The 116,039-nt window shown below is 43.2% G+C and overlaps 4 protein-coding genes across 8 annotated transcripts; 2 read left to right on the top strand and 2 right to left on the bottom strand.

Moving 5' to 3' along the window:
• Positions 1–6,726: 6,726 nt before the first annotated feature.
• dazl (deleted in azoospermia-like) lies at positions 6,727–15,160 on the top strand (the record flags this gene model as incomplete). The annotated part of the gene is given in 15 exon segments (NM_001246339.1): positions 6,727–6,777; positions 7,662–7,784; positions 8,016–8,107; positions 8,199–8,250; positions 8,365–8,431; positions 8,709–8,848; positions 14,349–14,429; positions 14,711–14,720; positions 14,722–14,744; positions 14,746–14,756; positions 15,115–15,120; positions 15,122–15,129; positions 15,131–15,137; positions 15,140–15,152; positions 15,154–15,160. Coding segments are annotated over 14 exon segments (636 nt in total). The 5' UTR covers positions 6,727–6,774.
• A 9,841-nt stretch (positions 15,161–25,001) lies between these two features.
• Positions 25,002–71,393, top strand: rftn1a (raftlin, lipid raft linker 1a). 2 transcript variants are annotated; one of them, XM_021572569.2, is made up of 10 exons: positions 25,002–25,404; positions 37,846–38,035; positions 57,161–57,344; positions 59,151–59,256; positions 67,595–68,579; positions 68,753–68,956; positions 69,400–69,509; positions 69,606–69,709; positions 69,946–70,021; positions 70,384–71,393. In XM_021572569.2, the coding sequence occupies exons 2-10, from the start codon at positions 37,888–37,890 to the stop codon at positions 70,840–70,842; spliced, it is 2,376 nt and encodes a 791-aa protein (XP_021428244.2). In that variant the 5' UTR covers positions 25,002–25,404; positions 37,846–37,887; the 3' UTR covers positions 70,843–71,393. The 2 variants fall into 2 exon arrangements, with proteins under 2 accessions (XP_021428244.2, XP_036809246.1); XM_036953351.1 differs by lacking the exon at positions 25,002–25,404 and having other exon boundaries at positions 37,794–38,035.
• Positions 71,394–77,476: 6,083 nt separating this feature from the next.
• On the bottom strand, positions 77,477–93,644 carry oxnad1 (oxidoreductase NAD-binding domain containing 1). Of its 4 annotated transcripts, none has more exons than XM_036953377.1 (8): positions 92,965–93,644; positions 92,443–92,593; positions 91,980–92,064; positions 91,624–91,727; positions 82,211–82,352; positions 81,278–81,523; positions 79,801–79,909; positions 77,477–79,518 (listed from the first exon to the last, which is right to left on the bottom strand). In XM_036953377.1, the coding sequence occupies exons 2-8, from the start codon at positions 92,550–92,552 to the stop codon at positions 79,361–79,363; spliced, it is 954 nt and encodes a 317-aa protein (XP_036809272.1). In that variant the 5' UTR covers positions 92,553–92,593; positions 92,965–93,644; the 3' UTR covers positions 77,477–79,360. The 4 variants fall into 4 exon arrangements, with proteins under 4 accessions (XP_036809272.1, XP_036809273.1, XP_036809275.1 ...); XM_036953378.1 differs by having other exon boundaries at positions 91,980–92,043; positions 92,965–93,640; XM_036953380.1 differs by lacking the exons at positions 92,443–92,593; positions 92,965–93,644 and adding an exon at positions 92,180–92,378.
• A 1,561-nt stretch (positions 93,645–95,205) lies between these two features.
• LOC110496589 (polypeptide N-acetylgalactosaminyltransferase 15) lies at positions 95,206–107,949 on the bottom strand. The gene is made up of 10 exons (XM_021572568.2): positions 107,027–107,949; positions 106,628–106,794; positions 104,648–104,852; positions 104,049–104,210; positions 103,796–103,913; positions 98,810–99,004; positions 96,595–96,726; positions 96,314–96,415; positions 96,032–96,175; positions 95,206–95,857 (listed from the first exon to the last, which is right to left on the bottom strand). The coding sequence occupies exons 1-10, from the start codon at positions 107,554–107,556 to the stop codon at positions 95,657–95,659; spliced, it is 1,956 nt and encodes a 651-aa protein (XP_021428243.2). The 5' UTR covers positions 107,557–107,949; the 3' UTR covers positions 95,206–95,656.
• Between the last annotated feature and the right edge of the window lie 8,090 nt (positions 107,950–116,039).

The following is a 116,039-nucleotide window of genomic DNA, read 5'->3' as shown; positions in this document are numbered from 1 at the left end:
TTATATTCTAAGCTAACCATTAAAAAAATATGGTCCACAGATCTAAGTGAATCTGAACAATTCTTTAATGTGAACAGATGATAGAAAAATATGACCATCAATTTAAACCATCCAAACCATCAATTGATACATTTTAAGTTTGTTCACAGACTGTATTTACCAACAATTTTTGTATTTTTTATTAAACTGGCCCCAACTCCTGTTCATTGTGTCCCCTAAATCAGGTAGGCACATTCCTTATGATGTGTAAGTGTCCAGCAGTTAATGATTCTGGAACATAGTTAAAAAATGTATTTCGAAGTGCATGAATGTAAATATTCAATGCACTGCATCTACTTAATTACTGCTGGCAGGCAGCACTGCCAAAAAATATATATATATTGGCTCTTCGATGGCATCACCTCACTCTCTCCCATTTAACCAGTGGATACAGTTACAAATAGAAGTTATAACATTAGACTATTGACAGAGAGAATGAATGGTGCAAGTCAAGGAACATTTGAGGCCTGGACAAGTATACTTTGTAAAGAATAATCTCAGCTAAAGCCAACAAATACATATACAGTTGAAGTCGGAAGTTTACATACTTTGTAATAGGTTGGAGTCATTAAAACTTGTTTTTCACTCCACAAATGTCTTGTTAACAAACTATAGTTTTGGCAAGTCGGTTAGGACATTTACTTTGTGCATGACACAAGTCATTTTTCCAACAATTGTTTACAGACAATTGTTTACAGACAATATTTCACTTATACAGACAATATTTCACTTATAATTCACTGTATCACAATTCCAGTGGGTCAGAAGTTTACATACACTAAGTTGACTGCATATAACCAGTTTGGAAAATTCCAGAAAATGATGTCATGGCTTTAGAAGCTTCTGATAGGCTAATTGACATAATTTGAGTCAATCGGAGGTGTACCTGTAGATGTATTTCAAGGCCATCCTTAAAACTCAGTGCCTCTTTGCTTGACATCATGGGAAAACCAAAATAAATCAGCCAAGACCTCAGATTGTAGACCTCCACAAGTCTGGTTAATTCTTGGGAGCAATTTCCAAATGCCTGAAGTTACCACGTTCATCTGTACAAACAATAGTACGCAAGTATAAACACCATGGGACCACACAGCCCTCATACCGCTCAGGAAGGAGACGCGTTCTGTCTCCTAGAGATGAACGTACTTTGGTGCGAAAAATGCAAATCAATCCAGAACAACAGCAAAGGACCTTTTGAAGATACTGGAGGAAACAGGTACAAAAGTGCGATACAGTGAATGATAAGTGAAATAAACAATTTCAAAACAAAACGATAAGTCTGTAAACAATTGTTGGAAAAATTACTTTTGTCATGCATACAGTAGATGTCATAACTGACTTGCCAAAACTATAGTTTGTTAACAATACATTTGTGGAGTGGTTGAAAAACTAGTTTTAATGACTCCAACCTATGTGTATGTAAACTTCCAACTTCAACTGTATTTTCATAATTTATACTTTTTTAGTAGCTTTCTTTGGATGGAGACATGTTGGATGGGTGGGGTTGGAGGAATGGGATGGGAGATTGTGGGTGGAGGCTCACTTCCTTTTGGTTATTTTCCCTTACGTACTAAATCGATTAACTTTTTAGCTCTGTAATAATCAAAATGATCAGTACTTTGTACACTGAACAAAAATATAAATGCAACATGCAACAATTTCAAAGATTTTACTGAGTTACAGTTCATATAAGGAAATCAGTGAATTTAAATAAATTCATTAGGCCCTAATCTATGGATTTCACATGACTGGGAATACAGATATGCATCTGTTGGTTAAAGATACCTTAAAAAATGTAGGGCTGTGGATCAGAAAACCAGTCAGTATCTGGTGTGCACAGACTGTTTTCTCTGCTACTGCACGGCAAGCGGTACAGGAGCGCCAAATCTATGTCCAAGAGGCTTCTAAACAGCTTCTACCCCCAAGCCATAAGAACATCTAATCAAATGGCTACCCAGACTATTTGCATTGCCCCCCCCCCCTTTTCTACGGTGCTGCTACTCTCTGTTATTATCTATGCACAATCACTTTAATAAGTCTACCTACATATTACCCCAATTACCTCGACTAACCAGTGCCCCCACACATTGACTCTGTACCGGTACCCCCTGTATATATCCTCGCTATTGTTATTTTACTGCTGCTCATTAATTATTTGTAACTTTTTTAAGGTATTTTCTTAAAACGTAATTTTTGTTCAAGGGCTTGTAAGTAAGCATTTCACTGTAAGGTCTACCTACACCTGTTGCATTCGGGCATGTGACAAATAACATTTGATTTGATAGAGTTCATCAGGCTGTTGATTGTGTCCTGTGGAAGGTTGTACCACTCATTATTCAATAGCTGTGCGAAGTTGCTGGATATTGGCAGGAACTGGAACACGCTGTCATACACGTCGATCCAGAGCATCCCACACATGCTCATTGGGTGACATGTCTGGTGAGTATGCAGGCCATGGAGGAACTGGCACATTTTCAGCTTTGTTTCAGAACATTAAATCCTCTGGCAATTCAATTGCACTCTCCCTCAAAACTTGAGACATCTGTGATTTCTGCACATTTTAGACTGCACATTTTAGAGTGGCCTTTTATTGTCCCAAGCACAAGGTGTAATGATAATGCTGTTTAATCAGCTTCTTGATATACCACACCTGTCAGGTGGATGGTTTATCTTGGCAAATGAGAAATGTTCACTAACAGGGATGTAAACTAATATGTGAACACAATTTGAGAGAAATACATTTTTTGTGCATATGGAACATTTCTAGGATCTTTTATTTCAGCTCATGAAACATGGGACCAACACTTTACATGTTGCGTTTTTATTTTTGTTCAGTGTAGTTATGTACGGTACCTTCAAAAAAAGTTTACAGGTAGAAAATAACAAATGGAAAATAATACATGTAAACTGAATTAACTGAATATGAAATTATGTTCATTTGTATATTGTATCTCTAACCCCCCCCCCACCCCCACCACACTGAAAATAATTACAAAAATTACAATTATTATAATAATTTATTTGTTGTAATAATGGTGTTATAATTCCATAACATTCCCACTGGGGTCATGCATATATTATACTTTAAATATAAGTTTAACCTAACAACAGCTCTAGGATCAGATTACTCTACCTACAATCCTGACCTGAACCCTGCATTGGAGGGATGATAAATATCTGACCCTGTTTTCAGGGTCAACTACCTGAAGCTGAGGGTAATTAGCAAAGCCTGGTAGGTAAATAGCACCATCTGGTAGTGACCAGGAGTATGGCAGCGAGAAGGCAGAGAGATAGCTAACCGCCGTTTTCAACCCCACCAAAGAAGAACTCAACAACAATGAGTACACTGCAGCAAAAATACTCCTAAATGCACAAACAACTCTTCTGGTAGCCACTACACCCTCCAAAAAATGTACCGCTAGACAACAACGGCCATACCATCATAATGGGAGATTTTAATGCCAAACACATTGACTTCAACTGTGATACTACAAATCACGCGGGAAGAGTATCAAGGGATATCCTCGACAACACAAACCTGGCCATCCTCAACACCAACGAGCCCACACACATCCATTCTTCAACCTCCATGGCAGACATCCTTGATCTTGTCCTCTGCTCCCCGGACTTGGCTGCTAAACTCCTTAGCTTCTCCGTCAGTCATGTCATGGGAAGTGACCACCTTCCTGCCCTTGCCTCCTTCTCTCTCCAACTCCAACAAGCACCTGAAAAACAAAGATACAACTACAAGAAAGTAGACTGGGAAAAATACAGAAATTGCATTACAGACAAGATAACAAATATTGCAGTAACAACACAGAACCCCAAGGATTTGAACCAGCTGGCTGAGAGAATAGGGAGTATCCTCATCCAGGCCCGGGAAGAGACTATCTCACTTACCACCATCAGACCACCACAACAACAACTCCCACCACATATCCTCAGTCTCATCAAGAAAAGAAAGATCCGGAGAGACTTTATTAGAACAAGAGCACCCAACCTGAAGACAGAAGTTAATCGGTAGCAGAATCACATCAGACACCAACTCACCCTCCACAAACAGAAACAGAGGACTGCCTTCTATCACCAGCTAGATACAGACACCAACCCCTGGACCTTCTGGCAAAAAATCTAAACAATTAACGGAGACAAAACCAATAATATCATACCTGTGCTAAAGTCTCAAAACCAACTCATCGAAGACAACGAAACAAAAGCAACATTATTCAGAAACCACTTACAAAATGTTCATTCTTGTCCCGACGATCCTCTCTTTGACAAAGACTGGAAAAACATCGCCGACAGAGAAATACAGAAAACAGTGTACACTTCAAATCCGACACCAGTAGACCATCCCCTCACCCGCTCTGTTACTATTGAAGAAATCAAAACTCACTTGAAAAAAACAAAAAAAACAAAGCACCAACATTGACAGCACACTCATCAAACAAGCACCTGATGAATACCTGCACCTCCTTTCTTACCTCTTCACCACATGTCTCATGGAAGGCTACTTTCCCCTACCTTGGAAATCTGCAGTTGTCACAATGATCCACAAACCTGGCAAAGACCCATACAACGTCACAAGTTATAGACCAATCAGCCTCCTCAGTCATGTCGGGAAGCTGTTTGAGAGAGTACTCACCCAAAGTCTGAGCAGCCACACTGAGGAAATGGGCCTCCTTGGAATCCACCAAGCTGGCTTCAGGAAAACAAAATCAACCACCGATAACATTCTAAGACTGTCAGAGGACATCCTTCGGAACTTCAAGAAAAAATCACTTACCCTGGTGGTTTTCTTTGATATAGAAAAATAATTTGACAAGATGTGGCACAATGGGTTGTGTTACCGGCTTGCAGACTCTCAATCTCAAACTACCACTCTCCATCAGAAACATCATCACTAGCTTTCTCCACAATCGTACAATTAAAGTGAAGGCTTCCACAGCAATATCCTCAACTTTTACCCCTGAAGCAGGTGTCCCACAGGGGGCAGTTCTAAGCCCACTACTTTTTCTACTCTACATATCAGATATTTATTACCCTCCACCTACCAAGTCTCACAGTTTGCCGATGACCTCTGCTACTGGTCCAGCTCCAAATGTCCTCAACTTGCTGCAAAAAAACTCCAGAAGTCTATTGAAATGATCGAGACATGGTCTAACATGTGGCGAGTAAAATTGAACCCACAAAAGACCCAATGTGTCCTCTTCACAAGAAGCACCAGCAAAAAAAACAGGAAACCCATAGATCTCAAACTCTACGGTGAAACAATAAAAGTAGAAAAATAAGCAAAACTGGACAACCCAACCCATATAGCGAACATAGAGAGACAGGGACGAAAAAGACTAAACCACCTAAAAACGCTGTGCGAAAGAAAATATGGAGCCTCACAGTGATGTCAGTCCAGACAGTGCTGAAAGTCTACATCAGCTACATCCGATCTCTCTTTGAATACGCCCTACCAGCCTGGATAACAGCTTCACCGCAGCAGATGAATCGGCTACAGATAATCCAAAACATGGCAATAAAAATGGCTTACAGACTACCAAGATACATCAGCAATCACTACGTTAACAGCATATCTGGACTGACATCAATCAACAATAGACAGTCAATCATCAACAGAGCCACTCACAACCCATCACTGAAGGAAGCTGTGGGACAGGCCAGGGACAGACCTAGAAGAGAGGAAAGGGGAGAAGCAACACTTTTTGCTAAACAAAAATACAATAAATAAATAAATACAAAAAATTGTGTGTGTATGAAAGTGTGTAGATATATGTGAATGCACTCCTCAGCGCCCCCACCCCTCTCCTCCTGCACAGTTGTAAGCTATAATTTTTATGAAGTTTTTAAAAACGTTTAAAAAAAATTAAACACCACAAACTCATGTCGGGGAAAGAAAAAGGTGAAACTAATCTACGCCTGTTCTGATACAAACCTTAGGGCATTTAGCCTCCGGGGATGCCTTGCTTGACCACACCCTCCTTCCTTGCTCCTGGCCTGCCCTGCCCTGCCTCTTCCACCAATCCATTTGTTTCTTATGGACAGAAAAGAGCAGAAGCTCTGAATTGTTCGATCAGGTCCATTGTTGTTTACTGGCTGCAGTCGGACCCTTCTCTGCATGCCACTCTACCTGCTATGCATGAGCAATACCAATATGTGGCAGCTCGATTTATCCTCATCTGACTGATTTATATTTAATCAAATATGGACTTGATTGCCATTTCTGTCATATTGTGATTTTTTTAAATAATGAAGCTGTAGCTGGATGGATACGTATACTTTTACTTTCCACACATTTTAAACAGCTACAATCTTGATCTTTGTGAAACTTACCTCATATCGCATCTCATAACAGAAACACTTCCCATTTTTGTATCACACCATTGATTCACATCTGGGAGGGGGTTGTAAACTAGGTTCTCGATATCAGACGTCGTTATTTACCAATAAAAGTGTATACCATTAAATATTGTACATCTTTAAAATATATCCTACTGTTTTTAGCAAAGTTGTAACTAAATGACCCGTATAAACCATTATAGAGCATAAAAACATTCGGAAAAACACCCCTTGTCTACGTTTTGAAACATCCCAATTAGGTTCAGCAAGTGCGTTGGGCGAGACTTTTTGACAGTCATTAGTTTCAACTTTTTTTTTCGTGCACTTGTAGCGGGGAAAGTTTGCGCGGCAGTGTGTTTAATTTATTCTGTTTTAACGGTTTTAGAAATGGTGAGTATCTAGCTAAATCTGTGTTTTGGCAATGATCCAACCACAATACATATATATTCAATATGTTAGTGAACTAATGAACGAATTGCCCGGCCTCTACTACGTCTAGTGAACAGTTTTCTGAGACGCGGATCAAGTTAGCAAACTGTGATATTTTTTTCGCTGTCCAATTTCTCGCAAAAGCGAGCTAAAGTTCCCTGACTTTAGCGAACTTGTAAGCTACAAGTGAAACATTTCTAGGTCATTATCTAAAAGACTAACTAGCATGCTTGATTAAACCAGTTGATATGCCAGTTTATTACAAGGTTAAGCATGTTCATAGCTAAGTAGGTAGTTGACATGGCTAGCTACCAGCTCTGGTGATGGTGGGTGCCTCCTAGTCTAGCTAGCCAGGGCCCTGGCACTAAAATATACTCGTTCATAAGGCAGCTAGTTGATATGTCGAAGTTGTAGTTAGCACAGACTAATAAACATTTCTTAGGACTAATCCGTTTTTCTATTAAGTGGTTGGGAACTAGCTACCTAGCCGTGAACTGTCGGACAATGACAATATCCTGATTGCTGAAATATAAGTGGATTGTGCTCATGATTGTCAACGATTTCCCGCTTGCCTTTTGGAAATTATATTAGAGCGATTGAGTTTACCCAGGATATTAGCTAGCTAGCGCCTTTCATCTGTGTCTGAGCTAGCTAGCTAGATCAGTAGATTTAATTTGATCTATCTTGATGATTGACGCCTCAGGTACTGGCCACAATGGATGCCTACAGTAGTTGGCTAATATCTTTCTGCCAACTTCTTCAGCAGGCTGTTGTGGTTGCTTATAGAAAAGTGCCAGGCAAATGAACTAGTGACCAATTAAATATTTATTTTCTCTTTATTCCAGGATATTCAGAAACAGAGAGATGGATTTCAGACATCCCTAAATTTGAAGCTGTCAAATGGTTATATTTTACCTGAAGGTAGAATGACACCAAACACACTTTTTGTTGGAGGAATTGACATGAAGGTGAATAACTAACTAACTTCTAACTAGCATTTCCATTTTGTATTGCATGCATTGCATTGCATATGTTGCATTGTCTATGATTAAGTGTGCTTTGGAGGGGATGAGAATGTTTCACTGGGATAGTCTGTTCATTTGGCCTGCTCACTGGAATTAAACAGATCCTAAACTAAAAATAATTTCCTAATGGATACAAAGTCAACATCTAACTTGTTCATATTGCCCTTTTTTTAGGTGGATGAGAATGAAATCCGGGACTTCTTTGCGAGATTTGGTGCGGTGAAGGAAGTGAAAATCATTACTTACCGTGGCGGCATCTGTAAAGGGTGAGTCCCAAATTAGTAGGCTTTAGTCAAGGCAATTGGGTTCATTCAAATTAACCTGGCCTTATATGGAACAATGTCATTCTTTGTGTAGATATGGATTTGTTTACTTCAATGAAGATGTCGACATCCAAACCATCGTTGACGTAAGAACCATTTATTTAACATAATGCATCTTAAATGGAGTTAAGTCTTTAAAACTTTGCCTTCATTCTAATCACAAGTGAATGTGTTTCCTCTTCACCTTGTTTACTCTGCAGCAACAGATCAGTTTTAAAGGGCGGAAACTGAAGCTGGGTCCAGCAATCATGAAGGAAAGGAGCTCACGTGAGTTGCTTCACTTGTGTTGATTTTGTTAATCTGTGTGTTTGTAGTAGCTATTTGACCTTGTCTTTTGTACTCTATTGCCACTGCTGAAGTCTGGGTTGTGGCTAAACGTGTTCCAGGTCAACTACATTGCAGATGTTGCATAGCATCAACCAATGGTGGCGTGCCAGGTCATCGACTGCAGTCAGACATCAAAATTGCTACATCAAATTATGTGGTTAGCTGACCACATCTAGGCATTGTGAGATCTGGCATTCTGTTTGTTTGCCCCGCCCAGGTTCCATGCCGTCTCACGTGATTGGTCAGGTCCCCTGGATGAGCCCCTCCCAGTACATTTACTGCACCTGCTGCTCTCCTATGGGAGTGGGCGTGGCTCAGCCCCCACCTGTACTCAACGGGGGCAATCCCTACATCCAGGTAAGGCCCTGTCATCACCCCAAAGCCACTGGCTGAGTCCCAAATGACACTCTATTCCCTATATAGTACACTACTTTTGACCAGGTCCCAGGGTGCCTTTAAGAACATACACTGTTGCAAGATGGTGCCAAAGAACATGGTTAATGTTTTACATTCTTCTAACAAATGGTTTTTTTTGCGTTTTGTGTAACTTATTTTGTACATAATGTTTTTGCTACTGTCTCTTATGACCGAAAATAACTTCTGGACATCATAACAGCGATTACTCACCTTGGACTGGAAGAAACTTTTTCCTTTAACGAGTCCGACGAAAAGTATATACTGCTTTCACTGGAACAGGCCCAGATCCCCGTAATTTGCTTGAATAAAAGACGCAGGAAAAGGGGCCGCAGATAGGGCTGCTTTCTGAGAATCGGTAGATGAGCGAGTAAACTCCCACTGCACATTAGCAAGAACAACGGATGGCGATCATTGGAAAATAAAATGGATTACCTACGATTAAGATTATTCTACCAACGGGACATTAAAAACAGTAATATCATGTTTCACCGAGATGTGGCTGAACGATGATACGGATAATATATAGCTGGCAGGCTTTTCTATGCACCGACAGAACAGAGAAGCTACGTCTGGTAAGACGAGGGGTGGGGGTGTGTGTCTTTGTCAATAACGGCTAGTCCGAGATGTCTAATATTAAGGAAGTCTCGAGGTATTGCTCGCCTGAGGTAAAAGTACCTTATAATAAGCTGTAGACCACACTATTTACCAAGAGTTCTCATCTATATTATTTGTAGCCGTCTACTTACCACCACAGAACGAAGCTGGCAATAACACCGCTCTCAACCAACTCTATAAGGCCATAAGCAAAGAAGAACATGCTCACCCAGAAATGGTGCTCCTAGTGGCTGGGGACTTTAATGCAGACAAACTTAAATCAGTTTCACCAAATGTTTACCAGCATGTCACATGTGCAACCAGAGGGGAAAAAATCCGAAACCACCTTTACTCCACACAGAAATGCATACAAAGCTCTCCCCCGCCCTCCATTTGGCAAATCTGACCATAATTCGATCCTCCTGATTCCTGCTTACAAGCAAAAACTAAAGCAGGAAGTACCAGTGACCCACCCCCTCAATACGGAAGTGGTCAGATGACGCGGATGCTACACTACAGGACTGTTTGCAAGCTACGACTGGAATATGTTCCAGGATATCCAGGAATCAAGAAAATAACAACTCAATGTTTATATCCCAGGACTAATTAGCTAGCAACAGCAAGCTAGCTAAATAGGACAAATTAGCTAGCAAGTGCAAGCTAACTAGCTAAATTGCCATACATGTTTAATGCTTTTCGACCGATCCCCAAATGAATGTCATTGGTTCAGAGTTTGTTTTGATATTTTAACCTGCGTGTTGTAATCGCGTTTGGTGTAGGGGAACAAAATACATTTATGCACGATAGCACATGCGCACAGCCGGTTTGGGTTCCATGTCAGTCTTCGGCTTCATCAATAAGTGCATCGCCGACATCGTCCCCACAGTGACCGTACGTACATATCCCAACCAGAAGCCATGGATTACAGGCAACATCCACATCGCGCTAAAGCTGCCGCTTTCAAGGAGTGGGAGACTAATCCGGACACTTTTAAGAAATCCCGCTATGCCCTCAGACGAACCATCAAACAAGCAAGCGTCAATACAGGATTAAGATTGAATCCTACTACACAGGCTCTGACACTTGTCAGATGTGGCAGGACTTGACAACTATTACAGACTACCAAGGGAAATCCACACACAAGCTGCCCAGTGATGCGAGCCTACCAGACAAGCTAAATACCTTCGAGGCAAGCAACACTGAAGCATGCACGAGAGCACCAGCTGTTTTGGATGACTGTGATAACGCTCTCGGTAGCCGATGTGTGAACCTTTTAAACAGGTCAACATTAAGAAAGCTGCTGGGCCAGATGGATTACCAGGATGTGTACTCAATGCATGTGCGGCCGAACTGTCAAGTGTCTTCACTGACATTTTCAACCTCTCCTTGACCGAGTCTGTAATACCTACATGTTTCAAGCAGACCACCATAGTCCCTGTGCCCAAGGAAGCGAAGGTAACCTGCCTAAATTATTACCGCCCCGTAGCACTCACGTTGGTAGCCATGAAGTGCTATGAAAGGCTGGTCATGGCTCACATCAACAGCATCCTCCCGGATACCCTAGACCCACTCCAATTTGCATACCACCCCAACAGATCCACAGATGATGCAATCTCATGCCACATTGCCCTTTCCCACCTGGACAAAAGGAACACCTATGTGAGAATGTTATTCATTGACTACAGCTCAGCATTCAACACCATAGTGCCAACGAAGCTCATCACTAAGCTAAGAACTCTGGGACTAAACACCTCCCTCAGCAACTGGATCCTGGACTTCCTGACAGGCCGCCCCCAGGTGGTAAGGGTAGGCAACAACACGTCTGCCACGCTGATCCTCAACACTGGGGCCCCTCAGGGGTGTGTACTTAGTCCCCTCCTGTATTCTCTGTTCACCCACGACTGCGTGGCCAAACACGACTCCGACACCTTTAAGTTTGCTGATGACACCGACAATGACGAGACGGCCTATAGGGAGGAGGTCAGAGAACTGGCGGTGTGGTGCCAGGACACCAACCTCTCCCTCAAAAGGCGGGCCGTACAGGCCCCCATTAACATTGAGGCTGTAGTGGAGCGGGTCAAGAGTTTCAAGTTTCTTGGTGTCCACATACTCAACAAACTATCATTGTCCAAACATATGAAGACAGTCGTGAAGAGGGCAGGACAAACCTTTTTCCCCTTCAGGAGACTGAAAAGATTTGGCATGGGTCCCCAGATCCTCAAAAGGTTCAACAGCAGCAACATCGAGAGCATCCTGACCGGTTGCATCACCGCCTGGTATGGCAACTGCTCGGTATATGACCATAAGGCGCTACAGAGGGTAGTGTGTACGGCCCAGTTCATCACTGGGGCCAAGCTTCCTGCCATCCAGGGCCTACAGTTGAAGTCGGAAGTTTACATACACCTTAGCCAACTACATTTAAACTCAGTTTTTCATAATTGCTGACATTTAATCCTAGTAAACATTCCCTGTCTTAGGTCAGTTAGGATCACCACTTTATTTTAAGAACGTGAAATGTCAGAATAATAGTAGAGTGATTTATTTCAGATTTTATTTCTTTCATCACATTCCCAGTGGGTCAGAAGTTTACATACACTCAATTAGTATTTGGTAGCATTGCCTTTTAAATAGTTTAACTTGGGTCAAACATTTTGAGGAGCCTTCCACAAGCTTCCCACAATAAGTTGGGTGAATTATGGCCCATTCCTCCTGACAGAGCTGGTGTAACTGAGTCAGGTTTGTAGGCCTCCTTGCTCGCACACACTTTTTCAGTTCTGCCCACAAATGATCTATAGGATTGAGGTCAGGGCTTTGTGATGGCCACTCCAATACCTTGACTTTGTTGTCATTAAGCCATTTTATCACAACTTTAGAAGTATGCATGGACAGGCAAGCTTCTAAAGCCTTGCCTGTCCATTTGGAAGACCCATTTGCGACCAAGCTTTAACTTCCTGACTGATGTCTTGAAGTGTTGCTTCAATATGAGGCGGCAGGGTATCCTAGTGGTTAGTGTTGGGCTAGTAACCGAAAGGTTGCAAGTTCGAATCCCCGAGCTGACAAGGTACAAATCTGTCGTTCTGCCCCTGAACAAGGCAGTTAACCCACTGTTCCTAGGCCGTCATTGAAAATAAGAATTTGTTCTTAACTGTCTTTCCTAGTTAAATAAAGATAAAATAAAAATATCTCCACATAATTTTCCATCCTCATGCCATCTATTTTGTGAAGTGCACCAGTCTCTCATGATGCTGCCACCCCCTTGGCCTCACTGTTGGGATGGTGTTCTTCGGCTTGCAAGCTTCCCCCTTTTTTTCCAAACATAACGATGGTCATTATGGCCAAACAGTTCTATTTTGTTTCATCAGACCAGAGGACATTTCTTCAAAAAGTATGATCTTTGTCCCCATGTACAGTTGCAAACCGTAGTCTGGCTTTTTTATGACGGTTTTGGAGCAGTGGCTTCTTCCTTGCTTAGCGGCCTTTCAGGTTATGTCGATATAGGACTCATTTTACTGTGGATATAGATACTTTTGTACCTGTTTCCTCCAGCATTTCCACAAGGTCCTTTGCTGTTGTTCTGGGATTGATTTGCACTTTTCGCACCAAAGTACGTTCATCTCTAGGAGGTAGGTAGGCCTTGAAATACATTCACAGGTATACCTCCAATTGACTAAAATGATGTCAATTAGCCTATCAGAAGCTTCTAAAGCTTTGACATAATTTTCTGGATTTTACCAAGCTGTTTAAAGGCTCAGTCTACTTAGTGTATGTATGTCACTTCGCTGTACACTGACTCAGTACCGGTACCCACTGGAATTGTGATACAGTGAAATGAAATTACTTCATGCACAAAGTAGATGTCCTAACCGACTTGCCAAAACTATAGTTTGTTAACGACCTTTGTGGAGTGGTTGAAAAACAAGTTTTAATGTCTCCAACCTAAGTGTATGTAAACTTCCGACTTCAACTGTATATAATAGGCGGTATCAGAGGAAAGCCCATAAAATTGTCAGACTCCAGTCACCCAAGTTATAGACTTTTCTCTGCTACCGCACGGCAAGCTGTACCGGAGCGCCAAGTCTAGGACCAAAGGCTCCTCAACAGCTTCTACCCCCAAGTTATAGGACTGCTGAACAATTAATCAAATCTCCCCTGGACTATTTACTTTGACCCTCCCTTTTGTACAGTGCTGCTGCTCGTTGTATATTATCTATGCATAGTCACTTCACCCTCACCTACATGTCCAAATGACCTCAACTAACCTGCATACTGCACACTGACTCAGTACTGGTACCCCCTGTATATGGCCTCATTGTTCTTATTGTGTTACTTCGTATTTATTTTTTACTTTAGTCTATTTGGTAAATATTTTCTTAACTTTTCTTGAACTGCACTGTTGATTAAGGGCTTGTAAGTAAGCATTTCACTAAGGTCTACACTTGTTGTATTTAGCGCATGTAACAAAAAAAGTTTGATTTGAAGATGGGCTTGGATCAGTTCACACTTTTGGACTAATAGTGGTCCCAAAAGTGCATCTGCCCACCATGTTCAGTAGGCAAACACTGGACGTTGCAAATAGAAATGTCCTGAATAGAACTGATGGGATTCCTTATCCTAGATGTCAGAGGCATGTTTTTTTTTCTACATAACATTCCACTAAGCTGTGCTCTGCTAAACATGGCCCAAGAAAACTACACAAGTGCTCCTGAAATTACACCAGATTGACAGTTGACCATCTTATATCTTACACTGAGGGAATATATATATATATATATATGTGTGTGTGTGTATGTATATATATATGTGTGTATATGTATATATTATACTATTAGTTTTTCCCTCTTTTCAGCCTTACTCGTATAACGGCCTTCAAGGAGTCATGATGCCACAGATGCCCATGAGCTACTCACAAACCGCCTACGCGTACCAGGTAAACACACTTGTACAGGCAGAGAACCTATTAATAAAACAACTTTATTGTCCTCTGGAGAAAACACGCAATACAACATGACACATTGAGTATCAACAATATAATATACTAAACTAATATACATGCGTGAAATGCTAGATGCCTAGACCACCTACATACATCTGACACACTGTAACATAGCATGATAGACAGTCCCACCTGCTCCACATCCTCCATATTCCCAGTGGAGGAATAAAAGGATGCTTGTATGTCTGACCTTTGACCCCCTGCTCCTCCCCCAGTACGCCTCACCACACTGGACCGGGGAGCAGAGGACACGGCTTGTCAACCAGGTGACGCTCACGTCTTCTGAATAACTCTATACCTTTTGGTTACTGTTAAGAATACATGACCAGATATGTCATTTTATTTGAACTGATTGGAATGTTTGTACCGTCTGTATTGTTGGCTGGTCAAGTAATGGCCACTGGGTGGCAGTGTTTGGTAAAGCTTATATTGTCGTGTTGGTGTGAGTCCTTTTGAGCTCACAAACAGTACCATCCGCCAGTCTGTATCAGTAATTCATGTGTAGGCTAAGGATGACGGATTTTCTTCAAGGGTGTTTTTGCTGTAATAGCTCCTGTGTTAAGGTTCACTGTGGTTGTTTCAGCCGGCTCATTATTTGATGTGATGTGGTGCACCGTTTCCAGAACTTTGTGGACTGTGGAGTCCAGACTCTGCTGACTCTGCTGTAGCCCACTGACCCTCCTGTACCAGGTGAGCGCATACACACACCCTGACCCTCCCAGTGTACCAGGTGAAGACACACACACTGACACTCCCAGTGTACCAGGTGAACACACACACACCCTGACCCTCCCAGTGTACCAGGTGAAGACACACACACTGACACTCCCAGTGTACCAGGTGAACACACACACACCCTGACCCTCCCGCTAGGGCTGTCCACGACAAAAGAAAATCTTGGTCGTCCTGTTCTTTTCATCAACCGATTGGTATTTTTTTTTTAACTTATTTTTCCATATAGACAAACATCCTGTGTTTGAATAAAACCAACTACATATGCAACTAGATTGACTGACTGAAGCTTTAAGCACAGTGTTTGATTAAATAATTAAGACACACAAATTACTCAGAGCTCGATGGTCACGCTGTTTAAAAAGAGGGTCTGTGTGACTGGCGCACGTTGTCTCGCTCTCCTCCCTACTGCAGTGAAAAGGCACCACAGCAAGTGTTTATTGCGTTCTCCGTGCTGAAGCTGCTACATCATTTCAGCCATTTAGTTTCTTGTTTCTGACTGAAAAGGCACTGCATCTCATTGTTAGAGTCGTCACTACAGACCCTGGTTTGAAATCGGGCTGTATCAAAACCGGCCATGATTGGGAGTCCCATAGGGCGGCGTACAATTGGCCCAGCGTCGTCCGTGTTGGGGGAGGGTTTGGCCGGGGTAGGCCGTAATTGTAAAATAAGAATTTGTTCTTAACTGACTTGCCTTGTTAAATAAAGGTTTTAAAATAAACAATGGGCCTGACCTATAGCCTATCATTATCACATCAATAAATTGGCTATAACAAACTCTCAACACAGTAACACGTGACAGCAAAATGGATGCAGAGGACGTGAAAAATAAACTGGAAATGGGCGAATGTTTACTGGTTGCTCGGGGGAAAGGGGAAGTCAGATCTGTGGAAGACATTTGACTTGGTTGTGGAAACTACTGGAGATAAAGAAAAAGGAGGGTATAGGATGGAGGTTGACCGATTATGATTTTTCAACACCGAAACCGATTAATCAGCCATTTTTATACATGACAATTACAACAATACTGAATGAACAATGAACACTTTTATTTTAACTTAATATAATGCAGAAATAAAATCTATTTGGTCTCAAATATAGAAACATGCTCAATTTGGTTTAAATAATGCATAAACAGTGTTGGAGAAGAAAGTAAAAGTGCAATATGTGCCATGTAAAAAAGCTAACGTTTAAGTTCCTTGCTCAGAACATATGAAAGCTGGTGGTTCATAATTCCCAGTTCTTCAATATTCCCAGTAAAGAAATATTAGGTTGCTGTTATTATAGGAATTATGACGCGTCGACTATTTCTCTCTATACCATTTGTATTTCATATACCTTTGACTATTGGATGTTCTAATAGGCACTTTAGTTTTGCCAGCCTAATCTCAGGCGTTGATAGGCTTGAAGTCATAAACAGCGCTATGATCAAGAATTGCTAAGAGCTGCTGGCAAACGCAGTAAAGAGTGAATGAATGCTTACGAGCTTGCTGCTGCCTACCACCGCTCAGACTGCTCTATCAAATCATAGGCTTAATTATAATATAATAAACACACAGATACGAATGAACCTTAGTCTCCGGATTTGACCATATTAATGACCTATCATTTCGAAACAAACATTTATTATTTTGGTGAAATACGCAACCTTTCCGTATTTTATCAAATGGGTGGCAACCTTAAGTCTAAATATTGCTGTACATTGCACAACCTTCAACGTTATGTCATAATTATGTAAAATTCTGGCAAATTAGTTTGCAATGAGACAGGCAGCACAAACTGTTTAATATACTCTGACTCTGCGTGCAATGAATGCAAGAGAAGTGACAATATCCCTAGTTAATATTGCCTGCTAACATGAATTTCTTAACTAAATATGCAGGTTAAAAAAATATACTTCTGTGTATTTTGTTAAATCATCACCCATTTGGCGAAAGTAGGCTGTGATTCGATGATAAATTAACAGGCACCGCATTGATTATATGCAACGCAGGACAAGCTAGTTAACTACACATAGTTGATGCTATTACTAGGTTAACTAGTGATTTTGTGAAGATAAATTTAATGCTAGCAACTTACTTTGGCTCCTTGCTGCACTCGCGTAACAGGTGGTCAGCTTGCCACACAGTTTCCTCAAGGAATGCAATGTAATCGGCCATAATCAGCGTCCAAAAATGCCGATAACCGATTGTTATGAAAACTTAATCGGCCCTAATTGATGCCGATTAATCGGTTGACCTCTAGTGTAGGAGCAAGTGTTGCGTGAGTATTATGTGTGCCAAACAGTTGCTGTTAGATTACAATATTTTGTCTGACCATTTGGAACAGTGTAAACAACACTAAGTAAATAAGTGTATATATAAAGCCTTTATTACAGCAGACAAACAGGCTAATTATTCAAAGCTTGCTTTATTTAATTTTAAAATAAAAATACTTGGTTGCGTTTCAAAGCATGAATGTCTCGTATGCTCTGATGGCAGGAACGAATGATTGATACAATAGCCTATGTATTGAAATATAGACCTAAGTAAGTTACGGTATTAAGACTGAACAGGATGCTCTCCTACAGCTCGATGGTGGTTATACAGTGCCTTGCGAAAGTATTCGGCCCCCTTGAACTTTGCGACCTTTTGCCACATTTCAGGCTTCAAACATAAAGATATAAAACTGTATTTTTTTGTGAAGAATCAACAACAAGTGGGACACAATCATGAAGTGGAACGACATTTATTGGATATTTCAAACTTTTTTAACAAATCAAAAACTGAAAAATTGGGCGTGCAAAATTATTCAGCCCCTTTACTTTCAGTGCAGCAAACTCTCTCCAGAAGTTCAGTGAGGATCTCTGAATGATCCAATGTTGACCTAAATGACTAATGATGATAAATACAATCCACCTGTGTGTAATCAAGTCTCCGTATAAATGCACCTGCACCGTGATACTCAGAGGTCCGTTAAAAGCGCAGACAGCATCATGAAGAACAAGGAACACACCAGGCAGGTCCGAGATACTGTTGTGAAGAAGTTTAAAGCCGGATTTGGATACAAAAATATTTCCCAAGCTTTAAACATCCCAAGGAGCACTGTGCAAGCGATAATATTGAAATGGAAGGAGTATCAGACCACTGCAAATCTACCAAGACCTGACCGTCCCTCTAAACTTTCAGCTCATACAAGGAGAAGACTAATCAGTGATGCAGCCAAGAGGCCCATGATCACTCTGGATGAACTGCAGCGATCTACGGCTGAGGTGGGAGAATCTGTCCATAGGACAACAATCAGTCGTATATTGCACAAATCTGGCCTCTATGGAAGAGTGGCAAGAAGAAAGCCATTTCTTAAAGATATCCATAAAAAGTGTTGTTTAAAGTTTGCCACAAGCCACCTGGGAGACACACCAAACATGTGGAAGAAGGTGCTCTGGTCAGATGAAACCAAAATTGAACGTTTTGGCAACAATGCGAAACGTTATGTTTGGCGTAAAAGCAACACAGCTGAACACACCATCCCCACGGTCAAACATGGTGGTGGCAGCATCATGGTTTGGGCCTGCTTTTCTTCAGCAGGGACAGGGAAGATGGTTAAAATTGATGGGAAGATGGATGGAGCCAAATACAGGACCATTCTGGAAGAAAACCTGATGGAGTCTGCAAAAGACCTGAGACTGGGACGGAGATTTGTCTTCCAACAAGACAATGATCCAAAACATAAAGCAAAATCTACAATGGAATGGTTCAAAAATAAACATATCCAGGTGTTAGAATGGCCAAGTCAAAGTCCAGACCTGAATCCATTCAAGAATCTGTGGAAAGAACTGAAAACTGCTGTTCACAAATGCTCTCCATCCAACCTCACTGAGCTCGAGCTGTTTTGCAAGGAGGAATGGGAAAAAATTTCAGTCTCTCGATGTGCAAAACTGATAGAGGCATACCCCAAGCGACTTACAGCTGTAATCGCAGCAAAAGGTGGCGCTACAAAGTATTAACTTAAGGGGGCTGAATAATTTTGCACGCCCAATTTTTCAGTTTTTGATTTGTTAAAAAAGTTTGAAATATCCAATAAATGTCGTTCCACTTCATGATTGTGTCCCACTTGTTGTTGATTCTTCACAAAAAAATACAGTTTTATATCTTTATGTTTGAAGCCTGAAATGTGGCAAAAGGTCGCAAAGTTCAAGGGGGCCGAATACTTTCGCAAGGCACTGTACAAGGCTGTTATACAAAGCGTACTAATGATAACAACATGACTTAATATTATGATCATAATAATAATTGTAATAACAATAAGGAGATCACGATAAACGAGGGTATATGAGCGAGAGCTGCGTGTATATTGTGTGTGACCAACAGGTGCAGTTTTACAATATTTTTCTGCCTGGTATTGAACAGCGTAAACAATAAATAAGTAATATCAGTCTATTCTAACTGATTTTGTTTATTTTTTCAAGCCTTTATTACAGCATAGCAAAGATTTAATAACAGACAAATCTGTTAAATTGCTTTATCCTGCATTTTGCCGTTGCATGAGGCTTGGTGCTCATGGAATCGGTAAGCTTTTAAACAAACACTCAAACAGACAACAGAAGCAAGATCTGTTTTATTTCTGTAGATATATATGAATGATTTCTAAAGCCAGGCACATTTTAAGTTGGGCTATTAATTATAGACCTAATGAAGTTGGTTTCCTCTCCTCCATTTTCTTAGATAATTAGGCTGTTGCTTCTCTGCTGCTGCTGCCTCCGTCGCATTGTTCTCAATCCCAATGTGCTGGTTAACTTTGCTAATATGCATTTAGCAACATATGGAAAGGCACCGATTCTGCGGCGCGACCGTATCCAACGCAGGAGAAAGCGCATTTGTTATAAAATATTAGATTTGTTAGTGTTGCACCATTTATTTTTACCCAAATATAACATGTGGTGAGGCGTACTGGGGGAGGAGAAGGGGGTCAAAGGTCAGACATACAAGAACACATAAGCATCCTTTTATTCCTCCACTGGGAATATGGAGGATGTGGAGAAGGTTACCCAGATACAATTCCAGTGTCACATGTCTTGTTGATGGACTGTGCCATCCCCACGGGGTCCGCAATGGATTAGTCCACCGAGACAGGTGCGAATCAGACAGGAGTCCTGTGCACCATGATGATTATTAGACCACTCGACTAAATGTGGTCAGCCTATCGCCCAAACAGTAGACCACTCGACTAAATGTGGTCAGCCTTTCGCCCAAACAATAGACACACACTGACCCTCCCCCACTGTACCAGGTGCTAACACACACACTGACCCTCCCCCACTGTACCAGGTGCTAACACACAGACCTCCCTCTGTTTTAGCTCTTTCTATACGTCTTTCCTTTCTCCTCTATGGTCTCTGACCATCTCTTCATTGTTCTTACAACTCTTCTCTGTTCTCTACCTCCAATTTGCAGTGATTTCTTCTCACAAAGATATTAGTATTTAGTGATTGTGTTAAGTACTCATTTGAACGCTCCAAGTGAATTGTCTGCAGCTCTTTTTTTTATTTTTAAGAAGCATTGTCTGTCTGTTATGGATGATGACAATCTGTCCATCCTGAAGAACCTTCTATCCTCTTGTTGTCAGACTGGCCAGTCCTAGTATCTCAATTTGTCTTCCCGCGATTCCTCGCTTCTTTCTCAACCGTATTGGAGGAGATGGACCCAAGGTCATTCTGAATGCAATTTGAGAAGAGAGAATGCGAGGAATTGAGAAAAGACCAATTGAGATACTAGAACTGTCCACACAATCTGACAACTATAGGAAAGAATCGCCTACTTCTCAACCCATTGTCTTGGATGGTCAGAGGGGAGGGACCTCTGACCGTCTCATCCAATGGGTCTTGAGAAGGCGAGAGGATGTGAGGAATCAAAAAATGGAATTGAAAAAGCCCTATAATCCTAGCTGATGGTTGGTTGAATGCTTGTCTGTTTTCTGTCCACCACAGGGGGTGATGTGTGCCAGTCTGCACTGCGACAAGATGACATCCTGGCCTTTGGAGTGCTAGAAGCAACAAACTTAAAACATCTACATTACCAGGATGCTTTCTCTCCCTGACATCCCTCCCTCGCTTGCTTTGAGACCCATTTTAACACACCGACCGTGGCGGCTCAACACTTGCACCTGATGGGCGTGGTCACTGACTGTGCTCCATGATTGGCTTGGCTAGGACCACGGTCCTGGGGTTTGGATCGCTTTTAAACCACCTCAACCACTGTCACGCAGGGAAGAGAGGAAGTAATTTTGGTGCCTCAGCATTTTCATAACACAAGGCAATGTGGTGGCACTTTTTTTTAATTTATTTTTTTAGTTTGTGGTTTTTGTTGGGTTTTTTGATTGTCCCAAACCAAAAGACTTTTATGCTCACCTGTGCATATTTATATTTTATTTTGTACTATTTATGTTGAAATTATTTTAATGTCGGTTTGTTTGGGTTTAAGCTTTTAGCGGGGCCTCTCTGTACATAGATTTGTAATACAGTAAATTCATCTTTAGAATAGTGAGATCGATTAACTTTCCCTTTATTAATTCACGTTCCATCCCCATACTGCTTCAATTTAAGATAAACTAGTGCGTTGAGTTATTATGAGGGCAGCATTGGGCACAACACTAACACATTTTTCAGGTACTGTTTTTTTGTTCCTGTCTTAATAAGCTACTTTAGTCACCATTTTGTTTTCCATCACTGTATTCCAAGTGCCTGCCTGCTTTTCTGTTATGAGGGGTTTATTTAGAATTGGGATGCACTGGTATCTCGAGTGTTGCTGTTTCCAAAGTTATGGATCCTTTTATTGTGGCACTGGTCAATGTTTCTTAGGTTACGTCCCAAATGGCACCCTGTTCCCTATTTAGTGCACTACTTTTGACTAGGGCCCTGATCAAAAGTAGTGAACTATATTGGGTGCAATTTGGGGAGTTGACTTGGACTGTTCCAGCTCTTCCAAGAGGAAAATCACTGCGTCAATTTCCCATGAAGGTGTTGATAAACTACTTTTATAATGCAGCCTGGGTCGGGAAAACTTCTTTAAATTTTAATTCACTCAAATTAAGGACATAACTAAAAGCCATGTGTTCCATCACTACAGTTTGAAGTTCACTTTATTGAGAGAAATTGTTGCACTGATTTTATTGTGTTTAAGAAGAGTTTTTTTTTTTTTTTTTCGAGGTGGTGTCATTTTGATTTCATGAATGAAAAACCCTGATGTAATCACGTTTCAGGCCAATGGGTTAACTGGGTGCATTTAAATGGGATAACATTTGGATACATCGGGTCATGGGTGGGATTTCATATCAGTAACATCCAGCAGTTTGCCCAGGTGTATGTGGACGTAAGGTTTTGCCTGCCCTGGATAACCTCTTCTAAATGTACCCTCGGCATGCATAGTTGTACCTTGTCATGGATCTCTTGGTTTAGTTTTCATTGTCAATTCTCCTGCTATGACCCATGCTATTCGGTACCCAAAGTTGTTTAAAATGGCACCCTATTGCTTATAGTGCACTACTTCTCTGGTCGAAAGTAACATTTGGGATGTAACCTAGCCATTGATCTTAAAGGAATCTAATCATGTTGATGGGAATATGATGGTTAGAGCTTTTCTAGATCACTGTACTGGTTTAAGTTGGGTTCTTGTTGAGGTGTTCTTGTTGAGGTGTTCATGTTAACAATTTAAGGTTTGGATTTTGTTTAAAAAAAATATATATATACAAATAAATTTGAATTAAGTAATCACACACTCGTACTTTACTGAAAGCTGTAATTGTTTCCTGACCGTTGTACTGTATACCATCAGTCCAATTTTCAAGTGGACATTTCTCCCCCAGTTTCAATCCATGACCCTTGGAGCTTTATTTCCCAGATGAGTACACTGTTTCTGAAGTTTTTTCTGTCTACTGTTGTGCAGAAGTGCTCCTGTCTTCACTGTGGACTGGTTGCCATCTGAAATTGGTTGTTGGTCAAGACCCAGAGTGTGATCCAAAGAGCAGACATGTCCTACGATTCCGTTATGGTCAAAGCTAAATTGAAGTATGAAGCTGAACCTGAACCGAACTTAAGTCAGCTTTGGTACGCCGTTTGATCTATTCCACAATTTGTGACCCGGGGTGGTTTTGTTAGTGCACACCTAGCAAAATGTGTTGCAACATAAACTAGCATTTATTATTGGGTAAGTTCAGGTTAGTCCTTCCCTGATTTGGCATACACTCCAAAAGTGGCTGCTGGTTGGTCACAGCTGCTTTTCTGTCAAGGCAAATCAGACTCTTCTGGTCACAGACCATTTTGTCACAGACAGCAGTATGCTGGTGTACTACCTATGCTCCCTGGGGGGGCCTGCCCCCTTCACAGACAGGCTGCTCTGAATTATGGAGTAGTCTGATAGGCTTTATGAAATATGAATTTATAACGGCGATCCACGCCTAACACAAACCCCGCACAACTTCCATACAAACGGCAGGGTAGCCTAGTGGTTAGTGTTGGACTAGTAACCGAAAGGTTGCAAGTTCAAATCCCCGAGCTGACATGGTACAAATCTGTCGTTCTGCCCCTGAACAGGCAGTTAACCCACTGTTCCTAGGCCGTCATTGAAAATAAGAATTTGTTCTTAACTGACTTGCCTAGTTAAATAAAGGTATAATAAAAAAAAACATGCTTTGAGTCTGTCAACATCAACAACTTTTCTGTCAATGACTGACTGACTGAACACAATGTCACAAACTCAATTTCCATTCAGACATAGTTAAATAAAGGACTAAAGCAACCTAACGTGCTCCTTCTAGTCCAAGCACTTTACATGTTCTGTGACTGACATAACAATTAGAAAAACGTCTGATGCTCAACCAATTTCCCACCTTGCACCTTGTGTACGCTAACTCAACAGTTAGTTGACCCTGAATTTCCCCCCCCAAAAAAAACCTTATGTCCAGTGGCGATTTTAGCATGTAAATCTTGGTCGGACAAACTCAGGATTTTTTTTATTTTTAATGCATGACAAAGTCACTACACAAACCAATACATTAATTGCACTATAATTGTGACGAAATGGTGCCCACAAACTGTTAGGTCACTCACAAAGCTACCCCAACAGTAGTCCCAACATTTTACCGCTGCTACACCTGGCTATCCGGAGAGCCTTGTCTGGCAGGGAAACAGTTCCTTCAACCTCATTTACTGCCTTTAAAAAAACAGCTGTTATGGAAGACTTGCCTACACGTGGTTTCTACTGACAATTGAGATGTACACACTATTGCATAAGGGGACGACGAGTGGATGAGGCAATTCGTGATTTATATTAAGATATTAATGAGCGAGCTAGGACAGACGTAGTCAATATTACTATTTGTTCAGAACTTTTGAAATGTACAGCGACATAATTCAGAAGATGGCCTGTTCTTACTGTATTATCCCCGTATGTCACTTATGCCTGAAGACCCCTCAAAATAAGGATTATGTTTCCAAGCCCTTCCAGAACCAATGCGTGTTAATGTTCAGGCGGAGTGTTGGGGCTCAAAACTCCCCTGTACAGAAGACGCCTTTGTCCAGTGACACTTATGTGTAAAGAAACTGAGTCATGATCAAGTGCTAAAACAGACCTACAGCACTTGCTATAACATGCCGTTATGACATTTCTAATTCAGTAATTGAGCTTGCCATTTTATTCACTCTTTGTGGCTTCCTCTTCACTCATACTATTGCGCTTCCTTCCCTGCTGGTTAAATCAGCCTTCTGCAACTGTAGCGAAGGTTCAATAAGCAGAGGGAGGAGAGAAGCATAATGGTAGACCGTGCTGACGCTCTCAAACACACACATAGAGGGAGATATAATTGGAGGGAGTGAGCGGGGAGAAGAGAACGGAGTGTGTGTGAGGAGTTGATATCACGGGTTTAGGGAGGGATACAGTACTGTACAGTTGTCAGAGGGAGGATTCGGATTTCCGGTTAGCGGAGCAGCATGATCTTAACCGCGGGTAGTGCCTCTTCAACCGAGGTGATCTCACCGACGACTGTGGATTGACAGACAGGCGCACAGAGAAACACACCGAGGACACATTTACCCCAGGAAGAGTGTGAGGGTTTGTTTGTGTGTTGGTGTAACCACATGAGCTCATTGCTTGCCCATGTGTCCTGACTGGGTTCGACTCCTCTGCCCGTGACAACATCCAAACGGGTATGTTTATGTTTTGTTGTTTGTCTCAGCTCTCTGAAAACGAATTACATTTGTGTACTAAGATGGAATGGAAATGTAGGGCAAGGTTCACGGGTGTTGTTCTTATCCTAGATGAAACGAAAAGTATTCTCATCACTTATTAATGTTGTAGGTCTACTGGCAACATCTATCTGGGGCCTCTAAGATAAACTATTGGGAAACGTCTGAGACGTGTGTAGACTCAACTGTACAGTGTACACTTTTTTGGAAAGAGAGGGGAGAAGTTATGGATTGTCTATAGAAGGATCCCTTACATGGGCTCGTTTTTGGCCACAACACAAGTTCTGGTCACAACAGTTAATAACGGTTAATTAACACCCGACCAATGTTCTACTCTAGGTTATACGTTCTGCCAAGACCTGTAAACGATTCTTATCCGCTGTATGATATTGATTTTGATGTCTGTGCCAGCGACTATTTGTGGATAGTATTCCAATCACGCCACACTCTCTGGCAGGGCTCAAGCCCAGATATGCGTGACAGAGTAAATTGTGTCAAGCGCAGCTGGAGAGATGGAAAGAGCAGAGAAATGTGCGAGAGTGTGATTCGGTGCGTAAGCGATCTGTCTTTTCCTGTTTGCTAAACTGCCATTGTTAAAACGGGCACCAGCAGTTCGCCACGTGCCCTCAGCATGCAGGAGAGAAAGGTGCACAAAAAACCCACAGGCGCATGTTGGCCCCCTTTTGGCGTTTTTCGTAATGTAGCATACATTTGTTTGTAAATCACCACAAATAAAAAGTAACTTTTTTTCATAGGGTGTTTGACAATATGTCTGGTGTTATTCTTGGAAAGTAGACTAGATTCAGGCTACCCATTGAAATGAATTGGATGACAATGTTTGCAGGCAATTCATCAACGTCAAACAGGTGTGTGAAATCGTATTCATTATAGTTTATACCCATTTAGGTTTATTTTATTTCTTCAGGGATCATGTCTCCCTCGGAGCACATTGACACTCTCCCATGCTCTCTCTAATCCCCTTTTACATTTTTGTTCTTCTTCCTGCGTCCCCTTCCATATTTAGTGCGAATCTTTTCATCCGCGTGCCCATCTCGCGCTCTCCCTCCGCGGAAGATGAATGGCGTTTCTCTGTGCGTTTGCGCTCCCCAGAAGAGTTCCAAGATAGCGGTGCCACAGCACAGACGGATTATCCTCGCGTGTAATCCGCGTTTGGTTGCGCTGTCATTTAAAATAACTCAGTTAAAAGAGCTGCTTTAATGAGATGCCCTCCTCTGTCTCTCTCCAGCTCTTCTCTCTTTCCTCATACCGCCTTCCTTTGCTCATTTAACTTCTAAGGGCTCTGTATTTTTTTGTGGTGATAGATGCCTCACCTTAACCGTGTGGTAAGATTATCACCACAGGTAGTGCTGAGCAGTTATGATGGGACTGCAGTTCATCATCTAAACCCAACTCTTCAAACCACACAGGTAGCAGAACTAGTTAAAAGCTTAAACAGCAGAACTACAGTAGAACCAGTTATGATTCAACAGAACAGAATAACCAGTTAAAAGCTTCAACAGTAGAACCAGTTGGAACAGTAGAACCAGTTAAACACTTCAACAGTGGAACCAGATAAAAGCTTGGAACAGTAGAACCAGTTAAATGCTTTGAACAGTAGAACCAGTTAAACGCTTGGAACAGTAGAACCAGTTAAACGCTTGGAACAGTAGAACCAGTTAAACGCTTGGAACAGTAGAACCAGTTAAAAGCTTGGAACAGTAGAAGCAGTTAAACACATGGAACAGTAGAACCAGTTAAACGCATGGAACAGTAGAACCAGTTAAACGTATGGAACAGTATAACCAGTTAAAAGCTTGGAACAGTAGAACCAGTTAAACGCTTGGAACAGTAGAACCAGTTAAAAGCTTTGAACAGTAGAACCAGTTAAACGCTTGGAACAGTAGAACCAGTTAAAAGCTTTGAACAGTAGAAGCAGTTAAAAGCTTTGAACAGTAGAAGCAGTTAAACGCTTGGAACAGTAGAACCAGTTAAAAGCTTTGAACAGTAGAAGCAGTTAAGGTCTTCAACAGTAGAACCAGTTAAGGTCTTCAACAGTAGAACCAGTTAAGGTCTTCAACAGTAGAGCCAGTTAAAAGCTTCAACAGTAGAACCAGTTAAGGTCTTCAACAGTAGAACCAGTTAAGGTCTTCAACAGTAGAACCAGTTAAGGTCTTCAACAGTAGAACCAGTTAAGGTCTTCAACAGTAGAGCCAGTTAAAAGCTTAAAAGCTTCAACAGTAGAACCAGTTAAGGTCTTCAACAGTAGAGCCAGTTAAAAGCTTAAAAGCTTCAACAGTAGAACCAGTTAAGGTCTTCAACAGTAGAGCCAGTTAAAAGCTTAAAAGCTTCAACAGTAGAACCAGTTAAGGTCTTCAACAGTAGAACCAGTTAAGGTCTTCAACAGTAGAACCAGTTAAGGTCTTCAACAGTAGAACCAGTTAAGGTCTTCAACAGTAGAGCCAGTTAAAAGCTTAAAAGCTTCAACAGTAGAACCAGTTAAGGTCTTCAACAGTAGAGCCAGTTAAAAGCTTAAAAGCTTCAACAGTAGAACCAGTTAAGGTCTTCAACAGTAGAGCCAGTTAAAAGCTTAAAAGCTTCAACAGTAGAACCAGTTAAGGTCTTCAACAGTAGAACCAGTTAAGGTCTTCAACAGTAGAGCCAGTTAAAAGCTTAAAAGCTTCAACAGTAGAACCAGTTAAGGTCTTCAACAGTAGAGCCAGTTAAAAGCTTAAAAGCTTCAACAGTAGAACCAGTTAAGGTCTTCAACAGTAGAGCCAGTTAAAAGCTTAAAAGCTTCAACAGTAGAACCAGTTAAGGTCTTCAACAGTAGAACCAGTTAAGGTCTTCAACAGTAGAGCCAGTTAAAAGCTTAAAAGCTTCAACAGTAGAACCAGTTAAGGGCTTCAACAGTAGAGCCAGTTAAGGTCTTCAACTGTAGAACCAGTTAAAAGCTTAAAAGCTTCAACAGTAGAACCAGTTAAGGGCTTCAACAGTAGAACCAGTTAAAAGCTTGTCTCCTCCTGCACCACTTGAACCTTAATGTTCTCCCTCGGTGTTAGCAGACAGTGTGTTTAATACAAGCCTAGGGGACAGAGTATGTTTGTAGTTTATCTGTGTGTTCTAATAACGGAAGCAGTCTCTTTTACAGGATTAGTGGAAAATGTGGTTGGACTACTTTATGGGAAAAGCATTCTCAGCAGGGGACATTCTTCTGCTGCTAGAGCAATAAGAGAAGTGAACAGAAGGACCCCACTACTGTCTGTCTACACAAGGGGAGAACGACTGCACCCTCATTGAAGCCACAGAAGTTAAAGGCTGACCAGGCATTGTTTTAAAGAAAATAATGGTAACAATCTAATTGCTTCTAATACACCAGATGTATGTCCTGGAAACTATTAATTTAAAATCGCACTCAGAAGAAATAACAATCATTTATTTGCTAATGGCAGCCTGCAGTACCCCAGTCGGCCTGACTCAGTGAGAGGGGCTGGCCTGCAACATCACTTCCTGGAGTAACTTGAACAGTTGAAATCGGAAGTTTACATACACCTAAGCCAAATACATTTAAACTCAGTTTTTCACAATTCCTGACATTTAATCCTAGTAAAAATACCCTGTCTTAGGTCAGTTAGGATCACCACTTTATTTTAAGAATGTGAAATGTCAGAATAATAGTAGAGAATGATTTTAGTTCTTTCATCACATTCCCAGGGGGTCAGAAGTTTACATACACTCAATTAGTATTCAGTAGCAATGCCTTTAAATTGTTTAACTTGGGTCAAACATTTCGGGTAGCCTTCCACAAGCTTCTCACAATATGTTGGGTGAATTTTGGCCCATTCCTCCTGACAGAGGAGGTTTAACTGAGTCAGGTTTGTAGGCCTCCTTGCTCGCACATGCTTTTTCAGTTCTGCCCACAAATTTTCTATAGGATTGAGGTCAGGGCTTTGTGATGGCCACTCCAATACCTTGACTTTGTTGTCCTTAAGCCATTTTGCCACAACTTTGGAAGTATGCTTGGGGTCATTGTCCATTTGGAAGATACATTTGCGTCCAAGCTTTAACTTCCTGACTGATGTCTTGAGATGTTGCTTCAATATATCCACATATTTTCCTTTCCTCATGATGCCATCTATTTTGTGAAGTGCACCAGTCCCTCCTGCAGCAAAGCACCCGCACAACATGATGCTGCCACCCCCGTGTTTCATGGTTGGGATAGTGTTCTTCGGCTTGCAAGCCTTCCCCTTTATCCTCCAAACATAACGATGGTTATTATGGTCAAACAGTTCTATTTTTGTTTCATCCGACCAGAGGACATTTCTCCAAAAAGTACGATCTTTGTCCCCATGTGCAGTTGCAAACCGTAGTCTGGCTTTTTTTTATGGCCATTTGGAGCAGTGGCTTCTTCCTTGCTGAGCGGTCTTTAGTTTACATACACTTAGGTTGGAGTCATTAAAACTCGTTTTTCAACCACTCCATACATTTCATGTTAAGAAACTATAGTTTTGGTAAGTGACACAAGTAATTTTTCCAACAATTGTTTGCAAACAGATTATTTCACTTATTATTACACTTAATTCACTGTATCACAATTCCAGAAGTGGGAAGCTTGTGGAAGGCTACCTGAAACGTTTGACCCAAATTAAACAATGCTGCCAAATACTCATGGAGCGTATGTAAACTTCTGACACACTGGGAATGTGATGAAAGAAATAAAATCTGAAATAAATCATTCTCTCTACTATTATTCTGACATTTCACATTCTTAAAATAAAGTGGTGATCCTAACTGACCTAAGACAGGGAATGTTTACTAGGATTAAATGTCAGGAATTGTGAATAAACTGAGTTTAAATGTATTTGTCTAAGGTGTATGTAAACTTCAGACTTCAACTGTGTAACATTAAATAGAGTGGTTGGTTGTTTAGCAACAAACCGATGTGTGCACAACTACGGGGAAAAACAGATGGGGCTGCATTAGATCGTTGACAACATCTAAACTATATTTAGTCTCCAATGTTTATTGAAAGCAAAAATGAAATTGCACAGTGAGCACTTGTCTCTCAGAGACATCGTTACAGTTGTTGGTTAGTTACCTAGTGGATTTTAGCTAAATTTGTATAGATGTGATATCAGTCAAAACACCTCAAAACAAGACATGGTATCAAGAACAAGATAAAACTAACTGAAACGAGCCACTTACGATTCCCCACATGGAGTTTATTGTCATTGCTGCTAGCTATCTGGCCATCCAGAATCACAACACACGGCCTTCTGCCCCATTGAAGCATGTGCATTGTTTAATGTGACATTCTCAGCTAACCCGTCTATAAATATTGTACCTAATATCCGATTTGGACTTCAATTTTTTAACAATGAGGAATGAGGAATCCAAAGAAATTGTCAAAAACCAACCACAGAACCACACCCCATGCCAATCCCACCTCAACATCAATAATGTAGTATGGGGCTGTGGCTCCGAGTATTGTGTCTTCATCCTATGGAATGTATTCTCAGTGATTTTGGTCATGTTTTTTCCCCTGTTCAGAGAAATTAGTAATTGGAAGTTGTTGGGTTTATGTCCCTTCCTACATCCGGATATTACCACGTTCTTACCACTAGATGGTGCTGTTCCTGCTAGTAAGTTTTTTTTTTTGTTGAATCCCCCACATTGTTAAAGGGGTAGTTCACCCAAATTACAACATTTCACATTGGTTTTCTTACCCTGTAGGCGGTCTATGGACTAGTGCTACTTTTGTCAACAAAAATAGTGACACATTTTCATCAAACCTATTTTTCAGTTTCAAATGACGAGACTATAACTGACTAAATAGACCCAGGAAAAACTATAACTTAATGAATAAGATTTTTCATTTCAGTTGACTAAAACGAGACAAGACAAAATTCTCTGTAACTAAAATCGGACTACTAAGTGGACTGTTAATAATATGGATAATATTATTAATAAAATTATAATATTAATAAAATGTATATTAGCAGCACAGATGCACAGCACAGTTCTGTTTGGTAGTGGGAACGACGCGCCACACCCGAGACACACACACCCTACATCAGCTGGTGAGCTGCGGGGAGCAAGCGATGAGTGTGGGCAGACAAGCTCCGCTTCCGATTATACACATCGAGTAGGTGACTCGCTTGCTTCCCCATAGCTAACCAGTCACCTTCTAGTTAGCTACCCTGGTTAAGAAACACAAGCTGCTTCATGAATGTAAAAACAATAGCAGTCTTGAGTTTAATAGTAAAACAACAGTCTAGCCATATTTTTCCCTCCCTCGCCCAACCTTCCCATGTTCCCTACTGCATTTCATAGCCAGGTTCTGTAGACAAAGTAGCCAAGTCTCCCTCTTTTTCTTAGTGAAAAGGGCTTGAGAGATGACAGTTCCAAAGATATGACACATTTTTGTGCTTTTACATTCTTAAAACATATTGCGGGCCGGTCTAAAACTAGACTACTTGCGGACCGGACCATTAACCATTTGTTAAGGCTACACCTTGTTCAGTTTATTGACTAAATTCCTCTCGCCACTACACTATCTCAGTGGGTAAATAACTTTCTTTTGAGTTAATGTGGACTCAGACTTGAGCACTTGGACCAAGATTTGAGCCAAAATTAACACTGCTATGAACCAGATATGACAGCACCCCATGCTTTGGTTTTGTTGACCTGGCCACTGTTTCAAATGCTTTTTAGTATTTTTGTCACAAAGCCAATGCGAGTCGATTGTGAATATATTAGCATTTTTTCACTTTATGTCTAAACCATCCTAAAGTATAAAAAATGGGTTGTGTAACTCAGTGATGTTACTTATATACTGAACAACAAGATAAACTCAACATGTAAGGTGTTGGTCCCATGTTTTATGAGCTGAAATAAAAGATCCCAGAAATGTTCCATATTCAAAATTTGTTTACATCCCTGTTAGTGAGCATTTTTCCTTTGCCAAGATAATCCATCCACCTGACAGGTGTGGCATATCAAGAAGCTAATTAAACAGCATGATCATTACACAGGAGCACCCTGTGCTGGGGTCAATAAAAGGCCACGCTAAAATTTGCAGTTTTGTCAAACAGCACAATGCCACAGATGTCTCAAGTTTTGAGGGAACATGCAATTGGCATGCTGACTACAGGAATGTCCAACAGAGCTGTTGCCAGATAATTAAATGTTAATTTATCTACCATAAGCCACCTCAATGTCATTTTAGAGAATTTGGCAGTATGTCCAACTGGCCTCATAACCACAGACCATGTGTAACCACGCCAGCCCAGGACCTCCACATCCAGCTTCTTCACCTCGTCTGAGACCAGCCAGGATTGTCTGAGACCAGCCACTTGGACAGCTGATGAAACTGTAGGTTTGCACAACCGAAGAATTTCTACACAAAATGTCAGAAACCATCTCAGGGAAGGTCATCTGCATGGTCGTTGTCCTCACCAGGGTCTTAAGTTCCTCGTCGTACACATCACGGACAAACTGAATTGGTCCACCCACACAGACAGCGTTGTGAAGAAGGCGCATTAGCGCCTATTCAACCTCAGGAGGCTGAAGAAATTCGGCTTGTCACCAAAGCACTCACAAACTTCTACAGATGCACAATCAAGAGCATCCTGGCGGGCTGTATCCATGCCTGGTACGGCAACTGCTCCGCCCACAACCGTAAGGCTCTCCAGAGGGTAGTGAGGTCTGCACAACGTATCACAGGGGGCAAACTACCTGCCCTTCAGGACACCTACACCCCCCGATGTCACAGGAAGGCCATAAAGATCATCAAGGACAACAACCACCCGAGCCACTGCCTGTTCACCCCGCTATCATCCAGAAGGCGAGGTCAGTACAGGTGCAGGGACCGAGAGACTGAAAAACAGCTTCTATCTCAAGGCCATCAGACTGTTAAACAGCCACCACTAACATTGAGTGGCTGCTGCCAACATACTGACTCAACTCCAGCCACTTTAATAATGGAAATGGATGGAAATTGATGTAAAAAATGTATCACTAGCCACTTTAAACAATGCCACTTAATATAATGTATACATACCCTACATTACTCATCTCATATGTACATGTATATACTGTACTCTATATCATCTACTGCATCTTTATGTAATACATGTACCACTAGCCACTTTAAACTATGCCACTTTTATGTTTACATACCCTATATTACTCATCTCATATGTATATACGGTACTCGATACCATCTACTGCATCTTGCCTATGCTGTTCTGTACCATCACTCATTCACATATCTTTATGTACATATTCTTTATCCCTTTACACTTGTGTGTATAAGGTAGTAGTTGTGGAATTGTTAGGTTAGATTACTCGTTGGTTATTACTGCATTGTCGGAACTAGAAGCACAAGCATTTCGCTACACTCGCATTAACATCTGCTAACCATGTGTATGTGACAAATAAAATTAGATTTGATTTGACCCGACTGCAGTTCGGCGTCGTAACTGACTTCAGTGGGCAAGTACTCACCTTCGATGGCCACTGGAATGCTGGAGAAGTGTGCTCTTCACAGATTAATCCTGGTTTCAACTGTACTGGGCAGATGGGCCAGATGGGCCAATGGCAACTTCGCACAGCCATTGAAGAGGTAGTGGGACAACATTCCACAGGCCACAATCACCAACCTGATCAAGAAGGAGATGCATGAGGCAAATGGTGTTAACACAAGATACAGACTGGTTTTCTGATCCACGCCCCTACTTAAAGAAAAAAGATCTGTGACCAACAGATGCATATCTGCATTCATTAGATAAATATTTCAGCAAAATAATTTTTCTGTAACACTTATCTGTTTCTAACTACATCAACTATTTCAGAACAATCTGAGATGGTGGCTTTGCTTGCTGAAACGACCCCTGTCTCTGTGCGATGATGCTTGTCGACTGGAGAGTCTGGAGGTTTCTCTCACCCTCCTCTCATTCTCTCCCATACTTTCAACATATATACCTACTGTCTATGCTCTCACTCTCTCTCTCTCTCTCTCTCTCTCTCTCTCTCTCTCTCTCTCTCTCTCTCTCTCTCTCTCTCACTCACTCATAGTTTCCTCTTATGGTTAATGAAATTGAAGGCATGTTCTCCACGAATGTACCTGAATGAGTAAGGAGTCAACACAATCTGGAGGAAGAGGGAAGGTGAATTATGTAAACGCATCCATTATGTTGTCCATTGGAAGTTTTTAACTTTTAGAGCATGTTACTCTCTGCTGGAGACACACACTTCGTCACCACCAGTGAGTTAGGCTATTTGTTGTAAAACTGTGACTATGCAGGCTCTTTGACTTGTTAGTTGCGTTAATGTCTGTCTGTCCTGCTGTGGGCCTAAAGGGACTTGGTGTCATTATACACACTGATCACACACATTTACACACCCGGCTTGGCTGCATAAGTCCCCATTACCCTCACACATACACACACACTCACCTGAGAGTTATCATACACCTTTCCGTATCGGCTCAATGTGACTTAAACCACACACACACGTTGAGAAAGACGTGCATTAGCACACACACAGTCAGGTGTCACACACATTTCTGTGTTGGCTCAGTGTGACTTAAACCACACACACACACACACACACACACACATTAACACACACACACTGTCTTCTCCTTGCGGCTCTAACCAGCCGTATCTGACAGGGATTTTAACGGTAACCGCGGAGACGGTCATATCGTAGCGACACTGTCACAAGGGATTAGCCTGACGACGCTCCACTCCACCCAACTGACTTCTGGATCCTGCGCTCCTCTCTAACTCTCCTCTTCTTCTCTCCCGTTTCCACAGACCCCCATGTCCCTTGTCCTCCATTTTTAACCCCTATGTTAGTCTGTTCCTCTCCTCCGCCTGTCTCCTTCTTTACTTCCTTGCATCCTTTCTTTATTTCATTTTATTTTTCCTCTTCCTCAATTTCCTCTCCTTTTCATTCTGACTCATCTCCTCTCTTCTCCTCTTCCTCAAGTTCCTCTCCTTTTCATTCTGACTCTCATCTCCTCTCTTCTCCTCTTCCTCAATTTCCTCTCTTTTTCATTCTGACCCTCATCTCCTCTCTTCTCCTCTTCCTCAATTTCCTCTCCTTTTCATTCTGACCCTCATCTCCTCTCTTCTCCTCTTCCTCAATTTCCTCTCCTTTTCATTCTGACTCTCATCTCCTCTCTTCCTCAATTTCCTCTCCTTTTCATTCTGACTCTCATCTCCTCTCTTCTCCTCTTCCTCAATTTCCTCTCCTTTTCATTCTGACTCTCATCTCCTCTCTTCTCCTCTTCCTCAATTTCCTCTCCTTTTCATTCTGACTCTCATCTCCTCTCTTCTCCTCTTCCTCAATTTCCTCTCCTTTTCATTCTGACTCTCATCTCCTCTCTTCCTCAATTTCCTCTCCTTTTCATTCTGACTCTCATCTCCTCTCTTCTCCTCTTCCTCAATTTCCTCTCCTTTTCATTCTGACCCTCATCTCCTCTCTTCTCCTCTTCCTCAATTTCCTCTCCTTTTCATTCTGACCCTCATCTCCTCTCTTCTCCTCTTCCTCAATTTCCTCTCTTTTTCATTCTGACTCTCATCTCCTCTCTTCTCCTCTTCCTCAATTTCCTCTCTTTTTCATTCTGACTCTCATCTCCTCTCTTCTCCTCTTCCTCAATTTCCTCTCCTTTTCATTCTGACTCTCATCTCCTCTCTTCTCCTCTTCCTCAATTTCCTCTCCTTTTCATTCTGACCCTCATCTCCTCTCTTCTCCTCTTCCTCAATTTCCTCTCCTTTTCATTCTGACCCTCATCTCCTCTCTTCTCCTCTTCCTCAATTTCCTCTCCTTTTCATTCTGACTCTCATCTCCTCTCTTCTCCTCTTCCTCAATTTCCTCTCTTTTTCATTCTGACTCTCATCTCCTCTCTTCTCCTCTTCCTCAATTTCCTCTCCTTTTCATTCTGACTCTCATCTCCTCTCTTCTCCTCTTCCTTAATTTCCTCTCCTTTTCATTCTGACTCTCATCTCCTCTCTTCCTCAATTTCCTCTCCTTTTCATTCTGACTCTCATCTCCTCTCTTCTCCTCTTCCTCAATTTCCTCTCCTTTTCATTCTGACCCTCATCTCCTCTCTTCTCCTCTTCCTCAATTTCCTCTCCTTTTCATTCTGACCCTCATCTCCTCTCTTCTCCTCTTCCTCAATTTCCTCTCTTTTTCATTCTGACTCTCATCTCCTCTCTTCTCCTCTTCCTCAATTTCCTCTCTTTTTCATTCTGACTCTCATCTCCTCTCTTCTCCTCTTCCTCAATTTCCTCTCCTTTTCATTCTGACCCTCATCTCCTCTCTTCTCCTCTTCCTCAAGTTCCTCTCCTTTTCATTCTGACCCTCATCTCCTCTCTTCTCCTCTTCCCTAGTTCCTTCTTTTTTGCATTATTTTCCTCTCCTCCTCCTCCTCCTCCCTACCTTCCCTTCCCTCCTCTCCACCTCCTTTCCTTCTCTCGTCTCCTCCAGTGCCAATGTTGTCATGGTCGACAGGGCAGGAAATCTGAGTTTCATTTCTGCTTTAATTCATTCTGATCAAACATGTCGCTCCCAATCACCCAGATTTGATTAGCGGATGCCCGTATCTGAGGCCACCAGCCATGTAATGGTTGACACATTCATATTCCTGTATTATTGGTGTGTGTACGTGTTCATGGTTGTGTGTGTGCGAGCTGTGTGTGCGTTGTGACACATTATCCCCCATAGTTTCTCACGGCAGACAGAGGCAGGGTTTAATACTATAATGCAACACCTGTGACGGGTTTATATTTAGAAACAAGTTTATCTTTATGCTAATTATTTCTCTCTTCCCTCTCTCACCCCATCTCTCTCTCCATCTCTCTCCGTTCGGTCTCTCTCCCGCTCTATTTCTCTCCATCTCATTCTCTCCATCTCTCTTTCTTACCTGGCTTTATCTCTTCCTTTCAATCAAACTCCTCTCTCTCTCCCACTCTATTTCTCTCCATCTCATTCTCTCCATCTCTCTTTCTTACCTGGCTTTATCTCTTCCTTTCAATCAAACTCCTCTCTCTCTCCCACTCTATTTCTCTCCATCTCATTCTCTCCATCTCTCTTTCTTACCTGGCTTTATCTCTTCCTTTCAATCAAACTCCTCTCTCTCTCCCACTCTATTTCTCTCCATCTCATTCTCTCCATCTCTCTTTCTTACCTGGCTTTCTCTCTTCCTTTCAATCAAACTCCTCTCTCTCTCCCACTCTTTCTCTCCATCTCGTTCTCTTCACCTCTCTCTTTCTTACCTGGCTTTATCTCTTCCTTTCAATCAAACTCCTCTCTCTCTCCCACTCTCTTTCTCTCCATCTCGTTCTCTTCACCTCTCTCTTTCTTACCTGGCTTTCTCTCTTCCTTTCAATCTAGCTCCTCTCTATCTCTCCCTCCTCTCTTTCTCCCTGCAGAGGGATGGGCTGCAGGCTTCCTAAGCTGCGGAGGACTGGGGAGGAGAAGAGTCCCGGGAAGATCTACTCCACCCTCCGACGACCGCAGGTGGAGACCAAGGTGGGCGTGGCCTACACCTACCACTTTCTGGATTTCCTGCTGGGGAAGGAAGGTAGGGAATACTGACAGGCACACACACACACACACACACACACACACACACACACACTTCTAGCTCCAGTAGTGAATTCCAATTCAACCCCTAGTCATCATAAAGGATTAGACAGGAATCCATTTGATTTATACAGATCTATATGTCACCTGACCAAAGCACTGGTATATTCCAATCCATGTGCCAATGAGATTTATCAAACTCCAAGCGTTTACATTTTGTTGAATGACATGAAAATAGAGCTCTTTGGCGACGCATACCAGTGGTCGGTTTGGCATCGAAATGAGAATGCATGAGCAGAAAAGAACCTCATACCTACTGTAAAGTATGGTGTTGGATCTTTGATGTTATGGGGCTATTTTGATTCCAGGTTTGATTCCAAGTACCAGGACATTTTAGCCAATAACCTGGTTGCCTTTGCCAGGAGGCTGAAACTTGGCCACAAGTGGGTCTTCCTGCAAGACATTAACCCCAAGCACACATACAAATCCACAAATAAATAGTTAATTGGTCAAAAAATCAACATTTTACAATGGCCGTCTGTCTCCGGACTTGAACCCCATTGAAAACCTGTGGTTTGAATTGAAGAGGGCCGTCCATAAGAGCAGACTAAGGATATCAAGGATCTGGAAAGATTCTGTATGGAGGAATGGTCTAAGATCCCTCCCAATGTGTTCTCCAATCTCATAAAACAGAAAAAACATCTCAGTGGCTTTATCCTCACGTGGTGAGGTAATTAAAGGTATTAAAAACAGGAGTGTCAATCATTTTGACTCCTACCTTTTTAGGAGAAAAAAGTAGCACTTGTTAAAATATATTTTTTTACCTTAATTTCACCTTTATTTATACAGAACAAATTCTTATTTAGAATGATGACCCGTCTTTCTCTAAGGAAATGTACTAGTATAAAATAATATAATATCCCATTTTTTTTAGCATACAATATAGCTCGGTATTTTAATTATTTTATACTGTCATTTTTGCTCATCTTTATCAAGGGCGTCAATAATTTCAGACCCCACTGTATATGAAGTGGCTAGAAGTCTAATTTGGAATTCTGTAGCTCTTCAAGACCAAGGTTTGTAACCAGGGTGTATATTTCAAGATAATCTCAGTGTGAGTAGGCATCCCACAGTACCAAAGATTCAGCTGTACAGTTCAGACTAATCCACGCCCCCTTCCTACCTCTGAAAATGAGAGGAAGATGAGAGAGTACTGTAGTTGATGTTTTGCACAGTGTTTAGGGAATGAAGTGTGTGTGTCTTTGTGTGTGTGTGTTTTGCGCAGCAGTGTTTTGGGAGTGTTTGATGAGATGTCCCATGAGGCTGCTGGGTTCTAAATATACTAATTCTGCTATTGTGACAGAACAGAAGAGATTGTGCAGAGAGAGTGAAAAGAGAGAGTTGGGGAGAGAGGGAGGGTGCGATAAAGGGAGATGTTTCTGGATTTTTAAACCTCACTTTGTCCATGTTAAAATGAACTTTCCCTCACACTCTATTTAGGAATGGATGCAGGAAGTTGAGTCAGTCAGTTGTTGAATTTGCTACATACGCAGAACATTCAGCAGCCAGCCCAATACAGACAGTGGTTGCACTCCAAATGGCACCCTATTCCATATACAACAGGAACTAGGTTGCTTTTTATAGTGCACTATAAAAGGACTAGGGCACTATTTGGAACTCTAGCAGAGGAAGTCATGACCATCCAGACAACAGCTCTGAATTCAGCCTCCTCCATTTCTGTTAAGCTTATCATGAGATGGATGGGAGCCAGCTTAGAGCAGCACACATGCCCATGCTGTACTGTAGATGCAAATGCGTGCAAACACATAAAAAAAAGAACTCAACTCATCAAATCAAATGTATTGGTCACATACACGTGTTTAGCAGGTGTTTTTGCGGGTGTAGTGAAATGCTTGTGGTGTAGCGAAATGCATACACTCAACCTCACTTTAGTGCGCACACACAAACACACACACACACAATAGATTTCAGGCTAGGGAGAATTGTCATCTTGTCTCTAGACAGACAGGCAGGTCATTTATATGGTAAATTCCTTGATGCCACATGAGCTCCTTATGTCTGCATAGCAGTGCTCTGCTGAGGGGATAAAGGAAGATACTCAGTATTGTTTTTGTGTGTGTGTACATATTTATGTGTGTGTCATGGAGAGAGACCAAGAGAGCGAGTGAAGGATTCCTGAAGGATTATCTGATTGTTTGTGAAGATTGAGACTTCATTCCCAGCAATGGGATTTGTGTGTGTAGACGCATGTGTGTATGAGACAAAGATGTGGTGTGTGTGTGTGAGAGAAACAGTGTTTGTGTGTGCATGTGTCCAGTGAGGAATCGGTCTGTCTCTCAGGCTGACATTGAAGAGAACCCACGGTCAAATTTAGGCTTTAATTCAATTTAGTTTCCATTAATAATATTATTTCTCCCTCTGTGACTTCATGACTCCCACACAGTAATGACAAATAAATAACCATGTCTGTCTACTCATTTCCATTCAGAGACTATATCTAGTCACAGTTGTTAATTCACTCGGATACATGGGCTTGGCTTTGGATTGAACGGTTTCTCCTTCAAGGCATAGAGCAGGGATGGACAACTGGCGGCTCCCCTTTTTGAAAGTGTTCTGATCAATAACATATATCAAATGGAAGGTAATAAGAGTGTACCAAAGCTGTCATTAAGGCAAAGGGTGGCTACTTTGAAGAATCTCAAATATAAAATATATTTTGATTTGTCTAACACTTTTATGGTTACTACATGATTCCATATGTGTTATTTCATAGTTTTGATGTCTTCACTATTATTCTACAATGTATAAAATAGTAAAAACTAAAGAAAAACCTATGAATGAGTAGGTGTTCCCAAAATTTGACTGGTACTGTATATATATTTATATTTATAATTGCCTTCAGAAAGTATTCAGACCCCTTGTCTTTTTCCACATTTTGTTGTGTTACTGCCTGAATTTAAAAGTGATTCAATTGTGATTGTTTTTATCTTTGCCCTACGCACAATACCCTTATAAATTCAAAGTGGAATTATGTTTTTAGAAATGTTTACAAATTAATTTAAAAAATCCAAGCTCAAATGTCTGTAGTCAATAAGTATTTAACCCCTTTGTTATGGCAAGCCTAAATACAGTTGAAGTCGGAAGTTTACATACACTTAGGTTGGAATCATTAAAACTCCACACTCCACACATTTCTTGTTAACAAACTATAGTTTTGGCAAGTCAGTTAGGACATCTACTTTGTGCATGACACAAGTAATTTTTCCAACAATTGTTTACAGACCTGATTATTTCACTTTTAATTCACTGTATCACAATTGCTTGGAAAATTCCTGAAAATTACGTCATGCTTTAGAAGCTTCTGATAGGCTAATTGACATCATTTGAGTCAATTGGAGGTGTACTCGTGGATGTATTTCAAGGTCTACCTTCAAACTCAGTGCCTCTTTGCTTGACATCATGGGAAAATCAAAAGAAATCAGCCAAAATCAGCCAAATTCAGTCGAGCATTGAATTTCAAACACAGATTCAATCACAAAGACCAGGGAGGTTTTCCAATGCCTCGCAAAGAAGGGCACCTATTGGTAGATGAGTGAAAAAATAAACAGACAATAAATATACCTTTGAGCATGTTGAAGTTATGAAATACACTTTGGATGGTGTATCACCTGATATGTTGATATGCACAGGATACAAAAGGTTTACATGCTACAGTGAAATGGTTACTTCATATTTGTATTACAGCAATATCAAAACTAGGATGTGTCCAGATAAAACATATTTTAGAATTATTATTATACCCAGATACACTTGTCTAAATCGATAGGTTATGTTAAAGAAATGTTTTAACTACCCCCTAGCCACATCTAACTAAATGGATAGGTCACTATTGTCTAGACATGAAATACAATAGATGGCTGTCATCACCCCCAGACAAACCTGGCTAACTTGATCGGTCATGTAATCTGGTGAAGTGGAGTCTTTTGTTTAGACATGTAGCTAGCTAGCTAAAAAATGAACCATAATCCCAACCCATAGCTATGGTACAAATGGATTGTCATAGCTAGCCACCATGCATGAAATGCTGTAGTAGAAATCTGCAGATAGCTAAAGCTAACTAAATCAGTTCAATGTTAACTAGCTAGCTGACATTAGGCTATAACTAGCAATGCAAATGTCTTTCTGAGATACTAATAATATTACTACACAGATCATACATGTAACGTTAGCTAGTGAGCCAGCAAGCTAACGTTTGCGACCTAGCTAACAGTACACTTTAACTTGCAATGAAAACAACTTTCTGGCAAGTTTAGAAACGTATAATATCTGAAAATGTAACTTGACTCTTACCCGTATAAATGAATGAACGCTTCACAGCAGCGTGTCTTTTCCGTTTGGTTTGTAGCAAATCCAATACAACACATTACTGAGTACCACTTTCCATATTTTCAAGCGTAGTGGTGGCTGCATCATCTTATGGCAGTGGAGGCTCCTCAGAGGAGGATGGGGAAGTGAAACATTAAAGATATCCTTTTTAGATGAAATTATACTAAATATTTTCACGTCACCAAATAATTGATTAAAACACACTGTTTTGCAATGAAGGTCTACAGTAGCCTCAACAGCAATCTGTAGGGTAGCACCGTGGCGTTGCCGGAGGACAGCTAGTTTCCATCCTGCTCTGGGTACTCATGGAGGTTCATGGTTCTCATGGTTCTCACCCCCTTCCATAGACTTACACAGTAATTTTGACAACTTCTGGAGGATGTCCTCAAACTTTGCAGCATGAACTGACTTGTTGTCCACCCAATCAAAGGATCAGATAATGAATCTAGTACTGAAAGAATAAGCTACAGTTAGCTAGCACTGCATTGTATAAAATGTGGTGAGTAGTTAACTAAAAGAAAGACAATAGTTGAACAGTTTTGAACAAATGCATTTCTTCAAGAATCAAGAGAGAGCGTGAGTATTTTTTTCACTTGAATTTGTTCAAAACTGCTCAACTATTGTCTTTCTCTCTTTTAGTTAACTACTCACCACATGTTAGGCACTGCAGTGCTAGCTATATATATTTAGTATAGTTTTATCTGAAAAGGGTAACTTTAATGGTTCACTTTTTGAAATGTTTCACTTCCCCTTCCTCCTCTGAGGAGCCTCCACTGCCATAACATGATGCAGCCACCAATATGCTTGAAAATATGGAGAGTGGTACTCAGTAATGTGTTGTATTGGATTTGCTCCAAACATAAAACTTTGTATTCAAGACATTTTTGCACTATTACTTTATTTGTGATGGACTACTTTCTGCACACAGCCAGTGTGAACAAGATTGACTTGACACAACTGGCCAAACAAGCTGCAGCTAGCTAACAAATCAAACGGAAAAGTCACGTTGCCATGAAGCGTTTATTCATTTATACGGGTAAGAGTCTAGCTACATTTTCAGATATGATAAGTTTCTAATTAAAATGAAAGAGATGCAAGAGATAGCGAGAGATAGCTATATTTCGTTGTATTTTTTCACTTAGCTAGCGAATGCAGCTAGCTAGTTTAGCCTACTCAAACACCCGGCTCAAACATAGAAGGATGCTATGTTAGCTAGCAGGCTATGGCTATCCACACAGGAACGTGTTTGGTTTTATTAATTAATTGCAACCAGGGGCCCGCCGGTATAACTGCTAAACTGCTTGCTGACTGTACACTGTACTGCATGATTGTAGCAGGTTTACTAGCTGGTTAATTCTAGTAACTATGTTGACAATGATGTAGGCTGTGTGTAGCGATTATGATATGACGGTTTGACTTGGAAAGTTTTTTTGCCTGGTCACAACTGTGTTGTGCACTAAAGTCCACAAGCGAAGGGAAAAGGTGAGAGAAGGAGAGCGCGTAGATGCTAGAAGGAATTGTTAAATGAAGAAAGTGATCATGCTGTTTGTATGTGGCTGCAATGAAAGGGAACTGTGTTTGTGTGTGATCAGGGGTGTATTCATTCCACCGATTCCGTTGGATTTTTTTTTTAAGTATCATAAACAGAAGCAAACAGAACAGAATGGGTATAAACATACCTGAATTTGTCCGATAGAAACTATTGTTTGCAATTGTTGGACTAATGCAGGGTTTCCCAAACTCGGTCCTGGGGACCCCATGGGGTACATGTGTTTTTTTCTTCTTCAAAGCACTACACAGCTGATTCAAATAGTCAACTAATCATGACGCCTTGTTTGGGAAACACTGGACTATTGATTGCACCCTAGATCAGCTAGATGCAGGCAAAAGTGTGCAATGTAGTATTGAATGTGTCACTTTCTGTCACCTTGATTACTACAAATTTTCTCTCGACCTATGCACCTACGTTGTAAACTTTCCTTCATAGGTTGTTGCAACCTCATGATGGGTATAGGAACAATTTGAGTATCATGTAGTAGCCTAAACCTGTCAATGTTACATTGAGCTGGGTGACTGGAATAGATATTTATTTTTTAATTGAACCTTTATTTAACTAGGCAAGTCAGTTAAGAACAAATTCTTATTTAACATGATGGCCTAGGAACAGAGGGCTAACTGCCTTGTTCAGGGGCAGAACAACAGATTCTTACCTTGTCAGCTTGGGGATTCAGTCTAGCAACCTTTCGGTTTCTGGCCCAACACTCTAACCACTAGGCTGCCTGCCGCCCCAATATGAATGACAGTCATCCAGAAATAAGGCCATGCTCATAAAAAAATGATTGTCCTCCCTCATCTTAAACGGCAGTGACTGCCACTGTGTTATGGATTTGATTTTAATCTTTAAGGACTGGGGAGTTTTTCAGGATAAAAAATAAATGGAATGGAGCTAATCACAGGCAAAATCCTTGAGGAAAACCTTGTTCAGTCTAATTTCCACCAGACACTGGGAAATGAATTCACCTTTCAGCGGGACAATAACCTAATACACATGGCCAAATCTACACTGGACAGTGAATGTTCCTAAGTGGCAGAGGTATAGTTTTGACTTAAATCTACTTGATTATCTATGGCAAGACCTAAAAATGGTTGTCTAGCAATCATCAACAACCAATTTGACAAAGCTTGAAGAATTCTGAAAATAATAATGGGCAAATGTTGCACAATCTGTGTGTGGAAAGTCTCACATCTGTAATCGCTGCCAAAGATGCTTCTACAAAGTATTGACTTAGGGGTCTGAATACCTATGTAAATGAGAATTATGTATTTAATTTTCAATAAATTTGCTAAGATTTCTAAAAACATGTTTTCACTTTGTCGTTATGGTGTATTGTGTGTAGAGGGGTGAATGTTGAATTCAGGCTGTAACACAACTAAATGTAGAATAAGTCAAAGGGTATGAATACTTTCTGTATGTATGTATGTACAGTGCCTTGCGAAAGTATTCGGCCCCCTTGAACTTTGCGACCTTTTGTCACATTTCAGGCTTCAAACATAAAGATATAAAACTGTATTTTTTTGTGAAGAATCAACAACAAGTGGGACACAATCATGAAGTGGAACAACATTTATTGGATATTTCTAACTTTTTTAACAAATCAAAAACTGAAAACTTGGGCGGGCAAAAATATTCAGCCCCCTTAAGTTAATACTTTGTAGCGCCATCTTTTGCTGCGATTACAGCTGTAAGTCACTTGGGGTATGTCTCTATCAGTTTTGCACAACATTCCTCCTTGCAAAACAGCTCGAGCTCAGTGAGGTTGGATGGAGAGCATTTGTGAACAGCAGTTTTCAGTTCTTTCCACAGATTCTCGATTGGATTCAGGTCTGGACTTTTACTTGGCCATTCTAACACCTGGATATGTTTATTTTTGAACCATTCCATTGTAGATTTTGCTTTATGTTTTGGATCATTGTCTTGTTGGAAGACAAATCTTTGTCCCAGTCTCAGGTCTTTTGCAGACTCCATCAGGTTTTCTTCCAGAATGGTCCTGTATTTGGCTCCATCCATCTTCCCATCAATTTTAACCATCTTCCCTGTCCCTGCTGAAGAAAAGCAGGCCCAAACCATGATGCTGCCACCACCATGTTTGACAGTGGGATGGTGTGTTCAGGGTGATGAGTTGTGTTGCTTTTACACCAAACATAACGTTTTGCATTGTTGCCAAAAAGTTCAATTTTGGTTTCATCTGACCAGAGCACCTTCTTCCACATGTTTGGTGTGTCTTCCAGGTGGCTTGTGGCAAACTTTAAACGACACTTTTTTAGGATATCTTTAAGAAATGGCTTTCTTCTTGCCACTCTTCCATAAAGGCCAGATTTGTGCAATATACGACTGATTGTTGTCCTATGGACAGAGTCTCCCACCTCAGCTGTAGATCTCTGCAGTTCATCCAGAGTGATCATGGGCCTCTTGGCTGCATCTCTGATCAGTCTTCTCCTTGTATGAGCTGAAAGTTTAGAGGGACGGCCAGGTCTTGGTAGATTTGCAGTGGTCTGATACTCTTTCCATTTCAATATTATCGCTTGCACAGTGCTCCTTGGGATGTTTAAAGCTTGGGAAATCTTTTTGTATCCAAATCCGGCTTTAAACTTCTTCACAGCAGTATCTCGGACCTGCCTGGTGTGTTCCTTGTTCTTCATGATGCTCTCTGCGCTTTTGACGGACCTCTGAGACGATCACAGTGCAGGTGCATTTATACGGAGACTTGATTACACACAGGTGGATTGTATTTATCATCATAAGTCATTTAGGTCAACATTGGATCATTCAGAGATCCTCACTGAACTTCTGGAGAGAGTTTGCTGCACTGAAAGTAAAAGGGGCTGAATAATTTTGCACGCCCAATTTTTCAGTTTTTGATTTGTTAAAAAAGTTTGAAATATCCAATAAATGTCGTTCCACTTCATGATTGTGTCCCACTTGTTGTTGATTCTTCACAAAAAAATACAGTTTTATATCTTTATGTTTGAAGCCTGAAATGTGGCAAATGGTCGCAAAGTTCAAGGGGGCCGAATACTTTCGCAAGGCACTGTATGTATACACTGAACAAAAATATAAATGAAACATGTAAAGTGTTGGTCCCATGTTTCATGAGCTGAAATAAAAGATCACAGAGATTTTCCATATGCACAAAAAGCTTATTTCTCTCAAATGTTGTGGACAAATTTGTTCACATCCCTGTTAGTAAGCATTTCTCCTTTGCCAAGATAATCCATCCACCAGACAGGTGTGGCATATCAAGAAGCTGATTAAACAGCAGGATCATTACACAGGTGAACCTTGTGCCTGGGACAATAAAAGGCCACTCTAAAATGAACAGTTTTGTTACACAACACAATGCCACAGATGTCTCAAGTTTTGAGGGAGTGTGCAATTTGCATGTTGACTGCAGGAAGTTCCAACAGACCTGTTGCCAGATAATTGATTGTTAATCTCTTTACCATAAGCCATCTCCAACATCATTGAACAAAAATTTGGAAGTACCTCCAACCTTCATCACAACCGCAGACCATGTGTATGGCATCGTGTGGGCGAGCAGTTTGCTGATGTTCATATTGTGAACAGAGTGCCCCGTGGTTGTGGGGTTATGGTATGGGAAGGCACAAGCTATGGACAATGAACGCAATTGCATTTTATTAATGGCAATTTGAATGCACATAGACACCATGACGAGAACCCCAGGCCCCATTGTCGTGCCATTCACCGTCGCCATTACCTCATGTTTCAGCATGATAATACATGGCCCCATGTCACAAGGATCTGTACATAATTTCTGGAGGATGAAAATGTCCCAGTTCTTCCATGACCTGCGTATTCACCAGACATGTATGTCACCAATTGAGCATGTTTGGGATGCTCTGGATTAACATGTACGACAGTGTGTTCCAGGTCCTGCCAATATCCAGCAACTTTCGCACAGCCATTGAAGAGGAGTGGGTCAATATTCCACAGGCCACAATCAACAGCCTGATCAACTCTATGCGAAGGAGATGTGTCGCACTGTATGAGGCAAATGGTGGTCACACCAGATACTGACTGATTTTCTGATGCACACCCCTACTTTATTTTTTTAACGTATCTGTATTCCCAGTAATGTGAAATGCATAGAAATTCATTTATTTAAATTGACTGATTTTCTTTTATGAAATGTAGCGCAGTAAAATCTTTGAAGTTGTTGCATATTGCATTTATATGAGTGAGTAAATGGAGGGAGAGGCCATTAAAGAAGGAGAAAAAGAGTGGGCGCGAAAATGTGTTAGGAAAGGAGAGAGAGGAGGAGAGTGAGGGTGGGAAAATGAGTCAGGTGTGATCACACAGTGACTAAAGCTTCTCTCCTCAACTGACACATTGGGGCTCTGAAGTCAGCTGCTGAGTTTTAGAGACACTGTAGAGAAAGAAACGCAGTTCTAATTCTGACTGGTGACGACCATGAAGGCTATAAAGCAGGTCAGTCAGAATAGGAACTTCAGGCGGTGTGGATCTTTTGTGTGCGCCCATATGTGCCAGGGACCAAGATGCATATAGCTGCCAAAGTTTGATGTATTCAGCTATTCAGATTGTTTGTTGAACGTAGCTTTCAAAACACATTGTATACTGAGCTATCATAACAGATGATATATTGAGCTATCAAAACAGATGATATATTGAGCTATCAAAACACACATATATTGAGCTATCAAAACAGATGATGTATTGAGGTATCAGAATGAGTGATTTAGGAAATTGCATGTGTTGTGTGAATCTATCAAAATGTGTGTACGGTGTTAATATTAAGCTCTGTAGAAAACGCATGAAGAGGTTTACTGATAGAATTTTAAACGTGACTGATGTAGTCAGTATTCAGACCGAGTAATATTCTACTCTCTAGACTACAGAAATGTCTTGGAGTGTTTTCAGTCAGTTCATCCGAACTCGGTGCACTTAGTCAAGCATTTCCTGTACTACGAATGCTCCAAACTCCGACCCCCACAGATTGTCTGCCTCCCACATTGCACCATATTTCCAACATATGGCTGCAGGTAGCCTAGTGGTTAGAGCCTAGTGGTTAGAGCGTTGGACTAGTAACCGAAAGGTTGCAAGATCAAATCCCCAAGCTGACAAGGTACAAATCTGTCGTTCTGCCCCTGAACAAGGCAGTTAACCCACTGTTCCTAGGCCGTCATTGAAAATAAGAATTTGTTCTTAACTGACTTGCCTTGATAAATAAAGGTAAAATAAAAAATACAGGGAAATATGGGTACTGGTCAAAAGTAGTGCTGTATGTAGGGAATAGGGTGTAATTTGGGATGCATCCTGTGTGTTACGACCCTGACCAACAGCAGTCTAACCCACAGGCTCTTTCCTCATACCTCAGCGTTGAGTGTGTCTGTGTGTCTCATACCTCAGCGTTGTGTGTGTCTGTGTGTCTCATACCTCAGCGTTGTGTGTGTCTGTGTGTCTCATACCTCAGCGTTGTGTGTGTCTGTGTGTCTCATACCTCAGCGTTGTGTGTGTCTGTGTGTCTCATACCTCAGCGTTGTGTGTGTCTGTGTGTCTCATACCTCAGCGTTGTGTGTGTCTGTGTGTCTCATACCTCAGCGGTGGGGAAACTCTATGCTTTCAGTAGAGTATTATTTTATAGTCAGTGGTTGGCACGTATATCTCTGCTCCACTCTGCTAGTCATTAAAAGATACTGAGGAAATGTCAAGGAGGTATAATATGTCCTGGGGAGGGAGTAATCATCCCCACCACCCACTTACTCTTGACACACACAGATCCCCACCAGTCAGGATTACAGGAGCGTTGGGAGCTCAAGGTTCTATTTGGAGAATCTTGATAACTCATAATTCTGATTCCAGAATTCAATATTCCCATTCTGGAGTATAGCGGTTCTTAATGGTGAAGTGCTGATTAACACCTGGACCGTAAATGTCACCTTCCTCCGTCCCTCTGTCTGTCCCACCGGTCAAGACATACAGAGTCAAGAGGAGTGGGTATCCAAAATTCCCACTGGCAGAACCTGGCATTGTAAACTTCCAGAGAGTGTTCTCATGGCAGAGCGGAATGATAGCCCTCTTAAAGCCAATGTGGTAAACGTATAAATGAAATGACTCCTCCCTACCTCCTCCCTATTTCACTGCAGGGGGGAATTACCCAAATATGTTGTGTATGTCTTGCTGGTTAGTGTAATAGGAGTGTTAAGATAATGATGCCTAAATTACTGTTTAGTGACACAATCATATTGTATCCATCTCCAGCTGTTATTATGACCAGAGGGAGAGAATGAAGAGAGGGGAGGTGGGATGAATCCCTATAGATTCAGTGTTTTAGTATGAGATTTTAATGTTAGAAAAAAAGCTTGTTTCCATGTGATGAGTATGTGTGGCAAAGTGTGTGTAGATGTGTGTGTGTGTGTGTGTGTGTGTGTGTGTGTGTGTGTGCATGCTTGTGTATGTACATTAACACTGGTATCACAGGAGGTTGGTGGCACCTTAATTGGGGAGGATGGGCTCGTGGTAATGGCTGAAGTGGAATAAGTGGAAAGGTATATGGTTTCCATGTGTTTGATGCCATTCCATTTGCTCCGTTCCAGACATTATTATGAGCTGTCCTCCCCATAGAGGCCTCCACTGACTTGTGTGTGTGTGTGTGTGTGTATGAGAGAACAGGCCAGATGATGATCTGGGGAACAGATTGAGAATGAGATGGCTAACACATCTTTGTGTAGCTCAGTTAATTTATTCAGCCTAGTGTCTCTCCAGGCCCATGCAAATGAGATGGAATGGGAGAGGATGACAAGCATACAGACAGGCTACACACACACACACACCTCAATACACACACACACACACACCTAATTACACACACACACACCTCAATATGTACACACACACACCTCAAACATGCACGCGCACACCTAATTACACACACACATCAATAGACACACACACACCTAATTACACACACACACAACAATACACACACACATCTCAATACGCACGCACACACACACCTCAAACATGCACAAGTTCCATACACACAGACATACTGTAGTCATATACTGAGACCAGCCACCCGGACAGCTGATTAAACGGAGGAGTATTTCTGTCTGTAATACAGCTCTTTTGTGGGGGAAAACACATTGTTATTGTCTGGGCTTATGTGCACCCCTGACCATGTGAAATCCATAGATTAGGGCCTAATGAATTTATTTCAATTGACTGATTTCCTTAAATGAACCTTAACTCGGTAAAATCATAGAAATTGTTGCATGTTGCGTTTATATATTTGTTCAGAATAAAATGCATCTCATGGTATATTTAAGCAATAAGGCCTGAGGAGGGGGTATATTGGTCATATATATGACCAATATCCCACGGCTAAGGGCTGTTCTTATGCATAACGCAACACAGCCTTAGCCGTGGTATATTGGCCATATACCCCATATATAGCCCGAGGTGCCTTATTGCTGCTATAAACTGGTTACCAACGTAATTAGAGCAGTAAAAATACATTTTTTGTCATACCCGTGGTATACGGTCTGATATGCCATGGCTGTCTCTATTGTGTTCTAATTGGCTTCTCTATCTCTCCATTGTGTTCTAATTGGCTCTTCTCTCTCTCTGTTGTGTTCTAATTAGCTCTTCTCTCTTCATTGTGTCCTGATGGCTCCTCTCTCTCTCCATTGTGTTCTAATTGGCTCCTCTCTCTCTCCATTGTGTTCTAATTGGCTCTTCTCTCTCTCTCTGTTGTGTTCTAATTAGCTCTTCTCTCTCTCCATTGTGTCCTGATGGCTCCTCTCTCTCTCCATTGTGTCCTGATGGCTCCTCTCTCTCCATTGTGTCCTGATGGCTCCACACTCTCTCCATTGTGTCCTGATGGCTCCTCTCGCTCTCCATTGTGTCCTGATGGCTCCTCTCTCTCCATTGTGTCCTGATGGCTCCACACTCTCTCCATTGTGTCCTGATGGCTCCTCTCGCTCTCCATTGTGTCCTGATGGCTCATCTCTCTCCATTGTGTCCTGGTGGCTCCACACTCTCTTCATTGTGTCCTGATGGCTCCTCTCTCTCCATTGTGTCCTGATGGCTCCTCTCTCTCCATTGTGTCCTGATGGCTCCACACTCTCTCCATTGTGTCCTGATGGCTCATCTCTCTCCATTGTGTCCTGGTGGCTCCACACTCTCTCCATTGTGTCCTGATGGCTCCTCTCTCTCCATTGTGTCCTGATGGCTCCACACTCTCTCCATTGTGTCCTGATGTCTCCACACTCTCTCCATTGTGTCCTGATGGCTCCTCTCTCTCTCCATTGTGTCCTGATGGCTCCTCTCTCTCCATTGTGTCCTGGTGGCTCCACACTCTCTCCATTGTGTCCTGATGGCTCCTCTCTCTCCATTGTGTCCTGATGGCTCCACACTCTCTCCATTGTGTCCTGATGGCACCCCTCTCTCTTCATTGTGTCCTGATGGCTCCACTCTCCCCATTGTGTTCTGATGGCTCCACACTCTCTCCATTGTGTTCTGATGGCTCCTCTCTCTCTCCATTGTGTCCTGATGGCTCCTCTCTCTCTCCATTGTGTTCTGATGGCTCCACACTCTCTCCATTGTGTCCTGATGGCTCCACTCTCTCCATTGTGTTCTGATGGCTCCTCTCTCTCTCCATTGTGTCCTGATGGCTCCTCTCTCACTCCATTGTGTCCACTCTCTCTCCATTGTGTTCTGATGGCTCCTCTCTCACTCCATTGTGTTCTGATGGCTCCTCTCTCACTCCATTGTGTCCTGATGGCTCCTCTCTCTCTCTCTCCATTGTGTCCTGATGGCTCCACTCTCTCTCCATTGTGTTCTGATGGCTCCTCTCTATCCATTGTGTCCTGATGGCTCCTCTCTCTCTCCATTGTGTTCTGATGGGTCCTCTCTCTCCATTGTGTCCTGCTGGCTCCACTCTCTCTCCATTGTGTCCTGATGGCTCCTCTCTCTCCATTGTGTTCTGTAATGGGAGCAACTAGGAGCTGATCCTGGTAGCTATAACCATTAACACTGCAGTCACAGCTCATCCCTGCTATCCCAATGCCAGAGGAGAGAAAGGAGAGAAAGACACACACTCACAGGAAAACGCAAGAACACACACACTCTGCACTGTGGGAGAGTTATTGTACATATCCTCTGGAAGAACGAAACACGTGTAGTTTGGTTGTGTGTGTGTGAACTAAACAAAAGCCAGACAGTGTTAAGCTGTGGTTTGAGGCTATGAGTTCCGGTTTAATCAGCAGCATATTTAGCTGCTATGTTACTATTCAATTCAAACTATAATATCTAAATAATGCTCTCTCTCTCTGCCCCCCCCCCCCCCATTCCCACTCCTCTCTCTCTCTCTCTCTCTGCCCCCCTGTTCACACCACCCCTCTCTCTCTGTCCCCCCCATTCAGACTCCTCTCTCTCTCCCTCTCTTTCCCTCTCTCTGCCCCCCCCATTCCCACTCCTCTCTCTCTCTCTCTCTCTGCCCCCCTGTTCACACACCTCCCTCTCTCTCTGTCCCCCCATTCAGACTCCTCTCTCTCTCCCTCTCTTTCCCTCTCTCTGCCCCCCCATTCCCAATCCTCTCTCTCTCCCTCCCTCTGCCCACCCCCGTTCCCACACCCCTCTCTCTCTCTCTGCCCCCCCGTTCCCACTCCTCTCTCTCTCTCTCTCCCTCCCTCTCTCTGTCCCCCGTTCCCATTCCTCTCTCTCTCCCTCTCTCTTTCCCTCTCTCTCTCTCTCCCTCTCTCTCTCCCTCTCTCTCTCTCTGCCCCCCGTTCCCATTCCTCTCTCTCTCCCTCTCTATTTTCCCTCTCTCTCTCTCTCTCCCCCTCTCTCTCCCTCTCTCTCTCTCTCTGCCCCCGTTCCCATTCCTCTCTCTCTCCCTCTCTCTCTCTCTCCCTCTCCCTCTCTCTCTCTCTCTGCCCCCGTTCCCATTCCTCTCTCTCTCCCTCTCTCTTTCCCTCTCTCTTTCCCTCTCTCTCTCCCTCTCTCTCTCTCTCTCCCTCTCTCTCTCTCTCTCTCGCTCTGCCCCGCCATTCCCACTCCTCTCTCTCTTTTCTCACTCTCCCACTCTCTTTCCCTCTGTATCTCTCTCTCTTTCCTACATCAAATCAAATAAAATGTATTTATATAGCCCTTCGTACATCAGCTGATATCTCAAAGTGCTGTACAGAAACCCAGCCTAAAACCCCAAACAGCAAGCAATGCAGGTGTAGAAGCACGGTGGCTAGGAAAAACTCCCTAGAAAGGCCAAAACCTAGGAAGAAACCTAGAGAGGAACCAGGCTATGTGGGGTGGCCAGTCCTCTTCTGGCTGTGCCGGGTGGAGATTATAACAGAACATGGCCAAGATGTTCAAATGTTCATAAATGACCAGCATGGTCAAATAATAATAATCATAGGCAGAACAGTTGAAACTGGAGCAGCAGCACGGCCAGGTGGACTGGGGACAGCAAGGAGTCATCATGTCAGGTAGTCCTGAGGCATGGTCCTAGGGCTCAGGTCCTCCGAGAGAGAGAAAGAAAGAGAGAAAGAGAGAATTAGAGAGAGCATACTTAAATTCACACAGGACACCGGAAAGGACAGGAGAAGTACTCCAGATATAACAAAGTGACCCTAGCCCCCCGACACATGAACTACTGCAGCATAAATACTGGAGGCTGAGACAGGAGGGGTCAGGAGACACTGTGGCCCCATCCGATGACACCCCCAGACAGGGCCAAACAGCCACCACACCACTAGAGGGATATCTTCAACCACCAACTTACCATCCTGAGACAAGGCTGAGTATAGCCCACAAAGGTCTCCGACACGGCACAACCCAAGGGGGGGGTGGGCGCCAACCCAGACAGGAAGTTCACATCAGTGACTCAACCCACTCAAGTGACGCACCCCTCCTAGGGATGGTATGAAAGAGCCCTAGTAAGCCAGTGACTCAGCCCCTGTAATAGGGTTAGAGGCAGAGAATCCCAGTGGAAAGAGGGGAACCGGCCAGGCAGAGACAGCAAGGTCGGTTCGTTGCTCCAGAGCCTTTCCGTTCACCTTCACACTCCTGGGCCAGACTACACTCAATCATATGACCCACTGAAGAGATGAGTCTTCAGTAAATACTTAGGTTGAGACCGAGTTTCCGTCTCTCACATGGGTAGGCAGATCATTCCATAAAAATTGAGCTCTATAGGAGAAAGCCCTGCCTCCAGCTGTTTGCTTAGAAATTCTAGGGACAATTAGGAGGCCTGCGTCTTGTGACAGTAGCGTACGTGTAGGTATGTACGGCAGGACCAAATCAGAGAGATAGGTAGGAGCAAGCCCATGTAATGCTTTGTAGGTTAGCAGTAAAACCTTGAAATCAGCCCTTGCCTTGACAGGAAGCCAGTGTAGGGAGGCTAGCACTGGAGTAATATGATCCATTTTTTGGGTTCTAGTCAGGATTCTAGCAGCCGTATTTAGCACTAACTGAAGTTTATTTAGTGCTTTATCCGGGTAGCCGGAAAGTAGAGCATTGCAGTAGTCTAACCTAGAAGTGACAAAAGCATGGATACATTTTTCTGCATCATTTTTGGACAGAACGTTTCTGATTTTTGCAATGTTACGTAGATGGAAAAAAGCTGTCCTTGAGACAGTCTTGATATGTTCTTCAAAAGAGAGATCAGGGTCCAGAGTAACGCCGAGGTCCTTCATAGTTTTATTTGAGACGACTGTACAACCATTAAGATTAATTGTCAGATTCAACAGAAGATCTCTTTGTTTCTTGGCACCTAGAACAAGCATCTTTGTTTTGTCCGAGTTTAAAAGTAGAAGGTTTGCAGCCATCCACTTCCTTATGTCTGAAACACATGCTTCTAGCGAGGGCAATTTTGGGGCTTCACCATGTTTCATTGAAATGTACAGCTGTGTGTCATCTGCATAGCAGTGAAAGTTAACATTATGTTTTCGAATGACATCCCCAAGAGGTAAAATATATAGTGAAAACAATAGTGGTCCTAAAACGGAACCTTGAGGAACACCGAAATACAGATCTTGTGATTTATTTCTTGCTCGCGCACTTGTCCTCCCGAAACCATAACCCTCTTTAACCATAACCCTCTCTAAATCCTAACCCTCTCTAACCATAACCCTCTCTAACCCTAACCCTCTCTAACCATAACTATCTTTAACCATAATCCTAACCCTTTCTAACTGTAACTCTCTCTAACCGTAACCCTCTCTAACCGTAACCCTACACCCTCTCTCCCTACACCCTCTTTCCATACACCCTCTCCCCCAACCCCAACCCTCTCTAACCGTAACCATCACTCTCGCTCCCCCTAACCCTCTCTCCACCTAACCCTCTCTAACCATAACCATCTCTAACCATAACCTTAACCCTCTCTAACCATAACCCTTTCTAACCGTAACCCTCTCTAATCATAACCCTCTCTAACCATAACCCTACACCCTCTCTCCCTATATACTACTTTGCTTTCTCAATCACATTCCCCTTATTTTCTTCCTCTGTCTTTGTGTGTCTCTACCACTCACACCCACCCACCCACCCACCAACTCACCCTCCTCCACACCCACCCACCCACCCACCCACCCACCCACCCACACACACCCACACACACACACACACACACACACACACACACCCATACACAACCACACATACCCACCCACCCACCAACTCACCCTCCTCCACACACACACACACACACACACACACACACAACCACACACGCACACACCCCACACCCACCCATACACAACCATACCTACCCCCCCCCCCACACACACACAACCACACACACCTCCACACATACCCACCCACCCACCCACCCACCAACTCACCCTCCTCCACACACACACACACACAACCACACACACACACACACCCCACAACCATACCTACCCCCCCACACACACACAACCACACACACCTCCACACATACACAACCCCCCCCCCCCCCCCCCCCACAGTCACACATACACTCCCCACACACACACACAACCACACACACACCCCCACAACCACACACACAACCACACACACAACCACACATACCCCCCCCCCCCCCCCCCCACACACACACACACAACCACACATACCCCCCACACACACAACCACACATACCCTCCCACACACTTACTCACTCTCTCACACACGTTCTCTTTCTCTCTACAGAGGTGTCTGTGTCCTCAGTACTGTGTCTGTCGTCAGTGAGAGAGTTACCAGTCCAGGTGAGGGAGCTGTATGGTCAGGGCTTCGTCCTGGTGGCTGTCCATCCCTTTGTCCACCCTTGTGGCCCCAGGCCTGCACGCATTCAACGCCAGCTACACAGAGCTGTCCTCATCAGAGAGACACACAGGTATGGAAACACACACACACACACACACACACACACACACACACACACACACACACACATACACACACAGGTACGGAAACATATATACACACACACACTAATTTCCTGCAACCAACGCCTGCTACACAGAACACAGAGACACATAGTTAGGGAATGCCTTCAATTCTCACCTGCAGGAGCATCATCTGAGTTCTATTTTCACCTGCAGGAGCCTCATCTGAGTTCTATTCTCACCTGCAGGAGCCTCATCTGAGTTCTATTCTCACCTGCAGGAGCCTCATCTGAGTTCTATTATCACCTACAGGAGCCTCATCTGTATTCTATTCTCACCTGCAGGAGCCTCATCTGAATTCTATTATCACCTGCAGGAGCCTCATCTGAATTCTATTCTCACCTGCAGGAGCCTCATCTGAGTTCTATTCTCACCTACAGGAGCCTCATCTAAATTCTATTCTCACCTGCAGGAGCCTCATCTGAATTCTATTCTCCCCCACAGAATGTGTGAAATCTGAGCAGAATCCTATTTTCACACTGAGGATTCTCGGCAGAGATCTATTCTCACCCGTGTAATTCTTGAAGCATACTGTATGTGTATATAGGGAACTGTATACAGCGTGTGGCAGGCCCATGTGGCAGGCCCATGCTTATAGACATGCTCACACTTAGAAATGTAAACTGTTTTTCTCTCACACTTCCACACATACTGTATATGCTTACACAAATACACACACACACACACACAATCTTTCCCTCATACTCACATGTGTGTGGGAGTGCGTACACACACACACACACAGTTGGGTGATCCTGCCAATTGGCACTTGTCACCGTGGCGACGACTGATTGCATCATCAGCACCCGCCGGAGGGGAACAATGTGCTAGGATAGGGGAACCATGAGGCCTTCTGTTCTCCTTTTATCTCTCCATCACTTCATCTCTCTCCAACCCTCTATCCTCCACTCTCTCCTCCTTTTATCTCTCCATCACTTCATCTCTCTCCAACCCTCTATCCTCCACTCTCTCCTCCTTTTATCTCTCCATCACTTCATCTCTCTCCTCTCTCCAACCCTCTATCCTCCACTCTCTCCTCCTTTTATCTCTCCATCACTTCATCTCTTTCCAACCCACTATCCTCCACTCTCTCCTCCTTTTATCTCTCCATCACTTCATCTCTCTCCAACCCTCTATCCTCCACTCTCTCCTCCTTTTATCTCTCCATCACTTCATCTCTCTCCAACCCTCTATCCTCCACTCTCTCCTCCTTTTATCTCTCCATCACTTCATCTCTCTCCAACCCTCTATCCTCCACTCTCTCCATCACTTCATCTCTCTCCAACCCTCTATCCTCCACTCTCTCCATCACTTCATCTCTCTCCAACCCTCTATCCTCCACTCTCTCCATCACTTCATCTCTCTCCAACCCTCTATCCTCCACTCTCTCCTCCTTTTATCTCTCCATCACTTCATCTCTCTCCTCCCTCCATTATCACCATTCTCCTTTCTTCCATTCTCTAAAGCACAATAGATTACTAAGATCCAGAATGCAAACATGTTTATCTATAGTTTTATTCAGGCCTTCATCAGTCCTTTCTACATGTTCATGTCTTTCTCCACATTCATGTCTTTCTTTGAGAAGAAAGTAACGCTGTGTCCTAAATGGCTATTCCCTACATAGTGCACTCATTTTGACCATAGCCATATGGGCCCCTATGAGCCCTGCAAAAGTAGTGCACTATATAGGGAATAGGGTACATAAATGTCCGCTGATGTCTTCCTTCAACCCTCTTTCATTTCTCTCTGTCCAGTTCAGAGAACGAGCTGAAGTGGGCGGGGCTTCGCCTGGAGACAGACGTGTGTGTGGCGGGTCAACAGGCCCCTGACCCAGAAGTCATCCAGAACTACGTGAAGAAGGTCAGCCCTGCCCATTAGTCCTAATGCACAGATCTAGGATCAGCTTACTACCTACACTCAGCTCCACTCTGGGAGAAGTTACCCATAGGCACAGATCTAGGAACAGCTTACTATTTACACTCAGCTCCACTCTGGGAGAAGTTACCCATAGACACAGATCTAGGATCAGCTTACTACCTACACTCAGCTCCACTCTGGGAGAAGTAACCCATAGACACAGATCTAGGATCAACAAATTCCCCCATAAATTTTAATTGTAGCCCTTTACTTTCGGGTTGAAAATGGCAGATTTGGGCACTAATAAGAGTCGGCGTCTGAGTCAGAAATGCTGTAAATTAAGAGGACTCTATGTATTTTGAAATATGATATGTTGATGTCATACAAGCAAGCCAAACACCTGTGAGTCACATCACATCTCCAAATCATAAAACTCATGCCATATGCAGGGTCAAGGTTTCTGATCGCTATGTTTGATGTACAGTTACCAGATGACATGTGGTCATACCCTGGGATGTTCTGAACACAATGAGCTTGAGTTTATTTCACTTAAATGCACTCATGACTCCTTTTTATGCGCACCAAAATTACGATCTGTTTCTCTGAATTGCCTTGTGAAAGCCTAACACTGTAAGGTTGTATTTTATAACTTAGCTAGCAATAGAACACACTTTCTAATCATGCCCACTTGACACAGATTGCGATTTTTAATGGACAGTTTTTGGATTGCTTAAACAACAGTAATTGTGTGATGCAGGGTTGTGTTCCATCTGAAACAACTAAAAGTGTGCTTGCTCTATTCCCTCAATGGCACGGCTAGGAGAGCTCCAAAAAGCACCTTCAACTTGAAGACTCTTCTTTGATTCATAAAAGTGCATTGAAATTGCTTCGCAACTGTGCACACTTTCTCACTCAAACCATTTTTATGTCTTAGGTTGCACCTACCCCACGTTTTCCAGGAATAGTCTTATCATGTTACTGAATGTATCCAGAATATTTTCAGATTTCGTTGTCAACATATGCAGTGAACAGTACAGTAAATGTAAAATGCACCTAAAATCAACAGTTAAATGCTTGAATTCAGTCTTGGGGAACTGTTGAAATAAAATGTTATTTGTCACATGCGCAGAATACAACAGGTATTACAGACCTTACCGTGAAATGCTTACTTCCAAGCCCACAAACAACAATGCGGTTAAGAAATAGAGTTAAGAAAATATTTCTTAAATACAATAAAACATTTGTTTAAAGTAACACAATAAAATACCGTTACCGAGTCAATGTGTAGGGGTTCAGGTTAGTTGAGGTCATTTCTACATGTAGGTATGGGTAAAGTGACTATACATAGATAATAAACAATGAGTAGTAGCAGTGTAAAAACTGATTCATTGTTCAGCAGCCAGTCTAAACGTCAACAGTAAAGAGGCGACTCCAGGATGCTGGCCTTCTAGGCAAAGTTCTGTCCAGTGTCTGTGTTCTTTTTCCCATCTTAATATTTTATTTTTATTGGCCAGTCTGAGATATGGCTTTTTCTTTTAAACTCTGCCTAGAAGGCCAGCATCCTGGAGTCACCTCTTCACTGTTGATGTTGAGACTGGTGTTCTGCGGGTACTATTTAATGAAGCTGCCAGTTGAGGACTTGTAAGGCATCTGCTTCTCAGACACTCTAATGTACTTGTCCTCTTGCTCAGTTGTGCACCGGGGCCTCCCACTCCTCTTCCTATTCTGGTTAGAGCCAGTTTGAGCTGTTCTGTGAATGGAGTAGTACACAGCGTTGTACAAGATCTTCAGTTTGTTGGCAATTTCTCACATGGAATAGCCTTCATTTCTCAGAACAAGAATAGACTGACGAGTTTCCGAAGAAAGGTCTTTGTTTCTGGCCATTTAGAGACGGTAATTGAACCCACAAATGCTGATGCTCCAGATACTCAACTAGTCTAAAGAAGGCCAGTTTTATTGCTTCTTTAATCAGCACAACAATTTTCAGCTGTGCTAACATAATTACAAAAGAGTTTTCTAATGATCAATTAGCCTTTTAAAATGATAAACTTGGATTAGCTAACACAACGTGCCATTGGGACACAGGAGTGATGGTTCCTGATATCGGGCTTCTGTATGCCTATGTAGATATTCTGTCGCGATTGGGTGCAGAGTGAAAGCGGAGTCAGGCGCAGGACACAGGTATAGAGTAATCCAACTGAGTTTTACTCAAAGAATAAAGCAAAATTCTAAATAGGAACATACAACACATACAACACAGCTCTAACACAAACACAACCACTAACGACATGAACAATCACGGACAGAACAGAAATGTATGTCAGATGGTTAAATAGGGAATGTAATGAGGGAATGTAAAACAGGTGTGTGTGTAATCAGACAAAACAAAACAAAACAGAAAAATGCATCGGTAGTGACTAGAAAGCTGGTGACGTCGACCACCGAACACCACCTGAACAAGGAGAAGGGCCGACTTCGGCGGAAGTCGTGACAGTACCCCCCCTTGACGCGCGGCTCCAGCAGCGTGCCGACACGCTAGGATGTCATCCACCGGTACCCAGCATCTCTCCTCCGGGCCGTACCCCTCCCACTCCACCAGGTACTGAAGGCCCCTCGCCCGACGCCTTGAGTCAATGATGACTCGTACGGTATACGCCGGGACCCCCTCGATGTCCAGAGGGGGCGGAGGAACCTCCCGCACCTCAGACTGCTGGAGTGGACCAGCCACCACCGGCCTGAGGAGAGACACATGGAACGAGGGTTCAATGTGATAATCAGGGGGAGTTGTAACCTATAACACACCTCGTTCAGTCTCCTCAGGACTTTAAATGGCCCCACAAACTGCGGACCCAGCTTCTGGCAGGGCAGGTGAAGGGGCAGGTTTCGGGTCGAGAGCCAGACCCGATCCCCCGGTGTATGGCCTCACTGCGGTAGCGGTCAGCACTCGCCTTTTGCCTCCTGATGGCCCGTTGTAGCCGCACATGGGCAGCGTTCCATGTCTCCTCTGAGTGCCGAAACCATTCATCCACCGCAGGAGCCTCGATCTGGCTCTGATGCCATGGTGCCAGGACCGGCTGATAACCCAGCACACATTGAAATGGTGATCGGTTGGTAGAGGAGTGGTGGAGGGAGTTTTGGGCCATCTCCACCCAGGGGATATAAACCGCCCACTCCCTCGGCCGGTCCTAGCAAAAGGACCGCAGAAACCTATCCACATCCTGGTTGACTCTTTCCACCTGCCCGTTACTCTCGAGGTGAAAACCTGAGGTAAGGCTGACCGAGACCCCCAGGCGTTCCATAAACGCCCTCCATACTCTAGACGTGAATTTGGGACCCCGATCAGAAACTATATCCTCAGGCACCCCGTAGTGCCGGAATACGTGGGTGAAAAGGGCCTCCGCAGTCTGTAGAGCCGTAGGGAGACTGGGCAAAGGAAGAAGGCGACAGGACTTAGAAAATCGATCCACAACGACCAGAATCGTGGTGTTACCCCGCGACGGGGGAAGATCCGTCACGAAATCCACCGATAGGTGTGACCATGGTCGTTGTGGAACGGGAAGGGGTTGTAATTTACCTCTGGGCAGGTGTCTAGGTGCCTTGCACTGTGCGCATACCGAACAGGAGGAAACATACACCCTCACGTCCTTAGCTAAAGTGGGCCACCAGTACTTCCCAGCAAGGCAGCGCACCGTCCGACCGATGCCAGGATGACCAGAGGAGGGCGACGTGTGAGCCCAACAGATCAAACGATCGCGGACATCAAACGGAACGTACAGACGCCCAGCTGGACACCCAGGGGGAGTGAGCTCTGCACGCGACGCCCGCTCGATGTCCGCGTCCACCTCCCATACCACCGGTGCCACCAGGCGAGAAGCTGGAATTATGGGAGTGGGATCCGAGGACCGCTCCTCTGTATCATACAGCCGGGACAGTGCATCTACCTTCACGTTCTGGGAACCTGATCTGAAAGAAAGGGTGAAAACAAAACGGGTAAAAAACATGGCCCACCTTGCCTGGCGAGGGTTCAGTCTCCTCGCTGCTCGAATGTACTCCAGATTGAGAAAAGGGTGTCTAGCCCCCTCGAGCCAATGTCTCCACGCTTTCTGAGCCATGACAACAGCTAACAACTCCCGGTCCCCCACATCATAGTTTCGCTCCGCGGGGCTGAGCTTCTTCGAAAAGAATGCACAGGGGCGGAGCTTTAGTGGCGTACCCGAGCGCTGAGACAGCACAGCCCCTATCCCTGCCTCGGACGCGTCCACCTCAACTATGAACGCTAAGGAGGGATCAGTATGAGCCAGCACGGGAGCCGAGGTAAACAGAGCCTTCAGGTGACCAAAATCCCTGTCCGCCCCTGCTGTCCACTGCAGTCGCACCGGTCCCCCCTTCAGCAGTGAGGTAATGGGAGCACCTACCTGACCAAAACCCTGGATAAATCTCAGGTAGTAGTTGGCAAACCCTAAAAACCGCTGCACCTCCTTTACCGTGGTTGGAGTCGGCCAATTACTCACTGCTGAAATGCGGTCACTCTCCATCTCCACCCCTGAAGCTAAAAAGCGGTACCCTAAGAAGGAGATGGACTGTTGGAAGAACAGACATCTCTCAGCCTTGACGTACAGGTCATGTTCCAACAGTCTACCAAGCACCCTGGGTACCAGGGACACATGCTCGGCGCGTGTAGCGGAGTATATCAGAATGTAGTCGATATACACCACTACACCCTGCCCGTGCAGGTCCCTGAAAATCTAATCTACAAAGAATTGGAAGACTGATGGAGCATTCATTAACCCGTACGGCATGACAAGGTACTCATAATGCCCAGAAGTGGTGCTAAATGCTGTCTTCCACTCATCTCCCCCCCGGATACGTGCAACAGTATAACTTTAGACCGTCCCCTCGCCCATACCCGGGCGCGAACCAGGGACCCTCTGCACACATCAACAACAGTCACCCTCGAAGCATCGTTACCCATCGCTCCACAAAAGCCGCGGCCCTTGCAGAGCAAGGGGAACAACTACTTCAAGGTCTCAGAGCGAGTGACGTCACCGATTGAAACGCTACTTAGCGCGCACCGCTAACTAAGCCGTTTCACATCCGTTACATACGCACTAGGTTGTAAGCGCTCCTGAGGTCCAATTTTGTGAAGAAGCGCGCCCCGTGTAATGACTCGGTCATACTGGCTATAGGCGGTAGCGGGTAACTTTATTTTACCATGATCTTATTCAAACCTCGATAATCAATACACGGGCGCAAACCTCCATCCTTTTTCTTCACAAAAAAGAAACTCGAGGAGACGGGTGAGATGGAAGGTTGAATGTATCCCTGTCCCAGAGATTCAGTGACATATGTTTCCATAGCCACCGTCTCCTCCTGTGACAGAGGATACAAATGACTCAACGATGGGCCTGGAGAAATTCAAATTCATGGACTGAGCTATGGATTCAAGGACTGACCAATCCAAGATATCAAAATGATAGTTTAAAGCATGTTTTGAGGCGCTACAGTGTTTATTTACATTTGCATTGTTTGCAAACAATGGAGTAAAACAAGCTAACATTATGGGTTCTGATGGGTTACGACAGTTGAACTAAAGTCATTAGGCGTTAATAAGTTACATTCTTCAAGAATCAATAGGTATATATATTTAATTTATAAGTAAAAAATGTATGTAGCAACTGCAGATTCTCCCTTTAAAGGGACATTACACTCTAAAATTCATCCCTTATTTGAACCTTAATATTTGACTGAAAAATTCTAGTGGCAAGCTCATCCTAATTTCCTTGGATGCCTCCTTACTGGAAGAAGAGGAAGCCACTATGACTATTGAGATGCCCCCGTAATGTCACTATCAGCTGTAACATCATTTAACAATCACAAACTCCCTCTTAGGCACTTATAGTTGTGGATTCATCTCAGTCTACAGCGACTATGAGTCACTGTAGAATGAGATGAATTCACTACTATAAGTGAACAGGCCTTATTGAGGAGATTTGCATGTGAACAGGCGGAGCATAAAAGGGAGCGGTGATTGGATTGAAATGCACAGGGCTCAGTATAATGTGATATGGTCAGGCAGCGTGACATGAATAGGCAATCAGATAGCAGCCTGGCTGCTAGGGAATCACTGAAAAGAACCACGGACAGGACGCAATAGAAGAGTAGGGGACATTGATGGGTCTTCTCATACTGCAGGGTTTGGCACTTACTTCCTTCCTTCTTATGACACACACACACACGTGTACTCTTGCGTACATGGACACACTAAACATGAGTAAGTACATGTCAAGGAGGTATAATAAGCCTTTGGGTGGGATTGAGTAATAATCCCCACCACCCACATACACGTGACACACACACACACACACACATTTTGTATTTCTACTCACATCTTGACACACTCAAGAGTTGGGCAGTGTCTGTTCACTGTCCATCATCTTCATCTGCCTCCCCCAACAAAAATGTGTGTGTGTGTGTGTTGATTGTCATTGAAGGAGGGATGGTAATGGGGAAAGATGTCTCGTTATTATTGGTGGTAGTTAGCATTCGGTGTTCTCTCTAACGAGCCCCTCTCAAACGGTCAGCATTAATATCAACTGACAGTTAACCAGAGGAGCTCTGTGGGAGGGAGAGGGAGAATGACACACACACACACGGTAATGACAAACGCACATACAGACCGTGGATAATGAGGTTCCTTTGTCATTAGAATACTTGGTCTTTAGGGATGATTAGGCTGTTTGCAGGATGGTTTGCAGAATGTCTGTAGTGTGTAAATGAGGCTGTGGGTGTAACCCCAAGTAAGCGTAATGGCTACTGATTGAATATGATTTGTATCTACGTATATATGTATCGGGCATGAGTGTGTGTGTGTCCGTGTCCGTCCGTGTCTGTGTGCTTGAGTGCACAGTACCAGTACACATATGGAATTATGTAGTAACCAAAAAAAGTGTTAAACAAATCAAAATATATTTTAGATTCTTCAAAGTAGCCATCCTTTGCCTTGATGACAGTTTTGCACACTCTTGGCATTCTCTCAAGCATCTTCATTAGGAATGCTTTTCCAACAGTCTTGAAGGAGTTCCCACATATGCTGAGCACTTGTTGGCTACTTTTCCTTCACTCTGCAGTCCAACTCATCCCAAACCACCTCAATTGGGTTGAGGTCGGGTGATTGTGGAGGCCAGGTCATCTGACGCAGCACTCCATCACTCTCCTTCTTGGTCAAATTGCCCTTACACAGCCTGCAGATGTGTTTTGGGTCATTGTCCTGTTGAAAAACAAATGATAGTCCCACTAAGCGCAAACCAGATGGAATGACGTACCGCTGCAGAATGCTGTGTTACCAGCAAAGCAACCCCACACCATTACACCTCCTCCATGTTTCACAGTGGGAAACACACATGCAGAGATCATCCGCTCACCTACTCTGCGTCTCACAAAGATATGGATGTTGACTCATCAGACCAGATTTTGACTCATCAGACCAAAGGACAGATTTCCACTGGTCTAATGTCCATTGCTTGTGTTTCTTGGCCCAAGCAAGTCTCTTCTTCTTATTGGTGTCCTTTAGTAGTGGTTTCTTTGTAGCAATTCGACCATGAAGGCCTGATTCACACAGTCTCCTCTGAACAGTTGATGTTGAGATGTGTCTGTTGAACTCTGTGAAGTATTTATTTGGGCTGCAATTTCTGAGGCTGGTAACTCTTATGAATTTATACTCGGCAGCAGAGGTAACTCTGTGTCTTCCTTTTCTGTGGCGGTCCTCATGAGAGCCAGTTTCATCATAGCGCTTGATGGTTTTTGCAACTGCACACATTTTCCGATATCTTAATGATGGACTGTCATTTCTCTTTGCTTGTTTGAGCTGTTCTTGCAATAATATGGACTTGGTCTTTTACCAAATCCTCTGTACACCACCCCTACCTTGTCAAACGCATTAAGAAGGAAAGAAATTCCACAAATTAACTTTTAACAAGGCACACCTGTTAATTGAAATGCATTCTACCTCATGAAGCTGGTTGAGAGAATGCCAAGAGTGTGCAAAGCTGTCATCAAGGCAAAGGGTGGCTACTTTGAAGAATCTCAAATATAAAATATATTTGGATTTGTTTAACACTTTGTTTTTGGTTACTACATGATTCCATATGTGTTGTTTCATAGTTTTGATGTCTTCACTATAATTCTACAATGTAGAAAATAGTAAATATAAAGAAAAACCCTTGAATGAGTAGTGGTGTCCAAACTTTTGACTGGTACTGTATGTGTCTGCTAAGTGACCACTACTCTGTGTGTGTGTTTGTGTGTGTGTGTGTGTGTGTGTGTGTGTTTTGTGTTTGACCAGATCCAGGACATGGCGGAGCAGGGTGTGCTGTTTGTGGGCTTCCTGCAGCAGCCTGGCGGGGGACCCTGTTTCCTGGGGCACTTGGACCCTGAGGACCTGTCCTCCCTGCACTCCAGCCCCTCCCCCATACACAGACACCCCACCAGTCCCTCAGAACCCATGATACTGGATCCCAGCCCTACAGACTCTGCAGAACCCCAGCAGAACCTCCTAGAACCAGAACACAACCGGAACACAGAAGTGAAAACACCAGAACACAAGTCGGTTGAACTCAGAACAATTGAGCAGAACCCTACAGATACCAGTCTGGTGGAGCTGGACTTGAGCTCCACAGGACCGCTAGATCTCACACAGGACTCTACTCCAATAGAATCATCAAACAGAGAACACGACCACAGTCCAGGCAAAATAGCCTCAATAGAAGACCAACCAAACCGCTGTCCAGATGAACCAGCAGACTCACCAGAGAGACCCAGCCAAAGAGATCCAGCTAATGACCAACAGAACCACAACCACGCCCCAACAGGACTCCCTGGTGACCAGGATCAACTACAGTCTGACAACACAATAGAGACCACATGTATAGAGAGACAACAGAATGAAAGCCAAGCAGACTTCCTCAGGATTCTACTACCCAACTTCAGCCCAACAGAGTTAACACATGGACTTGGTGGTCCAGACGCAGACAGACAGTGCCAGGGAGACAAACAGAGTCTAAGCCCTCAGACACAGAACCACAACCAGAGACCGGAAATAGACCACGGCTCAGACAACCTGGTCCGGTCACCAGAACTAGACAACGGTGACCACGGGTCAGAGTCCGGGGCTGAGAGGGGGTGTAACCGTAGAAACAAGGGCACGGGCGGTGACCAGGGTGAGCATCTGAGGAGCAGCAGAGTTCCGACCCACAACAACAACAATCACATCCGGGTCAAGAGTCCAGACAGAGAAAAGAGGGCTGTAGGGTCTCCACCAGCACAGAGCAGTGAGTGTGAAGTCTACTACTATTGCCACTGGGTCATAGAGGTTATAGAGTTTAAACTGAATATTACTGAATAATATAATATTGATTGATTTCAGATATATGTATAGTATGTATAGTATATAAAACTAATGCTATGTGTCTCTCTCTCTGTGTGTGTGTGTCTGTGTATGTAGGGGTGCAGCTGTTTGCCCTGTACAACCACACGGGGGAGCTGTCCAGCTCTCTGAGGTTCTACTCCCTCAGGGTTCCGCTGCAGCTGCAGAGAGAGGCAGGGCTAGTGACTGAGGTTGACGCCCACTGGCTGGATCACATGACCCAGCATTTCACCAGCGGAGCTCACCTCATTGACGGCTTCTTTCACCTTGGAGACGACAATGGTATGTTTTGCACAATGGTGATGTGTAATACAGTAGTAGCCTGAGTGTCAGTCTGTTTGTGCTGTCAAACTCCTTGTCACTCATTGTCATGCCAAACAATAGGTTCTAGCTCATTAATGATAACATGTTCATATTTGAAGATTTCAGTGAGGCCAGACTGTTTGGCTTGTCCATTGCAGTTAGGAAGAGCACAAACAGCTCTTTGACAACGCTAGTGCTGTAGTGTTTACCATGGCGAACATACTTACAACTTACAACATACTTACAACTTTTGGAACTTAGGGGAAATGGTAAAGGCCTATTTGGAAAGCTTACCCATGTTCCTTCACCTATGATGCATGGAAGTACATCAAAGCCAAGAACGGATCAACTCTATCTTTTCCAAATCTGTGGAAGAGATTCAACTGTTACAGAAGACGTTGTTGAGTTTCTCTCTCTTTCAGACAGCGGGGTCTCCTCCGTGGACAGTGTGTTCATCTTTCAGAGCTCCTCAGAAGAAACCCCACCCACTTCATACGACGCCATCGTGGTGGAGCAGTGGACCATTGTCGATGTGAGTGTGTGCGCGTGCGTGTAAATGTGCGCGTGTGTGTGTGCACCCGAGCGACCATTGTCGACGTGTGTGTGACACTGTTGTTCTCCTCTCCAGGGTGTAGTGGTAAGGACAGACTACATTCCCTTGCTCCAGTCTCTGGCTCCCTATGGATGGAGACTGACGTGTGTGCTGCCTACTCCCATCGTTAAGACCAACAGGTGCTGTCCCAACCCACCAGTCAGGAGCACTAGCCTAGCACAGACTAGTAGTTACAGTATTTCTCTAAACCATACTAAACATTGGAACACTGCACATCATTTGGAACAAAATGACATTTCACATTTTCTTTCACACTATAAGATACAGTATAGGACTCAGGAGTTCTAATATCAAGTTCCAAGATGTGAAGCCAGTAGTGATGTACATTATGTTAATAGCACTGTTCTCTCCTTAGTGATGGCAGTTTGTCCACAAAGCAGATCCTCTTCCTCCAGAGACCTGCCTTGCAACGCAACAGGAAAGACTTCAAGGTTCCTCACTTTTTTTGTTCCTCTACTTCTGTCTTTCTCTCTATCACTCACTCTTTCCTTGTACCTTACACAATGCTGTGTCATAAAAAGTCAGACTTCTAAATGTAGCTGTAGATAACCCAGCTGATATAGTCCTACTCTGGTTCTGTTAACACTCAGGGGGAGAGTTTTTATGTTCTAAAAATAATCATTTCTTAGTACATTACAGTCAGAAAGATTACTTTCTTCAGTCAATTCTTTGCTGTTAACTGTCCAAGAGAAGCATCACAGAGATGTTTGTAGTCATTTGTCAGGTGTCTGAAGAGAGAGAGAGAGTTCATATAAAGAAAAAAAAACATATCCTTAAAATGTCTATCTTTCAGAAGTTGAACCTCAGGGGTCGGAACAAGCCGAAGAAAAACTCTGCTGGAGAAATGCTAGAGAAGAAAGAGGAGAGAAAGGACACATCCCCAGTGATGGAGAGAGGGATGGATGGACAGAAGAGGAACACGGAAGAGGAGGAGGAGAGAGAGGTGAGAAGGAATTGTGAGAACAAAATAAATGAGAAAAGAAGAACCGCAGACAGAGATGGAATCAAGAGAGAAGAGGAGAGAGAGTGTGAGACAGAATTTCAAGAAGACTTCACCCAGGGTACAGAGGGCGGGGCCACAGACCTCAACCAGGAAGTAGAGCGGGGGAATGGCAAAGCCCTATTGGCCAGACATGAGAAGGCCGTTAGGTTTGCAGATCAGTTTGTCAATCAGAAGAATGATGAAGAGAAGTCAGAGGAGAAGATCACACAGCAGCTGAGTGAGAGAGCGCTGTTTTCTGGAGTATGTTAATTAGATATAATTAAATATAAAGCACCTGAGTAGGAGTGCTGATCTAGGAACAGTTTTGCCTTTTAAATCATAATGAATTAGCGGGGAACTGATCCTAGATCAGCACTCCTACTCTGAGATGTGTTCTGAATAACGTTACAGGCCCTGACCTGGGTTCAAATAGTATTTGTAAGATTGCTTGATTGAGCTTTCATGGTGCCTTGCCTGGATGGAACCAATGGAAAAGTACCAAAAGTGCAAACCCAGCCCACCTGACACTCTAGGCACGCTCAGCAAGTTGTAATATTTCAAACAGCCTACTATTTTAACCCTGGAATGGAAATAATAAATATACAAAATGACAGAATAGGATGAAGCACTAGTAGCTCATCGATGGAAACCAAGTCACTTAACAGAATGGTGGTTAAGTTATATTCCTGGTACTGTATCAAACCTGGAGTCGTATACAGTATATACTCTGTGTGTGTGTATATATATATATATACAGTGCATATATACAGTGCCTTGCGAAAGTATTCGGCCCCCTTGAACTTTGCGACCTTTTGCCACATTTCAGGCTTCAAACATAAAGATATAAAACTGTATTTTTTTGTGAAGAATCAACAACAAGTGGGACACAATCATGAAGTGGAACGACATTTATTGGATATTTCAAACTTTTTTAACAAATCAAAAACTGAAAAATTGGGCGTGTAAAAATTGGGCACTGTATATATAATATATTTGTGTGTATATATATATATATATATACATACAGTTGAAGTCGTAAGTACACTTAGGTTGGAGTCGTTAAAACTCGTTTTTCAACCACTCCAAAACTATAGTTTTGGCAAGTTGGTTAGGACATTTTTCCAACAATTGTTTACAGACAGTATTTAATATAATTCACTGTATCACAATTCCAGTGGGTCAGAAGTTTACATATACTAATGTAACGGATGTGAAACGGCTGGCTTAGTTAGCGGTGCGCGCTAAATAGCATTTCAATCGGTGACGTCACTTGCTCTGAGACCTTGAAGTAGTAGTTCCCCTTGCTCTGCAAGGGCCGCGGCTTTTGTGGAGCGATGGGTAACGATGCTTCGTGGGTGACTGTTGTTGATGTGTGCAGAGGGTCCCTGGTTCGCGCCCGGGTATGGGCGAGGGGACGGTCTAAGTTGACTGTGCCTTTAAACAGCTTGGACAATTCCAGAAAATTATGTCATGGCTTTAGAAGCTTCTGATAGGCTAATTGACATCATTTGAGTCAATTGGAGGTGTACCTGTGGATGTATTTCAAGGCCTAACTTCAAGCTCAGTACCTCTTTGCTTGACATCATGGGAAAATCAAAAGAAATCAGCCAAGACCTCCACAAGTCTGGTTCATCCTTGGGAGAAATTTCCAAACGCCTGAAGGTACCACGTTCATCTGTACAAACAATAGTACGCAAGTATAAACAACATGGGACCACACACCCATCATACCACTGAGGAAGGAGACGCCTTCTGTCTCCTAGAGAGGAACGTACTTGGGTGCGAAAAGTGCAAATCAATCGCAGAACAACAGCAACAGTGTGAAGATGCTGGAGGAAACGGGTACAAAAGTATCTATATCCACAGTTTAACTAGTTCTATACTGACATAACCTGAAAGGCCGCTCAGCAAGGAAGAAGCCACTGCTCCAAAACCGCCATAAAAAAGCCAGACTACGGTTTGCAACTGCACATGAGGGCAAATATCGTACTTTTGGAGAAATGTCCTCTGGTCTGATGAAACAAAAATATAACTGTTTGGCCATAATGACCATCGTTATGTTTGGAGGAGAAAGGGGGGTGCTTGCACGCCGAAGAACATCATCCCAACCGTGAAGCACAGGGTTGGCAGCATCATGTTGTGGGGGTGCTTTGCTGCAGGAGGGACTGGTGCACTTCAGAAAATAGATGGCATCATGAGAAGGAATATTATGTGGATATATTTAAGCAACATCTCAAGACATCAGTCAGGAAGTTAAAGCTTGGTCGCAAATGGGTCTTCCAAATGGACAATGACCCCAAGCATACTTCCAAAGTTGTGGCAAAACGACTTAAGGACAACATAGTTAAGGTATTGGAGTGGCCATAACAAAGCCCTGACCTCAATCCTATAGAAAATTTGTGGGCAGAACTGAAAAAGCATGTGCGAGCAAGGAGGCCTACAAACCTGACTCAGTTAAACCTCCTCTGTCAGGAGGAATGGGCCAAAATTCACCCAACATATTGTGGGAAGCTTGTAGAAGGCTATCTGAAATATTTGACCCAAGTTAAACAATTTATAGGCAATGCTACCAAATACTAATTGAGTGTATGTTAACTTCTGACCCACTGGGAATGTGATCAAAGAAATAAAATCTGAAATAAATAATTCTCTCTACTATTATTCTAACATTTCACATTCTTAAAATAAAGTGGTGATCCTAACTGACCTAAGACAGGGAATTTTTACTCGGATTAAATGTCAGGAATTGTGAAAAACTGAGTTGAAATGTATTTGGCTAAGGTGTATGAAACTTCCGACTTCAACTGTATATATATGTGCACATATGTATAGATATATACTACCGGTCAAAAGTTTTAGAATGCCTACTCATTCAAGGGTTTTTCTTTATTTTTACTATTTTCTACATTGTACAGTCATGGCCAAAAGTTTTGAGAATGACACAAATATTAATTTTCACAAAGTCTGCTGCATCAGTTTGCATGATGGCAATTTGCATATACTCCAGAATGTTATGAAGAGTGATCAGATGAATTGCAATTAATTGCAAAGTCCCTCTTTGCCATGCAAATGAACTGAATCCCCCAAAAACATTTCCACTGCATTTCAGCCCTGCCACAAAAGGACCAGCTGACATCATGTCAGTGATTCTCTCGTTAACACAGGTGTGAGTGTTGACGAGGACAAGTGTGGAGATCACTCTGTCATGCTGATTGAGTACGAATAACAGACTGGAATCTTCAGAAGGAGGGTGGTGCTTGGAATCATTGTTCTTCCTCTGTCAACCATGGTTACCTGCAAGGAAACACGTGCCGTCATCATTGCTTTGCACAAAAAGGGCTTCACAGGCAAGAATATTGCTGCCAGTAAGATTGCACCTAAGTCAACCATTTATTGTATCGTCAAGAACTTCAAAGAGAGCGGTGCAATTGTTGTGAAGAAGGCTTCAGGGTGCCCAAGAAAGTCCAGCAAGCGCCAGGACTGTCTCCTAAAGTTGATTCAGCTGTGGGATCGGGGCACCACCAGTACAGAGCTTGCTCAGGAATGGCAGCAGGCAGGTGAGAGTGCATCTGCACTCACAGTGAGGTGAAGACTTTTAGAGGATGGCCCGGTGTCAATAAGGGCAGCAAAGAAGCAACTTATCACCAGAAAAAACATCAGGGACAGACTGATAATCTGCAAAAGGTACAGGAATTGGACTGCTGAGGACTGGGGTAAAGTCATTTTCTCTGATGAATCCCCTTTCCAATTGTTTGGGGCATCCACAAAAAAGCTTGTCCGGAGAAGACAAGGTGAGCGCTACCATCAGTCCTGTGTCATGCCAACAGTAAAGCATCCTGAGACCATTCATGTGTGGGGTTGCTTTTCAGCCAAGGGAGTGGGCTCACTCACAATTTTGCCTAAGAACACAGCCATGAATAAAGAATGGTACCAACACATTCTCCGAGAGCAACTTCTCCCAACCATCCAGGAACAGTTTGGTGACAAACAATGCCTTTTCCAGCATGATGGAGCACCTTGCCATAAGGAAAAAGTGATAACTAAGTGGCTCAGGGAACAAAACATCAATATTTTGGGTCCATGGTCAGGACACTCCCCAGACCTTAATCCCATTGAGAACGTATGGTCAATCCTCAAGAGGCGGGTGGACAAACAAAAACCCACAAATTCTGACAAACTCCAAGCATTGATTATGCAAGAATAGGCTGCCATCAGTCAGGATGTGGCCCAGAAGTTAAATGACAGCATGCCAGGTCAGATTGCAGAGGTCTTGAAAAAGAAGGGTCAACACTGCAAATATTGACTCTTTGCATCAACTTCATGTAATTGTCAATAAATGCCTTTGACACTTATGAAATGCTTGTAATTATACTTCAGTATACCATAGTAACATCTGACAAAAATATCTAAAGACACTGAAGCAGCAAACCTTGTGGAAATGAATAAGTGTCATTCTCAAAACTTTTGGCCACGACTGTAGAATAATAGTGAAACTATGAAATAACACATGGAATCAGGTAGTAACCCAAAAAGTGTTAAACAAATCAAAATATATTTTATATTTGAGATTCAAATAGCCACCCTTTGACTTGACAGCTTTGCACACTCTTGGCATTCTCTCAACCAGCTTCGCCTGGAATGCTTTTCCAACAGTCTTGAAGGAGTTCCCACATATGCTAAGCACTTGTTGGCTGCTTTTCCTTCACTCTGCGATCCAACTCATCCTAAACCATCTCAATTTGGTTGAGGTTGGGGGATTGTGGAGGCCAGGTCATCTGATGCAGCACTCCATCACTCTCCTTGTTGGTAAAATAGCCCTTACACAGCCTGAAGGTGTGTTGGGTCATTGTCCTGTGGAAAAAATGGATTCGCCATCCCATCTGGTTTGCGCTTAGTGGAACTACCAGTCTCAACATCAACAGTGAAGAGGTGACTCCAGGATGCTGGCCTTCTAGGCAGAGTTGCAAAGAAAAATACATATCTCAGACTGGCCAATAAAAAGAAAAGATTAAGATGGGCAAAATAACACAGACACTGGACAGAGGAACTCTGTCTAGAAGGTCAGCATCCCGGAGTCGCCTCTTCACTGTTGACATTGAGACGTGTTTTGTGGGCACTATTTAATAAAGCTGCTAGTTGAGGACTTGTGAGGCCTCTGTTTCTCAAACTAGACACTCTAATGTACTTGTCCTCTTGCTCAGTTGTGCACCAAGGCCTCCCACTCCTCTTTCTATTCTTTTTAGAGACAGTTTCCGCTGTTCTGTGAAGGGAGTTGTTCAAGATCTTCAGTTTCTTGGCAATTTCTCGCATGGAATAGCCTTAATTTCTCAGAACAAGAATAGACTGACGAGTTTCAGAAGAAAGTTGTGTTTTTGGCCATTTTGAGCCTGCAATCAAACTCACAAATGCTGATGCTCCAGATACTCAACTAGTCTAAAAAAAGGCCAGTTTTATTGCTTCTTTAATCAAAAGAACAGTTTTCAGCTGTGCTAACATAATTGTAAAAGTGTTTTCTAATGATCAATTAGCCTTTTAAAATGATAAAATTGGATTAGCTAACACAACGTGCCATTGGAACACAGGAGTGATGGTTGCTGATAATGGAAATCTGTACGCCTGTGTAGATATTCCATAAAAAAATCAGCCCTTTCCAGCTCCAATAGTCATTTACAACATTGACAATGTCTACACTGTATTTCTGATCAATTTGATGTTATTTTAATGGACCAAAAATGTGCTTTTCATTCAAAAACAAGGACATTTCTAAGTGACCCCAAATGTTTGAACGGTAGTGTGTATATATATATGGATTTGTGTATATTCATATGGACTGCTGCCAACGTGTAACGGCTTCAATCATCCTTCAAGGCACACATTTCACCTTCTGGCCTCAGATGTTGTCGTTTGGAGTAGGGTGAAGTGGCCCCTAGACGCTGATCTTGGGTCAGTTTTTGCATTTCCCCCACAAATGGTCAAGGTTAGGATTGAGGGAGGGTCCTAGATCTGTACCTAAGGGAAACTTCACCCTGGAGTGTTGTCATGTAGTAGGCATTATTTGCAATTTTAAACTGGGTGGTTTGAACCCTGAATTCTAAATGGCTGAAAGGCAGGGTATATCAGACCGTATACCACGGGTACGACAAAACATTTAGTTTTACTGCTCTAATTACGTTTATAATAGCAATAAGGTTCTTCCGGGGTTTGTGATATATGGCCTATATACCACAGCTAAGGGCTGTGTCCAAGCACTCCGCGTTGCGTCATGCTTAAGAACAGCCCTTAGACGTGGTATATTGGCCATACACCACACCACCTCGGGCCTTATTGCCTAAATATGTGGAGATGCTTTTGTACAGTTGTGCATCTGCTTTGGGCCAATGAGAATACGCCGATAATGTAGGTCAGAGCCTTAATTTCCAAGGTAACAACAATCATACCACTGTTTATAGATCTATTTGACATGTATCATAGAATACTGTACATTTAAGGAGATTTTCTCCACCTTTATTTAACCCATTTAAAGTCAAGGACAATGGCCCTGTGTGAATACTGAAAATGTATCCTCCATTTATCATGATTGCACACTTAACCCTAATTGCTCCTGTAAGTCACTCTGGATAAGAGCGTATGCTAAAAGATTCAAATGTAAATGTAACAATTGGATAGGTGTCACTGTATAGCTTTCCCTAATCATGTTATGTTAGGTCAGTGATTATACTTTACAGAAGGCATTTATGGAATACTTGTACAGCACTATAGTCCCCTTCCTGTTGTTTGAGTGATGTGGTAAACAAGTCTGGCACCCTATACCCTATGTAGTGCACTATATAGGGAATAGGGTGCCATTTGAGACATATTCTTTATTACAGACAAACAGAAGGAATAAACAGTTCTCAAAACAATATACTGACTTCGTTTTCTTTTATTTCAACTCTTAATTCTGTATACACCCCTCAGTCTTCTCACATCTGAGGAGCAAAACAAAACTATTTCAGCGGACATGGACCACCAGGAGGTTATATTACTGTGCACCATGACAGATCCCCCTCAGCCTCTGTATATGCAAACTCATTTGTGAGAGGTGTGTGTGCGATTTCAGGCCTGGATGGGTGTGTGATGATTGGAAGAAGTCGTGGTGTGTGTATAAGTGAGAGGAAGAGAGAGATGGGATGACGGGACACTTGCCAGGATGTGTGAGAGGATGAGAGGACACTTTCCAGGATGTGTGAGAGAGATGGGATGAGGGGACACTTTCCAGGATGTGTGTGATTGATGTGTTAAGGTCTGCATAGTTTAAAAAAAAACGTTCTATAAATACACTCGATGGTGTGATTTTCTCTCTAGCCCCTTTATATCTGGTGCTAACAATGTGTGCTGAGCGTGTCTACATTCTCATTGAACCACCTTGATCAGATAACGAAACCACATTTTAATGCAAGGTGTAACCAGGGCTATAAATATACCTTTTTGAAAAGGGTCATCAAAGATCAGAACCTGGGACCTTCTGGTCCCTATCCCCAGTGCCTAGTCCATTGCGCCAGTATGGGGAGAGCACCACACTTGTTTTTCACATATTTGAAGTTCTTCAGTAAGACACTAAAATGTGATTAGTTACGTTGTGTAGGGTTGGAAAACAAGTCTCATTGGGATTCAAATTGACAACCTTGCTGTTCACAGCCCGTGTTTACTGCCCTCCATCCACCTCTCTGAAAGGGTTTCTTTTATTTGACTCCATCCACAGAGCGGTCACCTAACCCATCAAATCATCCAACTATCTAATCACAATCAGTTATTAGAATGATTTAAACTTCAAAAAATGTGGGTACAATCAGAATGTGGAAAAGATCAGGACACAGGGATCATGTTAGCACCAGGTATAAACAGGGGTTCTGCTGTGTGGTTCGGTCTAGCCTGGCGGACGCGACCCACGTGACTACAGTCAGAAAGACTTTGAGAGCGGGCGTTTAGCCAGACTAGGCTCGGTCTTGTTTGAAAAACATTTCTACTGCAAGAAAAAATATGTATCAGATAATTATACTGTACAGAATTGCACGTACACATTATTTCCTCAAACTATATCCACTGAATAAAATGACTTATTTTCATAATCAGAAAACAGTTGAACGTTTCTCCACTGGGCAATGTGCACCATCAAGAAACTTTTATATACATTTTATACTGCACTTCACACGGGTCAGAGGTCAAAATCAGTCAGGCTCAGTGCAATGAGCCTTGTTCAACTTATGTTCATATCACCTTTTAAATTGATAATCTTGGATTAGCTAACACAACGTGCCATTGGATCACAGGAGTGATGGTTGCTGATAATGGGCCTCTATACGCCTATGTAGATATTCCATTAATAATCTGCAGTCATTTACAACATTAATGTCTACACTGCATTTATGATCAATTCGATGCTATTTTAATGTTTTTCTTTCAAAAACAAGGACATTTCTAAGTGACCCCAAACTTTTGAACGGTAGTGTAGATGATCCAACGGTCTGCATCAGGGGCTTGTAGGCTATGAGTGGAAGACAGGAGATGCTAAATGTGTTTGTTAATTAACGGTCAGTTATACATGACAATCACAGGCTGACCTTCACAGCCCTAGTATGTTCAGGTGAAGTAAAATAAATAAAATGATGTGTGCAGCTCCAGACATATGGTCCAATACTCCTTGAGAGGTTGCCATGGTAACGTGGGCAGGTGCTTGGTCTGATCTCCTAGGCACTGGAGGAGAGAGCAGGGGTGAGATGATGATGAAGAGGTCTGTCTTTAGTACACACTACCACCACTTCTCAAACAGTATCCTTTCCTGGGGTAGGCCTAGGCCGAGTAGGGTCTGGACCACGCTCTCTATCATGGGTGGAGGGCCACACAGGTAACACAGAGTGGTGTTAGGGTCGACGTGGCAACGCAACCCCCCCTCTGACAGCCTCCCACCTGGGGAAGATCAAAGCAACATTTATTAGAAGTGCTGTTTAAAAAAAAAAAAAGACAACATGAAAAACATACATGAAAAAGTAGCTAAAAACACTTTCATATCCGTACTACCATTCTGGGACTAACATCCATTTAAAATCATTGAGAATGTATCCGTTTTGCAACCAATGGAAGCATATCCAGTTAAAATATAGATATTTTGAAAGCCAAAGTACACCGACCCATTGTAGACTATATCAGTAAACATTTGTGATTGTGTTAAGGTCATTCTGTGGTACTTACGGTTCATGTACGGTTGGAGTTCCTGGTCGATGTCTGCGGTCTGTGCGGTGATGTGGAAGTCACAGGAGAATTTCTCTGGGAATTCCTTACACACATTTATGATGCTTTTCTGAGAGCAGGGATGGGAAGAACAATTATTGGTCTCATTCTTACACACACAGGCCATTTCTCAATTAGATTTGTTCAACTCCTGCGTCTTCTTCTCCGTCCTCCCTCACCCAAAAAAAAACGGTGAAAGTTAATCGAGGGAATGTGGACGAAAATACGCTGTATGAAATGAGATTCCTTCTGCACTCACACGACATCAGGAAAATGACATTTACAGGGGTGGATCCCAAATTAAAATGTGTGAAGTGATTCAAACAAAAAGTTAAAATGTGCAAGACATTATAGATAAAACAGAAAGTAGAACATTGTTTTTAAACGTGCTTTTCTCCTCCGACAAAAAAGCAAATTCAAAGGGGGTGTGGCAGATTTTAAAACTCTTCCGCAGAGAACTCTGCTATCCTCGATGAAAGGAGGCTATAGAGGAAGGGAGGACACTTCTGCTCGACCTACTAATGAATTGAAATCTCCTCAACCACTTATCGGTTTCCGGATCACGGAGGAGAAAGGGTGTAATGGTACCCCTGTATATTGTCTCGCTATCGGTATTTTAATGCTGCTCTTAACTACTTGTTACTTTTGCCCAAATGAGAAAAGACCATACATCCTGGTACAAATACTTGCAACCACACACACACACGTCCTCTCTCACACACACACGTCCTCTCTCACACACACACACACACACACACACACGTCCTCTCTCACACACACACACACACACACACGTCCTCTCTCACACACACACACACACGTCCTCTCACACACACACACACGTCCTCTCACACACACACACACACGTCCTCTCACACACACACGTCCTCTCACACACACACGTCCTCTCACACGTCCTCTCACACTCACACACACACACGTCCTCTCACACACATACTCACACGTCCTCACACACACACACACACACACACACACACACGTCCTCACACACACGTCCTCACACACACACACACACGTCCTCACACACACACACGTCCTCACACACACACGTCCTCACACACACACACACACGTCCTCACACACACACACACACGTCCTCACACACACACACACACGTCCTCACACACACACACACGTCCTCACACACACACACACGTCCTCACTCACACACACGTCCTCACTCACACACACGTCCTCACACACACACACGTCCTCACACACACACGTCCTCACACACACGTCCTCACACACACGTCCTCACACACACGTCCTCACACACACACGTCCTCACACACACGTCCTCACACACACGTCCTCACACACACACACACACACACACACACGTCCTCACACACACACACACACACGTCCTCACACACACACACACACACGTCCTCACACACACACACACACACACCTTGAAGAGCAGCTCCTGTGTGTTCTTGGCACTGTAGCAGAGGTGGGTGGAGCCTATGTGGTAGCCCCTCCCTGCGTTAGTGGGGTTCTGTCGTAACAGGTCAGCGGCATGGAGCAGGATGGAGTATAGAGGGTTAATGCCCACGCCCCCAGCCACCAACAACAGGTCGACAGAGGGGTCAGAGGGCAGGGGGTCAAAGAAAAAGTTACCACCCACACGCATCGCTACATGAGAGTCCATGGTGCACTGTAGGAGGAAGAGAGGGGGGTCAGAGAGAGAGAGGAAAGAGATAGGGAAGGAAGAGAGAGCAGTGAGCAGAGGGAGGAGAAAGAAGGAGCAGAGAGAGGGGGGAGAGAGCGGGGGCGGGAGCAAGAGCAGAGGGAGGGGGAAAAGCAGAGAGAGAGCAGAGAAGGAGCAGAGGGAGGGGGAGAGAGCAGAGGGAGGGGGAGAGAGCAGAGGGAGGGAGAGAGAGCAGAGGGAGGGAGAGAGAGCAGAGGGAGGGAGAGAGAGCAGAGGGAGGGAGAGAGAGCAGAGGGAGGGAGAGAGAGCAGAGGGAGGGAGAGAGAGCAGAGAGCAGAGGGAGGGAGAGAGCAGAGGGAGGGAGAGAGAGCAGAGGGAGGGAGAGAGAGTGATTATTTTGTACTGATAAATAGCTCAGGTATGAGATGTGTCCACATTCTAGAATGATCTGCTTTCTGCTCCCTATTGTGGAGAAAATGTCTCTTTCAGAGATAAAAAAAAAACTACTTCCAGTGCAGCGTCGGTTTAGCTACGTCTGAACAGACGCTGTTACACACAATGGGAGAGAGAGAGCAGAGAGAGAGACAGAGAGCAATTAACAGATATAGTGACCAGCAGAAATACTGACAAAGCTATTGATAGATTTTGAGGCACTACCAACAAGTGAACATTTTAATTTCAATGCACACACACCTTGGTGTGTATCCAGTGTGCAGGGGGATGTTGTGTGTATTTGACAGCCAGCTCGATGACACCCTCTTTCTGCAGCAGACCTGGACTGGAACACACAGAGAATCCTCCTACCTTCTCCATACCAGGGATGAAGAAGTCCACCCTACACAGACACACAGCAGGGAAAAAAAGCCCACACGCAAAAGGACAGTAATCAATAAAACAAGTGTCCAATAGTCTAGCACTGATCCAAACTAAATCTTAAAATGTACAGAACGTGTTGATGACATCTGTTTGTTTTTATGTATATATAACAATGGGGCAAGAAAGTATTTAGTCAGCCATCAATTGTGCACGTTCTCCCACTTAAAAAGATGAGAGAGGCCTGTAATTTTCATCATAGGTACACTTCAACTATGACAGACAAAATTAGAAAAAAAATTCCAGAAAATCACATTGTAGGATTTTTTTATGAATTTATTTGCAAATTATGGTGGAAATAAGTATTTGGTCAATAACAAAAGTTTCTCAATACTTTGTTATATACATTTTGTTGGCAATGACAGAAGTCAAACATTTTCTGTAAGTCTTCACAAGGTTTTCACACACTGTTGCTGGTATTTTGGCCCATTCCTCCATGCAGAGCTTCTCTAGAGCAGTGATGTTTAGGGGCTGTTGCTGGGCAACACGTACTTTCAACTCCCTCCAAAGATGTTCTATGGGGTTGAGATCTGGAGACTGGCTAGGCCACTCCAGGACCTTAAAATGCTTCTTACGAAACCACTTCTTCGTTGCCCGGGCAGCCACGTTTCATCTTCAATGCCCTTGCTGATGGAAGGAGGTTTTCACTCAAAATCTCACGATACATGGCCCCATTCATTCTTTCCTTTACACGGATCAGTCGTCCTGGTCCCTTTGCAGAAAAACAGCCCCAAAGCATGATGTTTCCACCCCCATGCTTCACAGTAGGTATGGTGTTCTTTGGATGCAACTCAGCATTCTTTGTCCTCCAAACACAACGAGTTGAGTTTAACAAAAAGTTATATATATCTGGCCATATGACATTCTCCCAATCTCCTTCTGGATCATCCACATGCTTTCCAGCAAACTTCAGACGGGCCTGGACATGTACTGGCTTAAGCAGGGGGACACGTCTGGCACTGCAGGATTTGAGTCCCTGGCGGCGTAGTGTGTTACTGATGGTAGGCTTTGTTACTTTGGTCCCAGCTCTCTGCAGGTCATTCACTAGGTCCCCCCGTGTGGTTCTGGGATTTTTGCTCACCGTTCTTGTGATCATTTTGACCCCACGGGGTGAGATCTTGCGTGGAGCCCCATATCGAGGGAGATTATCAGTGGTCTTGTATGTCTTCCATTTCCTAATAATTGCTCCCACAGTTGATTTCTTCAAACCAAGCTGCTTACCTATTGCAGATTCAGTCTTCCCAGCCTGGTGCAGGTCTACAATTTTGTTTCTGGTGTCCTTTGACAGCGCTTTGGTCTTGGCCATAGTGGAGTTTGGAGTGTGACTATTTGAGGTTGTGGACAGGTGTCTTTTATACTGATAACAAGTTCAAACAGGTGCCATTAATACAGGTAACGAGTGGAGGACAGAGGAGCCTCTTAAAGAAGAAGTTACAGGTCTGAGAAAGCCAGAAATCTTGCTTGTTTGTAGGTGACCAAATACTTATTTTCCACCATAATTTGCAAATAAATTCATTTAAAATCCTACAATGTGATTTTCTGGATTTTTTTCTCTCATTTTGTCTGTCATAGTTGAAGTGTACCTATGATGAAAATTACAGGCCTCTCATCTTTTTAAGTGGGAGAACTTGCACAATTGGTGGCTGACTAAATACTTTTTTGCCCCACTGTATATACACACACACACACACCACAGAAAAGGAAATGGCTGTAGGAAAAAAATCCCACAAGTAAAAAAAAGAAGAACGTCAAGAAGCAGGAAATACTAACTAGTAACTATCTACTGCTCTCTCGCCATCTACCCCCCCCCCCCCCCATCATCTCCCTCTCCCTCCGACACCTGAACTGAGACACACACACACACGTTTCTCCCACTCCTCCTACCCAGCTGTCAGAATAGGAACATGATCCATATGGACTGGAGGTGGTGTAACAAATGCATTTACATCTTTTTACATTCATTACAGAACGCCGACGTCCAACTCACGGACCCCTACTGTTTATACACAACACAAACGCCCACCTGCAGTATGGACCTCAGAGTTGATGGAGATGTTTGGGGGTTTAGGCTGGGTTCTGTATAAGAACTGACATCTGCTGATGTAAAGATAGCTTTAAAAATAAACATGATTAATTGATATTTACAGTTAGAGAACTGAATGTACTTTTCCATAACATAAATTAAACATGTTTATGTATGTGTGTTTTGCTTTTAGCTACAATACTAATGCTTGTTAGTGGGTCTAAAATGATCAACTTCTGAAAGTACCTGCATTTTAGCTGGGGGGGGGGGGGGCGATTGAGAAAACACTTTATTTACCACAATGACCTGGGAAAGAGTGGCAGGGGAGAGTAAATGTACACACTACATGAATATGTACAGCATAAACATAACCAGAGCTTCAGTGCAACACTTCCCTCTTGTGCCTGGTAAAGGGATTTACAGTCCTTATAAAATAATTGTTCAAGAGCTGGACAGAAGAGCTCACCGTGCGTGATGACTGACAGCAGCCTATGTCAAATAATAAACTTCATAAGCTCTATGCCCGTGGTCCTTTTATGCAAAAAACAAAAAACAAAATGTACCTCTGTGTGGTTTGTGGTGGAATGTGACGATCCCCTCCCCCAATACTGTATCTACCAATGATGTATATAAACCCTAGATTGCAGATGCTATGTACGGGCGATTGAGAGGCTTTGAAGCCACCGGTCAACCATATTAGTACTCCCCAGTAGAAGCAGTCCTCCATAGGAATGAATGGAATTCTACAGTATTTCAATTAAATGTTTCAAGGACAAAATTACATGCATTTAAGTATTTTTGGTTGTTGTAGTGGGGACAGTAACATTAGTAATCTCTACAAATTATACTGTACGGAAAATGTTTTTACACTGAACAAAAATATAAAACGCAACATGTAAAGTGTTGGTCCCATGTTCCATGAGCTGAAATAAAAGATCCCAGAAATGTTCCACATGCACAAAAAGCTTCTCTCAAATGTTGTTTACATCCCTGTTAGTGAGCATTCCTCCTCTGCCAAAATAACTCAGCCTCCTGACAGATGTGGCATATCAAGAAGCTGATGAAACAGCATGATCATTACACAGGTGCACTTTGTGCTGGAGACAATAAAAGGCAGCTCTAGAATGTCCACCAGATCTGTTGACAGAGAATTGAATGTTCATTTCTCTACCATGAGCCGCCTCCAATGTAATTTTAGATTATTTGTCAGTACGTCCAACCGGCCAAACAACACCAGCCCAGGACCTCCACATTCAGCTTCTTCACCTGTAAGATCGTCTGAGACCAGCCACCTGGCCAGCTGATGAACCTATGTTTGCACAACTGAAGAAATTCTGCAAAACTGTCAGAAAGTGTCTAAGGGAAGCTCATCTGTTTGCTCGTCGTCCTCACCAGGATCTTGAGCTGACTGCAGTTTCAACTGCTGTGTGGGTGAGCGGTTTGCTGATGTCATTATTGTGGGACAGAGGGATCCATGGTGGCGGTGGGGTTATGGTATGTGCTGGTATAAGCTACGGACAACGAACACAATTGCATTTCATCAACAGCAATTTGAATGCACAGAGATACCATGACGAGATCCTGAGGTCCATTGTCACGCAATTCACTGCCGCCATCACCTCACGTTTCAGCATGATAATGTCTCAAGGATCTGTACACAATTCCTGGAAGCTAAAAATGTTGCAGTTCTTCCACTGTCTGCATACCAGACATGTCACCCATTGAGCATGTTTGGAATACTCTGGATCGATGTGTACAACAGCGTGTTCCAGTTCCTGACAATATCCAGAAACTTTGCACAGTCATTGAAGAGGCCAAAATCAACAGCCTGATCAACTCCATGTGAAGGAGATGTGTCGCACTGCATGAGGACAATGGTGGTCACACCAGATACTGACTGGTTTTCTGATCCACGCCCCTACCTTTTGCATATCTGGATTACCAGAAATCCATAGACTAGAGCCTAATGAATTTATTTCAATTGATGGATTTCCTTTTAGTGTTATGTTGACAGGTGTCTTAACTGACATTTTCAACATGTCCCTGATTGAGTCTGTAATACCAACATGTTTCAAGCAGACCACCATAGTCCCTGTGCCCAAGAACACAAAGGCAACCTGCCTAAATGACTACAGACCTGTAGCACTCACATCCGTAGCCATGAAGTACTTTGAAAGGCTGGTAATGGCTCACATCAACACCATTATCCCAGAAACCCTAGACCCACTCTAATTTGCATACCACCCAAACAGATCCACAGATGATGCAATCTCTATTGCACTCTACACTGCCCTTTCCCACCTGGACAAAAGGAACACCTATGTGAGAATGCTATTCACTGACTACAGCTCAGCGTCCAACACCATAGTGCTCATCATTAAGCTAATGACGCTGGGACTAAACACCTCCCTCTGCAACTGGATCCTGGACTTCGACAAGCCGCCCCCAGTTGGTGAGGGTGGGTAGCAACACATCTGCCACACTGATCCTCAACACTGGAGCTCCCCATGGGTTCGTGCTCAGTCCCCTCCTGTACTCCCTGTTCACCCACAAATGCATGGCCAGGCACAACTCCAACACCATCATTAAGTTCACAGACGACACAACAGTGGTAGGCCTGATCACCGACAACAACGAGACAGCCTATAGGGAGGAGGTCAGAGACCTGGCCGGGTGGTGCCAGAATAAAAACTTATCCCTCAAAGTAACCAAGACTAAGGAGATGATTGTGGACTACAGGAAAACGAGGACCGAGCATGCCACCATTCTCATCGACGGGGCTGTAATGGAGCAGGCTGAGAGCTTCAAGTTCCTTGGTGTCTACATCACCAACAAACTAGAATGGTCCAAACACACCAAGACAGTCGTAAAGAGGGCACGACAAAGCCTATTCCCCCTCAAGGAACTAAAATGATTTGGCATGGGTCCTGAGATTCTCAAAAGGTTCTACAGCTGCAACATCGAGAGCATCCTGACTGACTGGTTGCATCACTGCCTGGAACGGGAATTGCTCGGCCTCCGACCGCAAGGCACTACAGAGGGTAGTGGGTACGGCCCAGTACATCACTGGGGCTAAGCTGCCGGCCATCCAGGATCTCTACACCAGGCGGTGTCAGAGGAAGGGCCTAAAAATTGTCAAAGACCCCAGTCACCCCATTCATAGACTGTTCTCTCTACTACCGCATGGCAAGCAGTACCGGAGTGCCAAGTCTAGGACAAAAAGGCTTCTCAACAGTTTTTACCACCAAGCCATAAGACTCCTGAACAGGTAATCAAATGGTTACCCGGACGGTCTGCATTGTGTCCCACCCACCAACCCCTCTTACGCTTCTGCTACTCTCTGTTCATCATATATGCATAGTCACTTCAACCATATCTACATACTACCTCAATCAGCCTGACTAACCGGTGTCTGTATGTAGCCTCGCTACTTTTATAGCTTCGCTACTGTATATAGTCTTTTTACTGTTGTTTTATTTCTTAACTTACCTATTGTTCACCTAATACCTTTTTTGCACTATTGGTTAGAGCCTGTAAGTAAGCACTTCACTGTTGTATTCGGCGCACGTGACAAACACTCTTTGATTTGATTTACTGTTCCTTTTACTGATTATACAGTAACTCAGTAAAATCTTTCAAATTGTTGCATATTGCATTTATATTTTGTTCGGTGTATATCTTTTTTCATTTTTATGTTCAGGTGGCATAATGTAAAAGTTAATGCATTAAAGGTCTCTGTAATACACGTGGCAAAACACTAAGGTAGACATTAATAAATATATTTCTGGATTTTCCAAAACATTTTTTACAACGGTGGGGGAGTGCCAAGATGGAGGCAAGGTGGCTTCAACAAAGCGCGCCCCATTAGTCACCTAGTGTGTGTATAATACATACATATCAATTTGATGTTATTTTAAATGGACAAAAAATGAAAAAAAATGTTGTCCTTCTACGCAGAGTTGCAAAGAAAAAGCCATATCTCAGACTGGCCAAGAAAAATAAAAAAGATTAAGATGGGCAAAAGAAGACACTGGACAGAGGAAGATTGGAAACAAGTGTTATGGACAGACGAATCTAAGATTGAGGTGTTCGGATCACAAAGAACATTTGTGAGATGCAGAAAAAAGTAAAAGATGCTGGAGGAGTGCTTGACCGTAAAAGAAGTGCCCATCAAGCCAATCCAACTTGTGGGAGGTGCTTCAGGAAGCATGGGGTGAAATCTCTTCAGATTACCTCAACAAATTGACAACTAGAATGCCAAAGGTCTGCAAGGCTGTAATTGCTGCAAATGGAGGATTCATTGACGAAAGCACAGTTATTATTATTATTATTTTTTTTTCAATTAAAATTCATTATTTATAACCTTGTCAACATCTTGACTTAATTTCCTATTCATTTTGCAACTAATTTCATGCATGTTTTGGGGTCACGGTTCAGTTACAGTACAGTGGAAAAATGAAATTCTAACCGTTACTGTAGTTAATGTTTGTTTATTTGGCAAAATACGCTAAAATAAAAACCACCCTATTTGTGGCCAAGTCCAGTTTCTGTGACATTCATAATGTTCCTGGAATTGTGTTGTGACAGGGACTGTTGTGTTGGTCCAAAAGTAGAGGTCTAAAAAGTTGGCAGCGTTTTGAAATGGACCTGGGGCTTTCCCACCAAGACAAATACGCATAAATAAATGTTTTAATGTAGAGACCTGTTCCATACGGACCCGAAGACGGCCACTTCCATATAGACGTGGTCAATTTTGAGTAAAGAAAGCAGCAGACAAGTCCACAGCTATTTTATTAACCAGAGCTGACACAGCGCCACTGAGAGCAGGCGGAGGAGGCGCCTTGTGTACTGTAAGCCAGGCAGTAAACAAACAAGCCGATTTGCGCTAGTAGACTAACTTCTAGCTTGTCATAGCTAGGTTATTTACAGTTGATGTCAGAAGTTTACATACACTTAGGTTGGAGTCATTAAAACTGGTTTTTCAACCAGTCCACACATTTCTTGTTAACAAACTATTGTTAACACATTATTAGAGGTGTACCTGTGGATGTATTACAATGCCTACCTTCAGTGCCTCTTTGCTTGACATCATGGGAAAATCAAAAGAAATCAGCAAAGATCTCAGAATTTTTTTTTATAGATCTCCACAAGTCTGGTTCATCCTTGGGAACAATTTCCAAACGCCTGAAGGTACCACGTTCATCTGTACAAACAAACAGTACGCAAGTATAAACACCATGGGACCACGCAGCTGTAATACCGCTCAGGAAAGAGATGCGTTCTGTCTCCTAGAGATTAATGTACTTAGGTGTGAATAGTGCGAATCAATCCCAGAACAACATCAAAGGACCCTGTGAAGATGCTGGAGGAAACAGGTACAAAAGTATCTATATCCACAGTAAAACGAGTCCTATATCGACATAACCTGAAAGGCCGCTCAGCAAGGAAGAAGCCACTGCTCCAAAACCGCCATAAAAAAGCCAGACTACGGTTTACAACTGCACATGGGGACAACAATCATACTTTTTTTAGAAATATCCTTGGTCTGATGAAACAAAAATAGAACTGTTTGGCCATAATGACCATCATTATGTTTGGAAGAAAAAGGGGGAGGCTTGCAAGCTGAAGAACACCATCTCAACTGTGAAGCACGGGGGTGGCAGCATCATGTTGTGGGGGTGATTTGCTGCAGAACTGACTGGTGCACTTCACAAAATAGATGGCATCATGAGGCTGGAAATTATGTGGATATATTGAAGCAACATCAAGACATCAGTTAAATCTTGGTCGCAAATGGTTCTTCCAAATGGACAATGACCCCAAGCATACTTCCAAAGTTGTGGCAATGGCTTAAAGACAAAGTCAAGGTATTGGAGTACCCATCACAAAGCCCTGACCTCAATCCTATAGAAAATGTGTGGGTAGAACTGAAAAAGTGTGTGTGAGCAAGGAAGCCTACAAACCTGACTCAGTTACACCAGCTCTGTCAGGTGGAATGGGCCAAAATTCACTCAACTTATTGTGGGGAGCTTGTGGTACGCTACCCGAAACATTTGACCCAAGTTAAACAATTTAAAGGCAATTATACCCAATACTAATTGAGTGTATGTAAACTTCTGACCCACTGGGAATGTGATGAAAGAAATAAAAGCTGAAATAAATCATTCTCTCTACTATCATTCTGACATTTCACATTCTTAAAATAAAGTGGTGATCCTAACTGACCTAAGACAGGGTATTTTTAATAGGATTAAATGTCAGGAATTGTGAAAGACTGAGCTTAAATGTATTTGGCAAAGGTGTATGTAAACTTCTGACTTCAACTGTATCATCCTATATGATTACGTAGTACCCCTCTTGACTGTATCAAACGGAGAGAAGCTAGTTGGGTCTGCATTTGCTTTCTTCCTGTCCTACAGTTACAAATAACAACACCTCCATTCAAATGATTAAATAGCAGCCTACCCGTTGGCTCTCGTTCGTTGTAGCATATACTTCTCTTTTAACTCTATCATTTTAATTCTATTGATTAGATCATCTCCCAACTTGCTTTGCCACACACAGAGGCTCTTATGACTGTAGTGGCACTTTGATGACTTGTGATTGGCCACATAGTCGTTTCTCATTGAGCAGTGGAGAACATACTATAAACGTTTTATCCACAACTCTGTCAAATCGCCGTTGTAATCAACTGTGAAGCCAAAATGTTCCCGAACCTGGAGATTTAAACGATGGAAGATCCTCCCATTCTGGTTTATTGATCTCACCATCTACAGAGTTCCCGGCTGTGCATCACAAAAGGATAGTTTGAAATCCGCCAGTTAAGATTATACATTTTCATTACAACGTGCCCATAGGCTGTAGTTGTTTTAATTAACGGAATAGCCTACAATCTTTTTTCAGCTCTGATTTATTCACGAGGAAATGGCATACAACGCAGGGTCGGCATAGCCAAGCCCTAATGCTTATAATTATTCATGCGGGTTCACAGTGCGGTCGAACCGAGGTCTCCCCGACTGAACGGTTCAGTATGAATACCTTTACAACCCTAGTATCTACCCATACCTACAACTTCGCGCTTGTGCAGATCAGAAAGGATTGGATAGGTGAAGCAGCCTCTCCCCAAAGCCATTGGTATTATGCTGTATTCAGAATCCTTACAATGAGCTATGAATGTAGCCAAACAAAACGACAGTACTGTCCTACTCACCACTGGCCAGCTCTGAAAGTGAAGTCTGGATGGACAGCTAGCCGGAGGCGTTTCACTGTCTCAGACTCGTCCATGATGCCACATACCTGCGCCGGATATACACCCTTGACACAGACAGACACACAAACTTTACAAATGTAATAACCTGTCGATCATGAATTTGAACAATTGTAAACTGTGGCAATAGTTAAGACTCTGTACACTACTAACCTGTAGCATAAAGACAAGGAAAACTGTCTCAGCAATTGACAGTCTCATAATAAAACAAAGAATGTAGCCCAAAACTGTTTTAGCTTTGAATTGCATAAGCCACAGTTTTGCTGCTATAGTACAAACACAGCTGGGCGGTCACTCACATCTTGTCTGTAGTTGCTGGCTGTCCTCTCTAGATGGTCCATTTGTCTTCTGGACGACATTTTCCTGAAAAGGCAACAAAAATGCCTACTTTACTTTAAACATGTCCATCTAGTAGAAAATAATGTAGCCAAGCTGATCACCTCAAAGGTTCCATAAGGCTATAACATCAATGGACCCTATAAAGACACTGCAGTGTTACCTGTGTGTAGATGTCAAAACACAAATGGCAAATTGACTTTTACCAATTGTCAGCTGGGTCCAACAAACTTTAAGTAAATCATAATCTAAAAACAGGCGAGTAGTTGTGGGTGTATGGAGGCTCTGGTGTTGGAAAAGAAGTGGCAAAAGTGTAGTAGCTGCACAATCAGTCACTGCTCTCTCCTAACCCACAACAATGACTGTGGTGAACGGCCACCTGACCGCAACAATACTTCGACATATTCGAGATGGAACTCAACTCACCTTGTGATCGAACAAGGGCACAATACACGGAACCGGTGTAGCAGCACACCGGACGCCCCCAGCAATGTGAAGCTTCGAGCAGCCCTGGACAGTAGACATGGGACGCTCATTGCGATAGGATGTCACTTCACCTTAACTTTATAGAGGGAACCTATTGCAAGAGAGGAAGAGAAAAATGTGGTGTTGGTTGGTGCTGTTGTGATGGCCAGTTGTAGGTGGTCTAAACCAGATTGACAGTCACGTAATCTAGTTCATTGATACAAAAATCGATTACAACACCCTCGGTCTCTTTCTTGTCACCCGGTATCTCAACATGTATGTCTGATGTAACTAGCATGATAACCAACTGTGCAACCACAGCGTTTTTGAAACAGAGAAAACCATAGCATGGCAGCTCAGTCAGTCCTGTTACATAACCCTATGCCCTTTCACATGACAGCAAACAGCTATCGTAACATTGCTTAGTCCTGGCTGCATTCCCTACGGAATATAGCTAGCTAGTCTCTCTGAAAACAGTCTTACCAATGTGATGAGAATGTTTCATGTGATCTTCTTCATTGTACAAGTTAGTTAGATAACCTTCCTGTGAAAGCTTTGTTGACCCCGGAAGGGATTGACGGACTGCTCTTTCGCGGGTTCATATTTGCGCAGACTGCGCAGGCCACGTTCAACTTTGTTCTTAGCGAGAATAGATTCCGACCATACGATTCCGTACAGCTGCACTGAGGTCGGACAGGCTTCCTGTTTAGATTCAGATATTAACGAGCCAGCGCAAGATATGGTTTGGAAATTGTACCTCAATCCAGGGATGAGAAATGGTATTGTCTCCTTATCCCAACTGGTCTTTCCACATAATTCAAAGGAAAAGGAAGGTGTGGACTCAAGTCTACAAGATTAATAACACATCTGGGAAAAAGCAATGTAACAGAACCAAGAGGACTAAACAGTCCTACGTTAATTGGGTTACTTTTGTTGGATTCTGTGTTTTACATTAACTCATTGTTATATTTATCCTGATACCAGATTCGAATTTACACAACCGTAACACTTTCAACTCCACCCAAATAAATAAAGAACCAACATACCTTGAAAGGAAGGAAATGGGTGACCGACCATTCCAAACGTTCCTGGCTGGAGAAGAAAAAGCACATGAAATAACATCAAACATATTCCACCCAACCGACCAGGTGTAGCAAGATATAGACGAGTCCTGTGGTGATACTAACAAGATTATCTAATGTAAGAGGAGTTAGTAATCGTTCCCAACATGTGACAGTTCGTAACTAGACAAGGGCAATTAGATTGTTGGTTTATGCTGACTGTGGTTTCTTCATTTTTCTAATCTATAAAGTGGTGGTTAAGATTCTTCTCAGACTGAGAGAAAAGTATGTTTGGTGAAGGATGAGACGGTTGCCAGAAAGGATGAAGACAACAATCTAGGTAGGATATACTGTTCATACATAGTCTAGTCGCAACATTGCAGTCTAAATGGTTGATGAATTACTGAAGATTTTAATTTGATATCAACAGGGATGATTTATTTATTATGTTCTCTTTCTCTGTCCCTCCTTCCACCTCTATCCCTCTACCTCAGTCTCTTCTCTGAAGTTCTTACCTTGTCCACACTGCACCATCTCCTTCATTGACTGTTACTTCCTGGACAACCACATCAAGACCAAACACCAGAAGCAGTACCTGGCCATGTTGAAAAGCCATGTCTCAAAGAGCAAAACGGTACACGCCCTCACAAACAGATGTTCCCACTGTTGCTGTATATTCCACACCCCATGACAGCTAGACATCCACACATGCCAGGCCCACCCCTCTGCCCTTCCTCAGAAACCTGCCCGTCCCCCCAGCGTTCCGGGGAAAGTCCACCTATACCTGCAGATTTTTGTACCTGGGCACCCTACTGAAGCACTGCAAGAATTTGCACAAAATGGCAGTTTTTGCACCAATGGACATATCGGTTTCTCCGACTGTGGGAAAAGCTTTGAGAATTGCTGGGGACTGGGGCCTTACCGGTGTCATGAACCAGAGGGCTCTAAACCTAAGGACACTAAGCCTGTGGTCTGTCTGGGAGTCTGGGGAAATCATCAGTACTCCTATGAGTCTGGACATTCACATATTCATCCACACTGGAGAGAAGCCTTATAAATGCAAGGAGTGTGGCAAGTGCTTCTCAGAGAACAGCAGTTACCGTTGTCACTTGTTAATACACTCAGGACTCAAGCCGTTGAAATACCGGTACTACGGAAAGGCTTTCAAACAGAAGTCGCTCCACTGGACTCACCTGTCTGTTCACACTGGTGAGAGGAAGTTCTCCTGCTCCCAATGAGACAATCAGTAGGCAAGAAGGGCACATCTCACACTTCACCTGACACTTCACCTCTCATACTTGGAAAAAAACATTATCTGACTTCCACAGGTGAGAAACCATACACCTGTAGTGAGTGTGGTAAAAGCTTCACTCAGTCTGGGGATCTGTCTCAACACAAGTTCCTCTGCACTGGGGAAAAGCCATTTGAATTCCTTGAATTCTCCAACCGGTTTAACCACTATGGTTCTCTGACCAGTCACATGAGGAGCCAAACTCATCTTGATATGTACAGAAGATGATTGTATGCTGACTCTCCTGGTAATAAAGGTGGCAATGCCTGTTCTATCAGTCTGCCATCTGAATTGTCGGAATTGTGTAGGCCTAGGTTACTTCTGAGCTTGGAGACGTTTATACATTGAAACATCCACACACCATACTATTGATACTTTTGTTAGATATTTTATTCAGGATGAAAAATCTTGATTGTTTGCACTTCTAAATTATTCTAAAGGATTCTGTCACCATTTAAGCCTACATTATAGGCTATTCGCTAACTAAATCTGGCAGTTTCATAATATAGAATATTCCTTTATGTGCAGCATTGTACAAAATCATACAGCTTATTTCCTCTGTGATTTATGGTTTGTTCACACCATAGAACTTGCACTAAATGTCCTTGAAACAGAAACCAAATCTAAATGCAGGCAAGATGCTGATTCCACAAGCCATTGCAAAGAATATACAGACATACAGTATAGCCACATCAGCATTACTATTGAATTTAGCCTTAGACCTCTTGCCCATAGAGACCCACTTATGATACTGGCTCCTTACAACATGTGCTTTTATTATGTGCCTTTAGGCAATGTACTGTAACTATACTTCAAGTCAGTCTCAGGCCCCTTTAGGGACAACTAGCTGTTCGAAGTGCCACTGTTGCCGGGGCTGATGGGCACAGGGGCGCAGGAACAGACCCTTCTGGGTAGCGTTGCCCCCTCTCTGGTGACCTCCTGTGTCCCTCTGCTGCTTATCCCCCTCCTCCTTCACAGCTTCCAGACATCTCTGGGTCTGCAAGTGAACCACCTGGCCACTCAGCTGAAGAAAAAAATCTATAAATTATTAATTGTCTGTATTATTATTATGTCTGTGTCAAATTACAAACACCTAAATAAGTAACACTTCATACAGCTCTATTATTATTTTTTGCTTATTTATTTTATAAAAGTTTGCAGTTGTCATGTCATGCATGACCTTTGCCCCTTCACTGACCTTGATGACCCTCCACTGTGGTTTGTTGCGTGGTGGCTGATGGGCGGGGCACGGTGTTAGTACCACCCTCTCCCCTTGGGCGTGGAAACACAGCCGTCCCGCTGGCCCCCAGCGCACCTCTCCCATGGAGTTCAGCTCACAGTGCTGAAGAGAGAACAGACAGGGGAGTAAAGCTTTAGTCTTCATCACTACATCAGCATCATCATGATCTTCTGATTTAGGATCTGCTCTCACTGTCTCCAAAATCATCATCACCATTGTCATCATCATTGTCATGGTTACCTGGTAGCCATTGCCACTGCATGGTGCTATGTCCATAGTGGCGCCCTGTGCACCCCTTCCTCCAGGGTAATCCGCACAATAGCCAGTGCCAACATTGTACAGCTTCAAACATACAGGCACAATATGTTATATGATACATTCATGTTCAACATACAGGCACAATATGTTATATGATACATTCATGTTCAACATACAGCACAAGAATAACACAATATATTAGTCAAAGTATAAGGATAATGATATAATAGCTATACAAGTGTGTGTGGGGGGGTGAGTTCTACCTCCCCTGAGAGTGAAGGTCTGTCCTGGGGTATATAGAGGTCTGGGTAGACATTAGTCAGGAACCAGTGGAAGTTACGACAGCCCAGTCTCTTCTTCAGTCTGACTAGCTCTGTAATGTTAGGACTCTCAGACTGCACAGGGAACAGGACACACACATTCATTTGAGATCAATGCCAGAAGCAGACATGCGCAAACACACACACACACACACACACACTGATTGTACAAAACATTAGGAACACCTGCTCTTTCTATGACAGACTGACCAGGTACAGTGCCTTGCGAAACTATTCATCCCCCTTGAACTTTGCGACCTTTTGCCACATTTCAGGCTTCAAACATAAAGATATAAAACTGTATTTTTTTGTGAAGAATCAACAACAAGTGGGACACAATCATGAAGTGGAACGACATTTATTGGATATTTCAAACGTTTTTAACAAATCAAAAACTGAAAAATTGGGCGTGCAAAATTATTCAGCCCCTTTACTTTCAGTGCAGCAAACTCTCTCCAGAAGTTCAGTGAGGATCTCTGAATGATCCAATGTTGACCTAAATGACTAATGATGATAAATACAATCCACCTGTGTGTAATCAAGTCTCCGTATAAATGCACCTGCACTGCGATAGTCTCAGAGGTCCGTCAAAAGCGCAGAGAGCATCATGAAGAACAAGGAACACACCAGGCAGGTCCGAGATACTGCTGTGAAGAAGTTTAAAGCCGGATTTGGATACAAAAAGATTTCCCAAGCTTTAAACATCCCAAGGAGCACTGTGCAAGCGATAATATTGAAATGGAAAGAGTATCAGACCACTGCAAATCTACCAAGACCTGGCCGTCCCTCTAAACTTTCAGCTCATACAAGGAGAAGACTGATCAGAGATGCAGCCAAGAGGCCCATGATCACTCTGGATGAACTGCAGAGATCTACAGCTGAGGTGGGAGACTCTGTCCATAGGACAACAATCAGTCATATATTGCACAAATCTGGCCTTTATGGAAGAGTGGCAACACCATCCCCACTGTCAAACATGGTGGTGGCAGCATCATGGTTTGGGCCTGCTTTTCTTCAGCAGGGACAGGGAAGATGGTTAAAATTGATGGGAAGATGGATGGAGCCAAATACAGGACCATTCTGGAAGAAAACCTGATGGCGTCAGCAAAAGACCTGAGACTGGGACGGAGATTTGTCTTCCAACAAGACAATGATCCAAAACATAAAGCAAAATCTACAATGGAATGGTTCAAAAATAAACATATCCAGGTGTTAGAATGGCCAAGTCAAAGTCCAGACCTGAATCCAATCGAGAATCTGTGGAAAGAACTGAAAACTGCTGTTCACAAATGCTCTCCATCCAACCTCACTGAGCTCGAGCTGTTTTGCAAGGAGGAATGGGAAAAAATGTCAGTCTCTCAATGTGCAAAACTGATAGAGACATACCCCAAGCGACTTACAGCTGTAATCGCAGCAAAAGGTGGCGCTACAAAGTATTAACTTAAGGGGGCTGAATAATTTTGCACGCCCAATTTTTCAGTTTTTGATTTGTTACAAAAGTTTGAAATATCCAATAAATGTCGTTCCACTTCATGATTGTGTCCCACTTGTTGTTGATTCTTCACAAAAAAATACAGTTTTATATCTTTATGTTTGAAGCCTGAAATGTGGCAAAAGGTCGCAAAGTTCAAGGGGGCCGAATACTTTCGCAAGGCACTGTAAATCCAGGTGAAAGCTATAATCCCTTATTGATGTCACCTGTTAAATCCACTTCAATCAGTGTAGATAAAGGGGAGGAAATAGGTTAAAGAAGGATTTTTAAGCCTTGAGACTTGGATGTGTGTGTGTCATTCAGAGAGTGAATAGGCAAGACAACATTTAAGTGTCTTTGAACAGGGTATGGTAGTAGGTTCCAGGTGCACCTGATCGGGTCAAGAACTGCAACGCTGATGGGTTTTTCACGCTCAACAGTTTCCCGTGTGTGTCAAGAATGGTCCACCACCCAAAGGACATCCAGACAGCTTGACACAACTATGGGAAGTATTGAAGTCAATATGAGCCAACATCCCTGTAGTCCATGCCCTGAGAGCAAAAGGGGGTGCAACTCAATATTAAGAAGGTGATCCTAATGATTTGCACACTCAGGACACATACACGCCTATAGATATAAATGCACGCACAAACACACACGTGCACACACCGCATACACACACCCTACCTGCCTGATGAAGTGCGCTAGTGTATCTCTCTTATAGTAGATCTTCCTGAAGGCATCCAGCCAGGTGTCAGCGATGCGTATCTTGTTCCTCTGGAGGATGTCCTGGTCAGGGAGGGTATAGGGCTGGTGATGGCGCCCCAGGTGAGCCACTCTGGAGCAGGGGACCACCTCCATGGAGCCCCCACACAACCACACCTGGACAAACAGACAGACAGAGACAGGGAGATGCCATCACCTTTTTTGTTGGAATATGACTTCACCAAGATGAGCAGCGCCATCTACAGAAACCTTGTAGAATCATCCGCACATCTAAGCTCCACAGACACAGACAGGTGTGTCTCCACTCAGACTCCATTACTTTCACTACATTGTCAAAGTGTCTTTCAAATGAAGATGTATGTTTGAATCGTTAATTGCTAGGATCACAAAAGCTTCACATTCACTGACACCTGTCTGCAAATACACACTATCAACCACTGCGATCCTATTCCTCTTAATTTCCCAAGGTCTCCGTTTGCTCATCATTCCAAACCAAACCAATTAAACATTCCATGATGGATATAAAAATTCCAGAACGGCACCCTATTCACTAGTGCACTACTTTTGACCAGGGCCCATATGTAACATGCTACATAATCCTGCTAGTGAGACATTCCATCATCAATCAGCCCTTTGCATTCCATATATAACCTCCCCCCTTTACACTGATGGACAGCTCCTTACACCCCCCACATAGAGAAGTCACATTTTAAAATTCCTAATTAGACACTTTAGGGCTCTATTTTTATTGTTTTTATTTAACCTTTTTTTAACTAGGCAAGTCAGTTAAGTACAAATTCTTATTTACAATGACGGCCTACCCCGGACGACGCTGGGCCAATTGTGCGCCACCCTATTCAATCCCCATTGCAGAAGTTCAGCTGTACAGCGTGATTGAAATTTAAAGGCAATGTTTCCCACAATAGTGGAGACTGTATTCTCGGTAAATGCTGCATATGTCGGCTCAATCGAAAATGACCTTATATTTCTATCGCGGGACCTGTAATGCTTCACTAAACATCCATTGAATTATTATACTTAGAATTGTAATTCGAATTTTCGCTGAGCACTATTTTTTTTCTCCATCACTCACAGCCAAAGATATTAACATTTTATATTCATCCAATGTCTGGCATGTTTTTGGATGGCGTGATGATGTCTTCACTGCATAGAGCTGTTCTCCATGGGCACTGAGTGCTCGTGCGAATATGATGTTGGTCCGTATGCAACCCGGATATAGACGGTCCGTGAATCGGCAAATGTTAGTGGATTACGTTGACAACAACGGTCGAATATCTTGGACGAAGTCTCTAGTTCTATTTATACCTCTATGGTCATAACCATAACCAAGGTGGATTTTTAAAAACAGAAACATGTCTCTCACTGTTGCCGCTTGCTATAGACCACCTTCTGTGCCCAGCTGTGCCCTGTACACCATATCTGAATTGATTGCCCCCCATCTATCTTCAGATCTCGTGCTATTAGGTGACCTAATCTGGGACATGCTTAACACCCTGGCCATCCTACAATCTAAACTCGATATCTCCAATCTCACATAAATTATCAACGAACCTACCAGGTACAACCACAAATCCGTAAACACGGGCACACTCATAGATATCATCCTAACCAACCTGCCCTCCAAATACAACTCTGCTGACTTCAACCAGGATCTCAGCGATCACTGCCTCATTGCCTGCGTCCGTAATGGGCCTGCGGTCAAACGACCACCCCTCATCACTGTCATACGCTCCCTAAAACACTTCAGCGAGCAGGCCTTTCTAATCGACCAGGCCCGGGTATCCTGGAAGGATATTGACCTCGTTCCGTCAGTAGAGGATGCCTGGTTATTCTTTAAAAGTGCTTTCCTCACCATCATAAATAAGCATGCCCCATTCCAAAAAATGTACAACCAGGATCAGATATAGCCCTTGGTTCACTCCAGACCTGACTGCCCTTGACCAGCACAAAAACATCCTGTGCCGTACTGCATTAGCATCGAATAGCCCCCGCGATATGCAAGTTTTCAGGGAAGTTAGGAACCAACAGAAATTTGCATCCTGTAGCACAAACTCCAAAAAGTTCTGGGACACTGTAAAGTCTATGCAGAATAAGAGCACCTCCTCCCAGATACCCACAGCACTGAGGCTAGGAAACACTGTCACCACCGATAAATCCACGATAATTGAGAATTTCAATAAGCATTTTTCTACGGCTGGCCACCCCCCCACAGCAACTTGCCCAAGCCTCCCCATTTCTCCTTCACCAAAATCCAGATAGCTGATGTTCTGAAAGAGCTGCAAAATCTGGACCCATACAAATCAGCGGGGCTAGACAATCTGGACCCTCTCTTTCTAAAATTAGCAGCCAAAATTGTTGCAACCCCTATTTCTAGCCTGTTGAACCTCTCTTTCCTATTGTCTGAGATCCCCAAAGATTGGAAACCTGCCGCGGTCAACCCCCTCTTCAAAGGGGGAGACACTCTAGAGCCAAACTGCTACAGACCTATATCTATCCTACCCTTCCTCTCTAAGGTCTTCGAAAGCCAAGTTAATAAACAGATCACCGACCATTCGAATCCCACCATACCTTCTCCACTATGCAATCTGGTTTCCGAGCTGGTCATGGGTGCATCTCAGCCACACTCAAGGTCCTAAACGATATCATAACCGCCATCGATAAGAGACAATAGTGCGCAGATGTATTCATTGACCTAGCCAAGGCTTTCGACTCTGTCAATCACCACATTCTTATCGGCAGACTCAACAGCCTTGGTTTCTCAAATGACTGCCTACCCTGGTTCACCAACTACTTCTCTGACAGAGTTCAGTGTGTCAAATCTGAGGGCCTATTGTCCTGACCTCTGGCAGTCTCTGTATACATCAATGATGTCGCTCTTGCTGCTGGTGATTCTCTGATCCACCTCTACGCAGACAACAACATTCTGTATACTTCTGGACCTTCTTTGTACACTGTGTTAACTAACCTCCAAACGAGCTTCAATGCCATACAACTCTCCTTCCGTGGCCTCCAACTGCTCTTAAATGCAAGTAAAACTAAATGCATGCTATTCAACCGATCGCTGCCCGCACCTGCCCGCACGTCCAGCATCACTACTCTGGACGCTTCTGACTTAGAATATGTGGACAACTACAAATACCTAGGTGTCTGGTTAGACTGTAAACTCTCCTTCCATACTCACATTAAGCATCTCCAATCCAAAATTAAATCTAGAATCGGCTTCCAATTTCGCAACAAAGCCTCCTTCACTCATGCTGCCAAACATACCCTCGTAAAACTGACAGTGCCGTCCGTTTTGTCACCAAAGCCCCATATACTACCCACCACTGCAACCTGTAGGCTCTCGTTGGCTGGCGCTCACTTCATATTCTTCCCCAAACCCACTGGCTCCAGGTCATCTACAAGTCTCTGCTAGGTAAAGCCCCGCCTTATCTCAGCTCACTGGTCACCATAGCAGCACCAAACTGTAGCACGCGCTCCAGCAGGTATATTTCATTGGTCACCCCCAAAGCCTTTCTTTCCAGTTCTCTGCTGCCAATGACTGGAACGAATTGCACAAATCACTGAAGCTGGAGACTTATATCTCCCTCACGGCATAGTGTGTTACTGATGGTAGGCTTTGTTACTTTGGCCCCAGCTCTCTGTAGGTCATTCACTAGGTCCCCCCGTGTGTTCTGGGATTTTTGCTCACCGTTCTTATGATCATTTTGACCCCACGGGGTGAGATCTTGCGTGGAGCCCCAGATCGAGGGAGATTATCAGTGGTCTTGTATGTCTTCCAATTCCTAATAATTGCTCCCACAGTTGATTTCTTCAAACCAAGCTGCTTACCTATTGCAGATTCAGTCTTCCCAGCCTGGTGCAGGTCTACAATTTTGTTTCTGGTGTCCTTTGACAGCTCTTTGGTCTTGGCCATAGTGGATTTTGGAGTGTGACTATTTGAGGTTGTGGACAGGTGTCTTTTATACTGATAACAAGTTCCAACAGGTGCCATTAATACAGGTAACGAGTGGAGGACAGAGGAGCCTCTTAAAGAAGAAGTTACAGGTCTGTGAGAGCCAGAAATCTTGCTTGTTTTTTAGGTGACCAAATACTTATTTTCCACCATAATTTGCAAATAAATTCATTAAAAATCCTACAATGTGATTTTCTGGATTTTTTTTCTTCTCATTTTGTCTGTCATAGTTGAAGTGTACCTATGATGAAAATTACAGGCCTCTCTTATCTTTTTAAGTGGGAGAACTTACACAATTGGTGGCTGACTAAATACTTTTTTGTCCCACAGTATGTACATGAATGTATAGTTAAATTGACTATTCATATATGATAAACAGAGAGTAGCAGCAGAGTAAAAAGAGGGGTTGGGGGGGCACACAATGCAAATAGTCCAGGTAGCCTTGGATTACCTGTTCAGGAGTCTTATGGATTGGGGGTAAAAACTGTTGAAGCCTTTTTGTCCTAGACTTGGCACTCCGGTAACGCTTGCCATGCAGTAGTAGAGAGAACAGTCTATGACTGGGGTGGCTGGGGTCTTTGACAATTTTTAGGGCCTTCCTCTGACACCACCTGGTGTAGAGGTCCTTTTTCTATTGTGTTATTGACTGTATGTTTGTTTATTTCATGTGTAACTCTGTGTTGTTGTTTGTGTCACACTGCTTTGCTTTATCTTGGCCAGGTCGCAGTTGTAAATGAGAACTTGTTCTCAACTAGCCTACCTGGTTAAATAAAGGTGTTCTCAACTAGCCTACCTGGTTAAATAAAGGTGTTCTCAACTAGCCTACCTCGTTAAATAAAGGTGTTCTCAACTGGCCTACCTGGTTAAATAAAGGTGTTCTCAACTAGCCTACCTGGTTAAATAAAGGTGTTCTCAACTAGCCTACCTGGTTAAATAAAGGTGAAATTAAATAAATAACCTCCCATCTTTACCCTGATGGACAACTCCATCTGCTCCGCCCCCCAGAACAGCATGCCTGGATCATAACCTCCCACGCTCTGGAAGAAGTGTCTGTCAATTGCTAAGACCACGCCCACCAACGCTGGACTCCTATAGGACAATGAAAGGAGAGGAAATATCAAAAGATTAGACAGGGATAGGTACTACTAGGGGTCGATTTTGAGCTGGACATGTCTGTAATCTCTGTATTTGACTGTAGTATTCCAGAGGTCAGGCTATATTTACTGGACAGGCTCCACTGGTGAATCCTGGTTTTCCTGTTGGGACAGAGTTTCCCAGTTGAAGTCCAGTCTCCAGTCAAACACTCCCCTGTGTGGCCACTGGGTGGCGTTGTACTGGAACGTCTGCCAGTCTATCACGTCTATGATGGGGGACACCACTCTGGTCCTGGAGATGGGAGGAGATAGACACTAGGCACAGAGGAAACTCATATAACTTCTAGAACTAGATCAGAAACATTTTCTCACAATGAAGATTAAAAACCTAAGATTTTATTACGTGGGTGTAAATCTGCAGACAGATTATTGGTCGATGATAACCTATAATTTCATAAAACATCACAGAAGAAGAGCAGGGATTCAGGAAGGGAATTAAGAGGTTTGAGGGAGAGAGAGATGGAGTAGTGCCAGGCAGCAATATAAGGACCCTGTTTAATCAACTGGTCTAAATATCTGCTACCCTGCTGGATTCAGCTCAGCAAGTAAGCTACCATGGTCCGGAGGCAATTAAGAATTAGATATAATACACAGAGACAGATTCACACAAACACAGACATACATTGTGCCATTTTGTGTGTGTGTGTGTGTGTGTGTTTATGTGTGTACCTGTCCTGTGCCACTCGCTCCAAAAGTGGTTCCAACCAGCCCCTGTGGCACTCACAGTGTGAGTCCATGAAGACCAGTACCTCCCCCACAGCTCTGGCTGCACCCAGAGAGCGACACCCTGCCACGCCCAGACGCCACGTGCTGCGGACTAGACGCACCCCTTCCAGCAGCAACACATACTCACTCAGCACACTCTTCAGGTGACCTACAGATAGGGGAGGCAGGGTCAGGTGACCTACATATAAGGGAGGCACAGTCAGGTGACCTACAGATAGGGGAGGCACGGTCAGGTGACCTACAGATAGGTGAGGTAGGGTCAGGTGACCTACAGATAGGTGAGACAGGGTCAGGGTCAGACACACACAGTACCAGTCAAAAGTTTGGACACACCTACTCATTCCAGGGTTTTTCTTTATTCTTACTATTATCTACATTGTAGAATAATAGCGAAGACATCAAAACTATGAAATAACACATATGGAATCATGTAGTAACCAAAAAGGTGTTAAACAAATCAAAACAATATTTCTGTAACCTTCTTTATACTTCAAAGTAGCCATTTTCCTGTTGAAAAACAAATGATAGTCCCACTAACGCAAACCAGATGGGATGGTGTATTGCTGCAAAATGCTGTGGTAGCCATGCTGGTTAATTAAGTGTGCCTTGAATTCTAAATAAATCACTGACAGTGTCACCAGCAAAGCACCCCCACACCATCACACCTCCTCCTCCATGCTTCATGGTGGGAACCACACATGCAGAAATCATCCACTCACCTACCCTGCGTCTCACAAAGACACGGCAGTTGGAACCAAAAATCTCAAATTTGGACTCATCAAACCAAAGGACAGATTTCCACCGGTCTAATGTCTATTGCTCGTGTTTCTTGGCCCAAGCAAGTCTCTTCTTCTTATTGGTGTCCTTTAGTAGTGGTTTCTTTGCAACAATTCGACCATGAAGGCCTGATTCACGCAGTCTCCTCTGAACAGTTGATTTTGAGATGTGTCTGTTGAACTCTGTGAAGCATTTATTTGGGCTGCAATTTCTGAGGTTGGTAACTCTAATGAACTTATCCTCTGCAGCAGAGGTAATTCTGGATCTTCCTTTCCTGTGACGGTCCTCATGAGAACCAGTTTCATCATAGAGCTTGATGTTTTTTGTGACTGCACTTCTTGACATTTTTTTTCTTGACATTTTCCAGATTGAATGACCTTCATGTCTTAAAGTAATGATAGACTGTTGTTTCTCTTTGCTTATTTGAGCTGTTCTTGCCATAATATGGACTTGGTCTTTTACCAAATAGGGCTATCTTCTGTATACTACCCCTAACTTGTCACAACACAACTGATTGGCTCAAATACATTAAGGAAAGAAATTCCACAAATTAACATTTAACAAGGCACGTGTTAATTGAAATGCATTCCAGGTGACTGAAGCTGGTTGAGAGAATGCCAAGAGTGTGCAAAGCTGTCAACAAGGAAAAGGGTGGCTACTTTGAAGAATCTCAAATATAAAATATATTTGGATTTGTTTAACACTTTTTTGGTTACTACATGATTCCATATGTGTTGTTTCATAGTTTTGATGTCTTCACTATTATTCTACAATGTAGAAAATAGTAAATATAAAGAAAAACCCTTGAATGAGAAGGTGTGTCCAAACTTTTGACTGGTACTGTATGTCCGATTCCAAATGAACCCCAGGGATGGATGTGTACAGTAATAACATGGGCATAGCACAACTCGGGTTATAGGTGGAAGTTTGGTCATATTACTAAGACCTATCCTTTCAGACAAGTGCAAACGGGTTTGGGACACTTGGGGGCTAGGGGTCTATTCAGAATCTGCACTATAAAATAGTTGAATATGGTGGGAATAGAGTGAACAAGTTTCGTCTGATATGCAGTGATGTTGTGGTGGTACTTTAGACTAATTAGATACAACTCGTGCCAATTGTTTGAGTACTGTCTTCTACACGCACCATGCTGACTGAGGTCGTCCACGAGCAGGACCTCGCGCAGGTACTCCTTGGGCGCTGTGTCGAGCACGCTGTGCACGGTGCGGAGGAGCGTGGACCAAGCCTCGTCATGGAAACATATCACCACGCTCGCGGACGGCAGCGACTCACTGTAACGCTCAACGAGGCACCTGTCAAAGCATTCCCATTGATTGACAGGGGTATAGACGCACGAGTAATTACGCACGAACCCATTAGCTTTACTAAACAATATACCATATTTTGTAGTTAGTGAGATCTTGAAATTAGATTACATATTTGTCATTGATAGCTCTTGTCGAGTCTATCTAGTTATTTTGGATACGTTGTTGAAGAGCCCTTTTTTGGCATGGTGCGCTCCTTGGGAACATGCAGGACACTTACGAAGGATGGCGAGCCTCGGGCAATCTGCGATGCAGTGAGATCCGTTCGCTCACCAGCTCGTTGAAGCCGTATTTCTGCAGAGCAGACTTCTCCATGTCCCTTTCTAGCCCCTCCAGCTTCAGCCGCACCGGTCTCCCCATATCCCCGTGCGTCGGTAGCACCGGGACCGCTGATTCCTTCTTGGCGCTCGATATAACCATCCGGTAACTCCCCTTCCTCGGCGGCGGAGCTGGGTTCCTCACCTGGGTTGAGGGCACGAAGAGAAGCTGGTCCTCCTGCAGGGAGCTCAGCGGCGCGAGACCGAGATTATGCTCCTGTTTGAGACGGTCCCAGGAATCCACGATCACCTCCAGGTCCGGTGGACCAGAGAGCCGCTGGAAGGGACGGCGGGGCGAGTTGGGCGGTGTCTGGGTCTGATCCCGAAAGACCAGGTCCATGAGGGCCAGCGTGGCCACGGATAGAGCGAGGATAAGTAACCAGAGACAGAGCATCACCCGCCGGCATGGTCTGGGTCTGCTCCAAAGCCGCATGGTGAGCGGGAGAGAGAGAGAGGAGAGGGACGGTCTCACATAGAGAAGTCAGCGCTGAATCTTATTTCCCTCATCAAATTTGACTGGGGACAACATGGTCAGATGCTGCACCTTTTGGCTACAACTTTTTAACCATTACGTTTTAGGCTTGCAATGGATAGTCCGTAATCATGACCAAATGGAATTACGCATAGATGTTGTTCTTTAGTTTTTGTCCATATTTTTTCCACGGTGTCCTTCCAAAGAACTGCAGCTCTGAACACGTTAGCGCTTCGTTTCACCTCCGACAAATGTGGTTTCCAGTTATGTCCCTTGTTCCGTGATACTCATTGCTGTTGGAGTGAAGCGCGTAAAATATGTCCTTCCACCGCGCCCCTGTGGTCCTAATGCGAGATTTAACCCCTGCAAGAATAGCGGATTTGAAGGCCACACCTGTTCAAACTCCTTGCTTGCTTTATCACCGTAATGACTAACTGACAATAACAGTTTAGGAAATCAATATCCAGGCCTATAGCCCTATAAGTGAATAGAAAATATAGGCAAAGAACAAAAACACATTAAATCATTCAAATATGGCTAAAATTCTATATATCTGTCATAAGAAAATATTTTGCCATCATTATATCTGATGTCAACTTCTAAAAGAAGGGGCAACATAAACGGAGAACAGACTGTCATCAACATAGGCCTCGATTCAATCCTTAGTTCTGATGACCTGAGCTACAGCGTGATAGAAATGTCAAGTATTCCCGCGTTCGGGGACGACATTCATAGTATAACGCTGTATATGTCTGCTATATCGCGCTACGGAGCTGTTTTCCAGCGCTACGGAGCTGATTTCCAGCGCTACGGAGCTGATTTCCAGCGCTACGGATTGAATCGAGCCCATAGTTTATTTGTGTATGCGAGTACGGCGCCCCTCCTCGCTGCGAGCTCGAGGCAGCATCACTCCCCGGTCAGACATCAGATTTATTCCCCGGGCCAGCTGGCCAACGGCCTCGCGGTCCCATGACTGGCTGTTTGACTGTGATGCCAGCGGCTGCAGACTCGATCTCTCCAGTTTTCACATTGATTCTTGGCAGCCACTGTGGCTGTTTTCTTCCCCGCTGTTGGAAACTGGGTGCTTGGCTCCACACCGCCCAAAGTCTCCTCTTCCCTCCCTTTGTAGACTTTTAGTTTCATCATATTTTATATAAGAACCATGCAGCCTACTGTAATGCTACAGTGTGAAGGTGCATTTGGAGAAGTGTTGAAATGGGCCACAGTGTGCTGATATCAGGACAACAATAGAAAAGGGTCTACATAGTCATGTCTGTCTCTATCTTGACTCTCTGTGTGTGTCACTACTTACAGTGCCTTGCGAAAGTATTCGGCCCCCTTGAACTTTGCGACCTTTTGCCACATTTCAGGCTTCAAACATAAAGATATAAAACTGTATTTTTTTTGTGAAGAATCAACAACAAGTGGGACACAATCATGAAGTGGAACGACATTTATTGGATATTTCAAACTTTGTTAACAAATCAAAAACTGAAAAATTGGGCGTGCAAAATTATTCAGCCCCTTTACTTTCAGTGCAGCAAACTCTCTCCAGAAGTTCAGTGAGGATCTCTGAATGATCCAATGTTGACCTAAATGACTAATGATGATAAATACAATCCACCTGTGTGTAATCAAGTCTCCGTATAAATGCACCTGCACTGTGATAGTCTCAGAGGTCCGTTAAAAGCGCAGAGAGCATCATGAAGAACAAGGAACACACCAGGCAGGTCCGAGATACTGTTGTGAAGAAGTTTAAAGCCGGATTTGGATACAAAAATATTTCCCAAGCTTTAAACATCCCAAGGAGCACTGTGCAAGCGATAATATTGAAATGGAAGGAGTATCAGACCACTGCAAATCTACCAAGACCTGGCCGTCCCTCTAAACTTTCAGCTCATACAAGGAGAAGACTGATCAGAGATGCAGCCAAGAGGCCCATGATCACTCTGGATGAACTGCAGAGATCTACAGCTGAGGTGGGAGACTCTGTCCATAGGACAACAATCAGTCGTATATTGCACAAATCTGGCCTTTATGGAAGAGTGGCAAGAAGAAAGCCATTTCTTAAAGATATCCATAAAAAGTGTCGTTTAAAGTTTGCCACAAGCCACCTGGGAGACACACCAAACATGTGGAAGAAGGTGCTCTGATCAGATGAAACCAAAATTGAACTTTTTGGCAACAATGCAAAACGTTATGTTTGGCGTAAAAGCAACACAGCTGAACACACCATCCCCACTGTCAAACATGGTGGTGGCAGCATCATGGTTTTGGCCTGCTTTTCTTCAGCAGGGACAGGGAAGATGGTTAAAATTGATGGGAAGATGGATGGAGCCAAATACAGGACCATTCTGGAAGAAAACCTGATGGCGTCAGCAAAAGACCTGAGACTGGGACGGAGATTTGTCTTCCAACAAGACAATGATCCAAAACATAAAGCAAAATCTACAATGGAATGGTTCAAAAATAAACATATCCAGGTGTTAGAATGGCCAAGTCAAAGTCCAGACCTGAATCCAATCGAGAATCTGTGGAAAGAACTGAAAACTGCTGTTCACAAATGCTCTCCATCCAACCTCACTGAGCTCGAGCTGTTTTGCAAGGAGGAATGGGAAATAATTTCAGTCTCTCGATGTGCAAAACTGCTAGAGACATACCCCAAGCGACTTACAGCTGTAATCGCAGCAAAAGGTGGCGCTACAAAGTATTAACTTAAGGGGGCTGAATAATTTTGCACGCCCAATTTTTTAGTTTTTGATTTGTTAAAAAAGTTTGAAATATCCAATAAATGTCGTTCCACTTCATGATTGTGTCCCACTTGTTGTTGATTCTTCACAAAAAAAATACAGTTTTATATCTTTATGTTTGAAGCCTGAAATGTGGCAAAAGGTCGCAAAGTTCAAGGGGGCCGAATACTTTCGCAAGGCACTGTATGTCATCTCTCTGTCTTGGAATGCCTGTCTGTTAGTGTTGGGTAGTATTGACAGAATTAGTTCGGTCTTTTCATGTGTCTGTAGGTGTTGGGTACTGTTGGCAGTTAGTTCAGTCTTTAGCATTAGTTTTCTCTGTAATTACATTGGGTGGTAGGATCTGTGTGTCCCCCTCAGGATGAAAGCAATGTGTCCACCTCTAAAGGCTCCCCCTGGTCAGGATGACAGGGCAGAGACATCAGTCTCGCTGAGGCCCCTGGGTAATGATGGAGTCCACAGGGCTCTGGTGGCTCAAGGGTGAAGTCTTCCCTAGGATCAGCTTTCCCTCCCCAAATCCTAACATGAACCATTAGTGGGAATAATGAAAAACCCACCCAAGATCAGCATCTAAGAGAAACGTCACCCTACACCTGATTACACAGGAGGACATACCTGGAGAGAGAGAAGCAGAGAAAGAGATAGAGTGAAGGAGAGGATGAAAAGGAAAGAGAGGGAAGGGAGAGAAGGGGAGAGAGGTGAAGAGAGCGTAGAGTAAGGGAGAGAGAAAGACAGACTAAGTGACAAAGAGGGGGCGAGAGGTAAGAGGATCTACCAGGAAAATGAAAGAGGAGAATGTGAGAAAGAGAGACCTTTCAGTCAACTGTTAAAGATCAGGACAGAAGTTGTACAGAATGTACAGCATGTATTTAGTCCCTCCCCCTACTGCCAATTGACATGGCACAGAACAGGTTGTTGACCCCTTGACCTTTAGTTGATCTAATAGGATCTAAATGGAACTCACAAGTCATTCACCCAATTAAAGAACCTTACATTTCCATCTGCACACAGAAGAACATTTCCATATGATCCACCCTCCTGCCAAAAGAGAAACATCTAAATTCCCAGACCACCACACAAACAGACATACAAGGATGTAGACTCTGCACACTCAAACGCGCGCTAGCGCACACACACAGAGAGCTCGACCCACGCATCCTCCTCAGGAATGTTCCTGCATTCCTTCCCCCTCTAGAAGCCATGCAGTGCTGTAAGTAGGAAGAGGGCAAGTGCTTGTAACCAACAGCCCCTAACACACATACGTGAACTCATGCACAAACAAAAATCTAATAAAAATCTAACTTTATTTGTCACATGCGACAGAATACAACAAGTGTAGACCTAACCGTGAAATGCTTACTTACAAGCCCTTAACCAACAGTGTAGACCTTACCATGAAATGCTTACTTACAAGCCCTTAACCAACAGTGTAGACCTTACCATGAAATGCTTACTTACAAGCCCTTAACCAACAGTGCAGTTCAAGAAGAGTTAAGAAAATATTTACCAAATAAACTAAAGTAAAAAATAAAAAGTAACACAATAACATAACAGTAACAAGATAATATATAGGGGGTACCGTTACCGAGTCAGTGTGCAGGGGTACAGGTTAGTTGAGGTAATTTGTACATGTAGGTAGGGGTGAAGTGACTATGCATAGATAATAAACAGCGAGTAGCAGCATTGTACAATACAAATGGGTGGGGGGTCGTGGCGGGGTCATTATAACAGTCCCGTGGCCATTTGATTAATTGTTCAGCAGTCTTATGGCTTGGGGGTAGAAGCTGTTAAGGAGCTTTTTGGTCCTAGACTTGGCGCTCCGGTACCGCTTGCTATGCGATAGCAGAGGAAACAGTGCATGACCTGGGTGACTGGAGTCTCTGACAATTGTATGGGCTTTTCTCTGACACCGCCTATTATATAGGTCCTGGATTGCAGGAAGCTTGGTCCGAGTGATGTACTGGGCCGTACGCACTGCCCTCTGTAGTGCCTTATGGTCAGATGCCAAGCAGTTGCCATACCAGGTGGTGATGCAACCAGTCAGGATGATCTCAATGGTGCAGCTGTAGAAGTTTTTACACCATACACACTTAAACATGTACACACACACACACACACACACACCGAAAACACACTCACGGTCCAGGGTCATGACATGGCTAGACACACTCCCTTCCCCACTACACCCAACAAGGGTGTGTGTGACCTGTTCTTCTCAACTCTGGGTACTCTGTGTACTCTTCACAGTAATCAATGTTAGTATCTTCTGTTTGTACAGATGTGATTAATGGTGTTGGTTTTGGGGGATATTCAGGGTACCATGCCTGGATTGCTGGTCTGAAAACATTCCTTTTGTTTTTGCAGTCAGTGACGTGTAGAGTCTGGACTCTTGTTATGTCTGGATTGACTGGGGCTCACTGAGACGGAATAGTGATGCACTCTGCTGGAGGTTTAGAAGTACTGCACTTCAGTCTTGCTCTCCGCTTTCAATTTCAATTTAAGGGGCTTTATTGGCATGGGAAACATATGTTTACGTTGCCACGGCAAGTGAAATAGATAATAAACAAAAGTGAACGGTAAACATTACACTCACAAATTTCCAAAAGAATAAAGATATTTCAAATGTCATTACGTCTATATACAGTGTTGTAACGATGAGCAAATAATTAAAGTACAAAAGGGAAAATAAATCTAAATGTGGATTGTATTTACAGTGGTGTTTGTTGGTTGCCCTTTTCTTATAGTAACAGGTCACACATTTTGCTGCTGTGATGGAAAAATATGGTATTTCACCCAACAGACATGGGAGTTTATCAAAATTGGATTTGTTTTTGAACTCTTTGTGGGTCTGTGTAATCTCAGGTCAATATGTGTCTCTAATATGGTCATACATTTGGCCGGAGGTTGGGAAGTGCAGCTCAATTTCCACCTCATTTTGTGGGCAGTATGCACATAGCCTGTCTTCTCTTGAGAGCCAGCTCTGCCTACTGTGGCCTTTCTCAATAGCAAGACTATTCTCACTGAGTCTGTACATAGTCAAAGCTTTCCTTAAATTTGGGTCAGTCACAGTGGGTCAGTCACAATATGTCAAGTAATTATCTTTTTGTTTTCTCGTGATTTGGTTGGGTCTAATTGTGTTGCTGTCCTGGGGCTGTGTTTGTGAACAGAGCACCAGGACCAGCTTGCTTAGGGGACACTTCTCCAGGTTCATCTCTCTGTAGGTGATGGTTTTGTTATGGAAGGTTTGGGATTCGCTTCCTTTTAAGTGGTTGTAGAATTTAACGGCTCTTTTCTGGATTTTGATAATTAGCGGGTATCGGCCTAATTCTGCTCTGCGTGCATTATTTGGTGTTTGAAACACGGAGGAGATTTTTGCAGAATTATGCATGCAGAGTCTCAATTTGGGGTTTGTCCCATTTTGTGAATTCTTGGTTGGTGAACAGACCCCAGACCTCACAACCATAAAGGGCAATGGGCTCTAAGACTGATTCAAGTATTTTTAGCCAGATCCTAATTGGTATGTCAAATTTTATGTTCCTTTTGATGGTGTAGAAGGCCCTTCTTGTCTCTCAGATCGTTCACAGCTTTGTGGAAGGTACCTGTGGCGCTGTTTAGGCCAAGGTATGTATAGTTTTTTATGTGCTCTAGGGTAACGGGGTCTAGATGGAATTTGTATTTGTGGTCCTGGCAACTGGACCTTTTTGGGAACACCATTATTTTTGTCTTACTGAGATTTACTGTCAGGGCCCAGGTCTGACAGAATCTGTGCGGAAGATCTAGGTCCTGCTTGGTTGGTGACAGAAGCATCAGATCATCATGTGAGAGGGCTACATAAATCTACATACCCAGTATGGAAGAAGATGGAGTGTAGTGAAAGTAAGGGTTTCAGTTGATAATCTAGTGCATTCCAGGTAGAAAAAGTTAGAGCAGCTAATTGCTCTATAGTCAGCAGAATACAAGCAGAGTCCCCCTGACAAAGCAGAAACTGCCTGTGGAGTTGTCCAGAGCCAAGAGCCGGTGTGGATAGTTCAGATGAACGATCTTAAGGAAAGGGAAACTGGTTATGAGGATTCTAACCTCTGGTTAGAGTGGATTCAATATACGGCCAGATCAATAGCTAAAGAAGAATGCTATGCTTGTGCCACAGCAAACCTCAGTTGACAACCATCCCTTTTCCATTAAATGGAATTAATTCACCTAAGGGGATGGCCTGTATGGTAAAGCTTTTCATGGAAGCAGGAAAGCCAGATAAGAACAGTTGTATGGATTTGAACTATTTATATCCACATGTTCCTCTGAAATCTGAGCTTCCTCCTTTCACAGAGGCAAGGGGAGACTGTTTACTGTTTGAGTCGGTATAGTACTTCTGGGAAATATGTTGGGGAAATCAGTACCTGCAATAGGACAGATAATGTTACTTCTGATGCGACAAATGAGTGATTTGGCAGGCTGGTTGAGATCTGGGGATTTCAGTAAGATAAGGAGGCCCAGGGATCACATCTGGTGGTTGGTTGTGTGGGGGAATTACTTTATGGCCGAGTATTACTGGCTAATTGGACAGGGGTATGTGCACTGGTACATTTGAGAATGCCTTTCACACTCATTCAACACCATGACAGGATGTTGACTAAACGGGAGAAAAGAAGTACTCCGTCTGGGTCTTTTGATGATAAGGTTTGTATTAATAGCATTGTGGTTCCACGGGGGGGCAGATGAGATCAAAGCTATAAATTAGATCCTTGCAGGATTATAGTCAAGTATTTGTTGGTGGTCCACTCTCAATGAGAATGTGGATTGGATCAATTATATCTATTAAAAATCCACAGCGCTTCACCAATTATATCAGAGATCTAATGAATGGCTTGGCAGAATAGAATAGTCTTGGATATGTTTGCTGGCTGAAAAGGGTGGGAGTGTATGGAGGTAGTTTGGACTCCGATGACACAGCTCCGGATGGATCAGTGACCAAGGCCTTGGCTGGTTTACACACCCTAGCTCACGAGTTGGCAGTGAACTCAGGGGTGGATACTTCTCTGACTAATTGAGTTGACAGTGTGTTTGGAAGATGGAAAAATGTTATGATTACTGTGTTATGCACTACCTTCACCTGTGTGACTGTGTTAGTTTTGTGCGGATGTGTTTTGATTGCATGTATGAAAGTTATCATTTCCAGGACTCTGGAGAAATCAATGACACTTTAGATGGTGATATATATGGACCAATCCTAAGCTCTGACCAGTGGAATACAAAATACATGGCTCCGGACATAATAGAAGAATCCGGATCCTTTCACTCGCGAGGAGACCATATTTGATGTTTAGGGAACTTAGATGTGTTCTTGTTTCAATGTATAGACTGTTTTTTCATGAAGATTGTAACGGAAAATCCTGATAAGTAGAGTTAAGATTCTGATGTAGGTTAGAACCGTCATTGAAGTTGATTGTGTGTACATACATGTATGGGGTTGTCTTCTTCTAGTATATCATTGATATTTCCATGTAGTGTTTAATGATGGTATGAGTTGTTAAGTCATTTTTAGGGTGGATTGTTAGGAAAATTATGATTAAATGACTGAACAAATCATTTTAAATGGAACTGTAGCTAAGTAAACTTATACTCTGTTTTATCATATCTGATTAACAATATGAGTTCATAAGAAGGGATTGTGTGACACGGACAAGGAGTAATTAAAGT

The sequence above is a fragment of the Oncorhynchus mykiss genome, chromosome 18, assembly GCF_013265735.2.
Source record: "Oncorhynchus mykiss isolate Arlee chromosome 18, USDA_OmykA_1.1, whole genome shotgun sequence".
Lineage (NCBI taxonomy): Eukaryota > Metazoa > Chordata > Actinopteri > Salmoniformes > Salmonidae > Oncorhynchus > Oncorhynchus mykiss.
Note: the sequence above shows the minus strand (reverse complement) of the source record. Positions and strands in the feature narration are given on the sequence as shown.

Coding starts and splice junctions, on each gene's coding strand:
- rftn1a (XM_021572569.2), top strand. CDS start 37,888: ATGGGCTGCAGGCTTCCTAAGCTGCGGAGGACTGGGGAGGAGAAGAGT. Junction 68,957..69,399: donor TCACCTTGGAGACGACAATG/GTATGTTTTGCA, acceptor TCTCTCTTTCAG/ACAGCGGGGTCTCCTCCGTG. Junction 69,510..69,605: donor AGCAGTGGACCATTGTCGAT/GTGAGTGTGTGC, acceptor TCTCCTCTCCAG/GGTGTAGTGGTAAGGACAGA.
- oxnad1 (XM_036953377.1), bottom strand. CDS start 92,552: ATGAGCGTCCCATGTCTACTGTCCAGGGCTGCTCGAAGCTTCACATTG. Junction 91,728..91,979: donor CCAGCAACTACAGACAAGAT/GTGAGTGACCGC, acceptor GTCTGTGTCAAG/GGTGTATATCCGGCGCAGGT. Junction 82,353..91,623: donor ACTTTCAGAGCTGGCCAGTG/GTGAGTAGGACA, acceptor GTGTCTGTGTAG/GGTGGACTTCTTCATCCCTG.
- LOC110496589 (XM_021572568.2), bottom strand. CDS start 107,556: ATGCGGCTTTGGAGCAGACCCAGACCATGCCGGCGGGTGATGCTCTGT. Junction 99,005..103,795: donor AGATGGAGTTGTCCATCAGG/GTAAAGATGGGA, acceptor CTGTTTGTCCAG/GTGTGGTTGTGTGGGGGCTC. Junction 95,858..96,031: donor CACAGTGGAGGGTCATCAAG/GTCAGTGAAGGG, acceptor TTTTTTCTTCAG/CTGAGTGGCCAGGTGGTTCA.